A 144,179-nucleotide genomic window follows, 5' to 3' on the forward strand; every position below is an offset into this window, starting at 1 on the left:
GACTAACAAATTTGATTGAATTTTTTGAGGAGGTGACCAGGTATGCAGATGAGGGTGTGCAGTTAATGTAGTTTATATGGATTTCAGCAAAGCCTTTGACAAGGTCCCACATGGGAGAGTTATAAAGGAGATAAATGCACAAGGGATACAGGCAAATTTGATAAAGAGGATTCAAAATTGTCTGAGTCGTAGGAGACAAAGAACGATGACAGAAGGCTGCTTTAGCGATTGGAAGCCAGTGTCCAGTGGCGTACCACAGGCATTGGGTCCCCTTTTATTTCTCATTTTATATAAATGACATAGACACACACCTATGTGTGTCTCTTGCGAATTGCACAAAGATCGGCTGAGTAATTAACAGTGAGGCTGAGTGTTTTGGGCTATAAAAGATATAGACAAGATGATCAAATGGGCAGATAAGTGGCAGATGGCATTTATCTTAGAAGTTTGAGGTGATATACTTTGGAAGGAGTAATTTGACAAGGAAGTATTCAATGAATGGCATGACACTAGGAAGTTCTATGGAACAAAGGGACCTTGGCATGTTTGTCCATAGATCTCCGTGGTGAAAAAGGCATATGGAACTTACAGCCTTTATCAATTGAGGCATAGATTACAAAAGCAGCGAAGTCATGTGGGAGCTGTACAGAACTTGGGTGAGGCCACAGCTAGAGTACTATGTGCAAGTTATAGTTACCAAACTACGGGAAGGATGAGATTGCACTGGAGCAGGTGCAGAGGAGATTCACCAGAATACTGTCTGGGATGGAACGTTTAAATTACGAAGACAGGTTTTGTTGGCTTTGGTCGTTTTCATTTGAGCAGAGACTGAGGGACGACTGAATCAAGGTATACAAGATTATGAGGGGCACGGACAGAATGGATAAGGGGCAGCCGTTCCTCTTAGTTGAAAGGTCTATCAGAAGAGGACATAGGTTCAAGGTGAGGGGCAGAAGCTTTGGGGGCATTTGAGGAAAAATGTTTTTGCTCAGAGGGTGGTTATGGTCTGGAATGCGCTGCTTGGGAGGGTGGGTAGCGGCGAGTTGCCTCACATTATTTAAGTACCTGGATCAGCATTCGGCACATCTTAATATTCAAGACTATGGGCCAAATGCCAGTAAATGGGATTAGGTGGGAAGTCAAGTGTTTCTCGTGCGTCACTGCAGATTCGATGGGCCGAAGAGCCCGTTCTGCTCTGTATGACTCTATGAAAGTTTACCTCATAACTGCTCGAATGAATACATATGCTAGGTAAGTAAACTCAGAAGGGACCATCTAAAGGGAAACCTAGAAGAGCGGGCAGGTCTACCCCTTAAACACCGATTTTGAGAAGTTCATCTGTTTGCTCGAGAAAATACTAAACATAGCTACCACATCAATATTAGTAGGAACAGAGATAACCAGCTGAGATATGAACAGCAACACATCATCTGCATAAAGTGAAATTTTATGCTGCTCACCTTGACCAGATAACCCACAAATCTGGGAGTCACTTCTGATGGCCTCTGATCAACAGCTAATGCAAACAATAAAAGGAGATAAGGGCATCCCTTCGTAGTTCCTTTCTGAAGGCCAAAATGATCACATCTATAACCATTTGTATTAACTGCCACCAGTGGTAGGGGACTTGCACTCACTTCATAAAATCCCCTCCCAATCCAAACTTGTGCAACGTGTAGAACAGATAGTTCCATTCCACCCTATCAAAAGTCTTTCCGGCATTCAAAGAGATCACTAACTTATCTATAGCACGCTTTTAAAAGACTTGAATAATATTCAGTGATATTACATGATTATTGCACGAATTTCAGCTCTTGATAAATCCAGCTTAGTCACCATGGATAATCGCAGAAAGTATTTTCTCCAGATGCATTGCCAGAACCTTAGACAACAATATCATGTCAGCACTTAAAAGAAATGGGCCTGTAAGTGCACTGCTCAGGATTCTTGCCTGGTTTTAGGATTAAGGAAATATTTGCTTCATGAAGTGAGGTTGTTTCAAACGAACGACTATACATACCAATTAGTGAACCATTAACAAGTCCTTAAATTCCTTGTAGAATTCACACCCAAAATCATCTAGCCTTGAAGCTACCTACTCCCCAGAAATAGGAGCATTCAAAATTGTTCTCAGGTCCAAGATAAAGGGAAGCTTAAGGGAGGAAAATAAATGCTCTAAGTGCCTGAACGTAATCAGTTTGATCTGAGTTATATGAATTGACATAAAAACACTTGAAAGCATTTTAATATCCTAATCCCTGTACTCACTTAGAGTCTATTATTGAAGCATTTGTTCTAGAACCAATTTCATTCTAGTAAGAAAAGCTAAATATCTACTTGGTTTATTCCCAAATTCATTCAACTTCAGTCTAGCAAACTTTAAACTCTTCTCAGCTGAGTTAACAAGAAATTTAATGCTGCCCTTGTTACATCAATTTCCTTCAAGGTCACATAGTTAGGATTCTTGCCATATTCCCTCTGCAGCTCAGTGAACCGATTTCCAACTGGCGCTGCTATTCTAGCAACTTTTGTCTCCTGTTCAAACATGAGAGGACCAAACCTCCAGCAAAGACCTTAGAGGTCTCCAAAAGCATTGTGGGACTTGCACCAGAGAGTTATCTGAGTAAAAAAGGTATGAAATTTGATCCTAAAGTATGAAAAACATTTATGGATCCTGAGTAGAGACATATCAAACATCCAGGATTTAGACCGATGATGGGCCTCCTGGAGAAGGGTCATAAAGATGTGCAGCACGGAAACAGGCCTTTCAGCTCGACTTTTCCATACTGACCAAGTTTCCTAAACTGAACTAGTCCCATTTGCCTGTGTTTAGCTCATATCCCTCTGAACCTTTCCTATCCATAAAACTGTCCAAATGTCTTTTAAATATTTAATTGTACCATCTCTACCACTTCCTCTGGCAGCTCATTCCATAAACACATTACCCTCTGTTGAGAAAGTTGCCTTTTGGTGCCTTTTAAATCTTTCCCCTCTCAGCTTAAACCTTGGCTATTCACCTCATCTATGTCTTTTATAAACCTCTGTAATATCACTCTTCATCTTTCTACGTTCCAGGCAAAAAAGACCCGGCCTATCCAGCATCTCCTTATAATTCAAACCTTCAAATCCCGCTAACATCCTTGTAAGCCTTTTTTGTACCCTTCCCAGTGTAATAACATCCTTCCCATAACAGAGTGACTGGAATTGTATGCAGTACTCCAGATGTGATCTTACCAATGTCTTGCACAGTTATAACAGAACATCCCAACTCCTATACTCAATACTCTGACCGATGACGGCAAGTATACCAAACATCTTCTTCACCACCCTGCCCATCTGTAATGCCACTTTCAAGGAACCGTGCACCCGCATCCCTAGGTTAGACAACACTCCCCAGGGCTCTACCATTAACTGTATAAGTCCTGCCCTAGTTTATCTTACTAAAATGCAACACCTTGCATTTATCTGAATTATCAAAGAACAAAGTGCAGTACAGCTGATCAACAGGTCCTTCGGCTCTCCAAGCCTGTACTGACCATGATGTCCTAACTAAACTTAAAAAAACCTTCTGTCCTTACTGGCACTGTATCCCTCTATTCCCTCCCTATTCATGTAGCCATCCAGATGCCTCATATTTTGCTAATATATGATTGCTTCTACTGCCTGTTCTGGCAGTACGTTCCAGGCACCCATCACTCTCTGCACAAAAAACTTATTTCCTCCACATCTCCCTTAAATTTTCCCCTCTCACCTTAAACCTTTCTGCCTAGTAATTGACACGTCTACCCTGATTATCCACTCTGTCTATGCCTCTCAATTTTGCAGATCTCAAACAGGTCTCCCCTCAGCCTCCGTCTTTCCAGTGAAAACAATCCAAGTTTATTCAATAGTGAGGGGCACAGATCAGCAAGTCAATATCTTTTCCCAAAGGTAGGGGAATCTAAAAACTAGAGGGCATAGGTTTAAGGAGAGAGAGGGGGGGAGATGCAGAAGTGTCCAGAGGGGCAATTTTTTCCACACAAGGTGGTGAGTGTATGGAACAAGCTGCCAGAGGTAATAGTAGAGGCAGGTACAATTTTGTCTTTTAAAAAGCATTTAGACAGTTAGATGGATAAGGATATAGAGGGATACGGGCCAAATGCAAACAATTGGGATTATCTTAGAGGTTTAGAATAAAAGGGTGGCATGGGGGGGGGCATCATTCTCTGGCTGGGGGTTCCGGATGATTGCAGGGTAGGGGGGGGGGGAGAAATGTGGCAATCCCCGATCATTCCCTGGCTGGGGGATGGGGGGCCTGCTGGCGCTCTGTGGGTGATTGATGGGGGGCGGGGTGGTGGTGGTGGTGGCAGAGGCAGAGGGTCACGATGGGTCTGGGTAGCAGGAGGAGGGGTGAATAAGGGGGACGATTATGTTGTGGGGGCCATTGCTCCCGCTTTTCACTCCCGGGCCACTTTATCTGCTTTTTGTGGCCTGGGTGTGATGTGACAGGGGCACGTCTTTCAAATTTTTTTCTCACTGCACGTGTGCAATTCAAAGCTCTGATCGGAGCTGCAGCATTTCGGGCAGGATAAGCCCAATTCAACATGACTTTTGTTTTCAGGCTCAGTTTGTATGGGGTCACTTGAGACCAGGTTTCCAAGTCGGATCTGAGTTGCGCCCAGATTCAGCACTTAGAATCAAAGTGATAAATCGGGCCCATGATGTCTGAGGACAGGCTGAGGGATGATATTTTGGGGTATCTCACGAGGTATCGTGATCTCGTAGTTCAGAGTGGTTCAGTATTTTTTCTATTGCATGGATACATAAATATGTTATTTGTAACACTTTTGATTGGATTGTGTCCAATTGACTAAGCTGGAGAATTGTATACAATAGGATGGTTGTCTGGTGGAGTGGTATTCTGACCTATTGTGCTAGCAAGTAAATAAAGACAATTTGTTGGTTAAGTATGTTGTAATAATGTTTGTGTTAAAAGTCAAACTTAGAAGTCAAGATTTTGGCAACAGCATCCAATGAATCAGTCTGGACTTTGCCGCAATCTCTCTATAGCAAGGACATCATTCCTAAGATAAGGACACAAACTGCACATAACATTCTAGCTGTGGCCCCACCAATGCCCTACACAATTGCAATAAAACATCTCTACTCTTATACTCAAATCCTCTTGCTATGAAAGCCAACATACCATTTACCTTCTTTATTGCCTGCTGTACTTGCATACTTACTTTCAGTGAACAATGCACAAGGACACCAAATTCTCACTGAGTAACCACCTCTCTCAATTTACACCCATTCAAATAATAATTTGCCCTTCTATTTTTGCTACCGAAGTGAATAACCTTACACTGCATCTGCCATGCATATGCCCACTCAGTCTGTCTAAATCACACTGAAGCATCTGCATCCTCCTCACAGGTAACCCTCCACCCAACTTTGTATCATCTGCAGATTTGGAGACAATACATTTAGTTCCTTCATCCAAATCATTAACATATGTGAACAGTCAGTGTCCCATCACAGATTCCTGCATTAGTCACTGACTGCCAATCAGAAAAATACCCATTTATGCCACCTCTTTGCTGACCAGTTTTCGATCCATCTCACGACACTATCGCAATCCCATGCACTTCAACTTTATATAGTCTCCTTTGGCAGTATCTTCCAAATCCAACAGCACTATCATCTAGAAGGACAAGAGAAGCAGATGCATGAAAACACTATCAACTGGGAGTTCCTGTCTAAGCTACTTACCATTCTGACTTGGAAAAATATCACCGTTCCTTCCTTTCACAGTTGCTAGGTCAAAATCCTGGAATTCTTTCCCCACTTGTACTCTGGATGTACCTATCTACTGAGCCACCTTCTCAAGGGCGATTAGAGATCAGCAATAAATGCAGTGGAATTGCATATGTCATACTTTGTGGAAGTCATGGAACATTGAAATCTCTTCTTGTAGTTTCCATGTAAAGTAGACCAAGGAATACATGGAGGTGAGATAGAACATAGAACACTACAGCACAAACAGGCCCTTCGGCCCACGAGTTGCGCCGATCACATCAACACCTACCAATCTATAGACCTATCTATAACCCCCAATCCCATAAAACCCCATATACTCATCCAGAAGTCTTTTAAAAGACCCCAGCGAGTTCGCCTCCACCACCACTGACGGCAGCCGATTCCATTCACTCACCACCCTCCGAGTGAAAAACTTATCCCTAACATCACTTCTGTACTTTCCTCCCCGCACCTTAAATCTGCGTCCTCTCGTAGCGACCATTTCAACCCGGGGAAATAGCCTCTGAGAATCCACCCTATCTATTCCCCTCAACATTTTATAAACTTCTATCAGGTCGCCTCTCAACCTTCGTCTCTCCAGGGAAAAGAGACCCAGCTCCCTCAACCTAACTTCATAAGGCATGCCTCCCAGTCCAGGCAACATCCTGGTAAATCTCCTCAGTACCCTTTCAATAGCTTCTACGTCTTTCCTATAGTGAGGCGACCAGAACTGCGCACAGTACTCCAAATGAGGCCTGACAAGGGTCTTATAAAGTTGCAGCATTACCTCCCAACTCCTAAACTCAATCCCTCGATTAATGAAGGCCAGTACACCATACGCCTTCTTGACCACCTCTTCCACCTGCGAGGCCGATTTAAGAGTCCTGTGGACCCGGACCCCAAGATCCTTCTGCTCTTCAACACTACTAAGGCTCCTGCCCTTGATAGTGTACTCGTTCATCCTGTTGGTTCTGCCAAAATGGACGACTACGCATTTATCCGCATTGAAGTCCATCTGCCACTTCTCCACCCAGTCCTGCATCCTATTTATGTCCTGCTGCAACTTTTGACATCCTTCCAGACCATCCACAACACCACCGACCTTCGTGTCATCAGCGAACTTACTTACCCATCCCTCCACTTCCTCATCCAGGTCATTTATGAAAATGACAAATAGCAAGGGTCCTAGAACAGATCCCTGGGGCACTCCACTGGTGACTGACCTCCATTCAGAAAAAGACCCATCCACAACCACTCTCTGCCTTCTGCAGACAAGCCAGTTCTGGATCCACAAGGCCAAAGGCCCTTGGATCCCATGCCCTCTCACCTTCTCAAGAAGTCTTGCATGGGGGACCTTATCAAACGCCTTGCTGAAGTCCATGTACACCACGTCCACGGCACTTCCCTCGTCAATGCGTTCAGTCACATTATCGAAGAACTCAACTAGGCTTGTAAGGCACGACCTGCCCTTGACAAATCCATGCTGACTATTCCTGATCATGTCAAACCTCTCCAAATGCTCGTAAATCTTGTCCCTCAGAAGCCTCTCCATCAGCTTACCAACCACTGAGGTCAGACTCACCGGTCGGTAATTTCCCGGGTAATCTCTGTTCCCTTTCTTGAAAATAGGGACTACATCCGCAATCCTCCAATCTTCCGGAACCTCTCCCGTCTCCATTGACAACACAAAGATCATCGCCAGGGGTTCTGCAATCACTTCCCTCGCCTCCCACAGTATCCTGGGGTACATCCCATCTGGTCCCGGCGACTTATCTATCTTGATAGAATTCAAAAGTTCTAACACATCCTCCACCTTAATACCCACAAACTCAATCTTTTCCATCTGCTGCAAATCCGTAGCAGAATCTCCCAGATCAGCTTCCACCGTGAATACTGAGGCAAAGTACTCATTAAGCACCTCTGCCATTTCTTCTGGTTCCACACAGACCTTTCCCCCTTCACCTTTTATAGGTCCTATCCCTTCTCTTCTCATCCTTTTATCTTTTACATATTTATAGAAGGCCTTGGGATTCTCCTTAATCTTACCTGCCAAGGTCTTCTCATGACCCCTTCTGGCTCTCCTAATTTCCCTTTTAAGCTCCTTTCTACAGTCCTTATACTCCTCAAGATCCTTAACCTCTCCTAGTTCCCTGAACCTTTTGTACACCTTCCCTTTCCTCCTGACTAGGTTCAACACAGCCTTCGTGCACCACGATTCCCGTGACCTACCAAAACCCCCTTGTCTCATCGGAACGTTGTCATGCATAGCTCCAGACAAACATTCCTTGAATATCCGCCACCTTCCTTCGGTACTTTTCCCTAAGAACGCCTCCTTCCAGTTTATTTGTCCAAGTAACTTCCTGACTTCTTCGTATCTCCCCTTACTCCAGACAAACACCTTCCTAGCCTGCCTGATCCTATCTCGTTCCAATGCAATTGTGAAGGAGATAGAATTATGGTCACCATTCCCAAGATGCTCTCCTACCGAGAGATCCATCACCTGCCCTGGTTCATTCGCCAGTACCAGGTCAAGTACAGCCTCTCCCCTCGTAGGCTTATCCACATACTGTGTCAGGAAACCTTCCTGAACACACCTAACAAACTCCTCCCCATCCAAACCCCTTACCCTAGGGATATTCCAGTCGATGTTTGGGAAATTGAAGTCTCCCATCACGACAACTCTGTTATTAATACATCTCTCCAGAATTTGTTTCCCTATCTGCACTTCAACTTCCCTGTCACTATTGGGCGGCCTATAGAATACACCCAGCAAAGTTTTCGACCCTTTGCTGTTCGTAACTTCCACCCACAGAGACTCTGTAGATAGTCCCTCCACGGCATCCTCTTTCTCTACAGCCATGACACTGTCCCTGATCAACAGTGCCACTCCACCACCTCTTCTGCCATCCTCCCTGTCCTTCCTGAAGCATCTGAAACCTGGCACCTGAAGTACCCAGTCCTATCCCTGAGACATCCAAGTCTCCGTAATGGCCACCACATCACAATCCCAAGCAGCAATCCACGCCCTAAGCTCATCTACCTTATTCACTACACTCCTTGCATTAAAATATATACACTTCAGCCCCTCAGTCTGGGCATTTCCCTTCTCCACCCCCTGTCTAACCTCCCACCCATACTGCCTGCGGTCCTCCCCTACCTGGGAGCTAACCTCCTCCGTCCCAGTTTCCCCATCACAATTCCCTCCCCCATCCTTTCTAGTTTAAAGTCCCCCCCCCCGGTAGCCTTAGCCAGTCTTCCCGCCAAGATATTAGTCCCCCTGGGATTTAAGTGCCACCCGTCCTTACTGTACAGGTCCCACCTACCCCTAAAGAGGTCCCAGTGATCTAGGAACCGAAATCCCTGCCCTCTACACCAGTCCCTCAGCCACGCATTCAGCCTCCACCTCATTTCATTTCTTCCCTCATTCTCCCGTGGCACAGGCAGCAATCCTGAGATTACTACCTTTGCTTTTCTCTTCCTCAGCTGCCTACCCAGTTCCCTATAGTCCCTTTTCACGAGTGCCTCCCTCTTCTTGCCTACGTCAGTAGTACCTATATGTACTACAACCTCTGGTTCCTCACCCTCCCCTTTCAGGATGTCTGGGACATGCCCAGAGACATCCCGAATCCCAGCTCCAGGGAGACAAACCACCATCCGCGACTCCCTTCTACGTCCACAAAAACGCCTGTCCGCGCCCCTCACTGTGGAGTCCCCTATTACCACCACCTTTCTGCTCTCTTTTTTGATTTTGTGACTTACTGGCTCAGCTCCAGAGACCTGGCCACCGCTTCCTCCCTCAGATGAGCCATCCCCCCCAGTAGTACTCAGGCTGGAGTACTTACTTTGAAGGGGGACATCCACCGGTGTGCTCTCCATCACCCGTGGTTTCCCCTTCCTAATAGTTACCCAAGTGCCCTCTTCCCGTTGCCCTGGTGTGACTGCTTGCTGATAGCTCTTATCTATAACCTCCTCACTCTCCCGAATGAGCCGAAGGTCCTCGAGCTGCATTTGTAGCTCCTTAACCTGGTTCCGTAGAGTCTGCAGCTCCACACACCGAGCACAGGTGTGGATGTCTGGTAGACCAGGAGCTTCCAAGACCTCCCACATGTTGCATTGGCAACAACATACAGGTCTCACAGATACAGAAAAGGGGATGAGAATGAGTGCTATACATGGCAAAAAGTAGGGAGAGTTTAGCCCAGAACAGGATTGGATGGAAAGAATGTGTCTATGGCCTATGGTCTGTCAAGGAGTGAAAAGGCTAATTCATGGGATATGGGCATTGATGACTAAGCCTAAAAAGGCTTAGTCATCGATGCCCATATCCCATGAATTAATTTTTAAAAATGAAACGTGACTAAGCATCTGGGAAAAAGTACCATAAGACACAAATATGAAGGTCAGTAGACAAAAGACTCAAAATGTGAACTGTCAGTATCAGCCTCAGGAATAGGCGCAGTGGGAGCTGTAAAGATTATGAGTGAAGACTAGGAACAAGTTGTTTCAGATACCTGGGATCACTGGGAGCAGAAGATGAAAGTAAAATTTAAGCAACTGATCAACTCTGATTGGGCTATCTGAAGAACAACAGTGGAATGCGATACAAAAGTAGTACTCAAACGGAAAGAAGAATCTATGTTTGTGAGACTGGCCTTCTACTTAATGCAAAAACTTGCCAATATCAAAAAGAAAGGAATGATAACTGGATACTCATGAGATGCAGAATAGAACAAAGGTAGACTGTCAGGGAGAGTTGGTGATGTTGTAGATAGTTTGGAGGGATGTCAGAGGTTCCAGCATGACATAGATAGAATGCAAGCCTGGGCGGAGAAGTGGCAGATGAACTTCAACCTGGAAAAATGTGTAGTGGTCCATTTTGGCAGGTCAAATGGGATGAAGGAGTATAACATCAAGGGTAAGACTCTTAGCAGTGTAGAGGATCAGGAGGACATTGGGGTCCGGGTCCATAGGACTCTCAAATCGGCCTCGCAGGTAGAGGATGTGATTAAGAAGGCGTATGGTATACTGGCCTTCATCAATCGAGGGATTGAATTAAGGAGTTGGGAAATAATGTTGCAGCTTTATAAGACCCTAGTCAGAACTCTCTTGGAATACTGTGCTCAGTTCTGGTCGCCTCATTATAGGATGTGGAAGCTATTGAAAAGGGTGCAGAGGAGATTTACAAGGATGTTGCCTGGATTGGGTGGCATGCCTTATGAGGCTAGGTTGAGGGAACTTGGTCTTTTCTCCTTAGAGAGACGAAGGATGAGAGGTGACCTGATAGAAATGTATAATATGTTGAGAAGTATAGATCGGGTGGATTCTCAGGAGGTTTTTTCCAAGGGCTGTAATGGCTGCTACAAGAGGACACAGGTTTAAGGTGTTGGGAAATAGGTACAGAGGAGATATCAGGGGTACATTTTTCATTCAGAGGGTGGTGGGTGAGTGGAATCAGCTGCCGTTGGTGGTGGAGGCAAATTCGATAGGGTCTTTCAAAAGACTTCTGGATGAGTACATGGAACTTAATAGAATTGAGGGTTATAGGTAAGCCTAGTCGGTATGGATATCATCGGCGTAACTTGTGGGCCGAAGGGCCTGTTTGTACTGTAGTTTTTCTATGTTCTACAAAAGTTTAAGACCAGACAGAAAAACGTATTCAAAGCAAAATACTGCAGACGATGGAAATCTGAAAAAGACAAAAAAAACCCCAGAAAATTACAGCACAGGAACATGCCTTTCCGCCCCCCAAGCCTGCACTGACCATACTGCCCGACTTAACTAAAACCCCCTACCTTTCCAAGATCCATAACCCTCTATTCCCATCCTATTCCTGTATGTCAAGACACCCCTTAAAAGTCACTACTGTATCCACTTCCACTACCTCCCATGGCAACTAGTTCCAGACACCTATTACTCTTCTCTAAAACAAAATCTGCCTCATATCTGCTTTAAACCTTGTCCCTCACACTTTGAACCTTTGCCCTATAGTAATTAACACTTCCACCCTGGGAAAAAAAACTTCTGACTATCTATTTTGTCCATTCCTCTCATAATCTTGTAGACTTCTATCTGGTCTCCCCTCAACTTCTGTCACTCCAGTGAGAACAAAGCAAGTTTCTCCAACTTCTCCCCATAGCTAATGCTCTCCATATTAGGCAACATCCTGGTAAATCTTTTCTGTACCCTCCCCAAAGCCTCCACATCCTTCTGATGATGTGATGACCAGCATTGAACACTATATTCCAAGTGCAGCCTAACTAAGGTTCTATAAAACTACAACGTGATTTGCCGATTCTTAAACTCAATGCCCCAGCCAATGAAGGCAAGCATGCCCGTATGCCCTCATGACTACCTTCTCCACCTGCATTGCCACTTTCAGTGACCTATGTATCTGAATACCCAAATCCCTTTGCCTATCAATACTCTTAAGGGTTCTGCCATTTTCTATCTGTATTAGACCTTCCAAAATGCATCACCTCACATTTGTCCGGATTAAACTCCATCTGCCATCTCTCCAGCCAAGTCTCCAACCTATCTATATCCTGAGTTTCAACAAAAAAGGCAGTAGTGACAAGTTGGGCCAAAGAGACTGTTTCCATGCTGTAAACCTCTATGATGCGTTAGACTTTAAACTGGTGTCATGAGACTTCTTACTGCGCTCACTCCAGTCCAACGCCATCATCTTCTTTGCGCAAAGTATGCTTCGTCTGCATAGCAGGCAAGAAACAATAGTTTTCACTGTATGTACCAGAGTGTGACGGTAATAAATCAAGTCACTCAGTCATCCAGGACTCCAGACGCACAACTTAACACATGCAACCAACACACCTGCTCCGCAGCCACCAGCCGCACGCGCCCCTCTTTAAGACCCGCCCCGCTTCCCCGACCCCACTATCCCCGTCCATCAACCGCACGGACTCAGCCAGACTCAAACTCCTATTGGAGCGGGTGTATGTCAATCACCGGGAGCGTCACAATTCTCCCTTCTTTCTCCTCCGCCACCCCCCCCCTCCCCCTCCCCCTCCCCCTTGGGAGGATGCCTTTCCCTCGCCCCGCCCCCCCCATCTCAGATCTCATCGACGGTTATTCCACACCGCCCCCTCCCCCCCCCTCCCCGCTTCTAACAGCCTAAGGTGCCACAACCACCCCCTCACATCCCCGCCTGCTCCCATGCGTGCCGCTGCGTTGTTGCGGGACAGGGATGAATTTGTGGGTTTAGCGTTTATTTCTTTTTAAAAAAACGAGGAACAATTAATGCGAGGGACTTCTCTGATGCCGAAACAAAAATTCACGTGTGGAGCAGCGGCAGTGAAATCCTCCTCACCTTTCCTCCTCGCTTCAATGAAATAATGAAGAATAGCGAGGAAAATGTCGCCGGGGCGGCCAAAAGACTGACAGGGTACTATTATGAAGAGACAACGGGAGCAGAAACAGCAGGTAAAGAGGGAAGGGGGGGAGGAAGATTTACAATGAAAGGGTTTTTTTTAGTTGACCCTTTCCAATCTCCCCTTTCCAATTAGGCGAGAACGAATTTATCACGCAATTCAGTTGCTTGTTCGTTTTCATCCGATCCCAATAAAAGCAGCAGACTTGACCCCGAAGCACGATTGGGAAAAAAAAAGCTGTGGATAATCGTGCGTTTTAACCCAAAGCGAATCTTATCATTCGTCCACAATTAGGAGAAAAATTGCTGCGTGGAACATCCTCGCCGTTTCCAATTGCAAAGGAGAGGATTTATTTTTGGTCCCGAGGTTTGTTGCTTTTTTATTTGCAACCGACAGCACCATCGGCTCAGTACGTTTTTCTTTGATTCTTCCCGTTTTGTCTTCTGCTACAAAAAAATGAATGATTAGAATTGACGGTTCACTTCTTGTATCGCCGCCCGACATACTGGCTGGCTGGTCATGGCTTTGCAGCAATGTTGTTCAAAATTTGCTTTGGGGAAAACCCCGAAGGCTTTTAATTCAACCCTAGTACTTGGTAGAAATCTGTGTGTTACCAAGCAGTGGGGACTGGAATATGTGTGTGTTAATGCTTACGAATGTACAATCTCGTCTGCAAAGTAACAAGAAATATCAATACCAAATCATGGCATGGTAAACGAACCTTTCGATTGACAGTCTTAATTGACTTGTCCTTGAGTGCCTACTGAACTGATCTTTTTAAAATACGTTGTTGTTGCATTTTTTTTTGTGTTTCCAAGGCAAGATAGTATCGAAGCACATTAGCACAAATGCTTCACGTTTTAAATTGACATATTGTTGGTAAGATTGCAATGCAAGTATTTTATCACTAACAATGATAAATTGTTATGGGTGCTGTTTCACCCAGTGCTTTGTAATTCTCGTTGAGGATCTGCCTTTCCCCTCTTACAGCTGGCATTGTGCATGAGTTTGGTGAAATTTCAATGTGAAATACAAACGTTAGATAGAGACCTGTAGGTTGAAAACTTGTGAAATCTGTGCATACTGGTGTTGATCAAGGACGGAGGATGTTGCACTAATGTAGCTCACTATCTCTGCCAAAGGAAGGAAAGCAATCTCTCGGGGCTGTTGTTGCATTATAGGGCTACAAACAAAGTTAAAGCTGCCTCCATTTATGGTGATCCGTAGAATCCCTAGAGTGTAGAAGGCTATTCTGCCTGAGTCTGCATTGATCCTCTGAAAATAATATTATCTAACCATGGTTCAAAGAACACTACAGCACAGGAACAGGCCCTTTGGCCCGCCAAATCTGTGCTGACACAGATACCCCTCTAATATTTTCATGCCTCCATTGATCCATCATCCTCTATTCTCTGCCTGTTCATGTATCTAGCCACATGCCTCTTGAACGTCTGTTGTAGGAAAAATGTTAGAATCCGTGATCAAGGAGAAAATAGCGAGGCATCTTGAGAATTGTTTGGTAGAGCAGACACAGCACAGTTTTATTAAGGGGAAGTCGTGTCTGACGAATTTATTGGAGTTCTATGAGGATGTGTCTAGGGCGGTGGATGGAGGAGAGCCGGTGGATGTGGTGTTTCTTGATTTTCAGAAGGCGTTTGACAAGGTGCCTCATGAGGTTATTACAGAAGGTCAGGGGGCATGGAGTTGGGGGTAGGGTGTTAGCGTGGATAGAGGATTGGCTGTCAAATAGGAGGCAGAGAATGGGGGTCAATGGGTGCTATTCGGATTGGAGGCTGGTGACTAGTGGAGTGCCCCAGGGGTCGGTGCTGGGGCCTCAGCTATTGACCATTTATATAGATGATCTGGAGGAGGGAACCAAGTGTATGGTGTCAAAATTTGCTGATGACACCAAGATTGGGGGAACGGCAAATTGTGCGGAGGGTGTGGAGAGTCTGCAGAAGGATCTGGATAGGCTGGGCGAATGGGCCAGGAACTGGCAAATGGAATTTAATGTTGGCAAATGTGAGGTTGTCCACTTTGGTAGGAAGGACTATTACTTACGTGGAGAAAAACTGCAGCATGCGACGGTGCAGAGGGACCTTGGGGTCCTTGTGCATGCGTTGCAAAAACCCAGCCTGCAGGTGCAGCAGGTGGTCAGGAAGGCGAATGGGATGCTGGCCTTCATAGCGAGGGGGATTGAATATAAAAGTAGGGAGGTCTTGCTGCAGCTGTATAGGGCACTGGTGAGGCCGCAGCTGGAGTACTGTGTGCGGTTTTGGTCGCCGCACTTACGCAAGGGAGTGCAGAGGAGGTTTACTAGGCTGATTCCGGAGTTGAGGGGGTTGAGCTATGAGGAGGGGCTGAATAGACTGGGCTTGTACTCGTTAGAGTTTAGAAGAATGAGGGGAGATCTCATTGAGATGTATAAGATGTTGAATGGGATGGATAGGATAGAGGTGGAGAGACACTTCCTGCTCAGAAAGGACAGTAGAACTAGAGGGCACAGCCTCAAGATAAGGGGGGGCGGTTTAGAACGGAGTTGAGGAAGAACTTCTTCACTCAAAGGGTGGTGAATCTCTGGAATTCTCTGCCCATTGAAGTGGTGGAGGCTGCCTCGCTCAATATTTTTAAGACGCGGGTTGATAGGTTTTTGATAGGCAAGGGGATTAAGGGTTATGGGGAGAGGGCGGGAATGTGGAACTGAGCCACGACAGATCAGCCATGATCTTATTGAATGGCAGGGCAGGCTCGAAGGGCTAGATGGCCTACTCCTGCTCCTATTTCTTATGTTCTTATGAACATTGTTTCTACTTGAATCTGCTTTCACTACTGCCTCCGGCAACATGTCCCAGGCATTCAGCACCCTCTATGTGAAACAGTTGCCCCTTGCATCTCTTTTAAGCTTTCCCCCTCTCACTTTCAACCTGTGCCCCCAATTGATCGACCTTCCTTTGACCTGGAAAAAAGACACAGACTATCCACTCTATCCCAACCTGCCATAATTTTGTAAACCTCTATCAAGATCCCCCCTCATTCTCCGATGCTCCAATGAACAAACTTGGATTGTTTTCAACCTTTGTTCGTAGACAATATCCTCTAGGCAACATCCTGGCAAATGTCTCCTGCACTCTTTTCAATGCATCAATTTCCTTTCGGTAGTGTGGTGACCAGAATTGTACACAATACTCCAAACGTGTACAGCTGCAACATGATTTTCCAATTCCCATACTCAACGCCCCTACCGATGAAGGCCAACATGCTATATCCCTTTTGACCACCTTGTCCACCTAGTTATCACCTTCAGGGAACTGTGGATCTATCTGCACACCTAGATCCCTCTGAGTGCTCATCTTTGAGGGCTCTACCATTTACTGTATACTATCCTTCTGCAGTGGACCTTCCAAATCACATCGCCTCATTTGTCTGGGTTAAATTCCATCATTTGGCCCAGGTCTCCAACCGATTTATATCCTGCTGTATCCTCTTGACAATCCTCCTCGTTGTCCCTGACTCCCCCAATTTTTGTATCATCTGTACATTTAATCAGATCAAATTTATTATGCCCAAGGCAGTTTTGTGTCCATCTTATCACTGACCTCGGATCCCATATGACTTTAATTTCTGTATCAGCTTGCCATGAGGCACCTTACTGAAGACTTTGCTAAAATTCATGTGTACAACATCCACTGCCCTGCTCTGCCCTGGGCAATTTTTCTTGTCACTTTCTCAAAGAACTCAGTCAACTTTGTGAGATGTAACCTACCCTTCTCAAAGCCATGTTGCCTATCGCTAATAAGCCTATTCTCTTCCAGATGTGAATATAGAACATTGAACATTACAGTGCTGTACAGGCCCTTCGGCCTTCGATGTTGCGCCGACCAGTGGAACCAATGTTATCCATATGCCTACCCACTGACCATTTGAATGCCCTGAAAGTTGGCGAGTCCACAACTGCTGCAGGCAGGGCATTCCATGCCCTTACCAAAACAATCATATCCCTTTTTGTCCTCCTGATTTGTCTCTTAACTCTACTCCTATACCCCCTATACTTGATCCCAGCTGCGTATGCATGTCATGTGCCTCCATTTTCTTCTAGACCAGGGCCTCAATATCCCGAGTTATCCAGGGTTCCCTACTTTTACCATTTTTCTACCTAGTCCTGCTGCCCTGCAACTATTCAGAGATGCCTTTGATCCTGGCACCAGGGAAGCAAATCACCATCCTGAAGTCTCGATTGCAGCCACAGAAACGCCCGTCTATGCCCCTAGCTAGTGAGTCCCTTATTACTGTTGCTTTACTTGCTCTTTGCCTGACCTTGCTTTGCAGCAGAACCAGATGTGCCACAGCCTGGCTGCTGCTGGTATCTTCCCCTGACAGGCTATCCTACTCAACAGTATCCAAAACGGTATACCTGTTTGAAAGGGGAATAGCCACAGGAGACTCCTGCACTACCTGTCTGCCTCTCCTGGTGGTCACCCATCTACCTGTCTGAACCTGTGGCGTGTCAACCTTTCTGTAGCTAGTGTCTATCATACTCTCTGCCTCCTGTATGCTCCGCAGTGCATCCACCTGCCACTCAACCGAACAAACCGATCTGTGAGGAGCTGCAGCTGGACACACTTCCTGCAGACAAAGTTGTTAGGGAGAACTAGATTGTTCCCTAATTTCCCACATCTAGCAGGAGGAGCATACCACTACCCTAGCTGTCATATTGCCCTGATATAGGTAAAAGGATAAAAGAATCTCAGCTAACATTTCCCTTACTTCTGGCCCTCCCAACGTCTTTTTTTTTGGTTAGAGAAGGAGGTAGGGAGAGAAACATTGACGTAGTGTTTGGGGTTTAACTGTCCCTTTTACAACAGCTAGTCAACAGATCACGTTCTGGTAGAAATGACTGCGCCTATGCAAAACTTACCTGCAACAGCCAATCAGCTCTGCCACTCTGCTGCCCTCACCTGGAAAGTTGTTGAAATCCAATGGATTTCAGTGGTTTATTTCTGCTATAGGAATGTATGCACACTTCTAACTTGGCAAAACAGGATTCAAAGTTTAGATGTAGAGAAAGGGAGAGAGAGCAAGACAGTTGTTCATTCCAGCAGCTAGTATGGCTCTGCAAATCCCAAATTCAAGTAACTACGTACAAGCTTGTATCACATGATCGCTCCATGACTGTTGTATATCTTAAAAAGAAGTTGATCAGCTCATGTGTGCTAACCTTTATCTTAGAGATTGATAGCCAAGGTGATTTTTTTTACTGTTCCAGTTGTTGTTCATCCATCGTCGTCAGTGAGGACCACGACACCATTAGTCATTTTGAGGCTGGTTGCGGTGTGTCCGAAGATGACTGATCAGGCCAAATCGGACACGGAATGTCCTGGTGCATATTGGACATACTTGTGTAGACACTGTAGTTGTTGCGCTGGTGGCTGTGGACTTGCGCAGCTTATGTTTAAGTTGTGCTTCAGCAATGCCCTTGCTTCGTAAGCTTGACAGCCCTTGTGGATGAGGCAGCTCCAGGTAGGGCGGTTTTGTGCCAGAATTCCTAAGTGGTTGCGTCTATGTCAGGCGACTTCAGGGAGGCCTTGAGTGTGTCTTTATAACGTTTCTTCTGCCCTCCATGCGAGTGTCTTCCAGCAGAGTTCCCCAAAAAGGAGCTGCTTGGGTATGTGCTAGTCTGGCATATGGATGACATGACCTGCCCACCTGTGATGGAGAGCAGCGAATTCCTCGGTGGTTGTTGCATACTTGCTGTTTGCCCTTCCTCTTGTAGAGGTATATATTGGAAGCATCTCTAAGTTCCTGAGGAATGGATCCTTGCTTCCAAAAGGACTGGAACAATTTGATGAGCTTCTCGATAAGTGCAGGACCAGCAGCTTTGTAAATTTCTGCGGGTATGGCATATGCCCCTGGGGCTTTGCCACTGGACAGCTGGCTGACAGCTTTCATGACTTCGGCTACTACCAGTGGGTCCATCCATGGCACTGTTGAAATCGACCTAGGGAATCCTGTCTATTGCCTTATTGTTTATAGATGACGGTTGGTTGAGGACGGCTTCAAAGTGTTCAGCCTATCTCTGCAGAATCTGAGCCCTCTCTGTAATGAGTTGTACCATCTGTACTTGGCAGGGGGGAGCACCCGAGAGATTGAGGTCCGTAGAGAGTGTTGAGGGCTTCGTAGAATCGTTTCAAGTCATTTCTGTCAACAAACCTCTATTTCATCTGCTGTGGCGCTCAGCTAGGCATCCTGCATTTTACGCAGTTTATTCTGGACTGTCCTGCGAGCACTGGTGAAAGCATTTGCTGATGACACCAAGATTGGGGGAAAGGCAAATTGTGCGGAGGGTGTGGAGAGTCTGCAGAAGGATCTAGATAGGCTGGGCGAATGGGCCAGGAAATGGCAAATGGAATTTAATGTTGGCAAGTGTGAGGTGGTCCACTTTGGTAGGAAGAATGGTAGGAAGGACTATTACTTACGTGGCGAAAAACTGCAGCAGGCGACGGTGCAGAGGGACCTCGGGGTCCTTGTGCATGAGTCGCAAAAACCCAGCTTGCAGGTGCAGCAGGTGGTCAGGAAGGCGAATGGGATGCTGGCCTTCATAGCGAGGGGGATTGAATATAAAAGTAGGGAGGTCTTGCTGCAGCTGTATAGGGCATTGGTGAGGCCGCAGCTGGAGTACTGTGTGCAGTTTTGGGCGCCGCACCTGCGCAAGGATATTTTGGCCCTGGAGGGAGTGCAGAGGAGGTTTACTAGGCTGATACCGGAGTTGAGGGGATTGAGCTATGAGGAGAGGCTGAATAAACTAGGCTTGTACTCGTTAGAGTTTAGAAGAATGAGGGGAGATCTCATTGAGACGTATAAGATGATGAATGGGATGGATAGGATAGAGGTGGAGAGACTCTTCCCGCTCAAAAAAGACAGTAGGACTAGGGGGCACAGCCTCAGTTTAGAACGGAGTTGAGGAGGAACTTCTTCACTCAAAGGGTGGTGAATCTCTGGAATTCTCTGCCCGTTGAAGTGGTGGAGGCTGCCTCGCTAAATATTTTTAAGAAGCGGGTTGATGGGTTCTTGATAAGAGAGGGGATTAAGGGTTATGGGGAGAGGGCGGGAAAGTGGAACTGAGCCACGACAGATCAGCCATGATCTTATTGAATGGCGGGGCAGGCTCGAAGGGCTAGATGGCCTACTCCTGCTCCTATTTCTTATGTTCTTATGTTCTTATGTTCATTTCTCTTGGCAGCTGATGATGGGTCGTTCTGACAGGCCCAATGAAGACGTTGCTTTTCAACAAGTAGAGCCTGTATCTCCTCATCATTCTCATTGAACCAGTCATGCTGCTTGTGGGTAGAGGGCCTGAGCATCTTCAGTGCAGATGAATGGACAGCAACCCTGAAACGTTCCCAGTCGTCCTCAGTGCTGCCTGCAAGATGTAGGTCAGCAGGCTTGATTTCTAAGTCTTCAGCCAGTGCTGAAGCTATGCTGGGGTTCTTTAGCTTGGCCGCATTTGATTCTTTTCATAACCTTGCTTCCTTGCAGTTGCCTCTTGGGTCTGATATGGAGCCTCATTTTGGAGACAATGAGCCTGTAATCTGTCCAGCAGTCAGCACCACGCATGGTCTTGGTCACTCTAACACTGCCTGTCTTTTCTCCTGACAATGACATAGTCGATAAGATGCCAGTGCTTAGAGCGGGGATGCATTCAGGACGTCTTGTTATGGGTAGGTAGATGGAAGGTTGTGTTGGTGATGAGGAGGTTTGTGCTGCACAGGTCTTCATTAAGAGGAGGCCGTTGCTGTTACGCTTGCCCACTCCACACTTCTCAATGACTCCCTGCCAGATTGCAGAGTCACACTCTACTCTTGTATTGAAATCGCCAAGCAAGATCAGTTTGTCAGTGTTGCTCACTGATAGTAGGGCGTCTAGTTCTTCGTAGAACTTGTCTTTCATCTCGTCCAGGTTGTTCATTGTGGGGGCACAGGCGCTGATCAGGGTGGTTTGACTTCTGTTCTGTAGCGGAAGCAGTAATGTCGTAAGCTGGTTGTCCACACCCTTGGGTAGACTATCAAGTTTCCGAACAAGGTGACTCCTGATGGCGAATCCAACTCCAGCATCACAATGCTCATCGCTGCCATGACCACTCCAGAAAAATGTGTATCCACCTCCAGTTTCAGTCAACTGACCTACGTTGGCAAGATGAGTTTCACTCAGGGCTGCAATGTCAGTGTTGTATCTTGCAAGCTCCCTGGCAGCTAAGGCTGTTCTTCTCTCTGGTCTGTCCGCTGTAGGGTTGTCCAAAAGCGTGCACACGTTCCAAGTGCCAATGGTGAACGGTGTCACCTTGTGTTTTATTTTGTTTGTTTGGCAAGATGGGATCCCTGCCAGCCACGGTAAACTGGCCAGGGTGTAGTGAAGCAAGCAATGTTTAGGGCACTTTTTCTAGCCCCTTCCTCATTATACGGAGATGAGTGGTGTATTCCTGAAGAGGACTGCTCAGTTGCCCAGGTAGACACTGAGTTTCACTGCCGCTATGGTCAGTGGAAAATGACCATTAGACCTGAGCTGCCTGTGTGCAGGTCCGTGACTACAGCCCCCAGTGTATCTGCACTTGCTGCTGTGCCACTCGCCCATTGCCACAGGACTTCAAAGGTTGAACGGGACGATGGTGCTGATGATGATGGTGTTGAGACGAGCGCTTGATTTGAATTTAAAGTGAGGGAGAATTGCGCAGCATCAGCCTCACTCTCTCTTCCCAATTCCCATCTGGATCCAGTGGCAAGACGAGTCAAGATGGCTGGAGATGGAACTAGGCGCAGTGGATGATCAGGATGTCTTCTGTATCTTGTCCTGCTCTTCGCATTGCACGACGCTCGCAGAGACCGCCTTCTCAACCGTTGGACCTTCCACTGGTCTCGTCTGCTCAATCCACCGGAGTCTGTCTTCACATGCTGGGATAGATATCTCCCTATCTCCCCAAGGGCTGAGACCCGTCGGCTACCCTCACCTGGTTTAGCTGGCTTGTCAAAAGCTGTTGCCCAGGGCGTGGCTGCTGTCGCATGCAAACAGCTGCAGGGAGCCACAGGTGAGAGCTGAGTGCCAAGTGGGGACAAAGGGTGGACAAACCGCTCTGAAAGGACGCGACATGTTCCCCCACCAGAGATACAACCCCTCCTTGACACCCCATACACGCCCAATGTATCCATGCTCATACATTACCTGTAACACTTTTTTCATAGACTTTGATAGCCAAGATGATTTTTTTTTTACTGTTCCAGTAACTATCTCCTGAATGACTCATTGATTGAGAAGATAGGAAGTTTTTCACATCTCCAGGAAGTCCTCTTCCCTTCCATACACCCTACATCTCAATGAAACGGAATGTTGCCACACAGATACAAGTGGCAGACATTTTAAGTCAGTGTCTTTTGTTTCAGTAAAATATCCCTTTTTCAAAAGTTAAATGTGCCAAAACAGCCCATAAGATATCAAATTATTTAGAGAGCATATTTTCATGTCTTTGGCATCCTAAGAAAATTGCGTACCTATATAGTCAAAATTCAACTTTACAGAAAATACAGCTAGGATTAATTTTGATTTGCTTATTCATGGATAAACATTGGACAATGTACAGTGTTCGTTGAAAAAGCATTTAATTTATGTCACCAGAATAGACATTTTTCAACTTGCTGTCATAGTATGATGTAATTTGCTCATCCTTCTCAAATCATCGTTTTCACTTTTTGCAAGATGACCATAAATATCAAATGGATGAGAAGGTGTGGTGTGGGAGTTTTGTTATTCCAAAAAAAACTTGTCTCTCTCCACCTGACAGTAAAATGCACTTGTAATTTATTTTCTCAAAGTTGCTCTAATAGTATCAACACAGCACATTGAATGCTGTTGATAGAAGGCTTGCTGCCAGGCCTAAACTGTAAGTAGCACTAAAATATTCAGAGGTGCTTTAATGCTTTTTAACAATACCTGTATTTTCATACCTGTTTAAGTATGAAGAATCGTGAAAGTATATTAACTGACTAATTATTGCTGTTAACAGAGGAGATGTCAGGGGTAAGTTTTTCACTCAGAGGGTGGTGAGTGAGTGGAATCGGCTGCCGTCGGTGGTGGTGGAGGCAAACTCGTTGGGGTCTTTTAAGAGACTTCTGGATGAGTAGATGGGATTTAATGGGATTGAGGGTTATAGATAGGCCTGGTAGGTAGGGATATGATCGGCGCAACTTGTGGGCCAAAGAGCCTGTTTGTGTTGTAGTGTTCTATGTTAATATAAATGTGTCACTTTTTTATCAGCTGGATTTTGACTTTTGTCCAGGATTGCAAAACAGCTCAACATAATTGTTAAAGATTTACTTTTTATATTGTGCATTTTATTTATGACTTTAGGAAGTTTGAATGCATCAGCCATCAGACTTTTGAATGGTCCTATCATATGTTAAGAACATAAGAACTATATCCCTTTGCAGACTTTCAGCGTCCTCTGCACACTTTGCTCTTCCACCCATTTAACTGTCATCTACGAATTTTGATACACTACACTTGGTCCCCAACTCCAAATCATTCATGTAAGTCATAAACAATTGTGGTCCCAATACTGATCCCTGAGGCACACGCCCACTTTTTGCTTTCTGTTAGTTAACCAATCCTCTATCCATGCTAATACATTGTCTATAACAACTTTATCTTAGACATCAATAGCCAACGTGATTATTTCTTACTGTTGCAGTAACTAACTCCTGAATGATTCATTCATTGATTGAGATAAGATCCATGCTAATACATTACCCGTAACACTGTGCACCTTTTATTTTGTGTAGCAGTCTTTGGTGCCGCACCTTGTCAAATGCCTTCTAGAAATCCAGATACACCACATCCACAGGTTCTCCATTGTCCACTGCACATGTAATGTTCTCAAACAATTCCAGCAAATTAGTCAAACATGACCTGCCCTTTATGAACCCATGATGCGTCTTACCATTGGGACAATTTTATATCCAGATGTCTTGCTATTTCTTCCTTGATAGATTGAAGTATTTTCCCTACTACAGAAGTTAAGCCATAGTTACCTGCCTTTTATCTATCTCCGTTTTTAAACAGTGGTGTCACATTTGCTGTGTTCCAATCTGCGGGAACCATCCCAGAGTCCAGCAAATTTTGGCAAATTACCACTAGTGCATTTGCTATTTCTCCCACCTTCTCTTTTAGTACTCTGGGATGCATTCCATCAGGACCAGGAGACTTGTCTACCTTTAGCCCCATTAACTTGCCCAACAATATCTCTTTCGTGATAATAGTTTCTAGGTCCTCAGCTGCCATAGCCTTCCTATCATCAATTTTTGGCATGTTATTTGTGTCTTCCACTGTGAAGACTGACACTAAATACCTGCTTAATGCCTCAGCCATTTTCTCATTTGAGTTATCATATCCCCCTTCTCATCCTCTAAAGGACCAATGTTTACTTTAGCCACTTTTTTTTTGTTTTATATATTTGTAGAAACCCTTTGCTATCTGTTTTTATATTCTGAGCTAGTTTACTCTCATCCATCTTGCTTTTCTTTATAACTTTTTTCGTGGCTTTCTGCTGACCTTTACAGATTTCCCAATCCTCTAAGTTCCCATTAATCTTTGCCATTTTGTATATATTTTCTTTCAATTTGATAGCCTCCTTTATTTCCTTAGATATCCAGCTGATCTTTCTTTCTCTTCACCTTATTGGTAGCTGCAACATTATATTCTGTAACCTCTCCTTTTCTTCTCCCCTATGTACTCTATGAACAATACTTTTCACTGTATCCCAAAACAGTACTGACCAGGAAACTGAATGGGGGTGGTTTGGAGGGAAGGATTTATTAGAAATTCCTCTACTCTTCAAAAGAAATCATCTGACTGAGAGGGCCAGTGGTGCTGGCAAAAGTTAGTGCCTCCAGTGGTGCTTTTATGATTAAAACTTGGAGCATCAACCTGAATTATATGAAGTGGAAATGGAACCCACAACCTTCTGACCCATGTGAGATGGAATGCTATCTCATAGTACTACTTGATGTGGCCATCTCTGAGCGTTTCTTTTCTTCTGTTGATCAGTATCTCAATCAGACTGTGTATGTCCTGGAAAATATTACTACAATTTATTTGTAGCTACATTTTCACCTTCCCAATTGTGAAGTACTTGGCCATAGCATTTCTACAACTAGTAATTTGCTGAACCAACATCCATATCCCCAACTTTAGTCTTCCACCTTCAATTCCAAAAACAGGTGCAAGCAGCTTATGGATTTTACTGTTGTAATGTTTAAGATTGTACCTCCTTCTTTGAGCCCACTAAGCCAAACCTCCGCTGCCCTGAACCTCTGTGTTTCTCTGCCTTCTGTTCATGTTCATTTTGTCCAGAAATCTCGTTTACTTCCTCAATCATATTTCTGCTAAACCATCCAATTTTCCCATTAGATGATATTATTAACAGTTCTCTCACTTCAAGTACGACCCCTCCCCTTTAAATCTGCCATTATCGCTGCTCCAAAAAACTCCCAACCATTGGCATCCCCATCCTTGTAATCCACCTCCAATCTGCCTATCCTGGCCAAAGCATTGAATGTATTACTGGTCCTAAATCTGTGCAATTTTCTGGAACTCCATGTTTGAATCCCTCCAATCAGGTTTGCGTCTTGCTGCAGTACCAGACCTGCTCTTCCTGAAGTCACACATTACATCCTATGTGACTGGCAAAGCTAGACTGTTCTCCTTCTTGACCTATCTGCTGCCTTTGACACAGTTGACCATATTATTCTCTTCAACGGAAAAAATTAAGCAGAATACAGAAAATACAACTGAGTCTACAGGAGGAAATAGGAGACAAAGAGAACATACAAATAGATTATTGACTGAGTCATTAAATGTATCTATTTATATTTATAAGAGAGGAGCCCACTGGGACTGAGAGAGAGAATCTTGTGGAGGCAGTAGGCAGGACTTATTACATCCGATCCCCTTTCTGCCGCTGCCTTAAAAATATCCAATGACTCTGCTTCTACCACCTTCTGAGGTTAGAGAGTTCTAAAGTTGCATAAGCCATTTTAAATGGTGGCCTCCAGTTCTGGACCCACCCACAAGAGGAAACCATCTTTCCACTTCCACCTTGTCTGGACCATTCAGGATCTTGTATCTTTTAATCATGTCACCCTTGACTTACTAGTTCCAGTGGAAACAAGCCCAGCCTGTTCAACCTTTTTTCATAAGACAGCCTGCTTATTTTAGGTATCAATCTAGTAAACCTCTGAATTGCCTCCAATGCATATATGTCCTTATCAATATAATTTAGCTTGGCCAATCCACTAACCTGCCCATCTTTGGAGTGTGGGAGGAAACTGGACCAGCAGAGGAAACCCACGCAGACATGGGGAGAATGTGCAAACTCCACATAGTTACCCAAGGCCTGAATTGAACCAGGTCCCTGGTGCCGTGAGGCAGCAGTACTAGCCACCATGCCACCCCTCCCCATCACCAATAAGAGACACTCTAACCACCGCCCCTTGACATTCAGTGGGTTGCCATCACTGAATCCCCCATTGTCAACATCATTGGGGTTGTCATTGACCTGAAACTCTACTGGACTTGCCATGTAAACATAGTGGCTACAAGAGCAGGTCAGAGGCTAGGAATACTGCTGCGAACAATTCACTTTGTGACTCCCCAAAGCATCCAACTATCTACAAGGCACAAGTCAGGAATGCGATGGAATACTGCTCACTTGCTGGATGGATGCAGCTCCAACAACACTCCAGAAGCTTGACATCATCCAGGAGGACAAAGCACCCTGCTTGATTGGCACTAGACCTGCAACATTCACTCCCTTCACCACTGATGCTCAGTACCAGCGTTGTGTACTGTCTACAAGATGCACTGCAGCAATTCACCAAAGATCTAAGACAACACTGTCCACACCCATGACCATTTCCATCTAGAAGGACAAAAGCGATAGATGCATGGGAACACCACCATCTGCAAGTTCCCCTTCAAGCCACTCAGTATCCTGACTTAGAAATATGTTGCTGTTCCTTCGCAGTTGCTGATGGCATCGTGGGTCAACCCAAAGAACATGGACTGTAGCAATTCAAGAAGGCAGCTCACCACCATCTTCTCAGGACAGTTAGGGATGGGCAATAAATGCTGGCCAGCCAGTGACGCCCATGTCCGACTAACGAATTTAAAAAAAAAACATAAATATGGCAAAGGTATGAAGTGACATATTTTGATAAGAAAAGTGACTTGTTTATAAAATTTTTACAGTGCAGAGACCAATTGGCCCATCAAGTCTGCACTGATTCATACCTGGGCTTACCATGTAACCCCATGTATTTGCCCCACTAATTCTCCTAACCTATATATCGCACATCTTTGGACTGTGGGAGGAAACCGGAGCATCTGAAGGAAACCCACACAGAAATGGGGAACACATGCAGATTCCGCACAGTGACCCAAGGTTGAAATTAAATCCACTGTGCGGTAACCATTGTGCCACCGTTTTACCTATATTATGCCTCCTCTGTTTTTGTATTTGTTAATCACCTTCAATTTGTTCTTTTTTCCCCCCTCACCCTGCCATTGAAAAGTTTCTCCCTAGATATTCTAACAAACTATTCAATATTTTGAAACTTTTTATTAAAACTTCACTTGACCCTTTTTGATTTAAGGAAAGCAAACTCAGCTTTTTCCAACTTCATCATGTAACAAAATCCCTTGGTACCATTCTAATAAATCTCTGTCACCTCTCCAAGTCCTTGATGCCCCTTTTGTGTTACCCCAGAATTAGAGACACAACTCCAGACCTCTTAAGTTGTCCTGTCGCCTTCAAAAATTTGTGTACGTACTCCTGTTCAAAATATATTGCAATATGCTTAGTTTTTAAATTATTTTTGAGGAATGTTGTGCTAGTCTGTAAGGAAGGGTGCATGTATGTGTGCAAATAGTTATACCAGGGAAAGGTTAATGGGCTCAATTTGTCTGGAAGAGCTGAGGGATGAAAGGACCATAGATACTCAGTGCACGTATTTGTGATTTAAGCTCCTGTCAAGTGATTTTACAAGAGAAGTATAGAAATATGTATAGGAAATAGAGAGGGACTTTATTTTTTTCAGTTGTTAAGCTTCAAAAGGAGTAAAATGCTTTTATAGCTTGCAAGGGTTTCCTGAGTAAGCAAAAAGGTTATTAAATTTATTTGATCCCAAAAGTAGGGGCGATAGGAAAGATATGAATTGTATTTTTAGAAAAAATCAAGTTCAAACAAGTGCTGAGAACAATGGAATCAAAGATGAAGGGACAGAAATATTTCAGGAAAGGTATTGAGCTGATTGGCTGTGTGGGGAAAACCTCCTGGAAACAAATCTGGGCTGGGGTAAGTTAAAGTTTGAATCTGCCATCCAGAGAAGCCAGAAAAGTCTCTGGATGCAAACAAGCATCTTGTCCTGAAGTTTCTTAGTTTCTGTTGTGAAAGAAAATTGAAAGGTAATGTGATGTACTTTTATTAAAGTGACAGCAATTTTGCCTTGGGACGTCTTAAAATCCTTAAAATGTTGCTGGACTTGCTGCTGAGATTAGTATGTTTACCTTCTCATTTTTACAACACAAAAAAAGAGAATATGGTCTATAAGCCAAGCTTCCCTTTGAGATTTGGTTTGCTCAGCAATTAACATCTACTGTGGTCAAAACACTTTATCTCAGGAGAGGAGTTCAACCTTTTAATAAAGTACAGGAAAGAGACACAGATTCTGATGAACTGGTGCAACAACTATAATCTTTCCCTCAATGTCAACAAAACAAAGGAAATTGTCATCGACTTCAGGAAGCATAGTGGAGAACGTGCCCCCTGTCTACACCAACAGGGATGAAATGGAAATGGTTGAGAGCTTCAGCTTTCTAAATGTCCAAATCACCAACAACCTGTCCTGGTCCTCCCATGCCGCGCTGTAGTTGAAGCACATCAACACCTCTATTTTCTCAGGAGGCTAAGGAAATTTTGCACATCCACTACCACTCTCTCCAACTTCTGCAGAAGCACCAGAGAAAGCATTCTTTCTGGTATCATAGCTTGGTATGGCTCCTGCTCTGTCCAAAATCACAAGAAGCTACAAAGGGATGTGAATGAAATCCAGTCCATCATGCAAACCAGCTGCCCATCCATTGACCCTGTCTGCATTTCCCACTGACTCGGAAACACAGCCAGCATAATTAAGGACCTCGTGTACCCTGGACGTATACTCTTCCACCTTCTTCTGTTGGGAAAAAGATACAAAAGTCTGAGGTCACTCTGAAACTGATTCAAGAACAGTTTCTTCCCTGCTGCCATCAGATTTTTGAATGGACCTACCTTGCATTAAGTTGATTTTTCTCTACACCCTAGCTATAACTAACTCTACATTCTACACTCTCTCCCTTCTTTCTCTATGAATGATATGCTTTGTCTGTACAACATGCAAGAAACAATACTTTTCCCTATATCCCAATACATGTGATAATAAAGCAAATCAAAGACTCAATGGACTGAATGGCCTGTCCTTAAATATATTCTGCTTTTGCATTTTGCACCATCCATACTATAATTCTAAAAATCTATTGTTGTCGTGCCATCTTGGACAGTGCTCATGCTTTTTTTTTTAATCCATTTTCTATCCTTCCAGAATATTTTGTGACTTAATGTTTAGTTTTTAGTCCTCATTTTTTATTCATGCTATTTTCTCTTCCTTTCGAAACATGGGATAATTGCAATGTGTTTTTTTTTCAAAAGGTGTGCAATAGAGTATTTCAAGAGGATTGTTTGAGAATTCTCCTTTTTAGGAGGAAATGTTACAGCCTGTGAGAACTGGGACATGACCCTTTCCTTTATCAACGTAAGTTGCTATGGTCCCAGATGGCCATACGCTATCTGTCCTTGGAGGGAAAGAGCTAACTGGTGGTGTTTTAACCTGAGGGTTGCCATATTGCAGGTGAGGGGCAAAGTTGAGAATTTGGGGCTAGTAAGAGAATTGAACCTGCTCTGTTGGCGTCGCTATGCATCACAAATCAATCATTGAGCCAACTGAGCTAACTGACTCCCCGAAAAGAGCTGGAAATAGAAATCTTCAGCGGTCAGCACTATTACAGGAAAGAATGCAAAGAAGATTTATGAGGATGTTGTCAGGACTAGTGGGCCTGAGTTATAGGGAATGGTTAGCCATACTAGGGCTTTATTCCTTGGAATGTAGGAGACGTTAGTTTAACATCTGTGGTAGGTAAAATGTTAGAATCTGTCATTAAGGAGGAAATTGCGAGGCATCTTGAAGGGAATTGCTTGATAGAGCAGACGCAGCACGGTTTCATTAAAGGGAAGTCGTGTCTGACAAATTTACTGGAGTTCTATGAGGATGTGTCTAGGGCGGTGGATGTGGTCTTTCTAGATTTTCAGAAAGCGTTTGACAAAGTGCCTCACAAGAGGTTATTGCAGAAGGTCGAGGGACATGGAGTTGGGGTAGGGTGTTAGCGTGGATAGAGGATTGGTTGTCAAATAGGAGGCAGAGAGTGGGGGTCAACGGGTGCTATTCGGATTGGCGGATGGTGACTAGTGGAGTGCCCCAGGGGTCGGTGCTGGGGCCTCAGCTTTTTACCATTTATATAGATGATCTGGAGGAGGGAACCGAGTGTAGAGTGTCGAAATTTGCTGATGACACCAAGATTGGGGGAACGGCAAATTGTGCGGAGGGTGTGGAGAGTCTACAGAAGGATCTAGATAGGCTGGGCGAATGGGCCAGGAAATGGCAAATGGAATTTAATGTTGGCAAGTGTGAGGTGGTCCACTTTGGTAGGAAAAATGGTAGGAAGGACTATTACTTACGAGGCGAAAAACTGCAGCAGGCGACGGTGCAGAGGGACCTCGGGGTCCTTGTGCATGAGTCGCAAAAACCCAGCTTGCAGGTGCAGCAGGTGGTCAGGAAGGCGAATGGGATGCTGGCCTTCATAGCGAAGGGGATTGAATATAAAAGTAGGGAGGTCTTGCTGCAGCTGTATAGGGCATTGGTGAGGCCGCAGCTGGAGTACTGTGTGCATTTTTGGGCGCCGCACCTGCGCAAAGATATTTTGGCCTTGGAGGGAGTGCAGAGGAGGTTTACTAGGCTGATACCGGAGTTGAAGGGGTTGAGCTATGAGGAGAGGCTGAATAAACTGGGCTTGTACTCGTTAGAGTTTAGAAGAATGAGAGGAGATCTCATTGAGACGTATAAGATGATGAATGGGATGGATAGGATAGAGGTGGAAAGACTCTTCCCGCTCAAAAAAGACAATAGGACTAGGGGGCACAGCCTCAAGATAAAAGGGGGGCGGTTTAGAACAGAGTTGAGGAGGAACTTCTTCACTCAAAGGGTGGTGAATCTCTGGAATTCTCTGCCGTTGAAGTGGTGGAGGCTGCCTCGCTAAATATTTTTAAGACGCGGGTTGATGGGTTTTTGATAGGAGAGGGGATTAAGGGTTATGGGGAGAGGGCGGGAAAGTGGAACTGAGCAGCGACAGATCAGCCATGATCTTATTGAATGGCGGACCAGGCTCAAAGGGCTAGATGGCCTACTCCTGCTCCTATTTCTTATGTTCTTATGTTCTTAATGAGGAGTGCATAAAATCATGAGGCATAGATAGGATGAACACACGGCCCTATTTTATTTGATTTTAAATGCTAAGTGAGCTTGAAACTAGGGGGTGTTTCAGATCTAACTTTTAGATCCGTTCTTGGGCATTCCCATATGTACTGCCTGAAAAAAAAAATTGGCGATTCCGAATCGTGTTGTAGAATCCTGTGGGCATGGTTTAATGTGCTCAAAACCCTCACATCTGATTGGCGCCTCCAGCTGTGCATGAGGAACCCTCTTCCCCTCACTGATCTCAGGCAGAGTGGCAGTGGACCCCTCCCCTTACCCTCACCGATCTCGGGCGGAGGGGCGGCGGGCCCTTACCCTCACCGATCTCGGGCGGAGGGGCGGCGGGCCCTCCCCCTTTCCCCTCACCGATCTCGGGCGGAGGGGCGGCGGGCCCTCCCCCTTTCCCCTCACCGATCTCGGGCGGAGGGGCGGCGGGCCCACCCCCTTTCCCCTCACGAAACAACTGCACAATCTCACAGACCATTGTCCACAGCAAACTACCCAGCCTTCAGGAGAACAGTGATCACGACACCACGCAACTCTGCCATAGCAACCTCTGCAAAACATGCCAGATCATTGACACGAATGCCATCATCTCATGTGAGAGCACCATCTACCAGGTACACGGTACATACTTGCAACTCGGCCAATATTGTCTACCTGATATGCTGCAGGAAAGGATGTCCCGAGGCATGGTACATTGGGGAGATGACGCAGACGCTACAACAATGGTTGAATGAACATCACTCGGCAATGACCAGGCAAGAGTGTTCTCTTCCTGTTGGGGAACACTTCAGCAGTCACGGGCATTCAGTGTCTGATCTTTGGGTAAGCATTCTTCAAGGTGGCCTTCACAATATATGACAGCGCAGAGTCGCCGAGCAGAGAATGATAGCCAAGCTCTGCACATGAGGACGGCCTCAGCCGGAATCTTGAGTTCATGTTTTTTTTCCAAAAATATACTTTATTCATAAAAAACTCATAAAACATGGCAAACCGACATGTCTAAAAATTACAAATAGTGCAGAAAAAGTCATTTTCACCGTCCTATACAGTCTTATCTACACAAAATTACAGTCATTACATTTCAAAACTTAAAATGATATCCATGCCTCAGATTTTACTGTGTGCCGTTATTTCTCAGATTGGCACACAGTTTTGCAGGCTGAGGGTATTCTGCAGTTCCCGGGCCCTCGTCTGCCTCTGTTGAAAGGCTTTACAGTGTGGCCTTTCCCCATTGTGCATTTGTGGCGGCTGCCCCAAGCTTGAGTGCGTCCCTCAGCATGTCGTCCTGGACCTTGGAATGTGCCAGACTGCAACACTCGGTCGAAGACAATTCTTTCAACTGGAAGATCAGCAAGTTTTGGGTGGGCCAAAGTGTGTCCTTCACCAAGTTGATGACCCTTCAGCAGCAGTTGATATTTGTCTCGGTGTTTGTCCCCGGAAACAGCCCGTAGAGCACAGAGTCCCGCATCACTGAGCTGCTCGGGATGAACCTCGACAAATACCACTGCATCTCACTCCAGACCTTCTTTGCAAAGCACATTCTACAAGATGTGCGACCGTCTCATCAGCCCCGCACCCGCTTCGTGGGCAGTGCGTGGTAATGCTGAGACTTTGAGCGTGCACAAAGGATCTGACGGGGAGTGCCATTCTCATCACCAGCTAAGCCAGGTCTTGGTGCTTGTTTGTGAGTTCTGGTGATGAGGCATTCTGCCAGATGACACTGACAGTTGGCTCAGGGAACCATCCAACAGGATCCGCCATCTCCTTTTCTCTCATGGCCTTGAGGACGTTACATGCTGACCACTGCTTGATCGCCATGTGGTCCAAGGTGTGTTTGCGGAAAAATTCCTCCACGAAGGACAGGTGCTGCAGTATGGTCCAACTATTTGGATCGTTCCGTGGCAGTGTGGCCAGACCCATCCTCCGCAACACCTTGGGACAGGTAGGACCTCAAAAAGTAGTGGCACTTGCTGTTAGTGTACCGAGGAGCTACACGCAGCTCGATGCAGCAGCGCACGAAGGTGGCCATCAGGATGAGGGCAGCATTGGGAACGTTTTTTCCCTCCATTCTCTGGAGATTTGTTCTCATCTAGGCTGATGAGGCACATATCCACCTGCATGTAGGCCATCGTATCCCTGAGTAGCACGAGGCTATCAGAGATCTTCCTGCTGGGTACAGCACAGGTTTGATCAGGATGGATCACTGACCCCAGAGCAGACTTGATCCGGTTGGTGATGACCTTGGCCAGAATTTTATAATCCACGTTCAATAGTGAAATGGTTCGCCAATTTCTTCCCTTTTCCCCCTTCTGCTTGTAGATGAGGATAATAATACCTTTCCTCATGGATTCTGACATTTTGCCTTCTAGGAGCATGCTCTGGTATACTTCCAGGAGGTCTGGACCAGTCAAGTCCCACAACGCCGAGTAAAACTCAGCTGATAAGCCGTCACTTCCGGGAGTTTTACCTTCTGAAAGGACTTGACGGCCTTTGTCAGCTCGTCCAGGGATACCGGTTTGTCCAGGCTCTCCCTGGCCTTCTGAACCCCTTTGCAGATGAAGAACCTTTTGGATGTTGCCCTTGATGGTTTCCCACCAAGTGTGATGGAGACTCAAAGAAGGGTTTCATGGTCCTCCAACTGTGGTAAACCCTTTTGAGTTCCTTGAGGTTCTCTGGGATCAACAGTTAATAAGAACATAAGAAATAGGAGCAGGAGTAGGCCATCTAGCCCTTTGAGCCTGCCCCGCCATTTGACAAGATCATGGCTGATCTGAAGTGAATCAGTTCCACTTTCTCCCCATAACCCTTAATTCCCTTGACTATCAGAAACCTATCTACCCGTGACATAAATATATTCAGCGAGGTAGCCTCCACCACTTCAACGGGCAGAGAATTCCAGAGACTCACCATCCTTTGAGTGAAGAAGTTCCTCCTCAACTCTGATCTAAACTGCCTCCTCCTAATCTTGAGGCTGGGCCCTCTAGTCCCGCTATCCTTTCTAAGCGGGAAGAATCTCTCTACCTCTACCCTATCTATCCCCTTCATTATCTTGTAAGTCTCTAAGATCCCCTCTCAGCCTTCTAAACTCCAACGAGTACAGACCCAGTCTATTCAATCTCTCCTCATAGGCTAACCCCCTCATTCCTGGTATCAGCCTAGTGAACCTTCTCTGTACTCCCTCCAAGGCCAATATATCCTTCTGCAAGTGCGGCGACCAAAACTGCACACACTACTCCAGCTGCGACCTCACCAGTACCCTGTACAGTTGCAGCAAGACCTCCCTGCTTTTATATTCTATCCCCCTTGCAATAAAGGCCAACATTCCATTCGCCGCCTTGATCAGCTGCTGCACCTGCTGACTGGGTTTTTGCGATTCGTGCGCAAGGACCCCCAGGTCCCTCTGCACCGTAGGATGCTGCAGCTTTTCGCCTTTTAAATAATAATCCCTCCTACTATTATGTCTACCAAAGTGGATAACCTCACACTTACTAACATTATACTCCATCTGCCAGGTCCTCGCCCACTATTAGCTCTGCCTCCAGTGATTCCTAAAAGACCACTACCAATGCCTCCACAATTTCCTTAGCTATCTCTCTTAGAATGCTGGGGTGTAGTCCATCCAGTCCAGGTGATTTGTCCACTTTCAGACCTTTCAGTTTCCCCAGAACCTTCTCCTTGGTGATGGCCACTAAACTCATCTGTGATCCCTGACTCTCCTGGAGCTCTGGCATCCCACTGGTGGCTTCCACTGTGAAGACTGATGCAAAGTAACTATTCAGTTTCTCTGTGTTGCTTTGTTTCTTATTATTACTTCTCCAGCCTAATTTTCCAGTGGCTGTTTTTCTCTTTTTATATATTGGAAAAAAACTCTTCCTATCTTCTTTTATATTACTAACTAGCTTACACTCATATTTCATCTTCTCCCCCTTTATTGCTTTACTAGTTGTCCTCTGCTCATGTTTAAAGGCTTCGCAATCCTGTGGCTTCCCACTAATCCTTACCACTTTGTATGCTTTTTCTTATGCTTTTATGCTGTCCTTGACTTCCCTCGTCAGCCATGGATGATGCCTCATTCAGCCTCTTATAACTCAAATCATCAAGTCCCGGTTGCATCCTAGTAAATCTTTCTAGTTCAATAATATTCTTTCTATAATAGGGTGACAAGAACTGTACACGGTATTCCAAGTCTTCAACAAGACATCCCAACTCCTGTATTCAAAGTTCTGACCAATGAAACCAAGTACGCTGAATGCCTTCTTCATCACTATGTGCAACTGTGACTCCACTTTCAAGGAGCTATGAACCTGTGTCCCTAGATGTCTTTGTTCTGTAACTCAGTTAATGGTAACCATTAACTGAGTTAGTCCTGCCTTGGTTCGATCTACCAAAATGCATCACCGTGCATTTATCGAAATTAAACTCATCTGCCATTTGTCAGCCCACTGGCCCAATTGATCAAGACTCTGCTGCAACCCTCGATAACCTTCACTGCTCACTATACCACCAATCTGGTGTCATCTGCAAACTTATTAACCATGCCTACTAAATTATCAGCCAAATCGTTAGTATAAATGATAAATAACAGTGAACCCAACACTGATCCCCGAGGGACAGTGCTGGTCATAGGCCTCCAGTTTGAAAAACAACCCTCTACAACCACCCTCTGTCTTCTGTCATCCAGCCAATTTTGTATCCGTTTGCTACCCCATCCTGGATTCCATGCAATTTAACCTTCTGCAACAACATACCATGTACCTAGTCAAAGGCCTTGCTGAAATTCATGTAGACAACATCAACTGAACTGCCCTCATCTACTTCCTTGATCTACCTTCAAAAAAAATCAAATTTGTAAGACATGATTTTCCAAACTCAAAGCCATGCTGACTGTCTCAAATCAGTCTTTGCCTGTCTTAATGCCTGTAGATTCTGTCTGTCAGAATACCTTCTAACAACTTACCCATTGCAGGTATGAGGCTGGCTGGCCTGTAGTTCTGCAGCTACAGCCCTTTTTAAACAAAGGTACCTTTAAACAAAGGTATGAGGGTAGAAGATTTGCTACCCTCCAATCTTCAGGTACCTCACTTGCAGCTGTCAACGATTCAAATATCTGTTAGAGGATCCTCAATTTCTTCCCTAGCCTCCCACAACATCCTGGGATACACTTCATCAGTTCCTGGGAATTAGAACATAAGAAATAGGAGCAGGAGTAGACCATCTAGCCCCGTGAGCCTGCCCCGCCATTCATTAAGATCATGGCTGATCTGAAGTGGCTCAGTTCCACTTTCCTGCTTTCTCCCCATAACCTTTAATTCGCTTGTCTATCAAAAACCTATCTACCCGTGACTTAAATATATTCAACGAGGTAGCCTCCACCACTTCAACGGGCAGAGAATTCCAGAGATTCACCACCCTTTGAGTGAAGAAGTTCCTCCTCAACTCTGTTCTAAACTGCTCCTCTCTTATTTTGAGGCTATGTATTTTTACACAAATAGAATTTCATAGGTATATACACATTATTTATTTCTACTAACATGGTTTCGCTCAGATAGGTGGTGTTTTGTTCCCTCCTTTCCCTGTTAGGTAAATCATCCTACTTGTAGTCGGTAAGGGAAGGTTGGTGATAATGTGGATGCTCCTGTGTCCACCAGCATCTCACATTGCCTGCCCCCTACTAGTGCAGACACACAAATCCTTATGAATGATTTCTGATTTATCATCTTTGATGTGCTTTTTCCTGCAGCAAGTGGCTTACGTAACTCTCCAAAGCCAGTTCTGCACTGTTGACAGGGTGGCTGAAGAGGAGACATTTGGAGATACTAGAAGTTATATTATGATTAGACAAGTACAACGGTTGCATGGATCAACAGCAATTTAATTGAGGCGTCTGAGAGATCTATTGCTCCTATTCTTCAAAACCTTGAGGCTTTGTACTTGTAAAGTTACCTAATCAATATAAAATCCTCCTCTGTCATCTAGTTCTTAAACACCAGAATTCAGTCTGGTACCCATCTGTTCTAAACAAAGAACAGGCATAGGCCATTCAGTTCCTCATGTCTTGTTTTGCCATTCTATAAGATCATTGCTGATTTGAACCTAGACTCTATTCCCCTGCTTTTGATCCATACCCCTTGATTCCTTTACATCTGTGATCTCCGTTAGAAAATTAAAATTGACCAAACATCTACCAACTTTTGGGGAAGAGTTTTCCAGATTTTGAGTATACAAAACGTCCTTTCTGATTATACTCCTGAATGGCCAACCAGAAGAAATTGTTTCCCTGTATTTACTCTACCAAATTCTTTTAATAGGGAGCCTATCCTCGTATTTTAAGATCATTAAAAGAAGGAGCAGGTGTGGATGTTGGGAGCCTGGAATGCACTGCCTGGAAAGGTAGTAGGGGTAGGAACCCTCTCAACCTTTTGAGTATGTGATGAGCGCTTGGAATGTCCTAATGTCCAAGGCAATGGGTTTAATGTAGTTTTATTGATACAGTCCCCTTGGGCCTAATGGCCTCTTCTGAACTGCTTGTTTCTATGACTAGGCCTTTTGCTCTCTTGAACTGCTGTGTCGTTCAGTAAGCTGTGGAGATGTCGGCGTTGGACTGGGATAAACACAGTAAGAAGTCTCTCAGCACCAAGTTAAAGTCCAACAGGTTTATTTGGGAGCACAAGTCACTAGCTTTTGGGGCACTGCTCCTTCATCAGAGATATTTGAATCATTGACAGCCGCAGGTAAGGTGCTTGAAGATTGGAGGGTGGCAAATGCTGTCGTGCCAGATCAAGTTAAATGAGGTAGTTTATAAATTGAGTATTGAGTGAGGACTGTCTGGGTCATTAGAAGTGTTAGACCAACAAGTTCACGACAATGTGAAACCTACTTGTAAGACTAAAATGCACAATCTACTTACTCAAACAGTGGAAAGAGCGGCGGAGGGAGATCTGGTCCTGTGTAATTAATGATCTCACAGTTAAGGATCCTCTCAGAGCGATCACAACATGGTTGAATTTAAAATACAGGTGGAGGGTGAGAAGATAAAATCCAATACCAGTTTTGTGCTTGAACAAAGGAGACTACAATGGGATGAAGGAAGAGTTGGCGAAGGTACACTGGGAGTAAAAATTTTATAATGGGACAATTGAGGAACAGTGGAGGACTTTTAAAGCAATCTTTCACAGTACTAAAATTGTATACTAGTGAAAAGAAAGGACTGTAGGATAAAGGATAATCAAACATGGATATCTAAGGAATTAAAGGAGAGTGTCAAATTGAAAGAAAATGCATACAAAGTGACAAAGATTAGTGAGAAACTAGAGAATTGGGAAATCTTTAAAGGTCAACAGAAAGCCAGGAAAAAAGCTGTAAAGAAAAGTAAGATGGAGAGTATACCAGCTCAGAATATTAAAAAAGAGCAAAAATTTCTATAAATATATAAAATGAAAGAGTGGCTATGATGAAGATTGGTTACAGGGTTTTCTAGCATGGAAACAGGCCTTTCGGCCCAACTTGTCCATGCTGGCCTTTATTTTAAAGCCCTAAGCTAGTCTCAACTGCCTGCATTTGGCCCATCGTACCCCTCTATACCCATCTTACCCCTGGAACTGGCTAAATGCTTTTTAAAAGACAAAACTGTATCTGCCTCTACTACTACCTCTGGCAGCTTTTTCCAGACACTCACCACCCTTTGTGTCAAACAATTGGTCCTCTGGACACTTTTTTTATATCTCTCCCCTCTCACCTTAAATCCAAGCCCTCTAGTTTTAGATCCCCTACCTTTGGGAAAAGATATTGACTATCTAGTTGATCTATGCCCTTCATTATTTTATTGATCTCTATAAGATCACCCCTCAGCCTTCTACATTCCAGAGTCTATCCAGCCTGTTCTCACAGCTCAAACCATCAAGTCCTGGTAGCATCCTAGTAATTTTTTCTGCACTCTTTCTAGTTCAATAATACCCTTTCTATAATAGGGTGACCAGAACTGTACACAGTACTCCAAATGTGGCCGTACCAATGTCTTGTGCAACTTCAACGTGTTTTCCCAGCTCCTGTGTTCAGTATTCTGACCAATGTAAACCAAGCATGCTGAATGCCTTCTTCACCACTCTGTCCACCTGTGACTCCACTTTCAAAAACTATGAACATGTACCTCTCGATCTCTTTGATCTGTAACTCTGCACAATGCCCTACCATTAACTGAGTAAGTCCTGCCTTGGTTCAATCTACCAAAATGCATCACCTTGCATTTATCTCCATATTAAACTCCATCTGCCATTTGTCAGCCCACTGGCCCAATTGATCAAGATCTCGTTGCAGAGTGAGATAACCATCTTCATTGTCCACTATGCCACCAATCTTGGTGTCATCTACAAACTTACTAACCATGTCTCCTATATTCTCATCCAAATTATTAATATAAATGACAAATAACAGGGGACCCAGCGCTGATCAGTAATCTCTAAACTGTCTGTGCTTTATATGCTCTGTCTGAGGCCAGAACTCTCCATTCACCTGACGAAGAGGCTGTCCCCTCGAAAGCTAGTGAGAATATTATCAAATAAATAGGTTGGACTAAAACCTGGTGTTGTCAGACTTTTTACTGTGTTTACGCCAGTCCAACGCCGGCATACCCACATCATGACTACTATCGACACCACAAACTGCCGGATCCAAGTGGAGAGGATCTCCAAGAAGATTGCGCATATCGACACAGACATCAAGTTTTTACAGAGATGCAAGAAAGCAGACAAGATACCAAAAGGACTACAGATCACGAACCCACTCAGGGCAACCTATAACACAGACTACGCTGAGAGACTTTGCCGTCGCACCTCTCTCACACTTCTCAACCACCTCATACACCAGCTTTACAGCAAACGCCACGCCCTGGAAACTAAAATGGAATACATTCTCTCAACTTGTACTCAGGATGCAGACCAACTGCGAAACTCTGCCAAGCAGATGAGACAAAGAAACTACACCACCTACATGCACACCAAGAACAGGAAACTTGAGAAACTCGGCATCGCCGCCAGCAGCAACCAAGCCTCCCCCGGCACCACAGTAGAAAACAGCACTACCGCAGGGAGGTCTATTGTCAACTTGTCGGACTACACACTTCAACCAGATGAAATCGAAGTTCTCAGTCGAGGGCTCAATTTCTGCCCCACCACCAAAATGGACCCCATCAGTCTCGCAGCGGACACAGAGGAATTCATCAGGCGAATGAGGCTGCGGGAGTTTTTCCACAAACCCCAAGAGGCCAGCAACGAACACAATGAGACAGTCGATGAACCAGAACAGCCGACAGAGAGATCCGCAGTGCAACAGCCTAAGAGGAAGGAATCCAATTGGACTCCTCCGGAAGGCCGCTGCCCTCGACTGGACTTGTATGCCCAAACCATCAGGAGGTGCGTTAACACCAGATTCATCAGCCGCACTCACAAGACAGCCCCGAACATCACCCAAGCACAACGCAACGCCATCCACGCTCTCAAGACAAACCGCAACATTGTCATTAAACCAGCAGACAAAGGAGGGGCCATCGTCATACTGAACAGAACGGATTACTGTCAAGAAGTGTACCGACAACTAAACAATGAGGAACACTACAGACAATTACCCACAGATCCGACCAAAGAACACGCTCGTCAACTCAACAATCTGATCAAGACCTTTGATCCGGACCTTCAGAGCACCCTCCGTGCTCTCATTCCACGTACTCCCCGCATTGGAGATCTCTACTGCCTCCCAAAGATACACAAGGCAAACACACCTGGCCGTCCCATCGTATCGGGCAATGGAACTCTGTGTGAGAACCTCTCCGGCTACGTCGAGGGCATCCTGAAACCCATTGTACAAAGAACCCCCAGCTTTTGTCGCGACACTACGGACTTCCTACTGAAACTCAGCACACACGGAGCAGTTGAACCAGGGACACTCCTCGTCACAATGGATGTCTCAGCGCTCTACACCAACATCCCCCACAACGATGGCATTGCTGCGACTGCATCAGTACTTAATGCTGACAACTGCCAGTTTCCAGATGCAATTTTACAACTCATCCGCTTTATCCTGGACCACAATGTCTTCACCTTCAACAACCAGTTTTTCATCCAGACACATGGAACAGCCATGGGGACCAAATTTGCGCCTCAATATGCCAACATCTTCATGCACAGGTTCGAACAAGACTTCTTCACTGCACAGAATCTTCAACCGATGCTGTACACTAGATACATCGATGACATTTTCTTCCTTTGGCCTCATGGTGAACAATCACTGAAACAACTATATGATGATATCAACAAATTCCACCCCACCATCAGACTCACCATGGACTATTCCCCAGAATCAGTTGCATTCTTGGACACACGCATCTCCATTAAGGACGGTCACCTCAGCACCTCACTGTACCGCAAGCCCACAGACAATCTCACAATGCTCCACTTCTCCAGTTTCCACCCTAAACATGTTAAAGAAGCCATTCCCTATGGACAAGCCCTCCGTATACACAGGATTTGCTCAGATGAGGAGGATCGTGACAGACACCTCCAGACCCTGAAAGATGCCCTCGTAAGAACAGGATATGGTGCTCGACTCATAGATCGGCAGTTTCGATGCGCCACAGCGAAAAACCGCACCGATCTCCTCAGAAGGCAAACACAGGACACAGTGGACAGAGTTCCCTTCGTCATCCAGTACTTCCCCGGAGCGGAGAAGCTACGACATCTTCTCCGGAGTCTTCAACATATCATTGATGAAGACGAACATCTCGCCAGGGCCATCCCCACACCCCCACTTCTTGCTTTCAGACAACCACACAACCTCAAACAGACCATTGTTCGCAGCAAACTACCCAGCCTTCAGGAGAACAGTGACCACAATACCACACAACCCTGTCACAGCAACCTCTGCAAGACATGCCGGATCATCGACATGGACACCATCATCACACGTGAGAATACCATCCACCAGGTACATGGTAAATACTCTTGCAACTCGGCCAACATTGTCTACCTGATACGTTGCAAGAAAGGATGTCCCGAAGCATGGTACATTGGGGAGACCATGCAGACGCTACGACAACGGATGAATGAACATCGCTCGACAGTCACCAGGCAAGACTGTTCCCTTCCTGTTGGCGAACACTTCAGTGGTCACGGGCATTCAGCCTCTGACCTTCGGGTAAGCATTCTCCAAGGCGGCCTTCACAACACACGACAGCGCAGAGTCGCTGAGCAGAGACTGATAGCCAAGTTCCGCACACATGAGGACGGTCTCAACAGGGATCTTGGGTTCATGTCGCACTATCTGTAACCCCCGTGACTTGCCTGGGTTTGCAAAACCTCACTTACTGTACTGTCTGGAGACAATACACATCTATTTAAACTGTGATCAGTGCTCCTACCACTCACATTGTCGGCCACTTCAGGTCTTGAACAGCAGGTTAGGTGTAAGGATTCGCATTTTAATCAGTAATCTCTAAACTGTCTGTGCTTTATATGCTCTGTCTGAGGCCAGAACTCTCCATTCACCTGACGAAGAGGCTGTCCCCTCGAAAGCTAGTGAGAATATTATCAAATAAATAGGTTGGACTAAAACCTGGTGTTGTCAGACTTTTTACTGTGCACACTGCTGGTCACAGGCCTCTGATTTGAAAAACAACCCTCTACAACGTGGACGTGGAGGCTCTGGAAAGGGTGCAGAGGAGGTTTACCAGGATGTTGCCTGGCATGGAGGGGCTGGGTTACGAGGAAAGGTTGGAGAAACTGGGACTGTTCTCCTTGGAAAGACGGAGATTGAGGGGGGACATGATAGAGGTATATAAGATACTGAAGGGAATAGACAGAGTCAATAGTGAGAGACTGCTCCCTAGATTGGTTACAAATACAAGAGGACATGATTTAAGGGTGAGGGGGGAGAGATATAATTTGGATATGAGAGGAAGGTTCTTTACGCAGAGAGTTGTGGGGGTATGGAACGCGCTACCGAGTAGGGTGGTGGAGGCGGGAACGTTGGACTCGTTTAAGGTTCAGTTAGATAGGCACATGAGTGAAACGAGGATGGAGGGTTATGGTAGGGGTTATTAAATAAGGGTTAGAACCTCGGGAGACACCGGAAAGGTAGGCTTGTGATTAATGTTTTTGTCTTTTATTCCACAGGTGGAGGTCCACCTCATTGTCAAACGAGGGGCATGCACACGGTGGGTCGTGCGTGGGCTACTCTTGGAGGTTCCAGGAGTGGCCTAGTACTTCGTGTCGGTGTGTGTGCTTGATCCTGGACCGGTAGACAGGCGCCGCAACAGCTCGGTGACTAGCACTGCTAGCTGTGCAGATACATGGATTTGGGCCTGTGTCTGTGGGAGTTTGTGCATTCTCCCTGTGGATGTGTGGGTTTCCTCCGGGCGCTCCGGTTTCCTCCCACACCCCAAAGATGTGCTCTTAGGCTGATTGGTTTTACCAAATTGACACTATTCTCCCCTGAATCTCGCTAAGTCAGGGGTTCTATTCGTAGACACGCAGGGTAGAATAGGTGTAGGGTGATGCGGCGGCGCGGGCTTGTTGGGCCGAAGGGCCTGTTTCCCATGCTGGGTTGTTCTTTGTACAACCACCCTCTGGCTTCTGTCATCAAGCCAATTTTGTTTCCATTTAGCTACCTCACCCTGGATCCTGTGAAATTTAACCTTCTGCAACAACCTACCATGCGTTACCTCGTCAAAGGCCTTGCTAAAGTCCACGTAGACAACATCAACTGCATTGCCCTCATCTACCTTCTTGGTTACCCCTTCAAAAAAAACTCAATCAAATTTGTGAGACATGACTTTCCACTCTCAAAGCCATGTTGACTGTCCCTAAATGATCCTTGTGTCTCTAAATGCCTGTAGATCCTGTCTCTCAACATACCTTCCAATAATTTACCCACCAGAGATATGTGGTTCACTGGTTTATAGTTCCCAGGCTTTTCCCTGCAGCCCTTTTTAAACAAAGGCACAACATATGCCACCCTCTGCTCTTCACGCACCTCCCCTGTGACTATCAATGATTCAGATATCTCTGCTAGGGGATCTGCAATTTCCTCACTAGCCTCCCACAGTGTCCTGGGATACACTTCATCAGGTCCTGCTGATTTATCTACCTTGATGCGCTTTAAGACTTCCAGCACCGCTACCTCTAATATGTACACTCCTCAAGATATCACTATTTATTCCCCAATTTCCTAACATCCATGCTTTTCTCAAAAGTAAGTACTGATGAGAAATATTCATTTAGGATCTCACCCATCTCTTGTGGATCCGCACATAGATGATCTTGTTGATCCTTAAGAGGCCCTACTCTCTTCCTTGTTACTCTTTTGCCCTGTTATGTATTTGTGAAAGCTCTTTGGATTCTCCTTTGCCTTGTTTTTAGAAGATGAGAAGGAGGATTTAATAATGAGAAATGAGGAAATGGCCAAGTCGTTGAATAGTTATTTTGTGTCGGTTTTGACAGTAGAAGACACAAATAACATGCCAAAAATTGATGACAAGGAGGCTATGCCAGGTGAGGACCTAGAAATGATCATTATCACTAAAGAGGTAGTGTTGAGCAAGCTAATGGGGCTAAAGGTAGACAAGTCTCCTGGCCCTTATGGAATGCATCCTAGGGTGCTTAAAGAGATAGTGGGGGAGGCTGTGTGTGTGCATAATAACAAATGCACTTGTGGTAATTGGCTGGAATTTAGGATGATGCCGACAGATTGGAATATAGCAAATGTGACACCACTGTTTAAAAAAGATTCAAGCATTTAATTCTATCATCAAGGAAGAAATAGTGAGACATCTGGATAGAAATTGTCCTGTTAGGCAGACGCAGCATGTGTTCATGAAGGGCAGGCTATGTTCAACTAATTTACTGGAATTCTTTGAGGACATTGAGCTTGGTGGATATTGGGAATTGGTGGATGTGGTGTATCTGGATTTCCAGAAGGCATTCAACAAGGTGTCTTGCAAAAGGCAGCTACATAAGATAAAGGTGCACGGTATTATAGATAATGTATTAGCATGGATTGAGGATTGGTTAATTGACAGAAAGCAAAGAGTGGGGATAAATGGGTGTTTTTCTGGTTGATGATCAGTAATTGTGTGCCTCAGGGGTCAGTGTTAGCACTGCAATTGTTTACAATTTACATGGATGATTTGGAGTTGGGGACCAAGTGTAGTGTCAAGATTCGCAGATGACACTAAGATGAGTGGTAGAGTGAAGTGTGCAGAGGACATTGAAAGTCTGCAAAGGGATATAGATTAAGTGAGTGGCCAAGGGTCTGGCAAATGAAATACAATATTGGTAAATGTGGGGTCATCCATCTTGGTAGGAATAACAGCAAAATGAACTGTTATTTAATTGGTTAAAAAAAATTGCAGCATGCTGGTATGCAGAGGGATCTGGGTGTCCTTGTGCATAAATTGCAAAAAGTTGATTTGCAGGTGCAGCAGGTAATTAAGAAGGGAAATGGAAATTTGTCCTTTATTGCTAGTGGTATGGAGTTTAAAAACAGAGGTTATGTTGCAGCTGTATAAGATGCTGGTGAGGCCACACCTGGAGTACTGTGTACAGTTCTGGTCTCCTTTTACTGGCACTGGAGGGGATGGAGAGGAAATTTACTAGGTTGATTGAGTTGAGAGGGTTGGCTTATGAGGACAGACTCAGTAGACCATACTCAGGAATTTAGGCAGGATCTTATTTAAACATATATAAAATTTATGAAGGGAATAGAAAAGATAAAAGCAGAGAGGTTGTTTCCACTGGTAGGGTGGGTGAAACTAAAATTAGGGGGCATGGCCTCAAAATAAGGGGGAGCAGATTTAGGACTGAGTTGAGGAGGAACTTCTTCACCCAAAGGATTGTGAATCTGTGAAATTCCCTGCCCAGTGAAGCAGTTGAGGCTATCTCGTTGAATGTTTTTAAGGCAAGGATAGATAAATTTTTGAACAGTAAAGGAATTGAGGGTTATGATGAGTGCATGGGTAAATAGAGCTGAGTCTCCAAAAAGATCATATTGAACAGTGGAGCATAAGAACATAAGAAATAGGAGCAGGAGTGGCCATCTAGCCCTTCGAGCCTGCCCCGCCATTCAATAAGATCATGGCTGATCTGTCGTGGCTCAGTTCCACATTCCCGCCCTCTCCCCATAACCCTTGATCCCCTCTCTTATCAAAAACCCATCAACCTGCGTCTTAAAAATATTTAGCGAGGTAGCCTCCACCACTTCAACGGGCAGAGAATTCCAGAGATTCACCACCCTTTGAGTGAAGAAGTTCCTCCTCAACTCTGTTCTAAACCGCCCCCCCTTTATCTTGAGGCTGTGCCCCCTAGTCCTACTATCCTTTCTGAGTGGGAAGAGTCTCTCCACCTCTATCCTATCCATCCCATTCATCATCTTATACGTCTCAATGAGATCACCCCTCATTCTTCTAAACTCTAACGAGTACAAGCCTAGTTTATTCAGCCTCTCCTCATAGCTCAACCCCCTCAACTCCGGTATCATCCTAGTAAACCTCCTCTGCACTCCCTCCAAGGCCAAAATATCCTTGCGTAAGTACGGCGCCCAAAACTGCACACAGTACTCCGGCTGCGGCCTCACCAATGTCCTATACAGCCGCAGCAGGACCTCCCTACTTTTATATTCAATCCCCCTCGCTATGAAGGCCAGCATCCCATTCGCCTTCCTGACCACCTGCTGCACCTGCAAGCTGGGTTTTTGCAACTCATGCACAAGGACCCCAAGGTCCCCCTGCACCGTCACCTGCTGCAGTTTTTCGCCAAGCAAGTAATAATCCTTCCTACCATTATTCCTACCAAAGTGGACCACCTCGCACTTGCCAACATTAAATTCCATTTGCCAGTTCCTGGCCCATTCACCCAACCTATCTAGATCCTTCTGCAGACTCTCCACACCCTCCGCGCAATTTGCCGTTCCACCAATCTTGGTGTCATCAGCAAATTTCGACGCCGTACACTCGGTTCCCTCCAGATCATCTATATAAATGGTAAATAGCTGAGGCTCCAGCACCGACCCCTGGGGCACTCCACTAGTCACCAACCGCCAATCCGAATAGCACCCATTAACCCCCACTCTCTGCCTCCTATTTGACAACCAATCCTCTATCCACGCTAACACCCTACCCCCAACTCCATGTCCCCTAACCTTCTGCAATAACCTCTTGTGAGGTACCTTGTCAAACGCCTTCTGAAAATCAAGAAAGACCACATCCACCGGCTCTCCTCTATCCACCGCCCTAGACACATCCTCATAGAACTCCAGTAAATTTGTCAGACACGACTTCCCCTTAACGAAACCGTGCTGCGTCTGCTCTATCAAGCAATTCCCCTCAAGATGCCTCGCTATTTCCTCCTTGATGACGGATTCTGACACTTTACCTACAACAGACGTTAAACTAACCGGCCTATAATTCCCTGCCTTTTGCCTGGCACCCTTCTTAAACAACGACGTAACATTAGCCGCTTTCCAATCTTCCGGCACTTCCCCGGAATCCAGCGGCATCTGGAAAATAACCACCAAGGCATCCACTATCACCTCCGCCATTTCTTTCAGAACTCTCGGATGCATTCCATCCGGTCCTGGGGACTTGTCCACAATCAGCCCCTCCAGTCTGTCGAGCACCGCCTCTCTGGTAACATGGTCGGGGGCATTCCATCTGGTCCTAGTGTCTTAACAATTTATTACAACTAGTCATAGATCAGCAATGATCTTATTGAATGGTGGGGCAGGCTTGAAGGGCTAGATGGCCTACTCCTGCTCCTATTTCTTATGTTCTTATGTTCTTTTTGTTATGCTCTCATTAAATTTTAACCCATCCACTTTCCTCTTTCTTCACTGATTTTGTCAGCATCTTGGTTAATAAAGGTTCCAAAGAAGTCATTACGGACCCATTTGGTCCATTGTGTCAATGTTGGGTCCCTGATTTTGCTTGCACTGTTCCATAACCCTGCAAGTTGATATTCCTCAAATGCACACAAAATCTCTTTACAACATCATTCTCTGCTTCCAGCACTCTCATTGGCAGCAAGTTCCAGGTCATTACCGGTGCATTAAAAAAACTTTTTTCCCCCCATGTTCTCTTTTAATTTCCCTACACACAAGGATACATTATCTCAGTTTGGCATTGATAAACTTGTAAACTACCACAATCTAACAATTAGCTACTCAAATTTTTAAGATACCTATATCAACTGTCAAATAAAATTAGAACTAATTTCCCATTTAAGAGATTGTTGTGTACAAGAAAGCTACCACCACCTGCCTCCCTCACATCCTGTTTTTCTGGAAGGATGTATAGAATATAGATGTTGTCCAACATACCTGCTTGACATGTTTTATTTAAAAAAAATTACTGGATTCTCCAGTAGAAACAGGATTATACTTTTTCTCTCACTATTAATATTGTGATGATTTAGTGTGAAATGCATGGTCAGTTCTTTCATAAACTTCCATATAATTTAGAATATTATAGCTTCACGTAGTCTCATGTATCCAAACATGAAATATTGTTGAGGAGAGATTCCTGGACCATCCTAATATCTGGTTGTAATAATCCTAAAAATTTTTAAGAGGCTATGTGGAGAACAGTAATATTCTCTGGTTGGTTCCTCCCCTATGGGGGGAGTTGGGTCCATTTTTCAAACCCATGTTGATTTTAAAGCTGTTTTTCTCAATCTTAAGGAACATCTGAGGAGTACACCTAATCTGGAAAATTCCCAAAAGAGGCTAGGATTTGCTTTGCTTTGTCCTGGATGGTGTTGAACTTTTTGTATTGTTGGAGCTGCACTTATCCATACAAAATTCCATCGTCTACTTGTCTCTCCATTGGAGAACAATGGAATTGAAGTGAATGTTTTTGTATTGCTGAAAATGTAGATGTTTTGTCAAAACTTTCAGTCTTGCACTCATCAGGATAATATGCAAGAATATAGTTCTGTCTTTTTTGCTGAGCAATACTCAATATTCAGTTCTGTACTACCAAATGGCTATTTGTTTTTTATTCCATTTGCTGTAAATTTAATAATACACATTACCAGTGTATGTGCTAACTTTGTAAATGGATATTGGAATAACTTTGGGTCAATGAATTTTGGAATGAATGGGCAATTTCATTCTTGTGGGATCTAACTTATTGGAGTTTGAAGATTTACCAGTTTTATCCACTGCACTGTGATTGACTCAACTGCCTGTTTCTCAGTGATGGGAGGCAGAAATTTGCTCACTGGCGGGACCCTCTGGTCCTACCAATGTCATTGGGATTCCCCATTGATACTACCCCATGCCATCAGGAAACCCATGGTGTGGGTGTGCCGTAAGTGGGATGGAAGAAATTGCTGGTGTGACTGGCCAGAGAGTTGAGTTTTTTTTGTCTAGGATAGGGCTTTTTAAAAGGAATGTGGCTGTGTACAAAACAGTATATATTGCGGTCCAAATATGGTATTATTTTGCATGCATGTTTGCAAATTTGCGCTATTCTGTACCTCCAGTTGTGATCACATTGATTGACACATGCAGTCTTTAATTAAAATAAAAAGCTGTGACCCCACTTGAATGTTGTTGAATATGATCATTCATTAGATGGGACAAATGTGAACGGTGCAGATTCGGTGGTCTGAAGGGCCTATTCCTGTGCTGTACTGTTCTTTATCCATTCATGCAAGAGATGGATCAGATTAGGCAGCAATGTCCTCACAGTCAAATGATTGTGGATATTTTCTGATGGAATGTAGAATGACAGCTTCTGAAGTGCAGGAGAACTGTGAGTACCTGTAGAATCATGATGAATTTGGGCAAATATGAAGTAGAGGAGTTGTATTTAACTTGTATTAAAAAAATCCCTAGACTTGTGTCTGAATAGGATAGTCAAATATAGTGAGGCATGTGTTTACAGTTGCCGGAACCAGAATTGACAGTTCAATATGTTTCTATGATGAAAATGCCAAAAGGTGATTCTGGTGTGTATCCTGACATGTTTTTGTTAAATGGTTTGATTGCTCCTGGCCTCAGGCTAGGAGAATGACAACTGCATATATGTCACTGGGTATCTGTATATTTCTTTAAAGATAACTACTTTGTTTTTACTAAGGTCACTTAAATCGGGAAAAATTTAATTTACTTAGAAAATTGAATCTGAAATGTGGCCAACACTGGCACGGTCACATGTATCATCTGTACCTCACTGCCCAGAGAAAATGATGTGGCTCTTAAGTGGACTGGTCATGTGTAATTAGACCAGGTAGGGATACCAAGTTTCTTACCCTGAGTTGCCTACAAATTATCAGGTAAATTAATTTTCACAATTTGCCATGGGATTTAAACTCCCAATTCGATGTTCAGTCAGTACTCAAATCAGTATAATAATAGCAGATATGAATGTTAACCGGTTAAAAGGAGTTCTGTTGTTTTCCAAATTAATTTAAGCATTCAAAGACTTTGAACATCTCACTGGAACTTTGGATTGCTGTTCTTAATTAGTAAAATACTCTTTCTCTGATCTTTAAGTATCTTTTCTCCTTGGAGCTTCAAACGTATCATCTTAAATATACTACTTCCTCTGCCATCCTCTGCTACACTGAAATCAAATCTCAGTAAGTCTTCTAATATTCTCTTTTTTTAAAACTAGTCTGGCATCACTTCCTACTGTTATTGTTTATTCTGACTCCCTTTTTCCAGATACAAGAGTGATTTTTCAACTGTTAACACACATGTCTATAATCCTGGCAAAGCTAGGGGCTCTGTTGTCTTGATTCATGGCTGCCATGGAGAATGGAATTAAATTGTTGGCTTTAGCAAACATTGCATCTTTGTTTGCATACATTGCAGCTTGACTAATGGTACTAATGCCAGCTGCTCTGCCTGGATTGGTGGTAAGGCACAAAGTTTTGGGGCTACAGCCAATTCAAAATCTAATGCTATGCTGTAACTTAACTCTGGCCTCCGTGGTAAAGCAGATTCTGAACCTGCTGAACTGCAGATATGAAGTTCTTGGCATGTATTTGCGTGGGTTTAAACTTCTTGTGAATATCTCTGCTGCTTCGTCATAGAGTCATAGAGGTTTACAGCATGGAAACAGGCCCTTCAGCCCAACCTGTCCATACTGCCTTTTATTTTCTAAAACCCCTAAGCTAACCCCAATTGCCCGCATTTGGCCCATACCCCTCTATATCCATCGCACCCATGTAACTATCTAAATGCTTTTCAAAAGATAAAATTGTACCCGCCTCTACTACTACATGTGGCAGTTTGTTCCAGACACACGTCACCCTCTATGTGAAACAATTGCACCTCTGGACACTTTTGTATCTCTCCCCTCTCACCTTAAACCTATGTCCTCTATAACTCAAATCATCATCAAGTCCTGGTAGTATCTTAATAAATCTTTTCTGCACTCTTTCTAGCTTAATAATATCCTTCCTATAATAGGGTGACCAGAATTGCACACAGTATTCCAAGTGTGGCCTTACCAATTTCTTGTACAACTTCACCAAGGCGTCCCAACTCCTGTATTCATGTTCTAACTGATGAAACCAAGCATGCTGGATGCCTTCTACACCCTCTGTCCACCTGTGGCTCCACTTTCAAGGAGCTTTGAACATGTACCCCTAGATCCCTTTGTTCTATAACTCTCCCCAACACCCTACTATTAATTGAGTAAGTCCTGCCCTGGTTCAGTCTACCAAAATGCATCACCTCACATTTGTCTAAATTAAACTCCATGTGCCATTCATCAGCCCACTGGCCCAATTGATCAAGATCCTGTTGCAATTGGAGATAATTTTCTCCACTGTCCACAATGCCACCAATCTTGGTGTCATCTGCAAACTCACTAACCATGCCTCCTATATTCTCATCTAAATCATTAATATAAATGGCAAATAACAGTGGACCCAGCACTGATCCCTGAGGCACACAGCTGGTCACAGGCTTCCAATTTGAAAAACAACCCTCTACAACCACCCTCTGGCTTTGATCAAGAAGCCAATTTTGTATCCATTTAGATACCTCATCCTGGATTCTGTGAGATTTAACCATGCGGTACCTTGTCAAAGGCCTTGCTAAAGTCCATGTAGACAACATCAACTGCACTGCCCTCATCCACCTTCTTGGTTACCCCTTCAAAAACTCAATCAAATTTGAGACATGATTTTTCGCCCTGAGCCATGCTGACTGTCCCTACTTAGCACTTGCATCTCTAAATGCCTGTCGATCCTGTCTCTCAAAATACCTTCCAACAATAGAGGTTTTAACAGTAACAGGTAGTTGGAAAAATGCTTGAATCCAACATCAAAGAAGAAATAGCGAGGCACCTAGAAAAGAATGGTCTGATAAAGCAGATGCAGCACGGATTCGTTAAGGGGAAGTCATGTTTGACGAATTTATTGGATTTCTATGAGGATGTGACCAGTGCGGTAGACAGAGGGGAACTGGTGGATGTGGTGGTTCTCGATTTTCAAAAGGCGTTTGATAAGGTGCCACACAAAAGGTTGCTTCAGAAGGTTAGGGGGCATGGAGTTGGGGGTAAGGTGTTAGCGTGGATAGAGGATTGGCTGTCTAATAGGAGGCAGAGAGTTGGTATCAGTGGGCGCTATTCTGATTGGCGGTTGGTGACTAGTGGAGTGCCGCAGGGATCGGTGCTGGGGCCTCAGCTATTTACCATTTATATAGATGATCTGGAGGAGGGGGCTGAGTGTAGGGTAACGAAATTTGCTGATGACACGAAGATGAGTGGAAAAGCAAATTGTGTGGACAGTCTGCAGAGGGATCTGGATAGGCTGAGCAAGTGGGCGAGGACCTGCGAGATGGAGTACAATGTTAGCAAGTGTGAGGTTATCCACTTTGGCAGAAATAATAGTAGGAGGGATTACTATTTAAAGAGCGAAAAGCTGCAGCATGCTAAGGTGCAGAGGGACCTGGGGGTCCTTGTGCATGAGTCGCAAAAACCCAGTCTGCAGGTGCAGCAGGTGATCAAGAAGGCGAATGGGATGCTGGCCTTTATAGCGAGGGGGATAGAATATAAAAGCAGGGAGGTCTTGCTGCAACTGTACAGGGCACTGGTGAGGCTGCAGCTGGAGTACTGTGTGCAGTTTTGGTCGCCACACTTACGCAAGGATATTTTGGCCTTGGAGGGAGTGCAGAGGAGGTTCACTAGGCTGATACCGGAGATGAGGGGGTTAGACTATGAAGAGAGACTAAATAGACTGGGTCTGTACTTGTTGGAGTTTAGAAGGATGAGGGGGGATCTTATAGAGACGTATAAGATAATGAAAGGGATGGATAGGGTAGAGGTAGAGAGATTCTTCCTGCTCAGAAAGGACAGCAGGATTAGAGGGCACAGCCTCAAGATAGGGGGGGGGGGGGGCGGGGGGGGTGCAGTTTAGATCGGAGTTGAGGAGGAACTTCTTCACTCAAAGGGTGGTGAATCTCTGGAATTCTCTGCCCATTGAAGTGGTGGAGGCTACCTTGCTAAATATGTTTTAAGTCACGGGTAGATAGGTTTTTGTCAGACAAGGGAGTTAAGGGTTATGGGGAGAAAGCGGGAAAGTGGAACCGATCCACTTCAGAACAGCCATGGTCTTATTGAATGGCAGGGCAGGCTCGAAGGGCTAGATGGCCTACTCCTGCTCCTATTTCTCATGTAACAGACAGCATTGGTCAAAATTACACTTGAAAAATAACTTCTTTCAAAATTTATCAGGAGCTAAAATAGCGAAAGGGAGAAAAATCAATAACTTATCTGAGAGCAGTTCAAAGCTTTTTTACAGGACATATCATGTTTCTGCCCTGATTTAAGGCCTATTGCAGAACTGGCAAACATATTGCATAAGTTAACAATGGCATTTGGGTCCTGAAACAGCTGCTCATCACTAATTTAACTATATTAATTAAATGCTTGCTATTTTAGGCAGATGATACACTGCAATAAGTTAGATCCCACAAGAATGAAATTGCCCATTCGTTCCAAAATTCATTAACCCAAAGTTATTCCAATATCCATTTACAAAGTTAGCACATGCTTAAAAAAGATACTTGAGTGAAAATGATACTGGGGGCGCCCCAATAGTTATGATCTTAATGGTAATATTTTCATCTGGAAATTGGTGGACAACTATTGAAACACAGCCCTCCCTGTCAAAGAGCATACACATCTTGGAATGCTGCAGAAACAAACTGCTGTAATAGGAAACATCGATTTCAATATAATATGCTAATTATTGAGTAGGAGATAATTGCATTTTTGAATGTATTCTTTGACAGGATGTAGGTGCTGCTAGCTAGGCCAGCATTTCTTGCCCATACCTAATTGCTTTTGAGAAGGTGGTAGTGAGTTATTGCCTTGAACTACTAAAGTCCATGTCATAAGAGTCATACAGCACAGAAAAGGTCCTTCAGCCCTTCGAGCCTGCACCTACAATAACTACCATTAGGTGTGCTAATCCCATTCCCTGCACTTGTCCCATGTTACATAAGAACATAAGAAATAGGAGCAGGAGTAGGCCATCTAGCCCTTCGAGCCTGCCCCGCCATTCAATAAGATTATGGCTGATCTGTCATGGCTCAGTTCCACATTCCCGCCCTCTCCCCATAACCCTTAATCCCCTCGCTTTATCAAAAACCCATCAACCCGCATTTTAAAAATATTTAGCGAGGCAGCCTCCACCACTTCAACGGGCAGAGAATTCCAGAGATTCACCACCCTTTGAGTGAAGAAGTTCCTCCTCAACTCCATTCTAAACCGCCCCCCCTTTATCTTGAGGCTGTGCCCCCTAGTCCTACTGTCCTTTCTGAGCGGGAAGAGTCTCTCCACCTCTATCCTATCCATCCCATTCATCATCTTATACGTCTCAATGAGATCTCCCCTCATTCTTCTAAACTCTAACGAGTACAAGCCTAGTTTATTCAGCCTCTCCTCATAGCTCAACCCCCTCAACTCCGGCATCAGCCTAGTAAACCTCCCTTGCACTCCCTCCAAGGCCAAAATATCCTTGCGTAAGTACGGCGACCAAAACTGCACACAGTACTCCAGCTGCGGCCTCACCAATGCCCTATACAGCTGCAGCAAGACCTCCCTACTTTTATATTCAATCCCCCTCGCTATGAAGGCCAGCATCCCATTAGCCTTCCTGACCACCTGCTGCACCTGTAGGCTGGGTTTTTGCGACTCATGCACAAGGACCCCGAGGTCCCTCTGCACCGTCGCCTGCTGCAGTTTTTCGCCACGTAAGTAATAGTCCTTCCTACCATTATTCCTACCAAAGTGGACCACCTTGCACTTGCCAACATTAAATTCCATTTGCCATTTCCTGGCCCATTCGCCCAGCCTATCTAGATCCTTCTGCAGACTCTCCACACCCTCCGCGCAATTTGCCGTTCCACCAATCTTGGTGTCATCAGCAAATTTTGACACCATACACTCGGTTCCCTCCTCCAGATCATCTATATAAATGGTAAATAGCTGAGGCCCCAGCACCGACCCCTGGGGCACTCCACTAGTCACCAACCGCCAATCCGAATAGCACCCATTGACCCCCACTCTCTGCTTCCTATTTGACAGCCAATCCTCTATCCACGCTAACACCCTACCCCCAACTCCATGCCCCCTTACCTTCTGCAATAACCTCTTGTGAGGTACCTTGTCAAACGCCCTTGAATGTTATGATATTTCAAGTGCTTATCCAAATATTATTTAAAGGTTGTAAGGCTTCTGGCCTCCACTACCTTCCCAGGCAGTGCGTTCCAGATTTCCTCAAATCCCCATCTGAATCTCCTGCCCCTTACCCTAAAACTATGCCTTCTTATGATTGGCCTCTGAACCACAGTGAACAGCTGCTCTAGTCTCTTCTTTATTAACTCAAATGCAGTATCCTGGTGAACCTCCTCTGCAACCCCTCTAGTGCTATCACATCCTTCCTATAGTGAGGTGACTAGAACTACACACACTAGTCCAACTGTGACCTAACCAACACTCTGTACAACTAATAAGAACATAAGAAATAGGAGCAGGAGTAGGCCACCTAGCCCCTTGAGTCTACCCCGCCATTCAATAAGATCATGGCTGATCTTGTAGTGGTTCAGTTCCATTTACCTGCCTGCTCCCCATAACCCTTAATTCCCTTATTGATCAGAAATCTGTGACTTAAACATATGCAATGAGGTAGCCTCCACCGCTTCAATGGGCAAGAGAATTCCAGAGATTCACTACCCTCAGAGGAAGTTCCTCAACTCTGTTGTAAACTGACTCCCCCTTATTTTGAGGCTGTGTCCTCTAGTTCTTGTTTCCTTTCTAAGTGGAAAGAATCTCTCTGCCTCCACCCTATCTAGCCCCTTCATTACCTTATATGTCTCTATAAGATAATCCCTCAGCTTTCTAAACTCCAACGAGTACAGGCCCAATCTGCTCAATCTCCCTTCACAAAATCATGTTGCCTCTCACTAACACATCCCCTTATTTCCAAGTGGGAATAAATCCTGTCTTGAAGAATCCTGTCCAATAATTTCCCTACCACTGATGTGTACTCACTGGCCTGTAATTACCTGGATTATTCTTGCTACCCTTCTTAAACAAGGAACAACATTGGCTATTCTCCAATCCTCTGGGACCTCCGTTGTACACAGTAAAAAGTCTGACAACACCAGGTTTTAGTCCAACCTATTTATTTGATAATATTCTCACTAGCTTTCGAGGGGACAGCCTCTTTGTCAGGTGAATGGAGAGTTCTGGCCTCAGACAGAGCATATAAAGCACAGACAGTTTAGAGATTACTGATTAAAATGCGAATCCTTACACCTAACCTGCTGTTCAAGACCTGAAGTGGCTGACAATGTGAGTGGTAGGAGCACTGATCACAGTTTAAAGAGATGTGTATTGTCTCCAGACAGTACAGTAAGTGAGGTTTTGCAAACCCAGGCAAGTCACGGGGGTTACAGATAGTGCGACATGAACCCAAGATCCCTGTTGAGACCGTCCTCATGTGTGCGGAACTTGTTATATGCTCTGTCTGAGGCCAGAACTCTCCATTCACCTGACAAAGAGGCTGTCCCCTCGAAAGCTAGTGAGAATATTATCAAATAAATAGGTTGGACTAAAACCTGGTGTTGTCAGACTTTTTACTGTGTTTACGCCAGTCCAACGCCGGCATACCCACATCATGACCTCCGTTGTAGCCAGTGAGGATACAAAGATTTCCCTTAAGGCCCCAGCAATTTCCCCCCTTGACTGTCTCAGTATTCTGGGGGAAATCCCATCAGGCTCTGGGGACTTGTCTACCTTAGTTTCTCAAGAATCCCAATACTACCTCCTTTTTGATCTCAACATGATAAACTACATACACATCCTTTCCCAGACTCATCATCCACCAAGTCCTTCTCTTTAGTGAATACTGACCCAAAGTACTCATTTAATACCTCGCCCATTTCCTCTGGCTCCATGCATAAATTCCCTCCCTTGTTCTTGATTGCGCTAACCCTCTTGCTCTTTATACATGTATAAAATGCCTTGGGATTTTCCTTTAATCCTGTTGGCCAACAGTTTATCGTGACCCCTTTTAGCCCTCCTTACTCCTTGCTTAAGTTTCTTTCTACTTTCCTTGTATTCCACACATGCTTTGTGTGTTCCCAGCCTCCTAGTTTTGACAAATGCTTCCTTTTTCTCTTTGACTAGGCTCACAGTATCTCACAAGAACATAAGAACTAGGAGCAGGAGTAGGCCATGTGCCCGCCCCCCCAAAAAAAAAGCCTGCTCCACCATTCAGTAAGAGCATGGCTAATTTTTTTTGTGGACTCAGCTCCTCTTATCAGCCCGGTCATCATAACCCTTAATCCCTTTACTGTTCAAAAATTTATCTATCCTTGCCTTAAAAACATTCGATGAGGTAGCCTCAACTGCTTCACTGGGCAGGGAATTCCACAGATTTTCAACCCTTTGTGTGAAGAAGTTCCTCCTCAACTCAGTCAAGAAGGCATACAGCATGCTTGCTTTCATCGGCCGGGGCACTGAGTTTAAAAATTAACAAGTCATGTTGCAGCTTTATAGAACCTTAGTTAGGCCGCACTTGGAATTTTGTTCAATTTTGGCTGCCATACTACCAGAAGGATGTGGAGATTTTGGAGAAAGTACAGAAAAGAATTACCAGCATGTTGCCTGGCATGGAGAGCATGAGCTGTGAGGAGAGGTTGGAGAAACTTGATTTGTTCTCACCTGGAGCGATGGAGATTGAGGGGTGACCTGATAGAAGTCTAAAAGATTTTAAGAGGCGTGGATCGACAGAAGCTTTTTCCTGAGGTGGAAGAGTCAATTACTAAAGGGCACAGGTTTAGGGTGTGAGGGGCAAGGTTTAAAGGAGATGTACAAGGCAGATTTTTTACACAGCGAGTAGTGGGTGCCTGGGAGTCATTGCCGGGGGAGGTAGTGGAAGCAGATAGTGACTTTTAAGGGTTGCCTTGACAAATATATGAATATGATGGGAATAGATGGATATGGTCCCTAGAAGGATTGGGGGTTTTAGTTAAGTTGGGCAGCACAGTCAGTGCAGGCTTGGAGATCCAAAGGACCTGTTCCTGTGCTGTAATTTTCTTTATTGTTTGATATTATGGCCACAGAGAACAAAGAACAAAAATAGCCCGGGAAACAGGCCCTTCGGCCCAACAGGCCCGCGCCGCCATCTTAACACCACCAGTACCCCCCTCCACCCATGACCCTTATCTAATGTTTTATGGCCATCCACACTGAGGGAAACTAATTTAGGGACAATTTATTACTGCCAATCAGCCTAATAGCACATCTTTGGGGTGTGGGAGGAAACCGGAGCACCCGGAGAAAACCCACGCAAGCATGGGGAGAATGCGCAGACTCCCACAGACACCGGCCCAAATCCATGTGTCTGCACAGCAATCAGTGATAGTCACTGAGCTGTCGTCTTGCCCAGTATCTGGTCCAGCTTAAGCACACACTAACGACATGAAGCATTAGGCCAATCTCGAACAACCAAGAGCAGCCCAAGTACGACCCATCGCGTGTATGCCCCTCGTTGGACACAAGGTGGACCGACTTAAAACCTGCGAATGAAAAAGAGAAAAAAAACGTTATTATTGTACCACGAGTTACCAGACTTGTTCCAGGGATGACAGGACTGCCTTATGAAAAAGGATTGGGCAAACAGCTCTAGAGTTTCAAAAAATAGCAGATGATTTCATTGAACCAGAAAATACTTAATGGAATTGACAGGGTTGATGCAGATAAGATGTTTCCCTAGATTGGGGAGTCAAGGAGCAGGGGACATGATTTCAAAATAAGGGGAATGCCACTTAGGACTGAGATGATAAGAAATTTCTTTACATAGATTATTGAGAATATTTGGAATTCTGTACCCCAGAGAGCTTTGGAAGTCGTTCATTGTGTGTGCTTAAATCAGATATTGACAGATTTCTGGTTAACAATTATACAAAGGATTATGGGGGATAGTGAGTGTAGAAGGCATTGGTGTCCAATCAGCCATGATTATATTAAATGGCGGAGCAGGCTAGATGGGCTAAATAGCCTACTCTTGTTCCTATATTCCGAACCACAACCATTTTACTTTGGCTGGAGTCATATCTCGCACAATGGAGAGTTTTCTCTTGATTCGCGTTGACTTCAGTTTTGCTCAGGCTCCTTGATGCCTCACTCAGTCAGGTGCTGCCAAGGGCAGTCACTATCACCTTACCTCTAGAGCTCAGCTATTTTGTGCATGTTTGGACAAAGGCTGTATTGAGGCCAGGAGCTGAGTGTCCTGCTGGAACTCAAACTGAGTATCAGTATACAGGTTATTGCTGAATGAGGGCTGCAAGATAGCATTGTCTGTGATCCCTTCCATAATTTTGCTGATTTGATTTATTACTGTCATGTATTCGTGTACAATGAGAAGTAGTGTTTCTTGTGCACTATACAGACAAAGCGTACCATACATAGTAAAGGAAAGGAGAGAGTGCAGAATGTAGGGGCACAGTCATAGTTAGGGTATAGAGAAAGATCAACTTGATGTGAGGTAGCTCTATTCAAAAGTCTAATGGCAGCAGGGAAGAAGCTGTTTTTGAGTTGGTTGGTACAAGTTCTCAGACTTTTGTATTTTGTTCCTGACGGAAGAGAGCATGTCCAGGATTATGCTGGCTGCTTTTCTGAGGCAGTGGGAAGTGGAGACAGTGTCTGTAAGGAAGGCCGGTTTGAGTGATGGACTGGGCTTCGTTCACGACCCTTTGTAATTTATTGCAGTCTTGGACAGAGCAGGAGCCACACCAAGCTGTGATACAACCAGAAGTAGAAGTTGGTAAGAGTTGAGTAGATGTGCTAAATTTCTTCAGCTTCCTGAGAAAGTAGAGGCATAGGTGGGCTTTCTTAACTATAACGTCAGTGTGGAGGGACCAGGACAGGTGGTTGGTGATCTAGACACCTAGAAACTTGAAGCTCTCGACCATTTCTACTTTGTCCTCATTGACATAGACGGGCATGCCTTCCACTACGCTTCCTGAAGTCGATGACAATCTCCTTTGTTTTGTTGACATTGAGGGAGAGACTATTGTCATTGCGCCAGTTCACCAGATTCTCTCTCTATGATGGTCAAGAGTGTGCTGATAGAGCAGTAAATGGTTAAGCTACAGACAAAGAAAGTACCATGTTTCATCCTTGATGCATGATAAATTAGCCAATCTTGGCCACTAATATGGCTAGAGCACCGCAATTAATCTCTCGAGTTAGTGAGGGAAAATTAGAGTCCATCAGGAGTTGCCGTTAAGTTTGTCATTGATGCCTAAAGTAGTAAAATTGCACACCAAAGCGCTATCATAAGAATAATCACTTTGGTTACCTTTTTTTGATTTGTTCAGGGGACGTGTTGCTGACTGGGCCAGCATTTATTGCCTGCCCCTGATTGCTCCTTGAGTGGTTAACTAGGACATTCAGAGGACATTGGTGTCACATATAGGGCAGACCAGGTAACAGTGGCAGATTACCTTTCCTGAAGGACATTAGTGAGGCAGATGGGATTTTATAGCAATGATTTCATGATCACCTTTAAACTTTTAACTCAATATTTTAATTCAAATTTCACCATCTTCTATGTTGGGATTCAAATCTGGGACTCCAAAGCATTGCCTTGGTTCTGGATTACAAGTCTAATAACAATACCACTATGCCAACCCCTCCCCTAATTGGCCTTCAGAAAACCACAATGAATGGTACAAAACAAAAGGAAAATAGACTAGTCCTTAAGTTGGACATTAGCTGCCAAACTCAGTTATAAACTCATGTCAATTCTACCTATCTCTTGTTGCATTTTACTTTGCTGAATATGGAAGGTGTAAAGGAATATAACCAGTTGAGTGAATCATGCAATACATTGGTAAATCTTAATCAATTTTAAATTAATTCTTTACTGCCCTGTCTATGGTATCACAAATGTTGAGATTTGAAGCTCTCACCTTTCCCAACCCAAAGATTCTGCTGATGTTGTGAGACTTCTTACTGTTGTCGAGGTGTTGCCAGGGACAGCGGACCAGTTGATGGTGACTGGCAGTTAACTGCCAGGCATTGTTTGAAATTTAAACTGACAGCTTGACTTTGGTCAAGCCACTGCCTGAGGAATGCATTATCAAATGGTAGTCACTATTTTTGTTAACAGGTGTGATATGTGGACCTGTTCTTTCTGTCTGGGGCCCTGAGTACATGGAAATACACCACGCTTTGAGCCTGGTTGGCTCTTAAATTGCTTGTCAGTGTAATTCTTAGAACAGTGAGAATTATTTAGCAAATGTTGTCCGATTACGAATTGCATTTAATGTTGGCTAGGATAAATTTACTAACTGCAGAATCCTGCAGTGCAACCCGTTGCATGCATAATTCTTCTCATTATCACTTGTAAAATCTTTGAAATTCTGTACACCAGAGAGGTGTGGACGGTATCATTTAAATTATTTAAGACAACGGTCAAAGGATTTTGGGGATTAAGGTGTATGGAGGTTGTGTATGAAAGTCAATCTGAGCTAGGTGATCATGAATTTCAGAGCTGGCTTGAAGGGCCAAATGGCCTACTCAGCCCTTATTCCGTATGTTCTTATCTTTCCTCTGGTTCCTTTGGCAATTGTCTTAAATCTCTGTGCTCTGGTAGCCAAAGCATCTACTACAGAAAACACATACATTTCTCCTTGTATTTTTGAACATTTATTAAATCCCATTTAACCTCTGCTTTGAGGAAGTGAATCCTTGCTTCTCCGTACAAGTGAAATTTCTGATCCTTGATTTCATTCTGGTAAATCTCCTCTGCTCCTTCTCCAAGATCTTAACAGGCTTTATGAATAGATGTAAGAAAAGCATGAATAAGCATTAAGCAGAAGCTGGGCTGAGGAGCAAAAGCAGGCAATGTTGAAGTTGAAATAGTAGGTCTAAAGTGATGGTGCAACTGAGGTCAGTAGCTCATCCCTGGATCAAATACCAAGTTTGCAAAAAGGTTGGCTTAATCTCTGATTGTTGCAAGGAAGAGGGATGGAGTCGATTACGCCATGATCTTATTGAATGGCGGGGCAGGCTCGAAGGGCTAGATGGCCTACTCCTCCTATTTCTTAATGTTTCTTATGTTCCTAGGAAGGAATAGAGTTTGGAAGACTTCAGTTTTCCCAATATTTAATTGATTTTTAATTTACTGTCATATGTATACAGTGAAAGATATAGTTTCTTGAGCACTATATAGATAATGTTCATAGAGTACATAGAGGAGAAAGAAAGGAAAGGGTGCAGAATATAGTGCTGCAATCATAGCCAGGGTGTAGAGAAAGATCAATTTAATATAAGGGAGGTCCATTCCAAAGTCTGATGGCAGCAGGGAAGAAGCTGTTCTTGAGCAGGTTGGTACATGATCTCAGGCTTTTGTATCTTTTTCCAGATGGAAGAGATTCTGTCAAGGGTGCGTGGGGTCCTTGATTATGCTGGCTGCTTTTCCGAAGCACCAGGAAGTGTGGACAGTGTCAATGGATGAGAGGCTGGTTTGCGTGATGGACTGGGCTATGTTCATCACTCTGTCATTTCTTGCAAAATCCCTGCTCATCTCGCATTGGATGCGGGATGCGGACTGGTAACCAGTCCAATAATTTAGCAATAGTGGAGGAGTTGAATAAGAACAGAGCAGTGCAAGGCTTGCAGTGTCACTATGATAACTTCATGCTCTGAGAACATAAAATCCCTCTCACAGCAATACCATAAATGTAATTAATGATGCTCTGGACACGGGAAACAAGCATATTTATAAATTGTGTTTATCCTTTTGTGCTAATCATGGTCACTGGAGAAAGTATTTTTGGCCCTCACAGCTCTGACCACTACAAATGTGAGTAGCAAACTGTAAACATCCTTACAGTAGCAAACTGGCCAGTGCTGTAGATGGACTCTATAACAGGACTGGAAGGAGACAGAATATTATGTGCTTTACTTTTGACCTTCTGCGTCAGCAATAACAGGCTGAATAATTGTAATCTTTAACTTTAACATTGTAGAACCTATAATTTGCAGGTCACAACAATTCCACAACATTTTGAAAATGAGAGATGAGTGAGCCTTTTAAAAAAAAACTTATTTTTCATTGCGAGGAACATTTTGTATATGTCCACAGCATTTTCCATGATAAATTGCCTCCACGTCAGCAGTTAATGTTTGATCGTTTTGATTGAGTTTATGCAAAGCTTTTAAAACTGCTTTTTTTTTGTTTTTATTCCAATTCAATCCAATCAAGTCCAATTCAGAGTCCCAACAAGTTGAGACATTTCCGATCCAAGCTGACAAGACAGGGCTCTCACCCCCTGTCTTGGGCTTGGTCGACGTGATCCAAACTGATTGGAGTAGGCATAGCTCCTCCTCCAAGGCTTGATCTCATTTGCATCTTAACCAAAAGGCCAAGATGCCTCGTTAAAAAATTGCTTCAAATGAAGCTAAAATATTACCTAATGACTTCAACTAAGTACAGCATGTCAATAACATACTTGATCTTAGCCAAAAGGCCAACTGCTACTTTCTTCAGCATGGAGAAGCCACAACATAACACTAGAAGATCATGTTCTCAGAAAATATGAAGCTCATTAGAAATGTGCTGTCTTGTTGCAGACATGTATGTATTTTAGAGAGTTTCATGTTTGCTAGTAAATATTTCACTTCCATTGAAAATTATTGATTTATGTTCAGGTTTGCTTCAATGCAATAATACTTCCATTGTATTCTGACAAGAAATATGATAGAACTTAAAATAATCTAGATTGGCCAATGTTTGTAATCACGTTAGCTGTGACTGTAAGCATTTAAGTTAATTGATACTGTCAAGAATTGTTGAATCAAGCTGGATTCCAGATGTTAAAATTTATTCGGTTACAAGGGAGAAGCTGTGGGAAAACAAAACACCTCATTCTTCTTGTGTCTCAGTTTATTTGTTTTCTTTGCAGCCGTCCTTGTTTGAAATTCTCCTGGACCACTGAAATATTACTATCCCTAGAGTTTTCTGTAAGAACAGCTGCCAATGACTGGAAAAATGAGGAAAACTAAACTGACGTACAAAGGAGCTTTAAAGTAAGATATGTATACTTGGCAATAAGATTTAACGCCACCCTCAATCTAACATTGTTAGCAGAAATGTTTTAATTAAAGTACTTTTTGTGGGGGGGAAGAAAGCAAGTTTTACCTGTTTATAAAGAATATCTCTGCAATTTCAAATTTGTAAACATGGCTGCATATATTCTTATAAGAACAGAAGCTCAATCTCTCTATTTAAGTCTAAGCACAAATTAAATCAGTGAATTAGGATAATTAGAGATTTTTAACATGCTGCTGATGAACAAATCAGAGATTAAGATAAAGCCACAAATTGAGTGAGTTTTTTACATTTAGTTCTTCACCAAGTTGGTCTACACCACAAAGAATCCTTGCCCTGTGTTTGTGTGATTTATTGGCCAAGGAATCTTTTTTGAAAAAAGTATTATTTCAAGAGCTCCTCTGAAATTAAACAGTTTTTTTGTTTGAAAATCCTGATCTCACTTTATTCCAGCCAGATATGTAGTCCCGCAAGTCAGTGTGTTCTCATCCTCCACCTACTATTCTGATAACTTCATCTTGATAATTTTGGATTTATGAGAGAGGCAACTTGGTGGACAATTAGCCCATGCTGTCTCAGTGCTACACCAAGATGTATGGTATGTGGAAAGAACTGAACGAATGAGAAATTGAATGAGAAGATCTAAGTTTTTATGGATCACCTTTTAGCTTTGACAAAATATAGTAAACTTGTTTCTCATGGTCTAACGAGGGAACACTTGAAGGACCTGGTGTTTCAGATTTGAGGAAACATTGCACTTATTCACTAGTTATTTAGGGGAATCATAGGAAATATGTTTGTCTGGAATATTTATGTAAGTAAATGTCAGGATTATTCGGTTAGGTTTTGCAGTCTGATTCGGAGCTTTAATGACAGGAATTGAGGCCTGATCTAGCACCTGTGCAGTTGATTAGGGATAAGGGACTGCAGTGCAACAGCTATACAAACAATTGGATGCAATGGGTAACCTAATTTAAAAAAAACACTTTCTGTTGGGTTTCAGACTTTAAGATGTTTCTATCTCAAGGCACAAACATGTAAAAAGTTTGAATGTTACAGAATTGTTACAAAAGGACACACTATTTGTTACTGATAATGGGGCAAAATCATATACACCACTTCTGACAGAAATTTTACTGTTCTATTTATCTGGACCGATTAGTGCACTCCAGTGGTAATGCTTGGAATTCTTTTGACATATAGGAATTGTACGTGCAGATCTTCAAAAGTCTGTGGCGATTAACTATCTGTGATACTCCTTTTTTTTTGTTTTTATTCCAATTCAATCCAATCAAGTCCAATTCAGAGTCTCAACAAGTTGGGACATTCCTGATCCAAGCTGACAAGACAGGGCTCTCACCTCCTGTCTTCGGCTTGATCTACATGATCCAAGCTGATTGGAGTAGGCACAGCTCCTCCTCCAAGGCTTGATCTCATTTGCATCTTAGCCAAAAGGCCAAGATGCCACTTTAAAAAAATTGCTTCAAATGAAGCTAAAATATAACCTAATGACTTCAACCAAGCACAGCATGTCCATACTACACTTGATCTTAGCCAAAAGGCCGAAAGATGGAGGAATTTGGTAGCAGTAGTCGAAATCCGTTTTAATAGTAAATAATATATGAACATAGTTGGGGGCAGGAATTGACCCCTCAAGCTGCTCCACCATTTGGCATGATAGTAACGTTAACTACAGATTCTTGCCTTTCACCCCTTCATTTATCAAGAATCTAACAACCTTGGCCTTAAAAATATTCAAAGGTCATTTTTTGAGGAAGAGAATTATAAAAACTCATGACCCTCTGAGAAAATATTCTCATCACTATCATAAATAGCCACCTTTAATTTTAAACAGTGAACCTTAGTTCTGCATTCTCCTATGAGAGGAAACATTCTTTCCGCATCCACTTTAAGAACCCTCAGAATCTTTTACGTTTTGATTAAGTTGGCTCTTACTCTTCTAAACTTCAGTGGATACAAGCCTAGCCTATCGAACCTTTTCTCATAACAACCTGACAATTCCATGTACCAATCAATAAACCCTCTCTGAATTGCTTACCTCACGTTTACATCCTTCGTTTAAAAAAGAAAGGAGAGCAGTATTGCACGTGTTGCTCCAGGTGTGCTCCCTTTATAACTGAAGCATGACCTCGTTGCTTTTCTGTCCAATTCCCCTCATAATAAATGATAACATTCTATTAATTTTCTTAGTTACTTGCTGTACCTGCACTAATCGCATGTTTGATTCATGCACTAGGATATCCAGAGCCCTCTGCATCTCAGCTCCATAGTCTTTGCGTCAGATAATATGCTTTTCATTTTAGTTTTCCTGCTAAAATAGACAATTCTGCATTCACCCATGTTTTGCTACACTTGCCAAATCTTAACATATGTCCTCTTAACAACTTAATTTCTTACCTGTCTTTATGTCATCAGAAAATTAAACATAACTTTGTTAACTTCCTCTGAGCCATTTATATAAATTGTAAGAAGTTGGGGCTCCAGCAGTGATCCCTATGACACATCATTTAGTACATCTTGCCAATCAGAAAAAAAACATTTATGCCAATTCTCTATTTCCTGTTACCTAGCCAATCTTCTCTCCAAGCCCATATGTTACCCCTGCACCATGAGCTTTATTTTCTGCAATAATGTTTGGTGCAGCCTTCTGAAAATTGTAAGTATGATACATCCACCTGGTTCCCCTTTATTCACAGCACATATTACTTTTTCAAAGAACTTCAATGAGTTAGTTAAATATGACTTCTTTTTCACAAACGTGTTGACCCCTGATTACCTTGAATTTTTCTATGTGCACTACTGTAATGTCTTTATTAGCTTCTAACATTTTCCCTGTCAGCTGTTAAGTGTCCTGGCCTTTAGTTTTCTGCTTTCTGTCTTTGTCCCTTTATAAAAGGGTTATATTTGCTATTTTCCAACCTAATGTCATGCTCCGGGGTGGCATGGTGGCACAGTGGTTAGCATTTGCTGCCTTATAATGCCAGGGACCCAGGTTCATTTCCGGCCTTGGGGTGTTTATCAGTATGGAGTTTGCACATTCTCCTCGTGACTGTGTGGGTTTAGTCAGGGTGCTCTGGTTTCCTCCCACAGTACAAAGATGTGCAGGTTAGTTGAATTGGCCATGCTAAATTGCTCCTCAGTGTCCCAAGATATGTAGGTTAGAATTATTCATGGTAAATGTGTGGAGTTGTGGGGATGGGGCAGAGGAGAAAACCTGGGTTGAATGCTCTATCAGAGATGTGACTTATTTCCTTTTTAGTTTGATTATAAAATCCTTGCAATTTCATGATACTTTCTGAAGTATGACGTGTACCATGTATATTTGAAGTTCTTAAAGGTAAACGTATTCTATCTACTTCACTATTAGCATATTGAAAAATCTCCATAGAGCCTTTGTTAATTGGTTGTGGTTTATCTTTGCAGGCTCACTACCTTGATTGCATTGTGTTTCTTCAGCCTTAGAACTCTCAACACATTTTTGCACCAGGATCCTCTGAAAGAGGACATATGGAGCTTACACATGGCAACTCCTGAGAAAGTAGAGGTCTGAGCTTTTATTCCCTTTTTAGATATGTATCCACTGTGATCAAAACCTCTAACTATTTCTTTTGTGTTGTTACATTTTAAAACTGGCCAGAGAAAACAAAATCTGCAGTAGCTTATATTGATCATGTTAAATAAACGTTGTCAGGTGATTAATATCAAAACGTTTTGTTGAGATGGTGATCAAAATAGGAAGGTGCTAAACCTTGTGATTATTCTAACTTGTAGTAGAATGTTTAAAGGTTTTGGTACAGTTGTTGTCTTATTTTTACAGATTGGAAGATCTTACATGTAAGATTCACCAAGGTTGAAGTGGATATATCCTCCACTCTAGTTTGGTATCAGAAAATTTGACTAATTTCCAATGTATTTCTGAATCAAAGTCATAATTCGGAACAGTATTGGCCCCAGCGTTGAGCTTTGGCTGGCTATGCCACATAATTGGGACAGGAGACTACAGTGCGTCTCCTCTAACAAGTATCTATTCTGTATCTTTCAGTCATTCCCTTATTTCTTGCCAAGATTTTAGTTGAATCCCTACAGTTTTGAGCTTAACTGCAATATTATGTGGAACTTCTGTCAAATGCCTTTCTGAAAGCTGGGTTTCAAAAGCCATGCAGTCAAGGAGATTGGACCAGTAGCATCTTCCTTTTTTGATGTGATGACATCAATTTCAATCACAAATCCAAACATTGCTGTTTTAAAATCTATAAATCAGAGTGATTCAAACACTGGTGCCTGTGGGACTCTTTTTTGGCAGCTGGTTTCTGTTTTGACACGTCATGTGTAGCACCAGCATTTGATGCCTTCCTTTCATAAGTCATAAATTAAACCAATCTAACATGTTGTCATCTATTACATGGGTAACCAGTGTCAAATAGGATATGTTGAATTTTTGAAACCCAGATGCATGACATCCAATAAACCAAAATGAAATTCCAGTAAATTGGTCAGACGTGAGCTGTTCCTTTGGAATTTATCCTGGTCCCTTCTCTCTCATTGGAATCCATGCTCAAAGGACATCTTTCCTGCTATTCACCAACAAATTTTTAACTATTAAAATTTGCAACCAGCGATAAGCAATCCACACTTCTGACCTTGTGATGTAAGGGAGGTAATTGATGAAGCAAATTAAGAATATTCGGCATAGGACACAACTGTGAGGAACTACTGCATCAATGTCCTGGAACTGAGTTGATTGGCCTTCAACAACCACAACCATTTTTCTTCTAAGTACGACTCCAACCAATGGACAGTTTTCTTCTCGATTCCCATTGATTTCAATTTTGCCAGCTCTCCTTCATGCCACAGTTGGTCAAATGCTGCCTTGATATCCAGGGCAGTTATTTGCATCTCACCTCTGGACTTCAACTCTTTTCTAGAATTCAACTCTTAAGCCTGTAGTGAGGTTAGGTGGAATCCAAATTGAGCATCAGTGAGCAAATTGTTGCCATGTTAGTGCGGCTTGATTGTCAATAAAACCTTCCTATTTTTATATATTCTAATCTATATCCTTTTGCGCACTGTCCCACTAACAGCTTTTTTTTGTAACATCAGCAAACGTGGATGTATTGCTCTTAGCAATATGGATTGTTAAGTAGCTGAGGCCCTGGCATTGATCGTTGCATCGCTCCCCTACAAACAGCTTGCCAACCTGAAAATAGCTTGAATATTTATTTATTAGTCACAGGTAAAGTTTACATTAACACTGCAATGAAGTTACTGTGAAATTCTCCTAGTCGCCATAGTCTGGCACCTATTTGGATCAACGCACATAACCAGCACATCTTTCCGACTGTGGGAGGAAACTGGAGCACCCAGAGGAAACCTACACAGACATGGGGAGAGCGTGCAAACTCCACAGATGTGACCCAACTCGGGAATTGAACCCTAGTCCCTGGCACTATGATGCAGCAGTGCTAACCACCGTGCCACCCCTCCTTTGAGGAAAAAGGTGGGGGGGGCGGGGGGGGGAATAAAGGCAACTGAGGACGTGAGCATCTTAACCCACGCCTCCCCTAATTCCTGTTTGTTTTCTATCTGGTAACCAATCCTCCATCCATGTCAATATATTACCTCCAACTCCTTATTTTGTCTAATAATCTTTTATGTAGCACTTCAATGACTATCTTTTGAAATCCAAATACACAGCATCCATGAGTAATCTTTTATCTATCCTGTTGATTATATTCTCAGAAAAAATGAAATTTATTAAAACTTGTTAGAATAGGGGAGGTGGTGGTGTAATGGCATTGTCACTAGACTAGTAATCCGGGGACCTGGGTTTGAATTCCAGAATGGCAGACGTGAAATCTGAATTCCAAAACAAAAATCTGGAATGAAAAGTCTAATAGGAATAAGCCATTTAGCCCTTCGTACCTGCACCGCCATTCATTATGATCATGACTGATCATCCAACCAAGTAACTATTCCTGCTTTCCTCCCATATCCTTTGAAACGGCCATGAAACTGTTGTCAATTGTTGTGAAAACCCATCCCTTAGGGAAGGAAATCTGTCTTCCTTACCTGGTCTGTCTACATGTAACTCCAGGTTTGCAGCAATATGGATGACTTTTAGAAACCCTCTGAAATGGCCTAGCAAGCCAGTGAGTTCAAGGGCCATCAAGGATGCATCAGATATGCTGGCCCAGCCAGGGACTACCACATCCAGCAGTTAATGGAAAAAAAATGGTCAACAGTGTACTGAACTGGCAGCATGGTGGCACAGTGGTAGAGACCCTGGTTCTACTCTGGTCTTGGGTGACATGTTCTCCCCATGTCTGCATGAGTTTCCTCCAGGTGCTGCAGTTTCCTCCCAAGTCCAAAGATGTGCAGGTTAGATGGATTAGCCATGGTGAATAGAAGAAAGAAAAATGCAGCACAGGAACAGGCTCTTTGTGCTTCCAAGCACGTGCTGATCATGATGCCATAACTATACTTTTTAAAAAAAACCTTCTGCTCTTACTCAGACCACATCCTTCTATGCCCTCCCTATTCATGTCCAGATGCCTCTTAAATGTTGCCAATTTGCCTGCTTCCACCACCACCTCTGGCAATGCGTTCCAGGCACCCACCACTCTGCATGAAAAGCTTCCCCCACACAACTCCCTTAAACTTCCCCCCTCACCTTGAACCTGTGTAATTGACACTTCCACCCTGGGAAAAAGCCTCTGACTATCCACTCTGTCTATGCCTCTGTCCTCTGTGTATGGAGGTAGGGCATGATTGAGTATCTTACCCAGGCCCTCTAACAAAGAGTTGGTGCAGACTTGATGAGCCAAACAGCCTGTTCCGCACTGTAGAGCTTCAGTGGATGAGCTGAAGTTTATTTGTGGGAGGCTCACTGGTAGAGTATTGGATTAGTTGAGTCTGGGAGAGACAAAGATTCTAAGGGTTTTGGAAGCAGATGTCATGGATTGTGGCTTGCCTTGAGAAAGAATATACTGGCACTGAAGGGGATGCAGAGGAGATTCACTAGGTTGATTCCGGAGTTGAGAGGGTTGGCTTATCAGGAGACACTGAGTAGAGTGGAGCTATACTCATTGGAATTCAGAAGAATGAGGGGAAACATATAAGATTATGAAGGGAATAAATAAGAGAGAAGCAAGGAAGTTATTTCCACTGGCAGGTGAGACTAGGACTGGAGACATAGCTTCAAAATAAGGGGAAGCAGATTTAAGACTGAGTTGAGGAGGAACTTCTTTACACGAAGGGTTGTGAATCTGTAGAATTCCCTGCCTAGTAAAGCAGTTGAGGCTACCTCATTGAATGTTTTTAAGGCAAGGATAGATAAATTATTGAACATTAAAGGAATTAAGGATTATGATGAGCGGGCAGACAAGTGGAGCTGAGTCCACTTACCCGCCTGCACAAAAAGATCAGCCATGATCTTATTGAATGGCGGAGCAGGCTCAAGGGGCCAGATGGCCCACTCCTGCTCCTAGTTCTTATATTCTTTATGCTCTAGAGGTCGACCGTTGAAACCTCGAATAATCCTCTCAGTGCGGTTGACTTGTATGCCATGCATAAAATGTGAACCACCATGTTGGTGTAGGTGACTGCCATTTTGAAATGGGGAAGGGGAAGCAAATGTGTAACACTGGACCACACAGTGGCACAGTGGTTAATACTGCTGCCTCACAGCACCCAGGGACCCAGGTTGAATTCCTTGGGTCACTGTCTGTGTGGAGTTTGCACTTTCTTCCCGTGTCTGCGTGGGTTTCCTCCCACAGCCCACTTTGTTAAATGGCAATTACTTGATCAAGATTTAATGGGCAATTGCCTCAAGGTGATTGTTAGAGACTATTATGTTGTTACATTGTTAAAACAGGTGGTGGCTATTGGTACAACAAAGAAGGAGCTAATGACCTTTTGTTAGTATTTTAAAGTTTTGTGTTTGTGTCATAAATAGGCTTGCATTAATACTGCAATGAAGTGACTGTGAAAATCCCCTAGTTGCCACACTCTGGTGCCTGTTGGGGTACAGAGAATTGAACCCAATCCCTAGTGCTGTGAGGCAGTGCTAACTACTGTGTCCCTCTTTGTCCTTTTGACCATTTAGAAACTAGAAACAGGAGTAGGCCTTTTGTGTTAATTGTTTTACTCAAAAGAATGTAAATAGGGATGGTGGGCATGCAATGACTATGCAGTCTTGGGAATAAACCTACCTTGAGGTGCAGGTTTGCCTTTGTTGTCCTCTCATAGTATTGGATTTAACACTATGGACATTGGACTTCACTGCCCCTGCGCCAATCTTCCCTAGTATAATTGTTATTTCTTCAGAGCCACCTCTTGATTTCATCAGTTATATGGGACCTGAACAAATCCCACACTGATAAGCTGTGTTCTTTGCATAGGCTACCAGGAAGTCTTTTCCATGCGCTATTAATCCACAGCTTTACTCAATCCCTGTCCCTGATAATGGTTGGATGGAATTTTGCAGAAGTTGCTGCAGGGAAGTTGATTTTCAGCACACTTTTATCTTTGAAAATTGTCATTAGCTTTAACTTAGTTTTAAGTTAGTTTAGGCTGTGTGGGCTAGTATCACTGTGATTTTCACTAGAACTGGTTTTGATCATTCACAGTTGGGCTGCTTGGCATGTCGAGATTCATTTGCTATTTACTCATGTTGCCAATATGACATAGTAGGTGCTTGTATGTTTTCTCTTGTTGATGAATTGCTGGAAATTGGTCACTTTATTAGTATTGAAGTCTTTTGATAGTCTCTGAGCAACCTTGGCCTTCTCTCGCAAAACTACGTTTTTGTCCCATAAAGCAGCTATACAACTAATTGTTCTGCTGGATTCTGTTCACAATCTGGTCAGAGGCTGGTGCCTGTTCTCGTTGCACACTTCATCTTGAGCATCCTCTTCAGGGTGGATTTCTTCTTCTGTTCTCTTGCCAGTTTTTCACCAACACTTAATGCCTTCACTGCAGCACAGTTACTAAGTTAGCAAATGTTACGCCTCTTGGCTTGAAACCAGTTGAACTTTCCTTTTGCCGGAGGAGACCTATTTCTGTTTGCCATGTGACATCTGTTCTTTGTGGGCATGTCTTAAACTCCCACACATCATCTTTGCAACATGGCCAATATCACCAGATTGAACCCACCTGTCAACATTTAAAGTGAGCATAAATGCATTTCTGAAGTCGAAAATTTGAGGCCTACTCCTAATATGAGGATAGCATGTCTTAGTAAAAAGAGAATCAACTAATAGGAAGTCATGTTGCAGCTATATAAAACCTTGGTTAGGCTGCATTTGGAGTATTGCATGCAGTTCTGGTCACCACACTACCAGAAAGATGTGGAAGCTTTGGAGAGAGTGCAAAGAAGGTTCACCGGGATGTTGCTTGGTCTCGAGAGTGTTGACTACGAGGAGACATTGAATAAACTAGGATTGAGGCTGAGGGAAGACCTGATAGAGGCCTACAAAGTTATGAGAGGCATAGACAGAGTGGATAGTCAGGCTTTTTCCCACGGTAGAAGTGTTGATTACAACAGGGCACAAGTTCAAGGTGAGAGGGGGAAAGTTTAAGGGAAATGTGCGGGGTATATTTTTCACGCAGACAGTGTTGGGTACCTGGAACGCACTGCCAGAAGAGGTGGTGGAAGCTGGAACATCTAGCAGCATTAGTAAGCATCTGGAAGGGTACATGAATAGGGAGGGAATAGAAGGATATGGAAGCGAGTAAGAGCAGAAGCTTTCTTTTAAGTAGATAGGGCACCATAATCAACACAGGCCTGGAGGGCCAAAGGGCTGTTCTTGTGTTGTACTTTTCTTTAATATACCTCGTTTAAGTCTAAACATAATTCTTGGTGCATTCTGAAAGCCCAAAAATAGCACATCCATTGGTTCTCCCTTATCTGTTATACTAGTTACATCGTCAACAAACTCCGGTAGATTTGTTAGTATGATTTTGCCTTTCATAAACCCACGCTGCTTTATGACAACTCTTACAATAGGTTCTAGCATCTTCTCCACTACTGATTGGTCCTGCTTTTTTTTTTTGAACAGTTACATACCTGAGCAATTTTCCATAATGCTGGATAGATGCCAGTGATGTAGTTGTGCTTCAGAACTAGCCATGCCCATGGTTAAGATGTTCCAGTACATGTCTATCTTCCCTTGGAAAAAAAGACCCATGAAAAGTGGTCCAATCATGACTGACGACAAGTTGAAGTTGGTATTTGATTAAACAAGGCTTATATTTATGCCAACAATGGTAGTAAGTATGGGGATTGGGAAAATGGTGGAAATCAGAGCATAACTAAGAAATTATTGAAAGAAGGCAAAAGAAATTAAGTCAGTTAGTAAGAGGCATAGAAATGGATTGTAAAATCTTCTGAAAGTGAAGAGATTTGATAAAGGTAGGTCTCTTAGAGGCAGAATCATAAGAAATTATAATGGGAAATGAGGATTACCTTTTTTTGCATTAGAAGACACTCACAAAACATTCTGAAAATAGTGTGGAACTAAAAATTAGGAACCTGGAGAAATCTGTATTCCTAAGAAATGGTGCTGAAGATATTAATAACACTAAGATTAATAAATCCATTGCACTTACTGGCCTGCATTTTATTAAATGTTGGAGCAGGCACAAATTTCCAAATTTTCTCCTGTTCCTATTTCTGACATTCTTGTATTAATTATATTTGTTGTCTTCCCTCTTTTTTACAGAATGCCCATATATATACGTCAAAAGTGTTGGGGCAAAAATGTCGGAAGTCATTTGTTCAGCGAGAGATGACTGTTTTGTTTCCTCACAAATATGACATCAACATGCGTCCTTTCCTGGAGAGAAATTCCATTTTACGTGACTCTGTGTTCAAGTATAACACACCATTTGGTTTTAAAATGCACCAGAATAGTTTTAACCAACTCATTGATCTCATGCCCAAGGTATCATTGCCAGAAGAAATAGCAAGAAATCCTTGCAAACGCTGTGTTGTCTTGGGAAATGGTGGAATACTACGAGGGTTAGGTCTTGGACCCTATTTGAATAAATTTGATGTTATAATCAGGTACAGCATATTTGTGTATACCAGTTCTGTTTACTTAGATCATTGTTTGTGATGCTTTGAAAATACTACTTTTGGGTTTGAATGCCTGTCTGCCCAAATGAAATATCACTTTTTTCAATGAAATGAAAATTGTTTAATTCAAAGATTTTTGATTGTGACAACCAAATGCTGGAAAGATATGATCCTGTACTGTCATGTGATTTTTAAATGTGATTTTAAATAGTATGGTAACACAGTGCTTAGCACTGCTGCCTCACATCGCCAAGGACCTGGGTTCAGTTCCCAGATTGGGTCACTGTCAGTGTGCAGTCTGCACATTCTCCTTGGGTCTGCGTGGATTTCTTCTGGATGCTCCAGTATCCTCCCACAATCTGAAAGACCTACTGGTTAGGTGCATTGGCAATGCTAAAATTCTCCCTCAACGTACCTGAACAGGCTGGAGTGTGGTGACTAGAGCGTTTTCACAGTAACTTCATTGCAGTGTTACTTTATTTATTATTGTCACAAGTAGGTGTACATCAACACTGCAATGAAGTCACTGTGAAAATGTAAGTCTACTTGTGACCTAATAAATAAGACTTAAAAAAAAAACTTTTAAAATAATAGCCTGACATCTTAGGAAACTGATTGTGGAGGTAGAGTTTCCTACGAGTGAAATTAAAAATTTGCTGAGAATATGATGTAGCTATCACAGTTGATGCTCCCTTTCAGCTTTAAGTACCAGCTACCAAGATATGTTTTTCCTGTCAAAATAGGAATAAATGGGTTATTTTCTGGTTGGTGGGGTAACCAATGGGGTATGCAAGTAGTGTTTGGGCCTTAGCTATTTCCAATCTACATTAATGACTTAGATCAAGTTTATTGCAGCTGTTGCTGACAACAGAAAGTTAGATGGGAAAGTAAGCTGTGCGGAGGATGCAAAGAGGCTGCCAAGGATATAAAGAAGTGAGTGGTCAAGGCAGATGGGTTACGTTGTAGAGAAGTGAGAGGTTTGATAACAGTAGCATACACATTTTTAAACTGATAAATTGTAAGAAATATGAGTAGGAATTTATCCTTGTGGAACCTGGTTCATCATATACCTTGGTTGCACTTGGCCACATTATCCCCATGTCCCTTGATTCTCCTAGTATCCAAAATCCGTGACTTGAATGTGTTCAATGAGCATCTGTAGATCACCTTCAGTAAATCCTTTTATCAATATTTCTTACCTCTGTTTAAATGGCCCATACCTTATTTGGAAGCTGTGACGACGACGACCACACACACACAAACCTCCCCCCCGTCCCCCGTCCCCAAGTTTTCAGGTGTCCAGGTTACCAACAACCTGTGCTGGTTCCCCCCATGCCGTCATTATTGTTAAGAAAGCCCATCAACATCTCTACTTCTTCAGAAGACTAAGGAAATTTGGCACGTCAGCTACGACTGTCATCAACCTTTCCAGTTGCACCATAGAAAGCACTCTTTCTGGTTGTATCACAGCTTGGTATGGCACCTGCTCTGGCCAAGGCCACAACGAACTACAAAAGGTCGTGAATGTAGCCCAATCCATCACGCAAACCAGCCTCCCATCTGCTAACTCTGTCTCCAGTTCCCGCTGCCTTTGCAAAGCAGCCAGCATAATTAAGGACCCCTCGCACCCTGGACATGCTCTCTTCCACCTCCTTCTGTCGGGAGAAAGATACAGAAGTCTGAGGACTCAAGAACAGCTTCTTCCCTGCTACCAGAATTTTGAATACTTTCTCTACACCCCAGCTATGAACGTAACATTACATTCTCCACTCTCTCATTTCCTTCTCTATGAATGGTATGCTTTGCATGTATAGCGCGCAAGAAACCGTACTTTTCACTATTTGCAGGCACTATGCTATTACATGTGACAATGATAAATCAGTCCCCTTATCCCAGAAATCCACCTAGTGAACCCTTGTTGCACTCCATCTAAAACAAGTATGTCCATCCTTGGGGAGGAGACCAAAACTGTACACAGTCCCACTAGTAAAGTTTCATCAAGACCATATAGAATTACAGTTAAAATATGCTTCAGTTGATTAAGACTACCATGCTATTTGATAACATACAATTGTCCAATTACTTGCTGTATTTGCATGCTAATTTTGAGAGTTGTGTACAGCACACCCAGATCCCTCTGAATACCAACATTTCTCAGTCCCTCATCAGTTTAAAAATGTATGCTACTGTTACCAAAACTCTCACTTCTCTACATTGTAACTCATCTGCCAACTCCTTGACCACTCACTTCTTTATATCCTTGGCAGCCTCTTTGCATTCTCCGCACAGCTTACTTTCCCATCTAACTTTCTGTTGTCAGCGATGGCTGCGATAAACTTGGTCTTTCATCTAAGCCATTAATGTAGATTGTAAATAGCTAAGGCCCAAGCACTACTTGCATACCCCATTGGTTACCCTGCCAACCAGAAAATAACCTGTTTATTCCTATTTTGCTTCAGTGCATTAGTTCCTCCTCAACTGATGAACAGTGGCAGCCATGTGTGTCATCTAAAAGATGCACTACAGGAACTTGCTATGGTCCTTTAGGTAGCACCCATGACCACATCATCTAGAAGGACAAGGGCAGCAGATACCTGGAAGCATCACCACCTGGAGATTCCCAACTTCATTCACCATCCTGACTTAGAAATATATTGCCGTTCCTTCATTGTTGTTGGGTCAATGTACTTGAATTCCCTCCCTAACAGCACTATGTGCTACACCTCAATGTTTGTAGCAGATCAAGAGGCAGCCCACCACTATCTTCTTGAGGGCAACTAGAGATGGGCAATAAATGTTGACTTGGACAGAGACCCTCATCCTGTAAATGAACTAAAAATGTCGATCCTTAATTCATGCTAATACCAGAAATCCAATGTGTAATAACCTCTTGTCTGGAGCTTTGTCAGATGTTTTTTGGAAATTCCCCCCACTACATTTGCTAGTGTCCCTTTACTACCCTGCTAATTATAATCTCCAGAAAACAGGTTTGTCAAATTCTATTTTGCATTTCATAAATGTACACTGACTCTACTCAATCATATATTTTCTAATCACCCTGATATCATGTCGCTAATGGGTTTTAACATTTTCATACACCAGCTATTAGGCAACTGACCAATTTCTATTTCTTGTTCTCTTCTTGAAAAGTGGGATCATACTTGCATTCTCGCCAACAATTCTGGAATCCAAGGAATTTTAGAAGTCAAAAGCAACATGTCCATTATCTCTAAAGCCACCTTTTTAAACAAAAACACTGATGTGTAGGTATTCAGGGCCCAGGGCTTTTGTCCCATTCATCTCTCCAATACCTTTTTTAAAGATAGAAAATAGGAGCAGAAATAGGTCATTGCATTTCCACCATCATGCCTTTTAATGAAGTTCTTCAATTTATCTTAGCCAACTTCTGCATCATATCTTTGTAGTTTCCTTTGTTTTGGATTTAGGACCCTGGTTTCAGATTAGACTTCACTTTCCATCTATTGAAGAATTCTGTTGTGTTCTAGTCACTGTTCTCTAAATTACCATGCACAACAAGATTATTAATTAACCCCTTCTCATTGCAAAATACCAAATCTAGGATGACATGTTTTCTAGTTGATTTTTCAACATACTGGTCTAAAAAAAAACTTATGCACCCTCCAGGAATTCATCCACCAGTGTTATTGCTCATTTGGTTTGCCTAATCTATAAGTAAATTAAAATCATCAATGATTACTGTAGCACCCTTGTTACATGCATCTTTAATTTCCTGTTCAAGGTCATCCCCACCTTAACACTACAGTTTGACGACCTATATAAAACTTCCACTAATATTCTCCACACCTTGTTTCTTCTTAGTTCCACCAAAACAATACATTATATTTTCTGAGCCAGTATCCTTTCAAACTGTTGCATTGATTTCATCCTTGGCTAATCATGCCAGTCCACCACTTCTTGCTTTTTGCCTATCCTTCTTAAATATAGAGTACCCTTGCATATTCAGTTCCCAGCCTTCGTCACCCTGCAATCATATCTTACCTTTTATATCAGTTTCCCTGTTAATTGGGCTACCTTATTGCGAATGCACCATGCGTTCAGGTACTGTGCATTTCGACCCGTTTGTTTAAACATTTTTTTACAATTTTTGTACTAAGGCCCTATTTGCTGCTAGCCCTTGTTTCCTCTGCATGTAGCTCTGTGTGACTAGCAACCTCATCTGAAGAGGGGGCCTTTGCTGGTATACATAGAAGAATGAGAAAGGAACCTCAAGTGGAGGTTGCCGCTGAAGACTTTAGAAAGTTTTATAATGAAATGTGGCCTCAGCTGTCTTGGCATCATTTGAGGAAGGATTACCCCTTCAGAGGATGGTAGTTGACCACAGCTGTGGTTGCCTGGGAGATTGGAAGGGGACAAATTGTAGGAGGCATAACTGCGACTGGCCCTGCCCCACCCACCACCTGATCTACCACTGGAGGTACCCTCAATGCTTTGAACTTAGTGGGAGGGCCTGTTTGCTATTTGGAAAATTCCAGTTGAGTGTCCTCAATAGGTACTTCATTTGTCATTAATGGTTCCTCATTGCTGGTGGAATGATAACACTAGTAGCCTCACTAAAAATAAGCTGGAGATGAGAGTATGATGGTAAACCTTACGTTGACTGGTAGCACAAACTGTCAGACCCTCTGTCTTCAAAGAAGATCTCTCTTCCCTTCCCTTATTTCTGTTATAATTTCTCCTGTCCCACCCTGTAAAGAACTGAAGCTTGTTTTCGCTGATCTCTTCCTCTTCACAAATCTATAGAAACTTTCAAAATTTGTTTTTATGTCTCTTGCTATTTTACACTAATATTCTCTTTTCCCTTCATCAGTTGCTTGGCCATTCTTTGCTAAATTCTAAAATTCTTCCAATCATCAGGATTCTTACTCTTTGGCAAAATCATAAGCTTCTTCCTTAATATCTTAAATTAATCTTGTTACAATGCATTTTTCCCGTGGACTTTTTATTCTTTAAGGGAATGTGTTGCATTCCTCGTTTCAAACTTAACCACTTCTCAACTAAAACACTTCTCAGATCAGTGTAAAATTAATTATTGTGGGCCTGAACTAATATAAAGTGGCAATCAGAGTTGAAATGAGATCAGATCTGGAGAGGTAAATGTAATTCAGCATATTTTGAGATCATCACAAAAACAGATGTATCTTTTGATTTGCGTAAAGCTTTTAATGTAATCATTTTGAAAGACTACATGATCTAGTCAGTTGATAAGTGTCAAAAAACAGTTGCAAGTCTGAGGATTGGGCATGTTTTATGAACCAGCAGAGGGCCACCAAAACTAGATGAAATAGAAATAACCGGATGTGAATAAACTAGCCAGAAATATAAAGACAGGTTGTAAGAACTTTCGTAAGTATATAAAAAAGGTAAAGTCACCATAGTCCCAGATGATCATAGGTGGCTGCTTCCCTTTTGAGGGGGGAAAGCTGCCTGGTGGTGATTTAACCTCAGGATCACCACACCTCAGGCAAGGGGCAAGGTTGAGAAGGTGGGGACCTTTTATGAATAGCCTAAGTGGAGTGGAAATTGAATCCACGTGGTTGGCATCGCTCTGCATCATGAACCAACTGTCCAGTCAACTGAATTAAAAATGTATAAGTATTTAAAGAGCAAATTAAAGCTAAAGTGAACATTAGCCCCTCAGACAGGAGAAGTTTGGTTTTGTCAGAATGCAGAAGGAGGCCATTGGCCCATCGTGTCTACACCAACTTTTCAAATAAGCATCATAGCTAAGTGCCATTCCCCTGCCTTTTCCCTGTATACCTGCATATTTGTTCTATTTAAATAATTGTTTGATGCCCTGTTGAATACCTTGATTGAACCTGTGTCCACCACTCTTCTAGAAGGTGTATTTCAGACCCAATCATTGTGTGAAGAAGTTGTTCTCCCATTACATTTGCTGCTTTTGTAAAACAGTTTAAATGTGTACACGCTTGTTCTTTTATGAGCTTAAATAGTTTCTCCCGATCAGCTCTGTTTAGCTCCCCCATGCGTTTGAACATCTCTGTCAAATCTCCTCTTGGCCATTTTCTCTCCCAAGTAGAACAGTTCCAACTTCTCCAGTCTATCTCATAATCGAAGTTTCTGATCCCTGGAAGCATCCTTGTAAACCTCTTCTGCACTTTCTCCAATGCCTTCATATGTTCCTGTAGAGTGGTACCCAGAATTATACACAATATTCCAGCTAGTGTCTTGTACAAGTTCAGCATAACCTCTTTGCTCTTGTACTATGTCCCTATTAATGATGTTCAGAATACTAACTATTAGCTCCATCTGCCCTGCTACCTTCAATGAGATATGCAAATACGCAGTCAAGTCCCTCTGCCCCCACACCCTTTTAGACTTTTACCCCTCATTTTATGTTCTCTCCATGTTCTTTTTCTACCAAAAATGCATCACCTCCCCTACTCTGCATTGAACTCCGTCTGCCACCTATCTACCCACCCAAATGTCCTTTGAAAGTTCTACTCTGTCCTCTTAACATTACTTTGCATCCTTTTGATAATGTGGCGACCAGAACTGCACACACTGCTCTAGCTGTGGCCTCACCAAAGCCCTATACAATTCTAACATGACTTCCCTGCTTTTGTAATCTATGCCTTGATTAATAAAGGCAAGTGACCCATATGCCTTTTTCACCACCCTACTAACATGCCCTTCCACTTTCAGAGATCTGTGGACAAACATGCCAATGTCACTGTTCCACAGAACTTCCTAGTGTCCTACCATTCATTGAATACTTTCTTGTCAAATTACTTCTTCCAAAGTGTACCACCTCAAACTTTCAGGGTTAAATTCCACCTGCCCATTTGACCATTGCATCTATATCTTCTTGTAGGCCAAGCCATTCTGCCTCATAGTTAACCATCCAATCTTTGTGTCATCCACAAACTTACTAACCCTACCTTCCACATAGTCAACAATGTTATTTATATAAACGATGAATAATAGGGCGGCCAACACCTGATCCCAGATTCCTGTGATATGCCACTGGACATTGACTTCCAGTCACTAAATCAGTCTTCTGTCGTCACCATTTGTCTCCTACAACTGATCCAATTTTGAATCCACTTTATCAAGTTACCCTCTATCTATCCCATGCGCATTTATTTACCTTCTTTACAAGTCTCCCATGTGATACCTTGTCAAAGGCTTTGCTGAAATCCATATGAACTACATTAGCTGCACTACCCTCATCTGTGTACCTGGTCAACTTCTCAAAAAATTCAATCAAATTTGTTAGGTATGACCTCCCTCTGATGAAGCCACGCTGACTCTTCCATGAAGAAAGACTAAGCTTCTACCAACATGCAAATGATGTTTCCTCTTGTAGGGAAACTAAAATTAGGAGAATCCTTGGGTGATGCCATTTTGGGAGAAAGAAAAAAAACTGGGCAGGTCAGGTGACAGGAATTTTGGAAGTTGGAGGTTAGAAGCAGTCTCTATCTCTTTCTTAAGATTCTGTTGCTTTTCCTTTTAACATCAGGAGAATTTTTTTGAGTTGTTAATCGGCTGAATCTTCAGAAAGTAGTGGAGGCTTTGAATATATTCAAGACTCGGATTTTTGATAGAGGAGGGAGTTCAGGGTTATGGGGGTACAACAGGAAACTGGAGTCGTGACCCTAATCCAATCAGCCCTGATCTTTCTGAATGACAGAGCATTCTAAACTTGAAACAGAAAATGGACACGAGGAGTGTCAGATTAGCTATGACGCTATGGAATGGTGGAACAGGCTGGATGGTTTATCAAGGCAGGTCAAATGGCCTACTCCTACATTCCTATGTTTTCTTACAGTACTCCATCCCAATTCGTTCTCAATGGGCAGCACGGGGGCACAGTGGTTAGCACTGCTGCCTCACTGTGCCAGGGACCTGGGATCAATTCCAACCCCTGGTCACTGAGCGGTGTTTACATGTTCTCCCCGTGTTAGCATGGGTTTCCTCAGGATGCTCCGGTTTCCTCCCACAGTCTGAAAGGTATGTTGGTTAGGTTGACTGGCCGTGCTAAATTAGTGTCGGGGATTAGCAGAGTAAATATGTGGGGTTATGGGAATAGAACCTGGGTGGAATAGTGGCCGGTACAGACTCGATGGGCCGAAAGGCCTCCTGTACTGTGAGATTCTGAATTCAAGTATTCAATGTTAGAAACTCGCTATGTATGTAAACTAAAACAAAATAGTGTTAAAATTATTTTTGTAGTTTTCACTTATCTATCAAAAAACTTGTATTCTTCTCAGGTTGAACAATGCACCAATCCAAGGATTCACTCAAGATGTTGGTAACAAAACTACTATAAGAATGAGCTATCCAGAGGGAGCACCAAAATCTCAGCTTGAGTATGATCCTTATATGTTGTTTGTCGCTGTAATGTATAAGAGAGTAGATTTCAGCTGGCTGAAGGCAATGATTAAAAAAGAAAGAGTGGTGAGTAAATTCACAAGAATTCACAATATTTGCAAAAGAACTGTGTTAAGAACCCCACTGGTGTTAGATACGAGGGTATTGCACAACCCAGAAGGAAAACTTGGGACACCGGTTCTTAAGTATGTTTTTCAATTTAGTATAATTTGAGAATAAATATGCATATCAGTGAGGGAAAGTATCTAGTCCTCTTGTAACCATTCAAATAAAAAGATGTATTAACAGGTAAAACACACAACGAAGGCCACAATACAAAATTACACTTAAACTATGCTTACACATACAACCCACAGCATGTGGACTGCAGCATTTCAAGAAGGCAGCACGCTACCGCCTTCTCCAGGGCAATTAGGGACAGGCAATAAATGCTGGCCAGTGAGTGATGCCCATGTCCCATGACCAAATTTTTTATAAAGTACTATGTTTATGATGAAACCTTACAAATGGGATATTCATTCATAAGATGTGATTGAGCCAATAGGAGGTAATCTGGTTCTTAAAGCTTTATATAGACCTGAAATTGGAAATGGCCCTAATCGTAGCCGCAGTTGCTTTTTTATTTGTTAGAGGGCAGCATTTTTTTTCCCTCAACTATTTTTCTGCTCTATAACATGATATTGAGCTGAGGATGCATATGGCTACCTGTCATTGATCAGGTAAAGGACACTGCCACACAAAACTGGTCACATGATGGTCTATACAGAGAGACTGGTGATCTCTTGCTGATTTTTCCTTCTTTGTAGGAAGTGTCTTGCATTTTCTTAGCAGTTGACTACTACAGTAATGCCTGCAGCTCCCTTCCAGCCAAAATAGTACAGATTTCCTCTTATCCATGGCTTGGAACAGATTTGTTTTTTGTCAGGCACAATTTAACTCTAGCCCAAAACTTCACACAATCTTTCCTGATCTGCTATGTAAATCAGTATAACTTCCTGTGCTGCAATTTTGTCTCCTAATAGTAAACTTTGCTCTTTCAATCATGGAATAGTGAGTAATATGGTGCACATTATTATCAATAGATAAGAATTCAGTGCAGATTCATTTATTCATGCGCTATGATTTTGTAATTGTGTGATTCAAATAGAAAATATTAATTAATTTGTAAGAAAGAAATATTAATGTTAGCACCTTGCATTCATGTGGAAAATTGTTACCTAGTAATCCTATTTTAATGAAGTGAGGGCTAAGTAATATGTAGAGATTGCTGGATTAATGTTGGCATAAAAATCATCCTGCAACAATGACTTGGTTATATATAAGGCGATTGTTAATTTATAGTATTTTCTTTACCATCTAGTCATTTTGGGAAAGAATTTGGTTCTGGCAGAAAGTGATGGAGGAAATACCAATTCAGCCAGCACAGTTTCGAATTCTGAACCCTGAGGTTATAAGAGAAACAGCAGTAGATCTGCTACAGTTACCCGAACCTCGATCAACACTCTGGGGCTGGGACCAGGTATGAGCTGAATATCCGCTATTTGGCTAACAGATTGTTATAGAAAAATTTATTTTGGAGAAACATGGACTTAAAGCAAAATATGATTTATGGATGTTGGATAAATGGTTGCCCTAGATGGTGCAAGTTATATTTTAATGTTTGCAAGAACTAAAAACGCAGTTCTTGCATTAGAATATTCTAATGTGATTTTTTTCTTAAAACATATTTGTGCTTTCAATGTGGACCAGAGGTCTACTTTTGTATCATTATGATGAATGTTAGATAAACTGGGAATTTGATGGGAAATTTTGTTCAGTAAAAATTTATAAAAAGGAAGCCTTGCTTTTTGTGACCACCAGGTGTCTCAAATAGCTTTACAGCCAATGAAGTACCTTTGAAGTATAGTCACAGCTCTGTAGGAGTGGACAGTAATGAATATTAACCAAAAACCTTGGTGTAATGCTCTGTTCATGGTTCTGCATAATTTCAAGACTACTTCATTCCAGTGTTAATGTATTAGACAGTTCATGACTACACCCCTAAGGATTCTGAATTACCAAAAGAGCGCTATCATCCCCAATTTCTGCAATTTCTCCTAAATTGTTTAATTCCACCTATCTACCCGAGGGCTGCCCTTCGATCTATCCTTCCCAGCGCCAGATTCTCTCTCGTTATGTGATCAGACTGTGCTTGGGTTAGCTTCAGATCTATACTCTGCACAAACTCAGCCACTTTCTATGATTGTGTTGTCTTCCTGCTACTGAATATCACATTTGACCTTCTTACTGGTATAATACACATTGTGTGTGATTATATCCAACAGTTCTCCCAAGCTGATTAGCTGTGTTGTGTTCTAAAAATAGCACAATGGTGGAAATCTGAAGTATAAACAGAAATATACAGATCTGACATCATCTGTTCAGAAAGAAACAAAGGTGACATTCTAATCCTTTCACCAGTTCTATTAACCTGAAATGTTAGCTGTTTCTACCATTTAGTTTTCTATTGTTATTACTAACTAGACATTACTTCCGCCCTCCCTCCCCACATTAAATGGTAACTGGCATTCATCAGCCAATCTCCAAATCTTTGGAGGCAATTCTGGTTAACTTAATAAATTAAGCCAGGGTTCTGTTTCCCTGTTAATTTCCAATTGATTTACTTAACATTTAAAATCATTGTCCCGAGCAATAATCCTCTCAGCATGCCACTTTTTGCATTGATCAGGCTGTAACAACAACCACCCTATGTTTCTTTTACTTCAATCAGCTTTTAATCCATTCAAGCTTAACCTGCGTAGCACTTTCTCAAATGTTTTACTCCTCACAGTGCCGGGGATCTGGGTTCGATTCCTGGCTTGGGCGGCTCTCTGTGTGGAGCTTCCACGTTTTCCCCGTGTCTGCATGACTTTCCTGTGGGTGTTCTGGTTTCCTCCCACAATCCAGGGACGTGCAGGTTAGGTGGATTGGCCTTGCTAAATTGCCTCTTAGTGTTGGGGGGATTAGCTAGGGTAAATAGCTAATTTGGTGGTCAGGGTAGGGGTGGGATTGTGGTTGGTGCAGACTCGATGGGCCAAATGGCTTTCTTCTGCACTGTAGGATTCTATGATTCTATGAAATCCAAATAACCAATATCCACTGATTGTTAGCTCAGTGGTAGCACTCTCCCGCATCTGAATTGGAAAACTATGTTTTAGGGCTGAGGACTTGGAACACACAACCTAACACAGTAATAAGGGGATTGCTTCATTGCGAGAGGCACTGTCTGTCTTATACAGGTCAGAGTTTTCTGTAACAGGATATATATTGGGTGCCTGTTATCAGTTAGACTCGGCCCTGCATCCTTCCGCTCAAAAGAAATTGTGGCCAAAATTCCTGAAAAGTGAATGCTGATAATGGTGCAGCACGGTAAACTGGGTATCTGAAACCTGACCAAATGAGAATTACGGATTGAGAACAGAGGGACTGAAATTTAGGCTGAAGCTCTTCTGTCTAGGTATTAGATCCTGTGGCAAGGTAGGGGACATGGAATATTTCCAGCTGCAGAGGTTGGCAGGAAAATGTATCAAATCTTGCAGTCCCAACCTCCTCTACTTTCTCAGAAGACTAAGGAAATTTGGCATGTCAGCTACGACTCTCATCAACTTTTACAGATACAACCAGAAAGAACGTTTTCTATGGTGCGTCACAGCTTGGTGTGGCTGCTATTTTGCGCAAAGCTGCAAGGAACTACAAAAGATCGTGAATGTAGCCCAATCCATCACGCAAACTGGCCTTCCATCCATTGACTCTGTTTGCACCTCCCACTGCCTCGACAAAGCAGCCAGCATAATTAAGGACCTCTTGCACCCCGGACATTTTCTCTTCCACCTTCTTCCATTAGGAAAAAGATACAAAAGTCTGAGATCACATACCAACTGACTCAAGAACAGCTTCTTCCCTGCTGCTGTCAGACTTTTGAATGGACTTGCCTTGCATTAAGTTGATCTTTCTCCCTAGCAATGACTGTAACACTACAATCTGCACTCTCACGTTTCCTTCTCTATGAACGGTATGCTTCGTACAGTGCACAAGAAACAATACTTTTCACTGTATGTTAATACATGTGACAATAATAAACCAAAATTATGCGTGGATAGAGGATTGGTTGTCTAATAGGCAGAGAGTTGGTATCAATGGGTGCTATTCTGATTGACGGTTGGTGACTAGTGGAGTGCTGCAGGGATCGGTGCTGGGGCCTCAACTGTTTACCATTTATATTGATGATCTGGAGGAGGGGGCTAAGTGTAGGGTGACGAAATTTGCTGATGACACGAAGATGAGTGGAAACGCAAATTGTGCGCAGGGTGTGGAAAGTCTGCAGAGGGATCTGGATAGACTGAGCGAGTGGGTGAAGACCTGGCAGATGGAGTACAATGTTAGCAAGTGTGAGGTTATCCACTTTGGCAGAAATAATAGTAGGAGGGATTACTATTTAAAGGGCGAAAAGGTGCAGCATGCTACGGTGCAGAGGGACCTGGGTGTCCTTGTGCATGAGTCGCAAAAACCCAGTCTGCAGGTGTAGCAGGTGATCAAGAAGGTGAATGGTATGTTGGCCTTCATAGCGAGGGGGATAGAATATAAAAGCAGGGAGGTCTTGCTGCAACTGTACAGGGTACTGGTGAGGCCGCAGCTGGAATACTGTGTGCAGTTTTGGTCGCCGCACTTGCGCAAGGATATTTTGGCCTTGGAGGGAGTGCAGAGGAGGTTCACTAGACTGATACCGGAGATGAGGGGGTTAGACTATGAAGAGAGACTGAATAGACTGGGTCTGTACTCGCTGGAGTTTAGAAGGATGAGGGGGGATCTTATAGAGACGTATAAGATAATGAAAGGGATGGATAGGGTAGAGGTAGAGAGATTCTTCCCGCTTAGAAAGGACAGCAGGACTAGAGGGCACAGCCTCAAGATAAGGGGGAGGGGGTGCAGTTTAGATCGGAGTTGAGGAGGAACTTCTTCACTCAAAGGGTGGTGAATCTCTGGAATTCTCTACCCGTTGAAGTGGTGGAGGCTACCTCACTAAATATATTTAAGTCACAGGTAGATAGGTTTTTGACAGACAAGGGAATTAAGGGTTATGGGGAGAGAGCGGGAAAGTGGAACTGATCCACTTCAGATCAGCCATGCTCTTATTGAATGGTGGGGCAGGCTTGAAGGGCTAGATGGCTTACTCCTGCTCCTATTTCTTATGTTCTTATATTCTTAACCAGGTGTTTTGCACCATATTCCATGGTGGGGCAGACCTATTGGCACTTAGTCTGCTGTCTTATCAAGGGCCAGCATCACTGACCGCCAATGAAGAAAGAAGATGAATCTCCTGAAAATAAAGGTAGATTTTTGGGAGCACTTTGGCTGGAAAGTGGACCTTGTGAGAGAAAAGATGGACCTGCGGGAACATTGAGGTTGAAAAATGGACTCTTTTCAGGTCACCAAATCTGAAAGGCCTACCTGGTAGATGCTCCCCCCGCTCACTGCTGTGGTGTTCTGGGGGTCCAAGGTTGCCTGTGGCCTCCATCCTGAGCTCCAGAGGCAGCCTTAAACCTTGTCGAGGTGAATCATGCAGAAATACACTAACTTCGCACCATGACATGCATGCTAATGGTCAATGCTGTTTCTGCAACTCTCAGCAGCTACTTGCATTTACCTGTGCCTCTGCCACTTGCCTGCACCATTTATGTAGAAATAACTGCAGCATTAGCCTCAACTTTATTTTAATAGCAAATTCTGGCCCACTGAAGTGAGACCAAATCTGCCTGTTCAGGTGGATGCAGAATATTCCATTCCATTAGTCAAAGAAGTATCGAAAGTGTTTCAGTGGTATTTAACCAGCAAGTATTGCTCCACCCAATACCAATGCAATAGTATTTATTTGTTAAAACCTTTAGTTAGATTTGTGCTACACAAAGGTGTTTGTATGTGTGGCAGCTGGTTAACTTTCAACTGTGTTTCTACTGTGCTTAAAGAGAGCTACAGCATGAAGAGTAAATGGAAGCAACAGTTGTTGGTTTGCAACTGAGGGCCTTGTAAGGTTAAAAGACTTGTTAGGTTTTAATTTTAGCTGGAAATATTGCAATTGGAAACAGACATCCGGGATTGAACATCTTACAACTCTGCCAGAGAAAGACTGGACGGGATGGAAGGTGGAAAGAGACTGGACCCTAGAGAACCAGTTACAGTCCAAATAACTCGGGAATTGGTGCAGAAAGAATGTTTAAAGTGACTGAAGTAAAGTGAAGTATTGTTCAGAAGAATTCAAGAAAGAGTAAACAGAGTGCTCTGAATTAGAGACAATTGCAGTAACCAGATTTAAAATTGGACAGCACATTTCAGAGATAAATTAAACATTTGCCATTTTACTAGAGTCTGGGATTCAAAAGTTAAAGCAAATGTGAACACTTTGTACTACAGCAGTCAAGCTAAAGGCGCTGGTGAGAAATCCTGGACTGGATTCACTGTTAAAAGTGGACCAGAGGCTTTGCTTAAAAGAGCCACTTGTGAAACATGGAAAAGACTTTGGAATGCAAACCACTAAGGAAAAGCATTGAGAGTAGAGTGTGGTGTGCTTTTGGGAGTAGAAGTGGGAAACTCATGGCAATCCTCAAAGATAATTCTGAGGAGAAATCCAAAGAAACTTACTTGGGTTCAGAGTGGAATGTGTATTTGATCGCAACCAGTTTGTGTGCTTAAAGCAGTGGTTCCCAACCACTTACATGGCAAGCTTGCAAGTGTGCCATGGCCTGCTGCCAGAATTTGATTTGATTTATTATTGTCGCATGTATTATTATAGTGAAAAGTACTGTTTCTTGTGCGCTATACAGACTAAGCATACCATGCATAGAGAAGGAAAGGAGAGTGCAGGAGAGTACGTCTTACAGACGTAGCTAGGATGTAGAGAAAGATCAACTTAATGTGAGACAGGTCCGTTCAAAAATTTGGAGCAGGGAAAAAGCTGTTCTTGAGTCAGTTGGTACATGACCTTAGATTTTTGTACCTTTTTCCCAACAGTAGAAAGTGGAAGAAAGTATGTCTGGGGTGCATGACGTCCTTGATTATGCTGGCTGCTTTTCCGAAAAGTATAGGCAGAGTCTAGTTTGAGAGGCTAGTTTGAGTGATGGGACTGAGCTTTGTTTGCAACCCTTTGTAGTTTCTTGTGGTCTTGGGCAGAGCAGGAGCCATACCAAGCTGTGACACAACCAGAAAGAATGTTTTCTATAGCGCATCTGTAAAAGTTGGTGAGAGTTGTAGCTGACGTGCCAAATTTCGTTAGCCTCCTGAGAAAGTAAAGGTGTTGGGCTTTCTTAACTAAGCGTTGGTGTGGGAGGACCAGGATGGGTCTGAACACCTAGAAACTTGAAGCTCTTGACCGTTTCCATGTCCAGCTTTGTGCAGCTACTGTTTGTAATCATCATAAATACGAGGTTGTCCCATAGGATTGAAGTATGCCGTGTAACTGAAAAGGTTAGAAACCACTAGCTTAAAGGGACTTTTAGTTACTGAGACTGTTGTAGCTTAACATATACTTTGTAATCTGTGTTATTCTTAAAATATGTGTGTGTATTAAGCTAAGGGAGGAGTAAAAGGGTATTGTATCATGCAACTTTTTCATGTTTAACATTTTTTAAAATTTTTTAAAACTAATTAGCGATCCTGTAACTCTGTTCCTCCACACTATAAAAAATGAAACATCATGGTTTTTTTGAGCCAGGGTTCCATTCTGCTGTCTTCCCATCCAGTTACAACATCAGCTGGGGTAGTGATATATTGGACTCAACAATAACTGTTCCTCTCTCCACAAATGCTGCCGGACCAGTTGAATTTAGCCTGTAGATACCTCTCTGCCTTTTCAATAGCTTTTGATTTTTAAATGGGTGGCACAGTGGTTCATACTGCTGCCTCACAGCGTCAGGGACCCGGGTTTGATTCCTGGCTTGGGTCACTATCTGTGCAGAGTCTGCATCTTCTCTCCCGTGTCTGCGTGGGTTTCCTCCGGGTGCTCCGGTTTCTTCCTACGGTCCAAAAGACATGCTGGTTAGGTGCATTGGCCATGCTAAAGCCTCCCTCAGTGTACCTGAACAGGCACCGGAGGATGGCAACTGGAGGATTTTCACATTAACTTCATTGCAGTGTTAATGTAAGCCTACTTGTGACAATAAATAAGTTTCAATAAAATATATTGTTTCTTCACAAATACTTAGACACAGTCCTCATCCAGTTTCATTGGTACCTACATCTGCTTTGTGCAGGCTTGACAAGTAAAGCTTGTTCCTGTCAGTTCCGCTAATGTGTCATAATCTTTCTCAGAAGAGCCCTTCTCTCTTTCCATCAGACAAGTGTAAGAACATCTGTCAACTTTACTGTCTCTGAGATCATGAGAAAGCACACACTGTTCTTCCAACAGTAAGACTTCTGGACTATTTTGTTGCAGTTGCAACTCTGTGGTGCAATTGTTTCCAAGTCACGTTAATGAACCTCTTATCCCATTTTGTTTTGCTTGAATTATTGAATTTTGCAAAAAATGTCAGCAACTTTTACCTTTTATAAAATATAACTTGTTGTTGTGTTAATGGATGTTTGTCTCCACCTAGTGGTCATTTACTGAATTGCGGATTTATGGTGGAATTGTCACAATCAGAGTTCCTACTGTGCAGAAGGAGACCATTTGGCCTGTCGAGCCTTCACTGACTCACTCCGTGCTTTATCCCGTAACCTCATGCATTTACCCACTAATTCCTCTTTTCTACACATCCTGGGGTACTAAGGGACAATTTAGCATTGCCAATCCATCTAACTGGACTCTGGGAGGAAACCAAAGTACCCGGAGGAAACCAATGCAGACACAGGAGAATGTACAAACTCCACACAGTCACCCATGGCCAGAGTCAAATCCAGGTCTCTGGCATTGTGAGGCAGTAATGCTAGTCAACTGTGCCACCTGGAATTTCGTGAAAATGTTTGTACAACATTATTCTAGTGGAGAGGTCCCAGGAAATTAATATATTAGTTTTTAGACTATAGAATTTCCTGAGTCATTTGCACTGCTTCAGAGAGTTATTCTGATACAAGTAGAAGTTGATTGTAATAGCTTTACCCAAATCGAAACAGTGGCAGTAACAAATTATTCATGCTAGTTTTCAGGTTTCTCGGCTACAAACTGGTTAAGAAAGTCATGCACACATCTTTGTCATTAGGACAGAAAAGGCCCAAACTGATTTTGTTTTCATGTTTTTATTGAAGTTTATGTAAAAATTCAGCTCCCTTCAGGTCAGAGACTTCTGCAGGATTTTCTCTGGATCAGGATAAGATTGTAAGAAATAAAAGCAGGAGCAGGCCATTCAGACAACTGAACCTGCTTCGTCATTCAGTAAGATCAAGGCTGATCAACTCCCTTGTTGATCAAAAATCTGTCTAACTCAGACTACAATAAATTCATTGGCCCAGCCTCCACTGCTTTTTGTGGAAGAGAATTCCAAAGATTAATGTTACTGTGAGAAGAAATTCTTTCTCATCTGTCTTAAATGGGGGACCCCTAATTTTTAAACTTCTGCCCCTTGTTCTAGATACTCCCTCTACGAGGAAGCAAGCCCCCTCAAATGGCTGTAAATTGGGAGAGGGGGGTGTGCAGCGGGACCTGGGTGTCCTTGTGCACCAGTCACTGAAGGTAAGCATGCAGGTGCAGCAGGCAGTAAAGAAGGCAAATGGCATGTTGGCCCTCATTGCGACAGGTTTCGAGTACAGGAGCAGGAATGTGTTGTTGCAATTATACAGGGCCTAGGTGAGGCCACATCTAGAGTATTGTGTGCAGATTTAGTCTCCTCTTCTGAGGAAAGGATGTTCTTGCTTGTTAAGAAGCGCAGCAAAGTCTTACCAGGTTGATTCCGGGGATGGTAGGAATGATGTATGAGGAGAGATTGAATTGATTTATTATTGTCACATGTATTAGCATATAGTGAAAAGTATTTTTTACACGCTGTACAAAGCATACCGTTCATAGAGAAGGAAGCAAGAGAGTGGAGAACGTCGTGTTAAGGTCAATGAGCTAGGGCTCATTGTCTAGGTTACAGTTTTTGCTGCAGTTCAGATGAATGAGAGGGGATCTCGTAGAGATTTATAAAATTCTAACAGGTCTAGACAGGTTAGATGCAGGGAGGATGTTCCCGATGGTGGGGGTGTCCAGACCCAGAGGTCACAGTCTGAGGATTCAGGGCAGATCATTTAGGACAGAGGTGAGGAGAGATTTCTTCGCCCAAAGAGTGGTGAGCCTGTGGAATTCATTATCACAGGAAGTAGTTGATGCCGAAACATTGAATGTGTTCAAGAGGCAGTTGGACATCGTACTTGCAGTAAATGGGATCAAAGATTATGGCCAAAAAACAGGATTAGGCTACTGAGTTGGATGATTAGCCATGATTGTAATGAATGGCAGAGCAAGGCTCAAAGGGCTAAATGGCCTCCTCCTGCTCCTATCTTCTGTGTTTCTATGTAAATCTTAAAATGTTTCAATAAGATCACCTCTCATTCTTCTAACCTCCTGCAAGTGTCATTCTAATGTGCTCAACCTTCCCATATAAGACAAACCTTTTCAGCATACCCCTGCTTGGGTAAGGAGATCAACACTGTATACATCACTCCAGGTCAAATCTTGGCAAACCCCTGTCCGGTTAGCCTCTGCGTTGCTCCAGTTGCACTAATCAGTGCCTGATAAGGTGATAGAGTTGCAAAGCAGGTCCTGGAAACAAAATGAAAAGTTGTGAAAACAATGTAACTCTTCTTTAATTCTTCAACCTCAATCTTTTTGAACATTGCTGATTATGTAAAGTACTCAAAAGTTGGTACTGTGAATGGTGACTTTTATTGGTCATTGTTTTGACTGTGCCATGTATGAATAAGTACTTCAATAAATTCTGACATCAGTTCACCACCATTGAATAGGAATGCACATTAGTCTAACTTATAACATTTGTCACTGGATTGTTGTTGCAAGAGATTCTCAACTGTTGTCATCCTTTTCAGGAATGGTCTCAGAGTTAGGATTTTCCAGCCACACTCATGCCAAAACTGGAAAATCCCACCTGAGATCAACAGAGCTTTGTATGGTCCACCCCCCTGCCCGCTATGATTCCTGTAGCAGACGAGATGGGAAAATTTCCCCCTTTATCTCCATTCCTTTTGATACAGATGCTGCTGAGTAATACCAGCCTTTCCTGTTATTGCGTTGTCTTCTTTTTGAATGCTGTTTATAGTGACAATTCTAATAAGCATTTCACCCCAGCATCTGCCATTTTTTTTGTTTCTTTTGGCTTCCATGTCTTGCATGATATTTCCTGACCAACAGGACAGGCAGATGGCTGGTGGTTCCTTGGAGAGAATAAGAATCCTTAACTGTGAGAACCAGCAAGTGGTCTGATGCTAGTGCTGGGTTTTGTAACTAGCTAGTAAGAGCTTAGAGTTATCTCAGCTGGCTACATGACTAGCGCTGTGCAGAATGATGCTAATTGCATGAGTTAAATTCTGTCTGAGGTGGCTGTTAGAGGCCAGCCCTCCTTGCCTTGTGACAGAGGGATATAATGGCACAATTAGAAACACACGGACAATGAGTGCTCATGGAAAGAGAATAAAGCCTCTTTTAGGACTTGTATACAAAAGAGGTTGATGCAATAGCGCCATCTTTCTGTTCAGATGAAACGTTTGAAGAACAGCATATTTTCCTGGTGTCCTCACCAACATTGTTCCCTGAACTGATATCTCTGTAACAGAACCATCAAATTACCCCTTTGTGGCATCTTGCTGTTTGTAAATGGCTGCATAATTTGTCTATATAACAGCAGACACTACACTCAAAAATAATTAGCTGTATCTGAAGTGTTCTTGAGATATGAGCTACTATCCAACAGTACACTATATCTCACCAATCCGAGAGATGTGTGAAAATGGTTATTTTGAAAAATCTATTTGAGATTTGTGGAACATGTTGAGCTTTTCGTCAACCAAATGTCTGTTTTTAATCTTTAAACTGAAGTTGCACTGCCTCCAAGGATGGTGGAAACTGCTTCTGCAGTAACTTTTTGAAGGGAAATGGACAAATAGTTGAAGTGGAAAAAATTAATTATAGGGGACAAATCCAGGGAGCTGGATGGCTCTGTAGGCACAATAGACCAAATAATCTCTTGTCTTCTCTGATTGTCAGCTGAATTGATATTTGCTGAGAAACTGTATTGAGGATTACTTGACTTGCTTTCCCCTCCAAGAGAAAACTTGTACAAATATATATAACCTGTCAACAATTCCATCGATAGCTTGCTCTGTAAATTTGCGTTAAAATTAATATGCATTGTCTTGTGCTGTCTATGGTCTCCAACGACTTGGATGTTGTGGTTGTAAGGCCAACTGTGTGCAACATCAGCTAATCTAAAACTAAGGAAAATTGTGGGGGTATGTGTTGATTTAGTTGTTGTATATTATAATTGAAATATGAATGAATAAACAAAGTTTTAAGTTTAATAAAAGTTAACTTTTGAAACTTTCCATCTCCCTTCGATTGCAAATGTTACACCTTTGTCCAAAAGCATTTCAGATGTGGCTAATCAGGTTAACACTAGTGGGGAAGACGTTTTGGAGTCAATAATCCGGGACAAAATCATTTGGTGCTTGTAAAACTCTGGGTAATAAATGGAAAACAGCATGGAGTTATTAAAGAAAATCATGTTTGACCAACTAGATGAAATAATGTCAAGTGGGGTTGTGTATGGATGTTTAGAAGGTAATATAATACCATATGTTAGATTGTCAGCCATGTTAAAATCTGTGAGGATAAAAGGCTGGGGCTTAGGACTATAGACTCCCTATAACGCAGAAGAAAGTCCATTCAACCCCTCAAGTCTGCATCGTCTCTCCGAAAGAGCATCTGGATTGTTGTTGCAAGAGATTCAACCCATTTGGTAGTGCATTTACCACGGCTAATCCACCTAACTTAGTGCTGAGAGGTAGCAGTGCTAACCACTGTGCCATCGTGTCACCTTCCTTTCCAGTGGCCAAATAAAGCCCTTAGGCAATGGACTTTCTATACAGGGGAGACTGCTCAGCAAGTCTTGCTCATGTTTTTTAACCCATCGCTGCTGAATTGTCTGCATAGGTCCCAGTGCAATACTGGCAGTGGCCATCACTCCTAGTGCCATTGCTGGTATTACCCCCTGTTGGTAGTTGGCAGGCAGTTCTGGGGAGAAGATTTTCACCTCACTTAATTCAGTGTAAGGCTCAATGTTGTCCAGATAATTGCCTATTTGAAATAAATAGCGTAAGGCCTCTTGAGGAAAGATGATGCAATACTCCACTGGTTCTCCAAATAATGATGTGGAGATGCCGGCGTTGGACTGGGGTAAATACAGTAAGAAGTCTCACAACACCAGGCTAAAGTCCAACAGGTTTATTTGGTAGTAAAACTGACAAGCTTTCGTAACACTGTTCCTTTGTCAGGTGAGTGGAGAGTTCTGGTCACAAACAGGGCATATAAAGGCACTCAGTTTACAGAATACTGATTAGAATGCGAGTCTTTGCAGCTAATCTGCTATTCAAGTCTTAAGGGTGCAGACAATGTGAGTGGAGATAGCATTAAGCACAGGTTAAAGAGATGTGTATTGTCTTCAGACAGGACAGTAAGTGAGATGTTGCAAGCCCAGGCAAATCATGAGGTTTACAGATAGTGTGACGTGTACCCAAGATCCCGGTTGAGGCTGTCCTCATGTGTGCGGAACTTGGCTATCAGTTTCTCCTTAGCAACTCTGCACTTCCGTGTGTCGTGAAGGCTGCCTTGGAGAACGTTTACCTGAAGGTCAGAGGCCGAATGCCTGTGACTGCTAAAGTGTTCGCCAACAGGAAGAGAACAGTCTTGCTTGGTGATTGTCGAGCGGTGTTCATTCATCCGTTGTCGTAGCATCTGCATGGTCTCCTCAATGTACCATGCTTCGGGACATCCTTTCCTGCAGCGTATTAGGTAGACAATGGCTGAATTGCAAGAGTATGTGCCGCATAGCTGGTGGATGGTGTTCTCACGTGAGATGATGGGATACCATGTCGATGATTCGGCATGTCTTGCAGAGGCTGCTGTGGCAGGGTTGTGTAGTATTGTGGTCTCTGTTCTCCTGAAGGCTGGGTAGTTTGCTGCGGACAGTGGTCTGTTTGCGGTTGTGCGGTTGTTTGAAGGCAAGAAGTGGGGGTGTGGGGATGGCCCTGGCGAGATGTTTGTCTTCATCAATGACATGTTGAAGACTCTGGAGCGATATCTCCACTCACGTTGTCTGCACCTTTATGACTTGAATAGCAGATTCGCTGTTAAGACTCGCATTCTAATCAGTATTCTGCACACTGTGTGTGCCTTTTATATGCCCTGTTTGTGAGCAGAACCCTCTCCACTCACCTGATGAAGGAACAGCGTTCCAAAAGCTTGTGGGTTTTACTACCAAATAAACCTGATGGACTTTAACTTGATGTTATGAGACTTCTTACTCTCCAAATAATGGGCAGGACTCTCATTGCTGCAATTACATTCCACCCTCTCTGTCAAATTTTAAATTGCAGAAAATAGTGAAGTAATTGGGCAGACCTAAACAAGGAGAACCTCTAAGTATTGTGCATGTGCTGTGTTTTTCCTTTATTTTCCCCAGTAAGGTACCCACCCGCCAGCAGCTATTGTGATGTATTTGGTTCCTGCCCTTTTTTACACTGATCTTTGTCTTTCCAAGGAAATTGCATAGTCTGTGATGGGTGCCAAATGTAATGGTGCTTTTTGGTGAATATGGAACAGATTTTATTAACCAGTTGACATGTTCTTGTTGGCTTCTTTGTTATACTTGTGTTCATTGTTGAAGCAACTATACACCAATTTCAGGCTTTGTATTACTGTCCTAATATGGCAGTAGACTTTATTTATAAAAATAAATTGGTCTTGCGTTAGTAACGTGAATGTTATCTGATTTATATTTTAGAATATTCCTACATTGGGAGTCAGTGCTGTTGTTCTGGCTACACATTTGTGCGATGAGGTCAGCTTGGCAGGATTTGGATACAACCTTAGCCAACCACAAACACCATTGCACTACTATGAAAATGTCCAGATGAATGCTATGAAAGCCCAAACTATGCACGATGTGGAAACTGAGAGGAAATTCCTGCAAGACTTAGTTAAAGCAGGTGTTGTGACAGACCTCAGTGGAGGGATTCACTGCAAATTTTGCAATTGAGAAAAAGTACGACCTTTTGAAGTTTACAGTTCCTTTAAAAATAAAAGTGTTCTTCCAGAGTAGAGACATTTGAGGCCCATTAATGAAGTTCTTTTCTGTACTGCCATTAAGGAAACATTGTGATTCTTGCATGAACCTACTGAAGACTTGCAGGATTTTTCAATCATTTTATTAAATGTAGAAGTGTAACTTTAAAAGTAAATATGTGACTAGCTAACTTAATTTGGACATTAAGCTAAATTAGTCAGTAATGTAACTGAGGCTTTTGAATATTTATGAAATGTTAAATTGAGATTGCAATGGCCACTGCATATCATCCTCTTAATGAATTTTAAAAACTACATGTCCTTTGAATGTTGCTAGTGGACATTATGCCCATTAATTATTATATTAATTATTGTAATAATTTGGAAATGCTTTGTTTAAATTGCACTAATGAAGTTGGCAACGTGCAAAACACAGTACTTTGGATGTAATTGTTCTAGAGAAAAGCATTTCCAGTGCTTTGAAGGTACAATTTAAATTATGTATAATTCTGCAGATGTTATGTATTTGATTTTTGAAACAGTGCATGCCTTTCTGATGACGTAGAATGGAATTCTTCATAGCTATCAATGCTTATCTGGCAATTCTAGTGTCTAGATGAACAAGTTAAATTTACTGTATGAAAATGGTACCATACAAGCTGATGTATGGCAATATCAAATTTTGTTATATAAATACTATGGGGATGAAGGTGGATTTCAATAATGTTAAAGAGCCAGCAGTGAACTGATGGTTCATTTACACCTTACTTGATTTTTCCTTCAAAGAATATCAGATGTTCTAACAGATTGGAAGATTCTCTGTCGCTCATTTTACTTAATTGATGAAGTCAGCTTCAGACTTGTGCTATTGAGAAGTTTTGAAAATTTACCAAAGACATCTAGAGATGACAGTTGGCGTGTAGAATTATGAGGTGATTTACAATTCTACTTTTGAAAGCAGTTAATCAAATCTTAATTGTATAGAGTTGGTCACAGATCTGTTTTTATATGTGATGTGTATTATGGTAAAACACATCTGGTTATTTGTATTTTGTATGTACAGATATGTAGCCAATTGATTGTGCTGCTTACTCATGCCACATGTCTTATTGATTTACAAAATTTTGTTTTATATTTTTCATTCCAGAGATGAATGGTTGCATTTGAATGGAAGGTGTTCGTGATTCTACTTTAAATAGTTAGGCTTGGAGAAAAATAGGTAATATTTTGGGTAACTTGTTTGGCTCAGGCACTGTCAATATCCTTTTTCTACTTTTGCAGTTATAATTTGTGTAAGTGACTCATTCACAATGGAGCCATAAAATTCTGGTCAGTTTGACAGGATTTAGCTGATTTGAGTACTGTATAACCTAAAAGATTACTGTTTCACTCAGTGAAATATGTGTTCCTCTTTTTCCTGAAGTTAGCAGAAAAGGCAACAATTTGCTGATGCAAGCAGATGAAAGGAAATCTATTGCAATATATTTATAATCAGTGTTCTGTATAACTGACTTTTTTATATAGGATAGTGAGATGTTATTACTGGAACCAATACACATGGGAAAGCTACTAATGCTGATGCACCAAAATATTTTGTAAAGCATCAACTAATTGGCCTTTGGTTGTAATCTGGCAGAAATAAGTAAGATCTGCCCATTGGAAGAATAAGTGTACGTAAAGAAAGAAAAATCCACATCGGCAAAACCTGAAGGATTGTCTCTTTTGACTATTTAAGCAAAAGCTGTGAGATCTTGCTGGTTTGGGCCCAGTGTTTCACCATGTTTTCTATTTAAAATAAATCTTGTGCATTACACTGTTCATCTTATTATGGTTTGTAAAGCATTATCTCACAGTTGGATATACAGGTTATAAATGTTCATTTGGCCTATCAAATAATGCTTCAGTGTAAAGATTGTATCAATGAGCAAAATACCTGAAGAGTCAAGTAGTGTTAGATTGCTGTTCAGGGAGACTTGCAGGACCAATTCTATGATAATCTTTAAATTTTATTTCTATTTCAATAAAAGTTGCAAGTGAATGCTTCTGATGGAGCTTCCTGCAATTGGTGATCCTATAATGATGTAAAGCTGATAAGAATGTCTATAGCTGCTGTTATGCTAATGTTAAAATTATGTTAATTTTTGAAATCACCCTAATTTTTTTGGGCAGGGAGGTGGGTGTGGATTGTTGGTTGGAGTGATATAATATTTAAAATTTTTGGACCCAATGATGTGATCCAATGTTGTTTTGACTGTATAGCAAGCACTGTATTACAGAAATTGTAAGTTTGTTTTGCCTCAACTGGTTTTTCATTGTAAAATTGATTTTGTTGATATAAAGATGTGAAATTATTTTGGATAGTAAATTGAACTTAAGAATAATTACTGTTTGTCCATTTTTAATTAAAGCTGTAATGCAACTTTCTACTGTACTTTTGTCTTTTTAGGATTTCAGTGTACTAAATGGTTTTTTTTAATATGCACTAAAACTCCTACTCCAACTTTGTGCTGGCCCAATAACTAGTTTTTGAATAGGTTATTCTGATAACTCAAATGTGGCAAACATTAAGTCTGATTTTTAAATTTCCATTTATTTTTGTCTTAAAATGTGGATTTATTCATGACTCAATTATCAATGAATTCTCGGCAATAATAGTGAATAGTACAAAGAACAGTATAGCACAGGAACAGGCTCTTCAACCCACCAAGTCTGTGCTGACACAGTTGCCTCTCTCATATTTTCTTGCTTCTACTTGGTCCATATCTCTCATTTCCCTGCTTTTCGTGTATCTAAAAGGTTAGTTTATTTATTAGTCACAAATGGGCTTACATTCACACTGTAATAAAGTTACTGTGAAAATCCCCTAGTCGCCACACTCTGGCGCCTGTTCTGGTACACTGAGGGAGAATTTAGCATGGCCAGTTCACCTAACCTGCGCATCTTTGGACTGTGGGAAGAACCTGGAGGGAACCCACACAGACACGGAGAATGTGCAAACTCTACACAGTGACCCAAGCTGGGAATTGAACCCATGTCCCCGGCACTGAGAGGCAACATAGTCACCGTGCTGCCCTATGCCTATCCAGATGCCTCTTGAACTTTCTTATAGAATCTGCTTCCACCATCACCTCTGGCATCGTGTTCCAGGCATTCACCACCTGCTGAATGGAAAAACTTGCCCCTTGCGTCTCTTTTAAACTTCCCCTTCACTTTCAACCTATGTCCCTGAGTAATTGACTCTTCAACCCTGGGAAAAAGCCTCTGACTATCCACTCTATCCAAACCTGTCACAAACTTGTAAACCTCTATCAGACCCCCCCCCCCCCACATCCTACGACACTCCAGTGAAAACAATCCAAGTGTGTTCAACCTTTCTTTGTCCTCCAAATCAGGCAACGTCCTCGTAAATCTCTTCTGCACCCTTTCCAATGCATCAATCCTTTCCAATCCTCTGGTAGTGTTGCGATCAGAATTGTACACAATACTCCAAGCCTAACTAAAGTCTTATACTGCTGCACTATGATTTTCCAATTCTTCTATTTAACACTGACCAATGACAGCCAGCATGTCATACGCCTTCTTGACCAGCTTGTCCACCTAAGTTCCCACTTCAGGGAACTGTGGATCTGCATGCCGATGTCCCTCTATGCTAATATTTCTAAGGATTCTACCATATACTTCTGCAGTAGACCTTTCAGTTTGCATCACCTTGCATTTGTCTGGGTTAAATTCCATCTGCTATCTTTTGGCGCAGGTCTTCGGCCAATTTATATCCTGCTATATTGTCTGACAATCCTCTCACTATCCCCTACTCCTGCAATTTTTGTATCATCTGCAAATTTACTAATCAAGACCACCTACGTTTTCTGCCAAATCAACAGCAAAGGCCCCAGCACTGATTTTAGTGGGACACTGCTTGTCTTAAACCTCCGGTTGGAAAATTACCCTTCCACTGCTGCTACTCTGCTTTCAACTCCCAAGCCAGTTTTGTATCCATTTTACCAGCTCACCTCGGATCCTATATTACTTCACCACAGTATCAGCCTGCCATGAGAAACCTTACTGAAGGCTTTGGTAAAAGTCCAGAAATACAACATTCACTGCCCTGGTCAATTTTTCTTGTCAGTTCCTCAAAGAACTCAATCAAGTTCATGAGAAATGACCTCCCCTTCATAAAACCATGCTGCCTATCGCTAATAATCCTATTCTCTTCCAGATGTGAGTACATCCTGTCCCTAAGAACCTTCTCCAATAATTTCTCCACCACTGCTATAAGGCTTACAGGCCTATAATTTCCCGGATTGTCTCTTCTATCCTATTTAAACAGAGGAACAATGTTAGCTACTTTCCAATGCTCTAGTACCTCTCCCTCTGGCTAAAGAGAATACAAAAATTTTGGCCATGGCCTCCGCAATTTCTTCCCTCGCCTCTCTCAGCATTCTGGGATAGATGCAATCCTTAAATTTTTTTCAAAACCCTTTTTATATTAACAGGTCCTAGAATGTAAACATCCTCCTTTTGACACTCAATCCCACACATCCTTCTCCTTTGTGAATACTGATGCAAAGTATTCGTTCAGGAGCTCACCCATCTCATCTTGCTCCACGCACAAATTCCGTCCACTGTCCTTGAGTTTCCATAACAACAAATTTACATCATGTTGTGATTGTGCGCATGGTTAAGGAGAATCCTCTTCCTCCTTATATATGCATAAAAAGCCTTGGGATTCTCCGTCTTCTTGCCTGCCAGGGATGTTTCATGGCCACTTTTTGCCCTTCTAAGTCCCTGCTTAAGCTCTTCCCTGCTATCTTTGTATTCCTCAAGAGCCTTATCCATTTTCAGTTTCCTGAAATTTATATATGCCTCCTTTTTCACTAAGCTCACGATCTCTTGCCAGCCAGGGTTCCTGAATCTTGCCATCCTTTTACTTTTACAGGGACATACTTGTGCTGAATTGTTAACAACTGATTTTTAAAAGACTCCCACGTATCAGATGTGGATTTACCCTCAAACCGCCACCCCCCCGTCAACATTCCCTGGCTCCAGCCCAATACTGTTGTAGTTAGCCTTCTCCCAGTTTAGTATTTTCACTCCAGGACTACTTTTATCCTTTTCTACAAGTATCTTAACTTACAGAATTGTGATCACCGTTCTCAAAGTGATCCCCTATTGAGATATCAGTTATCTGTCTGGGCTCATTTCTCAGTTCCAAGTCTAAGATAGCCCCATTCCGAGTTGGATTATCTACATATTGCCTCATGAAGCACTGTTGGACACACTGAACAAACTCTGCCTGCCCAAGCCCCTGGCACCAAAGGAACCCCAGTCTGTGTTGGAGAAGTTAAAATCGCCCATCACATCAACCCTGTTGTTTTTACATCTTCCCATAATCTGCTGACATATCAGTTATTCCACTTTACACAGGCTGTGGGGAGATCTGTAGTACAACCCCAAAGGTGTGACTGCACCACTCCTGTTCCTGAGTTCTACCCATATTGCCCCACTGCATAATCCCACCAAGGTGTCCTCCTATATAGCTGTGGCATTCTCCCTAATCAGTAAAGCCATACCCCCACCTCTTTTGTCATCCCCTCTATCTTGTCTGAAGCATCTAAATCCTGGAATGGTAAGTCCTGCCCTTCTTTCATCTAAGTCTCTATAGTTGTCACAAATCATAATTCCATGTTCATAAGACCAAAAGACCATTAGACAATGCCGCAATCCCAGCTTTAAGTTCATCCGTCTTACCTGTTGTATTCCTTGCATTAAAGCAAACACACCTCTGACCATCTGTCCTGTCATGTTTTGTACACTGTCCCTGTGTTTTGTTTCTCTTAGCCTTACTGGACCCATTCACTGAATTCTCCACAGTCTCTGTACTGTGGTCCTTTTTGATTGTTGTCTTTGGCTTCTCTGCTTTCCACTTTTTCCCTTACTGCCTTTTGTTTCTGTCCCCACTTTACTTCTCTCTGACTTCTGCATCAGTTCACATCCACCTGCTATATTAGTTTAAATCCTCCCCAACAGCACTAGCAAACACTCCCCCTAGGAAGTTCCAGTCCTGTCCTGGTGCAGACTGTCTTATTTCTTCTGGTCCCACTTCCTGAGAACTGGTTCCAATGTCCCAGGAATTTGAATGTCTTCTGCTTGCACTATCTGTCAAGCCACACATTCATCTTAGCTATTCTGGCATCCCTGCTCTGATTAGCGCATGGCACTGGTAACAATCCTGAGATTACTACCTTTTGAGGTCCTACCTTTTAGTTTAAATTCAGCTTGTAGGACCTCATCCTGTTTTTTACCTAACATCATTGGTACCTATATGCACTATGGCAGCTGGCTGTTGACCCTCCCCCTCCACAATGCCCTGCAGCTGCTCCAAGACATCCTTGACCCTTACACTAGGGATGCAGCATGCCATCCTGGAGTCTCATTTGACCCACAGAAACGCCTGTCTATTTCCCTTACAATTGAATCCCCTATCACTATAGCTCTGCCACTCTTTTTCCAGCCCTCCTGTGCAGCAGAGCCAGCCATGGTGCCATCAACCTGGCTGCTGCCACCTTCCCCAATAAGCTATCTCCCCAACAGTATCCAAAAAGGTATATTTGTTTTGGAGGGAGAACACTGCAGGGGAACCCTGCACTGTCTTCCTACTCTTCCTCTGTCTAGTGCTCACCCATTCCCTATCCTGCCAGGTAATTTTTGTCTGCAATTTTACCAACTCAGTGAACGTGCAATCCACAACTTCCTCAGCATCGCGGGTGCTCCAAAATGAATCCGTCCACAGCAGCAGAGTCATCAAGTGATCTAACAGGAGCTGAAGTTGGACACACTTCTTGCACATGAAGAACAAGGGACACCAAAAGGGAACTCCCTGAATTCCCACATTGCACAAGAGAAGCGTGACAAGGGTCTGGGATCTCCTGCAATGACTTATCCCTCAAGTGAACTTAACAGCAACAACTGCAATGCCAAGAGAGAAAGAAAGAAAAACCACTGGTCAGTCACCGGCCAATTACTTACCTGTTGGCTTGATTTTGACCTCTCACTTACCGTCGAGTCTCCCTCGCAGGTCCGCCTCTCTGCTCCTCTCAAAGTGGAAGGAGGAGCCTGAGACTCCAAAAGCTTGTGCCGCCAAATAAACCTGTTGAACTTCTAACCTGGCGTTGTGAGACGACTTACTGTGCTTACTCCAATCCGACGCCAGTATCTCCACATCATGCCTCCCAAAGTTGAGCACCTCTTTCCCGCTTGGCTCCAAATTCCCGATACCCTCACTCCCACTGCAGTTTCTCTCTCACTGGCATATGCAAGCTCACTGGTGATGCACTTGCTAAAACCACTGCTTTATATACAGCTGAGATGAGCTGGGAATGACTCTCACACACCAGTTTAAAATTCCTAAATGTTCACACCTATTGAGACACCCATCAGGCTTCAGTTGATTGACAGATAACTGCCACTTAGCTAACTGGGTCAGTTGCTTATTGATCTTTAGACTATTGCATTTAAAGAGGGAAAAAAAAGGAGACACTCTTACCAATTGTTGCCCACTCAGCAGCGTTCAACAGTTACAGCAGAGGAACAGGAGTAAATCATTCAGTCTGTCTTTGAGTCTGCTCAGTAATGAGCAAATTGAATGATGGATTACCTGCATTCAGTAGAGGATATTAGATAAGGAAAGTGATTACTTAACGTCATTGAGTTCAGACTTTGGGATGAGATTTGTTTTGTAATTAAATACTGATTATATTTTGCCATGATTTCATTAGTCGTTAGTTTGAGTACATTTTTGATGTCAGTTTCACGTGCGAACTGACTGAAGCAAAACATTTTCTTCCCTAATGTAGAAGGAAGTGCCTAGTCACGGAGAATGCTGTTTGATTAATTTGGTTTATTGACCTGAGCAGAGAGCATTCAATTGCATTGACATCTCTTAATTGTGAACATTATGCCTGTGACATGTAAGGAATTATTTATCTTAGACAAACTGATGCAGTTATCCTTATGATAGATTCCAAAACATAGGAATTTAAACCTGGTTGTGTAATACTTGATGTGAAACATTGTGGGGAGAGCGGGGGTAAGGAAAGAATATTGACATGTACCAGTAAATTTCTTTCATACAAAGTAGTTTAATTTAATGTTGGCAAGTGTGAGGTGGTCCACTTTGGTAGGAAGAATGGTAGGAAGGACTATTACTTACGTGGCGAAAAACTGCAGCAGGCGACGGTGCAGAGGGACCTCGGGGTCCTTGTGCATGAGTCGCAAAAACCTAGCTTGCAGGTGCAGCAGGTGGTCAGGAAGGCGAATGGGATGCTGGCCTTCATAGCGAGGGGGATTGAATATAAAAGTAGGGAGGTCTTGCTGCAGCTGTATAGGGCATTGGTGAGGCCGCAGCTGGAGTACTGTGTGCAGTTTTGGGCGCCGCACCTGCGCAAAGATATTTTGGCCTTGGAGGGAGTGCAGAGGAGGTCTACTAGGCTGATACCGGAGTTGAAGGGGTTGAGCTATGAGGAGAGGCTGAATAAACTGGGCTTGTACTCGTTAGAGTTTAGAAGAATGAGGGGAGATCTCATTGAGACGTATAAGATGATGAATGGGATGGATAGGATAGAGGTGGAGACACTCTTCCCGCTCAAAAAAGACAGTAGGACTAGGGGGCACAGCCTCAAGATAAAAGGGGGGCGGTTTAGAACGGAGTTGAGGAGGAACTTCTTCACTCATAGGGTGGTGAATCTCTGGAATTCTCTGCCCGTTGAAGTGGTGGAGGCTGCCTCGCTAAACATTTTTAAGACGCGGGTTGATGGGATTTTGATAAGAGAGGGGATTAAGGGTTATGGGGAGAGGGCGGGAAAGTGGAACTGAGCCACGACAGATCAGCCATGATCTTATTGAATGGCGGGGCAGGCTCGAAGGGCTAGATGGCCTACTCCTGCTCCTATTTCTTATGTTCTTATGTAGTTTCTGCTAATTTCATGTCAAGTCCAGATTTTTCTTTGTGAACAACCTTTGGTACTGAATTAAGCAACCGGGTGAATCGTGGAGCTCTGTGAAGTAGGGTGCCAACATTGCTGTGCCTATAATTTCCCTGGCATCAGATTTGGAGGGTACCTCAGGGATACTCAAAGGAGTCCCTTGGAAGTTTCCAGGTAAGGCTTTACATGCCTGTTGTCCAGAAGGACTAACTTCCCCTAAATAATTGAGCTGTGTTGGGAACAATCTAGCAAATTTATTAAAATCACTAACTTCAGATAATTCTGCCGGTCTTACACCTAAAGCTATTCTGAAAGAGCTAGAACCACTTTTAATTTCATTGTAACTATTCTAAACATGCCCAGATCGAGCACCGCATTGGGCATTTCCACATTCCAGAACCTTTCCCCCGTCCCCCACTTCCCGACTAATGAGCCTTGGGATTCCTCTGACCCTGAGCTGCACAGGATTCTTTCCCCCTCTTCCCACCCTCTACGCCCACCTCCACCCGCACTCTAAGAGTGAACCCTACCACCCTCTAAACCCAAACAGCCAAATCTCATCCACCTACTTGGACATCTATTTCTCCCTGGCCTGTCAGTTTCATTGGACCCTTTAAACCAATCTGCTTTCTGGCAGCCAGTGTGGTAAAAGAAAAGGATGTAGCCTGTGATTTCACTGGAGTTGCACCACACTGTGTGGCCTGTGGGGATTCTTTCACTGTAGGCCCTGAGAAGCTCCAGCCAGCAGAGGCTTGAATTAAGTTTTCCAGAGCAAGTAAGTGCTATTGGAATTCTTTTGAGAATATAAACTAGTAGAGTTGACCAAGGAGAACTGGTGGATGTGGTTTATTTAAATTTTAAGAAGGCTTTCGACAAAGCACAAGGATTGCAGGTAATGTCTTGAGATGGATTGAAAGCTGGTTAGCAGATAGGAAGCAAAGTTGACAAAAGGGTCTTTTTCTGATTGCAGAACCCCACTATCTGACTGCCAGGGATCTGTGCTGGGACTCCAATTGTTCACAATCTAGAAGAGGGAACTGAATGTATCATCTGCAAATTTGGAGATAAATACAAAGTTGGGTGGGAGGATGGAAGTCGTGTCTGACAAATTTACTGGAGTTCTATGAGGATGTGTCTAGGGCGGTGGATAGAGGAGAGCCGGTGGATGTGGTCTTTCTGGATTTTCAGAAGGCGTTTGATAAGGTACCTCACAAGAGGTTACTGCAGAAGGTCAGAGGACATGGAGTTGGGGGTAGGGTGTTAGCGTGGATAGAGGATTGGTTGTCAAATAGGAGGCAGAGAGTGGGGGTCAATGGGTGCTATTCGGATTGGCGGTTGGTGACTAGTGGGGTGCCCCAGGGGTCGGTGCTGGGGCCTCAGCTATTTACCATTTATATAGATGATCTGGAGGAGGGAACCGAGTGTAGGGTGTCGAAATTTGCTGATGACACCAAGATTGGGGGAAAGGCAAATTGTGCGGAGGGTGTGGAGAGTCTGCAGAAGGATCTAGATAGGCTGGGCGAATGGGCCAGGAAATGGCAAATGGAATTTAATGTTGGCAAGTGTGAGGTGGTCCACTTTGGTAGGAAGAATGGTAGGAAGGACTATTACTTACGTGGCGAAAAACTGCAGCAGGCGACGGTGCAGAGGGACCTCGGGGTCCTTGTGCATGAGTCGCAAAAACCCAGCCTGCAGGTGCAGCAGGTGGTCAGGAAGGCGAATGGGATGCTGGCCTTCATAGCGAGGGGGATTGAATATAAAAGTAGGGAGGTCTTGCTGCAGCTGTATAGGGCATTGGTGAGGCCGCAGCTGGAGTACTGTGTGCAGTTTTGGGCGCCGCACCTGCGCAAGGATATTTTGGCCTTGGAGGGAGTGCAGAGGAGGTTTACTAGGCTGATACCGGAGTTGAGGGGGTTGAGCTATGAGGAGAGGCTGAATAAACTAGGCTTGTACTCGTTAGAGTTTAGAAGAATGAGGGGAGATCTCATTGAGACGTATAAGATGATGAATGGGATGGATAGGATAGAGGTGGAAAGACTCTTCCCGCTCAAAAAAGACAGTAGGACTAGGGGGCACAGCCTCAAGATAAAGGGGGGGCGGTTCAGAACGGAGTTGAGGAGGAACTTCTTCACTCAAAGGGTGGTGAATCTCTGGAATTCTCTGCCCGTTGAAGTGGTGGAGGCTGCCTCGCTAAATATTTTTAAGAAGCGGGTTGATGGGTTTTTGATAAGAGAAGGGATTAAGGGTTATGGGGAGAGGGCGGGAAAGTGGAACTGAGCCACGACAGATCAGCCATGATCTTATTGAATGGCGGGGCAGGCTCGAAGGGCCAGATGGCCTACTTCTGCTCCTATTTCTTATGTTCTTATGTTCTTATGTTCTTATGAGCTGTGAGGCAGATAGAGATGCTTCAGTGTGATTTGGACTGGCTGAGTATGTGGGCATATGCATGGCAGATGCAGTATAAGGTGGATAAATGTGACATTCACTTTGGTAGCAATAATAGGAAGACAGATTATTTTCATAGAAATCATAGAAACCCTGCAGAAAGAGGCCATTTGACCCATCGAGTCTGCACCGATCACAATCCCATCCAGGCCCTATCCCCATATCCCTACACATTTACCCACTAATCCCTCCAACCTATGCATCTCAGGACACTAAGGGGCAATTTTTTTTTAGCATAGAGACTTTTTCCTTGGGTGGCTGTAGCTGTTACTAGGGGGCATAATATCTTTGGACTGTGGGAGGAATCCTACGCAGACACGAGAAAAATGTGCAAACTCCACACAGACTGGAGCTGTGAAGCAGCAGTGCTAACCACTGTGCTACTGTACCGCCCATGGCACTTGAATGGGTATACTTGCGAGACCTTGGTGTCCTCGTGCATCAGTTGCTGAAAGTGAGAGTACAGGTACAGCAGTCAGTAAAGAAGACAAATGATATGTTAGCCTTCATAATGAAAGGATTTGAATTCAGGGATAGGCATGTTTTGCTGCAATTGCTCAGAACCACACCTGGAGTATTGTGTGCAGTTTTGGTATCATCTGAGGAAGGATGTCCTTTGCTATAGAAGGAGTACAGCAAAGGTTTATTAGGCTGATTCCTGGGATGGCAGGTCTGTCATATGAGGAGATTATAGACTATAGACTATAGGATTATATTCACTGGAGTTTAGAAGAGTGAGAGGAGATCTCTTAGAAACATATAAAATTTTAACAGGATTAGACTGGGAACATTATTTCTGGATCTACCCTATGGTGGGGGAGTCCAGAACTAGGGGTCATAAGTTGAGGATGATGGGTAAATCTTTTAGAATTGAGGTGAGAAGTTTCTCCACCAGAGGGTAAATACGTGGAATTCATTACCACAGAAAGTTGTTGAGGCCAAAATGTTGTCCAATTTCAGGAAGAAATTAGATAAAGCTCTTGGGGCTAAAGGGATATGGGGGAAATCAGGATATTTGATGATTAGCCATGATCATAATGAATGGCAGAGCAGGCTGAAAGAGCCGAATGGCTGACTCCTCCTTCTAGGTTGTATGTTTCTAGCTCTTGTAATTTCAGTGGGGCCATGACTTGACACAGCTGGGTGGAAGTTGCAGCCCAATTTTATATATTTTACTGAATGCTTTTTGAAATGAACAAAGCATTAAAATATCAAATTAGTTTTTAAAAAAAAGTTGCATGGTTTTTCATCTAAATTTGACATCTGAAGTATTTAAGAGAAGAATTTCATCTCTATGATTGGATTTTAACATTTTTCTGTTAAGCAATGAAGGCAACTTAAGGCAACTAGCAAAGTCCAAACACTGGATTTTTTTTCCATCTAAAAATGGTCTCAGACTGGAGTTCCATACTTAAATTAGCAAGCTCAGACTGGGCAACTTTGATTTGAAAATTGGCTTGTTAATCTATTGAAAGTGAACTAGGGATTAAATGATCTTTACAAAGCTTACAGAAAGAAGGGGGAGGTCCAATAGAATAAATAGAGGAACATTTAGCCAACTTGGCCATAGGGCGATAAGCCATGGGGGAGAAATAGAGGCTTGAAAGAGAATGATTGCAGGTACAAAGTGTAGCCAGGGGATGGATGAACTGATATTTGGAAAAAGCAGTGAAGCTGCTAACCCATCACAGGCTCATTTCTCCTGATGTTTGCTGCTTGCTGTCTCAAGCAGCAAATACAGAGCGAAACCAAACTGACTGAACGTGAAGGAAAGAGCCATGTCTGCATTGGTTTCCTCTGGGTGCTCTTTTCTTTCACAGTCCAAAAGTTGTGCAGGTTAGGTGGATCGGCCATGCTAAATTGCCCCTGGTGTCCAAACATGTGTAGTTAGATGGATTAGCAGGGTAAATGCGTGGGGATAGGTCAGGGAATGGGCGTGGAGAAGATGGTCTGTCAGAGAGTCAGTGCTAACCTGAAAGGCTGAATGGTCTCCTTCACTGTAGGGATCCTATGAAAGACCTGAGGGAAAGTAATTGAAACATTGGTCCTGGACCCCAGCAGGATGTGGGGGCTGGGTTGGGTTGGGGGTTTGGGGAAGGGAGAGCACCAAGTGGGGGAAACATTGAGGCAAGAGTGAGGTGGCTGGTTTTAGGTACTATAGGCTGTATTTAAGCTTTGCGTAAACATGACCCCTATGCTGAGGCACTTAGCTATTAAGCAATATGTTTAACACAGGCTGCACAGCAATTGCAAATTAGCAAGCAACATGAAATTTGCATGAGATGTGCATTGAAAATTACCAGAGCCATTTAATCATGCATTGCCATTCCTAAGCCTGATATTCAGGACTGTCCATATAGTCCCCTATATCTTTAAAGGTACCTTACATTAGTAAGAGTTTCTCTTATAGCTCCCAGGTAAAATCCTTTAAAGAATTGAGAAATTAGTATCCTTACCAATAAAAGGTCCTTCAAAGGCAATGTCTTACAGCTGCTGGGTACAAATTCTTAGAGCAAGAGAAGGATTAAAAACCTAACAAACACAGACATAATAAGAACGATTGCTACATATGTTGTGATATTGTGCCTGCATTGTAATGTAAAGATGTTCAGCAGAGCAAGGGTTAAAATGGGACTAGAGAATAGTGCCACCCATGGTATGACAGAGTGATACAGTAAGAGACTCTGGTAGAACAGTCTAGAGTGAACAATGTAGAAGCAATGCCCTAAGCTGCCTGCCTACATGGTAAAGAAGCGCCATGAATGACCATACCTTGGAACTGTAAATAGTTAAAAGACCAACAATAAAGGGTACATGTTTAAATATACAGGATCTCATTAGTGAGCCACCTCCACTGCAGTGACCACTTCTACTGAAGGGAAAGGGAAGTTCTACTTCTGAGTGGCCTATGCTTGGAAGGGTTCAAGCTTACTCTTGATCAGGACTGAAGCATGAATCTCCAGACAGGTCGGCTCCAGTTTTATAACCTTGCAGCCATTTAACAAAGGAACCAACACAAATATGAGGGAATTGTAACCTACATATTATTCAGTAAAAGCATCTTCCCTGGACCTGAGCCAGAGATAGCTGAATTTATGATTTAATTGCTTAAAAGGCTGTATGTTTGGAAGCTTGTATTAACTCTTCACTTTCAAGCACATTTCCAGGTGGTGGTAGGCAGTCTTTGTAATGTAGAGGATATAGAGTTGGAAGCTCTGTTTTGAGGGTGGGAAGATGTCAGCCTAATAATTGAAATGATAGTAATGTGCACCCTACTGTTAATGTGCTGTGTGGTGTCCACAATTCCTCAGTTGGAGTTACAGCTTAATGCTGAAACTAGTGCCACTTGAAGGTAGCTTGTGGTACTTAAAGTTAGCCTGCAGCTCTTAAAGTGGAGATACGTTCTGGCTGCAGCAGATGCTGTATGTTTCAACACTGAAGGCTTTGATGCATGAGGTGGACATGATGCAGAAAGGTCCTCCAGTGAACACAGTAGATGTTAATGAGAATAGTGTACTCCAAGCAACCAGATGCAGGGTAGGAGGAAGTTTAATAAACTTGAACAAATGGTGATTTATTATTGTCACATGTATTAGTATACAGTGAAAAGTAATGTTTTTTGCATGCTATACAGACAAAGCATACCGTTCATAGAGAAGGAAATTAGAGAGTGCAGAATGTAGTGTTACAGTCATAGCTAGGGTTTAGCAAAAGATCAATTTAATGCAGGGTTGGTCCATTCTGGCAGCAGGGGAGAAGCTGTTCTTGTGTTGGTTGGTATGTGTCCTCAGACTTTTGTATCTTTTTCCTGATGGAAGAAAATGGAAGAGAGAATGTCCGGGGTGCGTGGGGTCCCTAATTATGCTGGCTGCTTTGCAAAGGCAGAGCTGTGTGTAGACAGGGTCAATGGATAGGAGGCTGGTCTGCGTGATGGTTTGAGCTACATTCATGACCTTTTCTAGTTCCTTGTGGTCTTGGGCAGAGCGGGTGTTAAAATTCAAAAACCAGGTATAAAAACTAGCATAAGAACACTTTATCTGAATGTTCGTAGCATTCGAAACAAGGTAAATGAGTTGAGAGTAAAAATCATCGCGAATGAGTATGATTTGGTGGCCGTTACAGAGACATGTTTGCAGGATGGTCACACCTCGGCAAGGATTGGTAGGAGGGACAGACAGGAAGGTAAGGGAAGTGGTGTAGCTCTGATATTTAAAGATAACATTAGGGCAGTAGTGAGAGATGATATAGGTTCTTTGGGGAGAAAAATGGTTGAATCCATTTGGGTGGAAATTAGAAATAGGAGAAAAAAAATCACTGATAGGCGTATTCTATAGACTGCCAAATAATAACATCATGGTGGGACAAGAAATAAACAAAGAAATAACTGATGTATGTAAAATTGGTACAGCATATATCATGGGGGACTTTAATTTACATGTCAATTGGTCAAACCAGATCAGTTTATGTATTTGTAGAAACTTTTGCTATCTGTTTTTATATTGAGGAGGAGTTCATAGCATATATCTGTGATAGCTTCCTTGAACAGTATGTAATGGAACCTACGTGGGCACAGGCTATACTAGATCTGGTCCTGTGTAATGTGACAGGAATAATTAATGTTCTTGCAGTTAGAGATCCTCTCAGAAGAAGCAAGCACAGTGTGGTTGAATTTAAAATACAGATGGAGCATGAGAAGGTAAAATCCAATACCAATGTCTTGTGCTTAAACAAAGGAGACGACAATGGGATGAAGGAGGAGTTGGCTAAGGTAGGCTGGGAGCAAAAGCTTTGTGGTGGGACAACTGAGGAACAATGGAGGACTTCCAAAGCGATTTTTTTTAGAATGCTCAGCAAAAGTATATACCAGCAATAAGGAAGAATTGTAGAAAAAGAGATAATCAGCCATGGATATCTAACGAAATAAAGGAGGCTATCAAATTGAAACTAAATGTATACAAAGTGGTAAAGCTTAGCAGGAAACTAGAGGATTGAGAAATCTTCATAGCTTTTCGTGTAGCTTTCTGTTGACCTTTAAAGAAAAGTAAGTTGGATTATGAGAGTAAACTAGCTCAGAATATAAAAACAGTTAGCAAAAGTTTCTACAAATACATAAAATGAAAAAAAGTGGCTAAAGCTTCTTTAGAGGATGAAAGGGTGGGGCGGGGGGTGGGTGTAGTAACTGTTAATGAAGAAATGGCCAAGGCACTGAACAGGTATTTTGTGTCGATCTTCACAGTGGAAGACACAAATAACATACCAAAAATTGATGACAAGAAGGCTATGGCAGGTGAGGACTTAGAAACTATCATTGTCATGAAAGTGGTAGTGTTGGTCAAGCTAATGGGGGCTAAAGGTAGACAAGTCTGGTCCTGATGGAATGCATACAAGGGTACTAAAAGAGATGGCGGGAGAAATAGCAAATGCACTAGTGGTAATTTACCAAAATTCACTGGACTTTGGGGTGATTCCCGCAGATCGGAAAAGAGCAGATGTGACATCACACTTTTAAAAAAGGAGGTAGACAAAAGGTGGGTAACTATAGGCCGGTTAGCTTAACTTCTGTTGTAGGGAAGATGCTTGAATCTATCATCAAGGAAGAAATATCAAGACACCTGGACATAAGTTGTCCCAATGGAAAGACTTATTGCATGGGTTTGAGATGGGCAGGTCATGTTTGACTAATTTGGTAGAATTCTTTGAGAACGTTATGAGCGCAGTGGACAATGGGGAACCTGTGGATGTGGAGCATCTGGATTTCCAGAAGGCATTTAACGCATCAAAGGCTGCTGCGTAAGATAAATGTACACTGTGTTCTGAGTAATGTATTAGCATGGATAGAGGATTGGTTAACTAACAGAAAGCAAAGAGTGGGGGTGAATAGGTATTTTTCTGGTTGGTGATCAGTGACTAGTGGTATGCCTCAGGGATCAGTGTTGGGACCACAATTGTTTACGATTTACACAGATAATTTGGAGTTGGGGACCAAGTGTAGTGTGTCAAAATTCACAGATGACACTAAGATGAGTGGCCGAACAAAGTGTGCAGAGGGTACTGAAAGCCCGCAGAGGGATATAGATAGTCTAAGTGAGTGGGCGAGGCTCTGGCAGATGGAGTACAATGTTGGTAAATGTGAGGTCATCCATTTTGGTAGGAATAACAGCAAGATGGACTATTATTTAAATGGTAAAAAATTGCAGCATGCTGCTGTGCAGAGGGGCCTGGGTGGCCTGCAGGAATATCAAGGAGTTGGTTTGCGGATGCAGCGGGTAATTAAGAAGGCAAATGGAATTTTCTCCTTTATTGCTAGAGTTTAAAACAGCGAGGTTATGTTGCAGTGGAATAGGATGCTGGTGAGGCCACACCTGGAGTACTGTGTACAGTTTTGATCTCCTTATTTGAAAAAGGATATACTGGCACTGGAGGGGGGTGCAGAGGAGATTCACTAGGTTCAGTCCAAAAATGTGCGGGTTAGGTTGATTTGGCCATGCTAAAATTGCCTCTTGGTGTCCTGAGATGTGTAGGTTAGAGGGATTAGTGGGTAAAATATGTAGGGGTATGTGGGTAGGGCCTGGGTAGAATTGCTGTTGTTGCAGACTCAATGGGCCAAATGGCTTCTTTTGGTACTGTAGGGTTTCTATCATTCCGGAGCTGAGGGGGTTGGCTTATGAGGAGACACTGAATAGACTGGGACTATACTCATTTGAACTCAGAAGAATGAGGGGAGATCTTGTAGAAACATATAAGATTATGAAGGGAACAGATAAGATAGAAGCAGGGAAGTTATTTCCGTTGGTAGGTGAAACTAGAACTAGGGGGCATGGCCTCAAAATAAGGGGAAACAGATTTAGTTGAGGAGGAACTTCTTCACATGAAGGGTTGTGAATCTGTGGAATTCCCTGCCCAGTGAAGCAGTTGAGTCTACGTCATTGAGTGTTATAAGGCAAGGATAGATAAATTTTTGAATAGTAAAGGGATTAAGGGTTACGATGACTGTAAGTGGAACTGAGTCCATAAAAAGATCACCCATGATCTTGTTGAATGGCAGAGCAGGTTCGAGGGGCCAGATGGCCTACTCCTGCTCCTAGTTCTTATGAGAAACATCATTTATGTCAATAGCCTGGCAAAACTGGCATTGGATTTCTCGGAGAAGAGGCTGAGAGAAGATTTGATCGAGGTATTCAAAATCATGAGGGGCCTGGAAAGAATAGACAGGGAGGAATCGTTCCCCTTGGTGGCAGACTCAAGAACTAGAAGGCACAAATGCAAGATAATTGGCAAAAGGAAGCAATGGCAATATGTGGAAAAATTTTTTTAATGCACCGCTTGAGAATGGTGGCGGCAGATTCAACTGCATCAGTGGTTAGCACTGCTGCCTCTCAGCGCCAGGGACCCAGGTTCAATTCCGGCCTTGGGTCACTGTCTGTGTGGAGTTCACACGTTCTCCCTATGTCTGCGTGGGTTTCCTCTGGGTGCTCCAGTTTCCTCTCACAGTCCAAAGATGTGCAGGTTAGGTAGATTGGCCATGCTAAATTGACCCAAGTGTCGGGGGGGATTAGCAGAAGAAATATGTGGGGTTACAGGAATGGGGCCTGGGCGTGATTGTGGCTGGTGCAGACTTGATGGGCCGAACAGCCTCCTTCTGCACTGTATAGATTCTATGATCATTCATGAGGGAATCTGATCTTACCTGAAAAGGAAGAATGCAGAGGAACATGGGGAGAAGGCTGTGGAATGGAATGAGGTGAATTTCTCCTTTGGAGAGCTAGCATCGTTGGGACAAATGGCCTCCTGCTGTGCTGTAACTATTACGTGGTTCTGTAAAGCTGACTGCCTTGTCTGCTTATCACTTGACACATGTCCCTGATTAGGTTGTTGAAGAATTCAATCATGTGGGGTGGATTGAAGATTTCTTTTTGAACTGCCTTGGGGACAGCTGCTGCTGTCAGATGCTGGAGTTCCCAGGAGCGGGCAAAGCACAAAATCACAGACAGGGAAGGGAAGAAAGAAGCTGCAGGAGGAGGAGGAAGCCTGTGGATTTGGCATCTCGATGCAGCTTGACATTTAGTTAGCACTCGTTAGCAGCCTTTCAACCAAGCCACTAATATACCCTGTGGAAAGTCTTATCTTCTGAACACATTGTGTACAGATGGCTTTGTTTTTTAAAATTCATTGTTGAATCTTGTTTAGTGTTTCTTCCTTTGTCAGCAAGTTACTTAATTCTGATGCTGCAGCTGAATCTTAATTCTGAAAAGTGCCCAGCCTTTAAAATTATAATATTTTGTGCACCTGTTCTGGACTTTTTAGAGGAGTTTTTCTTTGCATTGCTGTGTAAACTTTATTCCTCCCTTTTATCAACTTGGCGGTGATTATTTTTATGTTGCTTTGTTCCATTTCTGCAGAAATTAAATCTTTGATACTTCCCTGGTATAATATCCTCTTGTCTGTCTTTGGAAAGAAACAAGACGATCCATTGAAGACTGCCTTCATTTTTATTTCTACGCCTCCAATGGGTTCTTTCCCAGTTGAAGGAATAATTTGGCTCCTTACTTAGCAGAACATAGTATTCTCCAACATAGTAGTTGTGGACATTTATCACCACTGTACTCAGTTTTTTTGTGCTGGAGTTTATTTAAGAAGTTTACTGATCCTGTTATTGCAGTACAGAGGGAAGGCAATGGCCTAGTGGTATTATCACTTGACTATTAATCCAGAAACCATAGTCAATTGTTGGAAAAACCCATTTGGTTCACTAATATCCTTTAGGGAAGGAAATCTGCTGGCCTACAGACCAGGTTAAAAACTCCAGAGCCACAGCAATGTGGCTGCCCCCTGAAATGACCTAGCGAGTCATTCAGTTCAAGGGCAACTAGGGATGGGCAATAAATGCTGGCCCAGCCAGTGACATCCATGTCCCGTGAATGAATTAAAAAAAAAGTAGGACTCCAGACATCGTAACCACCACTGAGACCTCAATGAGGAATCAACTTCAGAGTGACTCTGTCAACTGTCTGTGTTGCTGGCTGGCCTCAGCTTCTATTAATATCACTCAGGAATGATATACTCTTCATCTGTATACAGACAGTCAGGAATGTACGTCAGTGGAATGAAGACAGTCAGTCATTTTAAAAAGGAACACAAAGTAATTAATTTCCACTGCAGTGATTATCTCCCTGTCCTGGCAAAGTATAGCAACGTCTGGAGTGTTTTCTCCCCTTATTCTTCTGCTGTTGTTTCTTCCTCTTCCTTTCTCATGCTCCAAATCCACAAAGCTCTGTTGAATGAACTCGTGGAAGGCAGAGTTGCACACAATGAATTTGACCGCATAGTAGGAAGCAATAATACTACAGCAGCTGTCCCTCAAACACTCCCTGTAAATCTGCCAGCAATCTCATTTCCAACCTTATTCTGATTCAAACTGATTTTCTGCACTCTCCTATCCCTTTCTTGCTTAGACAACATATCCTCTTGAATAGAGTCTGCCTTTTCTATTCATCCATAGAAACTGGACATCGCTGGCTAAAGTTTATTTGTTATAATCACAAATAGACTTACATTAACACTGCAATGAAGTTACTGTGAACATCTCCTAGTCGCCACTCTCCAGCGCCTGTTTGGGTACGCTGGCGGAGAATTTAGCATGGCCAATGTGCCTAACCAGCACATCTTTCAGACTGCAGGAGGAAGCTGGAGGAAACCCATGCGGACATGGGGAGAATGTGCAAACTGTACACAGTGACCCAAGAGTTGACGCCAGCTCCCTTGCGCTGTGAGGCAGCAGTGCTAAACCACTGCCACTGTGCTGCCTGGCTACAGCAGCATTTATTGTCTGCCCTTAATTGCCTTTGAGAATGTGGTGATGAACCATCTTGTTGAACCACCACAGTCCATGTGGTGTAGCTACACCCATAGTAATGCTAGGGAGGGAGTTCCAGGACTTAGTGCTGACATTGATGGATCTATGACATGTTTGTAAATCAGGATTGTGTAAGAATTGGAGGCCAGGGAACTTGGAAGTGGTGGTCTTACCACATGCCTGCTTATCCTCTTGGCTGTGCAGTCAGAGGCTTTGGGAGGTACTTTTGAAGATGCCATGGTGAGTTGCTGCAGGACATTCTTTAGATGGTACACATTACTACCACGGCACAAGTGGTGGAGAGAATGAATGCTTATGGTGGTTGATGGGTGTCAGTCAAGTGGACTGCTTTGTCCTTGAGTGTAGTTGAAACTGCACTCATCCACGCTCAGTCCCTTACTATACTCCTGATACACTCATGTCTGTGAGGCCAAATTCCCCTCCAAGTCAATTTTCAAGGTTTGCTGACAATACCACCATTGTGGGTCGGATCTCAAAGAATGATGAGACAGAACATAGGAAAGAGATAGAGAATCTGGTGAAACGGTGCGATGACAATAACCTCTCTCTTAATGCCAACAAAATGAAGGAGGTAGTCATCAACCTCACAAAGTGTAGGTGGAGAGCATGCCCCTGTCTACATCAATGGGGACGAAGTAGAAATGATTGAGAGCTTCAGGTTTTTAGGTGTCCAGATCATCATCAATCTGTCCTGGTCCCCCCATGCCAACACTACAGTTAAGAAAACCCACCAATGCCTCTACTTTCTCAGGAGACTAAGGAAATTTGGCATGTCAGCTACGACTGTCACCAACTTCTACAGGTGCATCATAGAAAGCATTCTTTCTGGTTGTATCATAGCTTGGTCTGGCTCCTGTTCTGTCCAAGGCCGCAAGGAACTACAAAGGTTAGTGAATGAAGCCCAGTCATCACTCAAGCCTCCCATCCAATAACACTGTCTACACTTCCTGCAGCCTCAGAAAAGAAACCAGCATTATCAAGGACCCTATGCACCCCAGACACTCTCTCTTCAACCTTCTTCCGTCGGGAAAAAGATACAAAATTCTGACGATACCGACTCAAAACAGCTTCTTCCCTACTGCTGTCAGACTTTTGAATGAACCTACCTTGCATTAAGTTGATCTTTCTCCACACACTAGCTATTACTGTAACACTACATTCTCCATTCTCTCCTTTCCTTCTCTATGTACAGTATATTTTTGTCTGTACAGTGCACAAAAAATACTTTTCACTGTATCCTAATGCAGTGCCAATAATAGATCAAATTTAAAAAGAACGCAGATGGAGAGTATCCCATTGCATACCTGACATGTGTGATAGATTCATAGACTGATGCATAGAGGTTTATAGCATGGAAACAGGCCCTTTGGCCCAACTTGTCCCACGCAAAGACATTTGGATAGTCAGTCAATCAGGAAGTGAGTCAGTTCAGTGCAGAAATCTCAACTTGAGTATTGCTGAAAAAAGACCTTTTTGTCAAAGCTTTTCATCTTGTGTTCACCAGGACAACCAATGACATGGGAAACAACAACTTCATACTGTATGGGAAGAGAGTGCTGATTGGTTGGCTTTTATTATGAGCATTTCTTATTTATATTTGCTCCAACAATTTAAGCTAGGTTGGATTTACTTGTATCTTTCTACATCTAAACACCAAAACCGGTATTTAATAAGCACTTTAATTTCAATAGAAGTACTGATCATTTTCCTATTTCTCCATTCCCAATGTGGAGCAGAATTCTTGGGAATTTGGATAGGTGGAAGATTATGGAGTGTGTCTGCGCAGATTCCCATTTTGTCCTCTTTCCAAGCACCTCTCCCTGCTGGAAGTGAAGAATCTAGCCTAAAATCTATCTCAAATGTATCTCTTCAAGCAGTTTTCATTTTGGGTCAAGGTTCACATTATCTGAAGGGCAATATTCTTCCAAAGTTGCGGCCAGCAAAGATCCTGTCACTGGTAAATGTCAAGTCAAGTGAAGCATTAAACCCAGAAGATTCTCACGTTCCACTGGGTTAGCTGATCTCAATTCAGGTAACTGTGTACGTGCTGTAATATCGGCACTATTTCCATTTCTCCTAAGCACAAATTGCAATGATGGATGGGGAAATTTTTTTTTTGTACCTGTACTTTAATGGCAAACCTTACAAAAAGTTAAAGTTTATTTATTAGTCACAAGTCAGCTTACATGAACACTGCAACGAAGTAATTGTGAAAATCCTCTAGTCACCACAGCCCGGCGCCTGTTCGGGTACGCTGAAGGAGAATTTAACATGACCAATGCACCTAACCAGCACGTCTTACAGAAACCCGAGCACCCAGAAGAAACCCACACGGACACGGGGAGAATGCGCAAACTCGGCACAGTGACTCAAGCTGGGAATTGAACCCGGGTCTGTGCGCTGTGAGGCAGCAGCGCTAACCACTGTGCCCTGAATTTGAGTGGGCTAATGGCAGCTTCACATGGTTAAATGCAGTCAGATACAATGTCAATCTTTCTAAGGGCCGCACTGCCGGTGGGTTTCAGCGGATAGACAGTGAACATTGGATAATCAGTGGATGAGAAATCACAGACAGTTTGACTAGATTTCTGTTAGGCACCTATGGCTGTGGGAGACCTTGTAAAATTTATCCTATGGCATTACAGAACCTTACTGACAGGGCTGCCAGTGGTTAAGGGAATGTTGGAATGCCATTTCATGTTTCAGTTGTAGAACAGAAAAACTGTTGCAGGATAACTCTGAGTCACAATTGAAACAGTGCATACAAACAAATGATTACAAGGCTGAGTTTGCTAACTGCACAAAGTTTACAACCATCATCTGAAACCTGTTATTGTATAACAATTAAATCTCATCACTGTCTGTAAACTAATTATATACTCTGTTTTTTCTCACTTACGTGTGCAAGTTGTTCATAGAATTCCTACAGTATAGAAGGAGGCCATTCGGCCCATTGAGTCTGTACCAACCACAATCCCACCCAGGCCCTATTCCCGTACATAACATAAGAACATAAGAAATAGGAGCAGGAGTAGGCCATCTAGCCCTTCGAGCCTGCCCCGCCATTCAATAAGATCATGGCTGATCTGTCGTGGCTCAGTTCCACATTCCCGCCCTCTCCCCATAACCCTTAATCCCCTCTCTTATCAAAAACCCATCAACCCGCGTCTTAAAAATATTTAGCGAGGCAGCCTCCACCACTTCAACGGGCAGAGAATTCCAGAGATTCACCACCCTTTGAGTGAAGAAGTTCCTCCTCAACTCCGTTCTAAACCGCCCCCCCTTTATCTTGAGGCTGTGCCCCCTAGTCCTACTGTCCTTTCTGAGCGGGAAGAGTCTCTCCACCTCTATCCTATCCATCCCATTCATCATCTTATACGTCTCAATGAGATCTCATACCCTCATTTACACTACTAGGGTCAATTTAGCATGGCCAATTAACCTAACCCACCCACCTTTGGACTGTGGGAGGAAACCGGAACACCCAGAAGAAACTCACGCAGACAAGGGGAGGGGAGGCAGACTCTGCACAGCCAGTGACCCAAGCCAGGGATTGAACCTAAGACCCTGACGTGGTGTGGTAGCAGTACTAACCACTGTGCCACCTATTTTAGTAGATGTAGACAGCGTTGGAGCTTTCAGAAACCTGCAAATTTCTCCTCACTTCAACCAGATCAACCAAATTCCAACTCCTTTCTGCAAAAACTGTTTCTTTCTCTGCTGCAGACCCAGGACTGCCCATAAACCACATCAATCCCTCTAATCCAAAATCCCAGGGGAATTTAAATAAACAAAAGTCCATCATCTCCATTTATCATAGCCATCGGCAAGGTTGAAATGAGTAATTATCCTGCTCTCCCAGCATCTGAACTGTATTGTTTATTATTTATTTATTAGTGTCGCAAGTAGGCTTACATTAACATTGTAATGAAGTTACTGTGAAAATCCCCTAGTCGCTACACTCTGGCGCCAGTTCAGGTATGCTGAGGGAGAATTTAGCACGGATAATGCATCTAACCAGCACATTTTTCTGCCTGTGGGAGGAAACCGGAGCACCCGGAGGAAACCCATAAAGACATGTGGAGAACGTGCAGACTCTGGAGAGACAGTGACCCAAGCTGGGAAACAAACCTAGGTCCCTGGCGCTGTGAGGCAGCAATGCTAACCACTGTGCCACCATGCTAGTCTACCAGTCATACTAGTCTACCAGTCACACTTCCAGACATACTGACTACCTGTAACATAAAGCTGAATTTTTAAACATTCTCCGGTAACATAAAAAAACACATAGGGTGGAATTTTCCTGTCTCACCCACTATTCGTGATGGATGGGACACGCACCATGCAAAGATCCATTGACCACGGGTGGGACTTCCTGGAATTGGGACAAGTGTGGCTGGAAAATCCCACCCACAATATATAAACATATCACTTGCACACTTTCATTCCATATATGAGAGTTTTATCAAAACGCATGAGCTTCCATTGTGTATTCTGCAGTGGGCTAATGAACTTTGCTTAAAATAGTCCTTTGCGCTATCCCATAGATAGCCATCCTCTGATCTGTTGCTGTCTTAATTTAGATCTTCTGAGCAATATTAAAATTAAGACAATCAAATTCAAAATATATATATTTTAAATCTCTTCACCTACTGGCAGTTTCCATGTGTACCACCCTTTAGTGACAATGTCTGATGTGATTCTTCAATAAACTAACTATCTAGCTGTTTAGAGTCATAGAGGTTTACAGCATGGCAACAGGCCCTTTGGAACAACTTGTTCAATGCTGCCCAGTTTTTACCACAAAGCTAGTCCCAATTTATAGTTATTTGGAGAGTAATGAATTGATTGGAGATAGTCAGCATGGTTTTGTAGCAGGTAGGTCGTGCCTTACTAACCTTATTGAGTTTTTTGAGAAAGTGACCAAAGAGGTGGATGGGGGTAAGGCAGTTGACGTGGTATATATGGATTTTAGTAAGGCGTTTGATAAGGTTCACCATGGTAGGCTTCTGCAGAAAATGCGGATGTATGGGATTGAGGGTAATCTAGGAAATTGGATCAGGAATTGGCTAGCAGATAGGAGACAGAGGGTGGTGGTTGATGGTAAATATTCGTCATGGAGTTCGGTTACGAGCGGTGTGCCTCAGGGATCTGTTTTGGGGCCACTGCTGTTTGTAATTTTTATTAATGATCTGGATGAGGGTATAGTTGGGTGGATTAGTAAATTTGCTGATGACACCAAAGTCGGAGGTGTGGTAGATTGTGAGGAAGGGTGTCATAGTTTGCAGGGAGACTTAGACAGATTGCAGAGCTGGGCCATGAGGTGGCGGATGGAGTTTAATGCGGAGAAGTGTGAGGTAATTCACTTTGGTAGGAATAACAGATGTGTCGAGTATAGGGCTAACGGGAGGACTCTGAATAGTGTGGATGAACAGAGGGATCTAGGTGTATGTGTACATAGATCCCTGAAAGTTGGGAATCAAGTAGATAAGGTTGTTAAGAAGGCATACGGTGTCTTGGCGTTTATTGGTAGGGGGATTGAATTTAGGAGTCGCAGCGTCATGTTGCAACTGTACACAACTCTGGTGCGGCTGCACTTGGAGTAATGTGTGTAGTTCTGGTCCCCACGTTATAGGAAGGATGTGGAGGCTTTGGAGAGGGTGCAGAGGAGGTTTACCAGGATGTTGCCTGGTATGGAGGGGAGGTCCTATGAGGAGAGACTGAGGGATTTGGGGTTGTTTTCGCTAGAAAGAAGGCGGCTAAGAGGGGATCTTATTGAAACATATAGGATGATTAGAGGTTTAGATAGGGTGGATAGTGATAGCCTTTTTCCTCGGATGGAGAAAGCTAGCACGAGGGGGCATGGCTTTAAATTAAGGGGGGGTTGTTATAGGACGGATGTCAGGGGTAGGTTCTTTACCCAGAGGGTGGTGAGGGATTGGAATGCCCTGCCTGCTGCAGTTGTAAATGCGCCTAGTTTGGGGGCGTTTAAGAGATCCATGGATAGGTTTATGGATTAAAAGGGATTGGCTTAGGTTAGAGGGTCATTGTTTTTTAACTGGTCGGCGCAACATCGTGGGCCGAAGGGCCTGTTCTGCGCTGTAATGTTCTATGTTCTAATTGCCCACATTTGGCCCATATCCCTTTATAGCCATCTTACCCATGGCTAGGTGTTTCAGGGTTGAGTTCCAGGGCCAGGGAGATGGCGTCTCTTGTGGAAGATGTCCGCGAACACTCCCGCCAGCTGATCCGCGCAGGATCTGGGTGCTCATCCGGGTAACCCATCTGGGCCAGTTGTTTCCTTGGGTTGACCTTCGAGAAGGCTGCTCTGACATCTGTAATGGTGACCCCAGATACAGGTTCATCCAGGGCTTCCAAGATGGAGGGCATCCTCTCGCTGACATCTTGTCAAAATGGGAGGAAAAACATTTTGCTCAAAAATATTTAGGTGCTTTTTAAAAGACAAAGTTGTACCCGCCTTTACTACTGCCTCTGGCAATCACCACCATCTGAGTGAAAAAATTGCCCCTTGAACCCTTTTGTGTATCTCCCAAATCACCTTAAACCTATAATTTCCAAGCATTTTTTTACAAGTGAGCATAAACCAGATGTCTGGCTACCCTTTGAGCTGATGCGGATCTCGACAAACACGTACCGGATTATGAGACAACCTCCACCTTGTGCTACTACCCTGAGCTACTTTGACTGATGGTCCCACTTGCTTTCTGCGTTATCATCTGAATCAGGGTGGAAATGAGAAAGATGTTTTGCTCACATAGTGAATTGTTTCATGCTGGAATGAACAGCCTGAAAAGATGCTGAAAGTAGATTCACTAAGAACCTTCAAGAGGGAATTGGATAAATATTCGGAAGGGGAACTTTTGCAGGGTTATGGGGAGTAAGACTAAGGTGAGGTGATTGGTACATGAATAGCTTCTGTGTATGCTATTAGATTCAATTAAAGTCCAAGGAACATTTGGATCGGCCAGATTTTGAGTCACACCAAGATGTTCCAGCTTTATACTCCAGCCACCACCAATAAAACTAGGTAGCTAGACGATAGTGGTCATGGGTTTGGAAGGTGCTGACTAAAGAGCCCTGATGAGTTTCTGCAGTCCATCTCATAGATTCTACACTCTGTTCATCAGCGGTGGAGAGATTGAATATTTATGCAAGGGGTCCCAAACAAACAAATTGCTTTGTCCCAGATAGTGTCAAACCCCTTGAATAAGATTGGAGCTGCTCTCCTTCAGGCAAGTGGAGAGTATTCCTGACTTGTAGACGATGGCTTTGGGGAGTCAGGAGGTGAGTTACTCGTCACGGGATTCCCAACCTCTGATTTGTTCTTGTAGCCCAAGTATTTATTTGGCTAAGTCCAGTTCTGTTTCTGATTAATGGTAATCCCAGGATGTTGATACAGGGGGATTCAGCGGATGCCATTGAATGTCAAGGAGCAATGGTTAGATGCTCTCTTGTTGGGAATGATCATCGCCTGATCTGATGGCAATGACGCTTGCCACTTGTCAACTCAAGCCTGGATATTGACCAAGTCTTTTTGCATTTGGACGTGGACTACTTCAGTATCTGACCAGTCACAAATAGCATTGAACATTGTGCGATCATCTGCAAACATCCCCTCCTCTGGCTTTATAATGGAGAGAAAGTCATTGACGAAGATGGTTGGGCCTAAGACATGACCCTGAGGAATCCCAACAGTGATGTCCTGGAACGGAGGTGATTGACCTCCAACAACCACAACCATCTTCCTTTGTGCATGGCATGACTCCAACCGGTGGAGAGTTTCCTCCTGATTCTCATTGATTCCAGTTCTGCTTGGGCTCTTTGATGCTACACCCGGTTAAGGGTTGCCTTGATGTCACTCTCACCTCACAGAGAGGAGGAACTTCTTCTCTCAGAGAATCATTAGTCTTTACAATCACTACCACAGCAAGCAATGGAGACTGGGTCACTGAATAAGGTCAGAAGTGCAGATGTTCACTGGTGATTGTGCAGTGTTCCCGCACAATTATCAGATACTGAAGCAGTCCGTGTCCAAATGCAGCAAGGCTGAACTTTTGATCTACAAGGCAATGAAAGGTTTTGGAGGTGTGGGAGGAAAGTGGAGTTAAGATCACAGTCAGATCGACCTCAAATGGCAGTTCAGATGGTTCAAATGGCCTATTCCTGCTTTTATTTTGTCCGATGATGTTGTGATGTTATGATCTCTGTATCAGTAAATCTAGAATAGACGAGGCATCCTCCCACTAAGCGAAGAATCCCTGCTCCAGTTTCAGGTTTGTATGGTGATCAGATGACCCTGGTCAGATCATTTTGCACTGTACGTCGTGTAAACTCATGGATGGGCCTCAGGCTTTTGACCCTGAAAAGTGCCCTGCTTCCCTGAGATTATCCTGGAAGGGCAAAGGATCGAAACATTTGAGCAGAAGGTGAAGCTAGCTGTTCCGTGCTGTGTTCACCACTAACAAGATGCTGCCGTCCAGCCAAAAGAAAATGTTCTGCTGTTGACACAATGAGTAATGTGGTGCGGGGATGTCAGTGTCAGTGTGATGCCAGGAACGTGGGTCGTATGTCCCAAAGACAGGTACATCGTATCAAACAACATGTCCCGGCTGCTGATCGCAAGACACGGACCGACAGACAGCACCTTCTAAATCCACAACCACTCCCGTCTAGAAGGACAGGGGTGGCAGATAAATGGGAAGACCACCACCTCCAAATTCCCCTTCAAGCCACTCACCATCCTGACTTGGAAATACATCATCGTTCCTTCACAGTCGCTGGGTCAAAGTCCTGGACTTCCCTCTCACACAGGCATTGTGGGTCAACCCACAGAACGTGGGCTGCAGTGATACGAGAAGGCAGCTCACCACCACCTTCTCAAGGGCAACTAGGGGTGGGCAATAAATTCTATCCAGCCAGCCGCGCCCGTGCCCCACGGATGAATTAAAAAAAACCCAACCGGCTCACGACTGCAAAACACTTGGGGCTATTTTGAGCCCACACACTCTATCTGTGGGAATGGTGGCGTGCACTCAATATAACCAAAACCTGATTCATGCCGGTGAATCTTCCAGGGCCCCACATTGGTGGAGTAGAGGGAATAACGCCACAGGACTCCAGGAAGCTCATTTTAATTCATTAACATGTCACTCTGCCCGGGATGTTCCTGTCCCCCCCTGCCCCACATTTAGCAAATGTTCTCTTATCACTGAACCACATCTAATGTTGGGCTACCCAAACATGACTGTCATGATCTAGCGAGAAAACCGGCATATTTCTTTCTGGAGAAGCACATCGATTTTTCTCTCCAGATCTTATGACGGCCTAAAAATCAAGGGGGCGTGTTTCACATCGTCTTGCAGTGGGGCGGGTCCTCAACACACTGGTAAAATCCAACGGCGCTGAGATTGGGGCCCAGCCATCGTAACAGGAATAAGCATTTCCCACCCCCTCCACCCCAATAAGTGCTCCCCCCTCCAACTCCCCCCCCCCAATACCGGATATTCAGCGGATGTCAGTTTGACGTCACTTCAGCGTCATTCATAAACAGGGTTCACTGAGATGTGAACCCTGTTGGCAGCATCGCCCCCAGGAGTGTGAAGGGGAGCATAACCCCCAGCGGGAGAGTGGCATGGCCAGGCAGTGACCTGGCACTGCCCCTTGCCACAGATTGGCACTGCCAGGTTAGCATGGGCATGGTGCCGACCTGGCAATGCCCGCCTGTGTCAAGGGGTGGGCCTCTGTGGGGGGGTGGGGGGGGGGCACAGTGGGAGCCTCATAAGGGAGAGGTGATTCATTCAGAATCAGTTGTGGGCCAGGAGTGGACGGAGGAACGAGGGATGGCGAAATTGGACGCCAATGATGGTCATTGGCACAATGGGTGGGGATGGGGGCGGAATGCGTGATGGGTGGGTGCCAGCTCCGACTGGGGATAGGGCTAATAATCGGGGGGCGGGAGGGGGGGAGAGAAGTGTCAACTCTGATCTGGGGTGGGAGGGGAGTCCCTGAGACCTCTGTGATGGACTGTGCTGGATGTGGGGGTGGCGGGGGGTGGGGGAATGTTTGTTCCTGTTATGATGGCTGGGCCCCAATCTCAGTGCTGTTGGATTTTGCCAGTGTGTTGAGGACCCGCCCTCCTGCATGACAATGTGAAACACACCCACTCAATTTTTAGGCAGTCATAAGATCTGGAGAGAAAAATCGATGTGTTTCTCCGGAAAGAAATATGTCGGTTTTCTCGCTGGAACAACACTCTGTCATTTTTAGGTAGTCTAACATCAGCTGTGATTCGGTGAAAAGAACATTTGCTAAATAATCTTCAATATGCTAAGAATTACACTCACAAGCAACTTAAAATTGTCAGTAGGACTCACATTGTGGCCCATTCTCATGATACACACATTGATACACGGGGATCTGTCCTTTGCCGACAGAAAGAACAGGTACACACATTGCGCCTGTTTCAGCTAAACAAAATAAGTGACAGCAGTTTTCATTCCTCAGGGCAATGCCTTGACCAATCAGATTCAAGCTGCCTGGTTTAAATTTCAAGCAGTGATTGACAACGGCTGTCAGTCACCATTCACTGGTGCTTTCTCCATGGCAACGCTGCGACCAATCAAAGACCGCTCATCAATCAATCAGCTCTCTCTTCTCATACAGTATTGTTTCTGCTGACATTGGTATTCTTGCGCAATATCCTGATGAGTGCGAGACAAAAAGCTTCGACAGAAAGTCTCTGTTCAGAATTACTCAAGTTGGTACAAGCAAACGGCTATCAAATTCTTTCGCTGTTCAAGCCATTCGTTACTTTTTCATAACTTGGTCATGTTGTTGAAGTCACATGCTAAAATATTTTAGAAAAATTCAATGCTTTGCCAAGGATAGTCTTCAGGAATTCCTCATATACATCCTATCCTTTACCCAGATGTTACACTTTATAGTATTGGAACAGCTTTAAAGCAAGTTAATATGATGTTCATGATCTAATGGAAAATGACAACATTTCTTTCATAGTAAGGATCTTTTTCAGAGAAATGTACATTATTAACAGATTCGACTTTAGGATTGTACTAATTTCTAGATGCAACACGATACAAAGTTTTAATTCAGTGCATGTCAGGTGATAGAGCAGTGATCCATCTTGGTTTAGTAGGACATTGGTCCCAGTGGATTTGGAATGGAATAGTGGTTACTGGAAGCAGGCTGGTGGATCCCATTGCCACTGTGTTGAGACCACTGGATCAATCATAGAATCATAGAACCCTACAGAGCAGAAAGAGGCCCTTCGGCCCATTGAGTCTGCACCGAACACAATTATACTCAGGCCCTAACCCAATACCCCTACATATTACACCCACTAATCCCTCTACCTACACATCCCAGGACACTAAGGGGCAATTCCTTAGCATGGCCAGTCAACCTAACCCGCACATCTTTGGACTGTGGGACTTTGGACTGGATGCCTGGAGAAGCATCAGAGGCAGTATTGGCAGGATGTCCAGCTGGTTAGGTTTAAGTTTACTTATTAAAGTCATGAGTAGACTTACATTAACGCTGGAATGAAGTTATCGTGAAAACGCCCTAGCCGCCACACTCAGGTGGGAGGAAACTGGGGCACCCAGGGGGGAAACCCACGCACACACGGGGAGAACATGTAGACTCCGCACAGACAGTGACCCAAGCCGAGAATCGAACCCAGGTCCCTGGTGCTGTGAGGCAGCAGTGCTAAGCACTGTGCCACCATTCTGCCCCCTCCCATCATGACGCCCCAGTTATGTTATCCTGCCAAACCTGTTAAGATATGTTGACAGGTCTTTTTACTCTTTCACAGGGTATGAACAAAGAAAACAAGGAAGAAAGAAAATTACAGCTCAGGAACAGGCCCTAATTTTCCTTCGTTGGTCAAGTATTGCCCTTGAGAAAGTGGTGATGAGCCACTTTCTTGAATCGCTGCAGTCCCCGAGGTGTAGTTACACCCACAGTGCTCTTAGGAAGGGAATTCCAAGACTTTGACCCAGCGACAGAGGGAGTGGACATAAATTATCCCATTGGTAAGACGCAGCATGGGTTCATGAAGGGCAGGTCATGTTTGCTGAATTTGGTGGAATTCTTTGAGGACATTACATGTGCAGTGGACAATGAGGAATCTGTGGATGTGTTGTATCTAGATTTCCAGAAGCATTTGGTAAGGTGCCGCACCAAGACTGCCACATAAGATAAAGGTGCGCGGTGTTACGAGTAGTGTATTAGCATGGATAGAGGATTGATTAACTAACAGAAAGCAAAGAGTGGGGATAAATGGGTGTTTTTCTGATTGGCAATCAGTGACTAGTGTGTGCCTCAGGTATCAGTTTTGGGATCGCAATTGTTTTACAATTTAGATAGATGATTTGGAGTTGGGGACCAAGTGTAATGTGTCAAAATTTGCAGATGACACTAAGGTGAATGGTAGAGCAAAGTGTGCAGAAGGTGCTGGAAGTCTGCAAAGGGATATAGATAGTCTTAGTGAGTGGGCGAGGGTCAGGCAGATGGAGCACAATGTTGGTAAATGTGAGGTCATCCATTTTGGTAGGAATAACAGCAAAATGGACTATTATTTAAATGGTAAAAAAATTGCAGCATGCTGCTGTGCAGAGGGACCTGGGTGTCCTTGTGCAGGAATCTCAAGAAGTTGGTTTGTAGGTGCAGCAGGTAATTAAGAAGGCAAATGGAATTTTCTTCCTTTATTGCTAGAGAGATGGAGTTTAAGAACACCGAGGTTATGTTGTAGCTGTATAAAGTGCTGGTAAGGCCACATCCAGAGTGGTGTGTACAGTTTTAGTCTCCTTACTTGAGAAAGGATATACTGGCACTGGAGGGGGCGCAGAGGAGATTCACTAGGTTGATTCTGGAGTTGAGAGAATTGGCTTATGAGGAGAGACTGAGACTGGGACTATACTCATTGGAATTCAGAAGAATGAGGGGAGATCTTAAAGAAACAAATAAGATTATGAAGGGAATAGATAAGATAAAAGCAGGGAAGTTGTTTCCACTGGCGGGTGAAACTAAAACTAGGGGGCATAGCCTCAAAATAAGGGGAAGCAGATTTAGGACTGAGTTGAGGAGGAACTTCTTCACACAAAGGGTTGTGAATCTGTGAAATTCCCTGTCCAGCGAAGCGGTTGAGGCTACCTCGTTGAATATTTTAAAGGTAAGGATAGATACATTTTTGAACAGTAAAGGAATTAAGGGTTATGGTGAACCGTGGGTAAGTGGAGCTGAGACCACAAAAAGATCAGCCGTGATCTTACTGAATGGCGGAGCAGGCTCGAGGGGCCAGATGGCCTACTCCTGCTCCTGGTTCTTATGTTCTTAAGAATGGCGATGTAATTCTAAGTCAGGATGGTGTGAGACTTGTTGGGGGATTTGCGAGTGGTGGTGTTCTCAGGCATCTGCTGTCTGTTCTTCTGGATGGTTGAGGTTGTAGGTTTGAAAAGTATTGTCGAAGGAGCAGTGGATTGCTGCAGGGCATCTTTAAATGTTACACTGCCACTGTGCGCCAGTTATCCAAAGTGTTGCTGGCCAAGTCCCATTCACCGATGGCAAGAACATAAGATCAGAAGACATTGGAACAGGAGTACACCATATGGCCTGTTAAACCTGCTCTGATATTCAATATGATCATGACTAATCTTGAGCTTCAATTCCATGTTCTCACTCACTCCCTATTTCATTTGATTCCCTAAGAGACCAAAAATCTGTCCGTCCCAGAGTTAAATACGTGCAGTGAAGCAGCGTCCACAATCCACTGAGGTAGAGAATTCTAAAGATTCGCCATCCTCTGAGTGGCATAATTCCTCCTCATCCCAAATCTAAATGATTGGCACTTATCCGGAGACTGCACACTCCTGATGGCTGACTAATGGCCATTGCTCCTGCTCAAGCAACGCCTTGATTTTAATGTTTTCGTCCTTATTTTCAAATAGACTTGCCCCTCATTATCTCTGTAAGCTTGTCCATGCCCACTGACATATTTAATTCTGGCCTTTTTAAAACATTCATTCGTGGGGCATCGTTGGCTGCCCAGTATTTATTGCCCATCCCTAGTTGCCCAAGGGCAGTTGAGAGTCAATCACATTGGCGTATGGCTCCGGAGTCACGTGTAGGCCAGACCGGGTAAAGACAGCAGATTTCCTTCTTTACAGAACATTAGTGAACCAATGGGTTTTTCCTGACAATCGACAATGGATTCATGGCCATCAGTAGATTCTTAATTCCAGATTTTCTTTTAACTGAATTCAAATTCCACCATTTGCCATGATGGGATGCAAACCCGGGTCCCCGGAACATTCGTTGGGTTAATCGTCTAGCAATGATACCACCAGGCCATCCCACTCGTGAACACCTTGGGCTTTAATTGTTCCACTATTGCTGGCTGTACCTTTAGCTGTCCTATGCTGTGGAATATCGAGTTTGTAGCTTGGGGAAGGTTTCAGGGTGGCGCAAGTGTTGATCGGATGTGGGCGGGGTGAAGAGCAGTGATAATGGAGGGGTTGGGGGGTGGTGGTTGGTGATGTGGGGAAGCGGGGAGGGCAAAGGTCAGGTTTGTGGCATTGGTACTGGGTGGAATGAACTGGTTAAAAACTCGAAGGAGCTGTGGCTCACATAGTGAAACTGAATTAAAAATATTATCAATCTGTGTGTTTTCTGCATGAAGGAAATCTCTGTACTATCAGGGGACAGTCCTGCCTCAGCTTTGTTCCAAAGAATTATAATTGTGTTTTGATTGGCAGTGTTTGGGAGTGAAAATGCTGCAGCTGCGGTTCCTTACACGGACAGTAGCACTTTTCCAGATGTTTAACTTTAACTCTGATCAATTCTTTCTCACTAGTTTGTTTTCCTCAAATTAGATCCCTTCCTTCCCTGCGTCCCTCCCTCCCGCTGTCCCCGAAGACAGTAATTCCTCACTGTGGTAGCAATTCCACCGCTGTCGCTTGCCCTGTGGTAACTCACCAAAGTGAACATTCTTCCTTGTGTAAATTGCAGTAATTTATCCGATCCTGGCTGACTTCTCACTCCCCCGCTCCGAGGCTGAGAGGCCAGCTGCGTGACTCCCTAATGTCGCTCATGCTCAGATTATCTAAGTCGACGCAGACCGGAGATCGAACCCGGGGTCTTCCCCACCAGGATGATTCATCTGTTCACCGCACAAAGCGTTGTTGAGCCCTCACCATCTTAATAGGGTTTTCAAAGGCGGCACGGTGGTTAGCACTGCTGCCTCTCACAGCGCCAGGGACCCAAGTTCAATTCCGGCCTCGGGTCACTGTTTGTGTAGAGTTTGCACATTCTCCCCGTGTCTGTGTGGGTTTTCTCCGGGTGCTCCGGTTTCCTCCCACAGTCCACAGATGTGCAGGTTAGGTGGACTGGCCATGGTAAATTGGCCCTTAGTGTCAGGGGGGATTTGTGTAATTACATGGGGTTATGGGGATAGGTTCTGGGTGGAATTGTTGTTGGTGCAGGCTCTAAGGGCTGAATGGCCTCCATCTGCGCTGTAGGGATTCTATGATTCTCCATTTTATACAGTCCACACAAATCTATCTTCGAATCTTGGTCATTGGAGTTGAGAGTAGGGGTCAGAGAATTCAATTCCTGACGGACCTCAGAGCTTTTGTGTACTCACAGGCTTGCAGCCGGATGCAAATGTGCAGTTCTGCAGTGTAAATTCTTCAGGCCTGTGCATAAAGAGAGAAAAAGCATGAAAACCCAGGCCGGGTGATTGGGAGTGGTGTACTGTTGAGGAGAAGTCCCAGGTGAGCGATAGGCAGGAGGGGGATGGGGCGGCATGGTGGCCCAGTGGTTAGCACTGCTGCCTCGCAGCACCAGAGACCTGGGTTCAATTCCTGGCTTGGGTCACTGTCTGTGTGGAGTTTGCACAAGGGGCCATGAGCTCAGGGTGAGGGGGGAGAAGTATAATTTGGATGCTAGAGGGAGGTTTTTCACACAGAGGGTCGTGGCGGTATGGATTGCGCTACCAAGTAAGGTGGTGGAGGCAGGCACGCTGGACTTGTTTACTTAGATAGGCACATGAGCGAAACAGGGATGGAGGGTTATAGGAGACGGTTTTAAATAAGGGACGTTCCTGGAAATCTAATGTTACATGTGTTGATGTTTGTCTCTTTTACTCCGCAGGTGCGTCGGTCCATCTTGTTGTCTAACGAGGGACATACACACAGTGGATCATGCGTGGGCTGCTCTTGGATGTTTCGAGAGTGGCCTAGTACTTCACGTCGTGGTGTGTACGCTTAAAACTGGACCAGCAGATGGGCACCACAACAGCTCAGTGACTATCACTGCTAGCTGTGCAGATACATGGATTTGAGCCTGTGTCTGTGGGAGTTTGCGCATTCTCCCTGTGGTTGCGTGGGTTTCCTCCGGGTGCTCCGGTTTCCTCCCACACCCCAAAGATGTGCTCTTAGGCTGATTGGTGTAACAAACTGTCCCTAAATTATTCTCCCCTGAAGTTGGTTTCCAATGGGGGTACTATAAGCATAGACACGGGTCAAGGGAGGTGTAGGAAAAATACATTGCTAAGGTGGCGGCGCGGGCTCGTTGGGCCGAAGGGCCTGTTTCCTGTGCTGTGTTGTTCTTTGTTCTATTCTCCCCGTGTCTGTGTGGGTTTCCTTCCGGTGCTCCGGTTTCCTCCCACAGTCCAAAGATGTGTGGGTTAGGTGGATTGGCCATGCTAAATTGCTCCTTAGTGTCAGGGGGACTAGCTAGGGTAAAATGTATGGGGTTATGGGGGATAGGGCCTGGGTGGAAGTGTGGTCGGTACAGATCCGATGGGCCGAATGGCCTCCTTCTGCACTGTGAGGATTCTATGAGAGGTCCCAGAATAAGAGTCCCAGAGAAGGGATAGGGACAGGAAGCGGTCTCAGTTCAGTTAAAAAGAGAGGATGGAGAAGAAAGATTCTAAATAGGGAAAGGGCTGCAGGTAGCAGACTTGAAGTGAAAAGAGCTCAAAGGAATTCCTGTCAATCGAAGAGGGTTCAGAACAAGCCCTGAAGATCTAAGAGGGCAGCTAAAGGTTGGTGCCTCTGGGCCACTGGGGAAAAAGTACTCCTTTGGAGCAGTGCTTACTCTGCTTGCTGTGCCTGGAAGATCTGAAGTTGTGCTTGTGAGTTGGTGCTTGAGTGTGGTCTGGGTGAATCAAGGGGAACAGAATCTCAGAAGACGAGATGGGCCCACCATTGATGCCCTGCAAGTTGGAGTGACGTTTGGAGAGAATTGGGGATTAGATGTTTGAAGGTGAAGACTGAAGCTCCCCACGAGAGAGAGACAACATTTCAGCGAGATTGGCTAATGGCACTGATGACTGGGTGAGTTGTCGGGAAATCCTTGGACTCTGTCCTGGTGGCATTTGCTATTTATTTAGTGTGCTGTGTTCGACCACATGTTCCTCATAGTTATTCTGAATGTCAGAGCACGGGATAGATATGTAAATGGTTTCACTTTTCTGATCTTTTACAGTAAAGTTTATTTTTGTGTGTTCAAAACCGGTGAAGTCTTGTGTCTTTATTCACTGAGCAAGTGTCTTGAATTTCAAACTTTGTCTACTTTAACCAAAACATTATTGGTCTGGAGCCGGATCCTACCAATAACTTGGGGCTCTGGTCTTAGATCAGAATATAACTAATGGCACTCATCTAGTAAGCCAGTGTGATGAAGCTCTTCCGCCCCCGCATAATGAGCTTCCTAACTTAATCTTGCCATCAGAAGGGGTGGCACAGTGGTTAGCACTGCTGTCTCACAGTGCCAGGGACCCAGGTTTGATTCCTGGTTGGGTGGCAGTCTGTGTGGAGTTTGCACATTCTCCCTGTGTTTCTTTCAGGTGCTCCGGTTTCCTCCCACAGTCCATAGGTGTGCAGGTTTGGTGAATTAGCCATGCTAAATCGCTCCTTAGTGTCAGGGGGACCAGCAGGGTAAATACATGGGGCTATGGAGTTAGGGCCTGGGTGGGATTGTTGTCAGTGCAGATTCAATGGGCTGAATGGCCTTCTGCACTGTAGGATTCTAAGAACATATAAAGAAGAAATGGTTATATATAGGAAAGGAGGGAAAATAATGCAGCAAGTTATTCATCCGCGGATCCTTTCAGGCAGAAATAAGCAGCAAGTTATTGAGTCCCATGGCTATAAGATCAGGTCAAAGACTAGGAATCCTATGGTGCGTAACTCACCCCTTGACTCCCCAAAGTCTATCCACCATCAACAAGGCACAAGTCAGGAGTGGAATATTCTCCACTTGCCCGGATAAGTACAACTCCAACAACACTCAAAGCTCGACACCATCCAGGAAAAAGAAGTCTACTTGATTGCTACCCCTTCCATAAACATCCACTCCCTCCATTACTGATGTAGAGTGGCAGCAATGTGTGCCATCTACAAGATGCACTGCAGGAACTCATCAACGTTCCTTTAGCAGCATCTTCTAAACTTATGACCACAACTATCTAGAAGGACAAGAGCAGCAGATACCTGGGAACAGCGCCACCTGGAGGTTACCCTCGAAGATACTCACCATCCTGACTTGGAAATATCTTGTCTTTCCTTCACTATTGCTGGGTCAAAATCCTGGAACTCCCTCTCTAGCAACATTGTGGGTGTACCTGCACCTCAGAGACTGCAGCAGTTCAAGATGGCAGCTCACCACCACCTCCTGAAGGACTATTCGGGGTGGCCAGTAAATGCTGGCCTAGTCAGTGATGTCCATTTAAAAAAAAACTCAGCAGAAACCCTGAGAAATGCTGAGTGGAACTGGAAAAAAGAATATAAAACAACATCCTTTAAAACAAGCATAGTGGACCCAACCAAATTTGGCCTTGTATTGTGGTTCACTGTCTCACCAGAGTGAATCATAAAATCCCTACAGTGCAGAAGGAGGCCATTCAGCCCATTGAGTCTACACTGACAACAATCCCACCCAGGGCCCTGTCCCCATAACCCCATGCATTTACCCTGCTAATCTCCCTGACACCAAGCAGCAATGTAGCATAGCTAATCCACCTAAGTCGCACATCTTTGGACAGTGAGAGGAAGCCGGAGCACCTGGAGGAAACCCACGCAGACACAGGAAGAACATGTAAACACCACTCCCTGACCAAGGCTGGAATTGAACCTGGGTCCCTGGCGCTGCAAGGCAGCAGTGCTAACCACTGTGCCACTGTGCTGGCACCTCTCATGGTGCAGAAATCACTGAGTGTTCAGCTGGAGTTTCAGCCTAGGTTTAGTGGTCTGGAGTGAATCCACAACTAACCAAAGGTGAGGGTGCTACCACTGAGTTACAGTAAGACCGTTTTGTCCAGTGAATGTTATTTTTCATTTTCCTTTCAGCGTTTCAATGGTGACAACTGATTCTTTTGAAAACAGTATAGACTCATATCACCCAGCTGGTTACTCCTCCAGTCACACAGGCCGTAATCAAACAGTACTGTCCGTTTTCCCTGGAAACCTGCCCAGCAGCTGAGGTTCCGTATCTCCCGGGAAGTTGGCCTAGTCTTCATCAGGATCATAAAATCCTATAGTGCAGAAGGAGGCCATTCAGCCCATCCAGTCTGCACCAACCACAATCCCACCCAGACCCTATCCCCACAACCCCATGCATTTACCTTAGCTAGTTTCCTTGATACTCTGGGACAATTTACCATGGCCAATCCACCTAACCTGCACATCTTTGGATTGTGGGAGGAAACAGGAGCACTTGGAGGGAAACCCACGCAGACATGGGGAGAGTGTGCAGACTCCACACAGACAGTGACCCAAGCCTGGAATTGAACCCAGATTCCTGGTTACCGTGAGGCAGCAGAGCTAACCACTGTGCCACGGTGCCGCCCAAAATGTTAAGAGATTACGTGGAATGGAGCTGTTTAAATGCGTGCTTTGTTGTGAGATTAGTCAAGTAAGGAAATTCTCCAATAGATGAGAAAGGATTTTGTGGTGCAGCCAAGTGTTAAAGGAATTTAACTTGATTCCAGGATGGAGACGAGCTGAATTGGAAACTTCTGGCACGTGAAGCGCTGTGGTCTCCCGGCTCCAGGCATCCTAATGTGTTTTAAATTGTGCGTGGGTGTGACAACATTATCTCAACAGTGAAACAGTAAGAAGTCTCACAACACCAGGTTAAAGTCCAACACGTTGGTTGGTAGCATGAGCTTTCAGAGCACTGCCCTTCATCAGGTAGGTGACTGATGTGAAAGGTAGCCATTTGTATTTTTTAATCCCTGAATGAATTCTGGAAGGGTCATAAAGATGTTTTTTTAAATGATTTCTTTATTCAGAGGATGTGGGTGTCGCTGGCAGGGTCAGGACTGATTGACCATTCTTCGTTTCCCTGGAGAAGATGATGGTGAGCTGCCTTCTTGAAGTGCTGCAGTCCATGGGGGCGACGCGGTGGCACAACGGTTAGCACTGCTGCCTCACAGTGCCAGGGACTCCCTGGGTTCAATTCCCAGCGTGGGTCACTGTCCGTGTGAAATTTGCACATTCTCCCCATGTCTGCGCAGGATTCCTCCCGATGCCCCAGTTTCCTCCCACAGTCCAAAGGTGTTTAGTTTAGGTGGATTGACCATGCTAAATACCTCGTTAGAATCAGGGTGATTGGCAGAGTAAGTACGTGGAGTAACAGGGATAGGACCTGGTGGGATTGTTGTCAATGCAAGTTTGATGGGCTGAATGGCCTCCTCTGCACTGTAGAGATTCTATGATTCCATAAAAGACTGAAGTTTCTCCCATACAACTGCTTGGTTGGGAATGCTGAGAGTTTCACCAAGTTATGGTAAAAAACAGTGATAGATTTCCAAGTCAGAATGGAGGTAGTGATCCCATGTTGTGCTTGCCCTCGTAGGCATTGGAGATTGCAGGTTTGAGAGATGCCGTTGAAGAATCTTTGCTACGTTGCTCCAGTGCATCTTTTATATGATGTAAGCTGCAGCAACACCCATCCACGTTGGGAGGAATGAACATGTAGTATTGTGGATGCTGTACTGAGCTGTGTTGTCCTGGATGCTCTGGAGCTGCTTGAATGTGGTTGGAGCTACACTCATAGAATCCTACAGTGCAGAAGGAAGCCATTCAGCCCATCGAATCTGCACCACAATCTCATCCAAGCCCTATCCCCATAACCACATGCACTTACCCTAACCAGTCCCCCGACACTAAAAGACAATTGAGTTTGGCCTATCCACCTAACCTACACATCTTTGGAGTGTGGAAGGAAACTGGAGCATCCGGAGGAAACCCACACAGATGTGGTGAGAATGTGCAAACTCCACATAGACAGTAATCCAAGCTGGGAATAGAACCCAGGTTCCTAGTACTGTGAGTCAGCAGTGCTAACCACTGTGCCACCTTGCATTCATCCTGGCAAAAGCAGACTTGCAAAAGCTGGATAGGCTTTGGGGAAACAGGACATGAGTCATATGTCATAGAATACCGAGCCTCTGACTTGCTGTTGTAGCTGTTGTTTTTATGTTGCTATTTTGGTTAAGTTTCTAGTCAGCGGTTTCCCTTTCAGAACCTGATGGTACCATTGAGTGTCAAGGGTAGGTGGTTAGACTCTCATTGGAGATGGTCATTGCTTGACACTAGTAAGGTAGGTACAAATGTGACTTACCACCAATAAAACCAGGCCTGGAAATTGTCTGGGTCGTGCTTTTTGTGGGTAGAGATTGTTTCATTATCAGAGGAGATGCAATTGGAACTGAACATTCCAGAATCATTAATTCACCAAACATTCTCATCTCTGACTTTATAATGGAGAGAAAGTCACTGACAAAGCAGCCAAAGATGGTTGGGCCTGGGACACTGCCTTGAGGAACTCCTGCAGCAATGTCCAAAGGTTGAAGCAAATTGCTTCCAATGGGCATCTTCCTTTGTGCTATGTATCACTCCAATCAGTGGATATTTTACCTGCTGATCAACATTGACTTGAATTTTATGAGGGCAGCCACTCTCACCTTAATTGCCACTAGCCTCAAATATCTCCAATGCTCCCGTGACCAGCTATGCTCTGTACGAGGTCATTCATATAAATCAAGAGGAACTGAGGGTCCAAAAACCAAACCCCAAGGAAATTAGTTGAGCACAATTTTGTCTCAATGAATCTATGCTGGTTTTTCTTAATTAACTCTCATTTGCCAGATGACAATTAACTTTTATTCCAAATTATCATTCTTTAAAGCTTCCCCACCATAGGAGTTAGACTGACTGGCCTTTAGTTGCTGGGATTCTCTTTACAAAGACCATAAAGTACAGGAGCAGAAATAGACCATTCGGCCCATCAAGTCTGGTCTGCCATTCAATCATGGCTGATATGATTCTCATCCTCATTCTCCTGCCTTCTCCCCATAACCTTTGATCCCCTTATTGATCAATAACTTATCTATCTCTGTCTTAAAGACGCTCAATGACCTGGCCTGCTCAGCCCTCTGTGGCAATGAGTTCCAAAGATTCACCACCCTCTGTCTGAAGAAATTTTTCCTCATCTCTGTTTTAAAGGATCGTCCCTTCACTCTGATACAACGTTTGCAGTTCTCTAGTTCTCTGGTACTACCTCTGGGTCTAAGGAGCC

General features: G+C 43.6%; 1 protein-coding gene and 1 non-coding gene across 2 annotated transcripts; one reads left to right on the top strand and one right to left on the bottom strand.

Annotated features, from left to right (window-relative positions):
* The first annotated feature begins 12,897 nt into the window (after window positions 1-12,897).
* On the top strand, window positions 12,898-102,880 carry st3gal5 (ST3 beta-galactoside alpha-2,3-sialyltransferase 5). Its single transcript, XM_080198868.1, has 7 exons — window positions 12,898-13,215; window positions 65,315-65,438; window positions 68,905-69,025; window positions 76,203-76,546; window positions 84,832-85,018; window positions 86,313-86,471; window positions 99,970-102,880. The coding sequence occupies exons 2-7, from the start codon at window positions 65,389-65,391 to the stop codon at window positions 100,222-100,224; spliced, it is 1,116 nt and encodes a 371-aa protein (XP_080054994.1). The 5' UTR covers window positions 12,898-13,215; window positions 65,315-65,388; the 3' UTR covers window positions 100,225-102,880.
* On the bottom strand, window positions 66,835-67,031 carry LOC145351062 (U2 spliceosomal RNA). Its single transcript, XR_013888314.1, has one exon. It is a non-coding gene; the product is annotated as a U2 spliceosomal RNA (small nuclear RNA).
* Window positions 102,881-144,179: the final 41,299 nt, after the last annotated feature.

Source organism: Carcharhinus amblyrhynchos, chromosome 1 (genome assembly GCF_965287045.1).
Source record: "Carcharhinus amblyrhynchos chromosome 1, sCarAmb.v2.hapA, whole genome shotgun sequence".
NCBI lineage: Eukaryota > Metazoa > Chordata > Chondrichthyes > Carcharhiniformes > Carcharhinidae > Carcharhinus > Carcharhinus amblyrhynchos.

Bases quoted from the DNA above. Each gene is read 5' to 3' on its own strand.
- st3gal5 (XM_080198868.1), top strand. From the start codon at position 65,389: ATGACTGGAAAAATGAGGAAAACTAAACTGACGTACAAAGGAGCTTTA. The intron at 69,026-76,202 runs GTCTGAGCTTTT...TCTTTTTTACAG, and splicing joins CAACTCCTGAGAAAGTAGAG to AATGCCCATATATATACGTC. The intron at 76,547-84,831 runs GTACAGCATATT...TATTCTTCTCAG, and splicing joins AAATTTGATGTTATAATCAG to GTTGAACAATGCACCAATCC.